We start from the raw sequence: 144179 nt of genomic DNA, 5'->3' as shown, positions 1-144179 counted from the left end.
GAAATATCACATTTACATAAGTATTCAGACCCTTTATTCAGTACTTTGTTGGGGCACCTTTGGTAGCGATTACAGCCTTAAGTCTTCTTGGGTATGATGCTACAAGCTTGGCACACCTGTATTTGGGGAGTTTTTCCCCATTCTTCTCTGCAGATCCTCTCAAGCTCTGTCAGGTTGGATGGGGAGCGTCGCTGCACAGCTATTTTCAGGTCTCTCCAGAGATGTTAGATCGGGTTCAAGTCCGGGCTCTGGCTGGGCCACTCAAGGACATTGAGAGACATGTCCCGAAGCCACTCCTTCGTTGTCTTGGCTGTGTGCCTAGGGTCGTTGTCTTGGCTGTGTGCCTAGGGTCGTTGTCTTGGCTGTGTGCCTAGGGTCGTTGTCTTGGCTGTGTGCCTAGGGTCGTTGTCTTGGCTGTGTGCCTAGGGTCGTTGTCTTGGCTGTGTGCCTAGGGTCGTTGTCTTGGCTGTGTCCGCTCTGGAGCAGGTTGCTATCAAAATTCTCTCTTCACTTTGCTCCGTTCATCTTTTACCCCTTTTCTCATCAATCTACACACAATACCCCATAATGACAAAGTGAAAACAGGTTTTTGGAGATGTTTGCCAAATGTATTAAAAATAAAATACATATCTTATTTACATAAATATTGAGACCCTTTATGGGACTTGTAATTGAGCTCAGGTGCATACTGTTTCCATTGATCATCCTTGAGATGTTTCTACAACTTGATTGGAGTCAACCAGGGCGACGGTTCACTTTCCAACAAGACAACGACCCTAACCCCACAGCCAAGACAACGCAGGAGTGGCTTCGGGACAAGTGGTCCAGCAAGAGCCCGGATTTGAACCCGATGGAACATCTCTGGAGAGACCTGAAAATAGCTGTGCAGCAGTGCTCCCCAATCAACCTGACAGAGCTTGAGAGGATCTGCAGAGAAGAATGGGAGAAATTTCCCAAATACAGGTGTGCCAAGCTTGTAGCGTCATACACAAGAAGACTTGAGACTGTAATTGTTGCCAAAGGTGCCCCAACAAAGTACTGAATAAAGGGTCTGGATACTTATTTAAATGTGATATTTCCAGGGTTTAATTTTGCTACAATTTCTACAAACCTGTTGTTGCTATGTCATTATGGGGTATTGTGAAGATTGAAAGGGGGGGGGGGCAATTTTTAATACATTTTAGAATCGGGCTGTAATGTAACAAAATGTGGAAAAAGGTAAGGGGTCTGAATACTTTCCGAATGCACTGTATACAGCCTCTGGGCTACTACTCAAGCAAATGTGTTAAAAGTTCAAGCTGTTTGCATAAGTTGTTATATTGTGCTGTAGGAGGTTGTACATCTCTGACACTACCACGTGTTATTATCACAAATGTGGGTCAAGTTATTAAGCTTTCATGGTAGGAGAATGTTTCCAATATATGACATTGTTTGTCACTGATCCTATTTACTCGTTTTATGAAGGATTTAAATCAGTTGAGGTTGTACTCAAGATTACTTATGTTTATTAGCCTCAATGCCTTTTCAAAAGTAGGCCTATATAGTTTTTGTATTTTATTAGGATCCCCATTAGCAGCTAAAGCAGAAGCTACGGCAAGAGGAAAAAATAGCTGTATTTTGTTTGAATGCATTCAGTTGTGCAACTGAGTAGGTATCCCCTTTCCTCTTACTCGGATCCAAACAGATCAAACGTTAGATAATACTTAACATGAATGTAGAAGTGGGCCTGCATCACAAGGATAGAACTACATACATTTAAAATAAATAAGCCTTAAAGGCCCAGTGCAGTCAAACTTGATTTCCTGTGTTTTATATACACTGAGTATACCAAACATGAGTCACACCTTCCTAATATTGCGTTGCCCCCCCCATTTGCCCTCAGAACAGCCTCAATTCACAGGGACATGGGTGGTGGACCATTCGTGATACACACGGGTCACTGTTGAGTTTGAAAAACCCAGCAGCGTTGCAGTTCTTTACATACTCAAACCGGTGCGCCTGGCATCTACTACCCTGTTCAAAGGCACTTACATATTTTGTCTTGTCCAGTCACCCTCTGAATGGCACACATACACAATCCATGTCTCAAGCCTTAGAAATCCTTCTTCAACCCGTGTCCTCCCCTTCATCTACACTGGTTTTAAGTGGATTCAAAAAGTGACATCAATAAGGGATCATAGCTTTCACAAGGATTCACCTGGTCAGTCTATGTCATGGAAAGGGTAACATCTAATTACGGTCTCCTGGAAACACTGACCAACCCTGTCAATAATTCCTCCCTGGCTTATTCAATCGTTGTCATGTCAAACAACAATATATTCATCAAGGTGCTGCCCACTATATTCCAACTATAGAATTAGAATAATCATTATATTTCGTGATTCCAACAGTTCACCAATTAAATGGGCTTAGATGTTTTTGCCCATATCATGCTGCGTGTGGACATTTCTAATAAAAGTGCAGAAATTGATGAAAATGATCTTTGTTTGGAGTTGGATTGAACAGTATAAATGGAGAAAGCCCCATTGAAATCACTTATAATTTGTGTTGCCACCCTATAGTCATGAACTACTCATGAAGCATATTTCAAACTTTTATTATCCAAAAACATAAAATATCGTCAAATACCATCATACCGTCAAAAATATTGTGATATGATATTTTGTCCATATCGCCCAGCCGTACTATGAGGTTGGAATAATATTGTGAAAATTATGATAATGCCCTTTTAGTTTAACAGCTGTTTGAAAAGACTGCCTGAAATTTCAGTCTGTTTTGGTGGGATGGAGTTTTGGCCTTCCATGGTGCCATCACCAGGCGGTAAATGTAGTTAATAAACCAATAAAAAAGACAGTTCCAAACCTCTCTGCCAATAACAGCTAATTTTCTTCTCATACATTGTTATCCTTTGTTCTACTGCTACAATTGTTTTGTCTAAGCAGGCCCTGATATCCTAATCTCACAGCACCAATGTTCTGTAAACACCAGAGAGAATCCCACAACATCAGAAAGTCTGAAAGTTTCACACAATACAATAATCATCTGTGTCCTCTGTTCTTCAGTCTGACATCAATACTATGAACATTGAAGTCTAGCGACCCTCAACTTTGCACAAAGACACTGGCAGAATCATCAAATCAAAGTTTAATGGTCACATGCACATATTTAGCAGATGTTATTGCTGGTGTAGTGAAATGCTTGTGTTCCTAACTCCAACAGTGCAGTAGTATCTAACAATTCACAACAATACACAAATCTAAATGTAAAATAATTCCCTGTGGCTCAGTTGGTAGAGCATGGTGTTTGCAACACCAGAATGGTGTGTGCAATGCCAGGGTTGTGGGTTCGATTCCCACGGGAGCTACTGTAAGTCGCTCTGGATAAGAGCGTCTGCTAAATGACTAAAATGTAAATGTAAAATAAATATTACATCTAGCAATGTCAGAGTGGCATTGACTAAAATACAGTAGAATACAGTATATACATATGAGATGAGTAAAGCAATATGTAAACATTATTAAAGTGACTAGTGTTCCATTATTAAAGTGGCCAGTGAATCCAAGTCTAAGTATATAGGGCAGCTGCTGGGTTGCAGGGTTGCGTAACCGGATGGAACCTAGTTAGTGATGGCTATTAAACAGTCTGATAGCCTTGAGAGAGAAGCTGTTTTTCAGTATCTCGGTCCCAGCTTTCATGCACCTGTACTGACCTCGCCTTCTGATAGCGGGGTGAACAGGCCGTGGCAGACCGCACCACTCTCTGGAGACCCCTGCGGTTGCGGGCAGTGCAGTTGCTGTACCAGGCGGTGATACAGCCCAACAGGATGCTATTATCTACAGAAAGAATACATGCTGACATTCATATACAGTTGAAGTCGGAAGTTTACATACACCTTAGCCAAATACATTTAACTTCTTATGGGCAGGTCGGACGGTAGCGTCCCACCTGGCCAACATCCTGTGAAATTGCAGAGCGCGAAATTCAAACTACAGAATTATAAATATTTAACTTTCATAAAATCACAAATGTAATACATCAAAATAAAGCTTAACTTCTTGTTAATCCAGCCGCTGTGTCAGATTTCAAAAAAGCTTTACGGCGAAAGCACACCATGCGATTATCTGAGGACAGCGCCCCGCATACAAAAGCATGAAAAACATATTTCAACCAGGTAGGTGCGCCACAAAAGTCAGAAATAGCGATATAATAAATGCCTTTGATCTTCTGTTGGCACTCAAAGGTCCCAGATACATCACAAATGGTCCTTTTGTTTGATAATGTCCTTTATATGCATACAAACTCAGTTTAGCTGGCGCGCTTCAGTCAATAATCCACCCAGTTTCCCTTCCATCAAAATGAATACAAAATGAATCCCAAACGTTACTAAAAATTTCCAAACAAGTCAAACAACGTTTATAATCAATACCCTAATACATAAATAAACAATACAATTTAAGACGGAGAATCGTTATTGTCTTTACCGGAGAAAAATACCAAAGAACGCGCTCTCTTCCTCGCGCTTGGAAACACTACAGCCAAAATGGGAGCCACCTAGAAAAACTACAATTTCTGGCTCATTTTTCCAAAAACCAGCATGAAACTCTTTCTAAAGACTGTTGACATCTAGTGGAAGTCCTAGGAACTGCAGTCTGGGAGGATTTCTCCTTATAATAAAAGTGACAGCCATTGAAAACAGTGGTAGGCTGAAACATTTTTTGGGGGGATGGTTTGTCCTCGGGGTTTTGCCTGCCATATCAGTTCTGTTATATTCAGACATAATTTTAACAATTTTAGAAACTTTAGAGTTTTCTATCCAAATCTACCAATTGTATGCATATCCTTGCTTCTGGGCCTGAGTAACAGGCAGTTTACTTTGGGCACGCTTTTCATCCGGACGTGAAAATACTGCCCCCTACCCAAGAGAGGTTAAACTCAGTTTTTTACAATTCCTGACATTTAAACCTAGTAAAAATTCCCTGTTTTTAGGTCAGTTAGGATCACCACTTTATTTTAAGAATGTGAAATGTCAGAATAATAGTAGAGAATGATTTATTTAAGCTTTTATTTCTTTCATCACATTCCCAGTGGGTCAAAAGTTTACATACACTCAATTAGTATTTGGTAGCAATGCCTTTAACCTCTCTGCGCTAGGTGGGACGTGACCATCCCACTCCATTCAACATCCAGTGGAACAGCGTGGCGCGAAATACAAAACCTCAAAAATGCAATAATTTCAATTTTTCAAACATACGACTATTTTACACCATTTTAAAGATAAGTCTCTCGTTAATCTAACCACATTGTCCGATTTCAAAAAGGCTTTACAGCGAAAGCAAAACATTACATTATGTTAGGAGAGTACATAGACCAAAATAATCACACAGCCATTTTCCAAGTAAGCATATATGTCACAAAAACCCAAAACACAGCTAAATGAAGCACTAACCTTTGATCTTCATCAGATGACACTCCTAGGACATTATGTTATACAATACATGTAAGTTTTGTTTAATCAAGTTCATGTTTATATCCCAAAACTGCTTTTTACATTGGCGTGTGATGTTCAGAACGTGTATTCCCACCAAAAACTTCCGGTGAATTTACAAAATTACTCATCATAAACATTGACAAAATACATAACAATTATTTTAAGAATTATAGATACAGAACTCCTTTATCGCTATGTCAGATTTGTCAGATTTTAAAATAGCTTTTCGGTGAAAGCACATTTTTCAATATTCTGAGTACATAGCTCAGCCATCACGGCTAGCTATTTTGACACCCGCCATGTTCGGAGCAAACTAAACTCAGAATTAGTATTAGAAATATTGTATTACCTTTGCTGATCTTCGTCAGAATGCACTCCCAGGACTGCTACTTCCACAAGAAATGTTGCTTTTGTTCCAAATAATCCATAGTTATGTCCAAATACCTCCGTTTTGTTCGTGCGTTCAGGTCACTATCCGAAGGGTGACGCGCGAGCGCATTTCAAGACCAAAAAAGTCAAAATGTTCCATTACCGTACTTAGAAGCATGTCAAACGCTGTTTAAAATCAATTTTTATGGTATTTTTCTCGTAAAATAGCGATAATATTCCAACCAGACAATAGTGTATTCATTCAAAGAAGAAATTCATTCAAAGAGGAAAAGAAAAAACAGTGTGAATGCGCATATCCAATCCCTTTGTCCCCAGGCAGACCACTGAGAAACTGAGCTACTATACTCTGCCCAGAGACAGGAGACGGCTCAATCCGCTTTCTGAAAGGCTTTGGACAGCCAATGGAAGCCTTAGAAAGTGCAACGTAACCCCACAGATACTGTAGTTTCGATAGAGAATCAAAAGAACTACAAATTCTCACAGGCCACTTCCTGCTTGGAATTTTCTCAGGTTTTTGCCTGCCATATGAGTTCTGTTATACTCACAGACACCATTCAAACAGTTTTAGAAACGTCAGTGTTTTCTATCCAAATCTACTAATAATATGCATATTCTCATTTCTGGGCAAGAGTAGTAACCAGTTTAAATCGGGAACGTTTTTTTATCCAGCTGTGAAAATACTGCCCCCTAGCCCAGACAGGTTAAATTGTTTAACTTGGGTCAAACGTTTCGGGTAGCCTTCCACAAGCTTCCCACAATAAGTTGGGTGAATTTTGGCCCATTCCTCCTGAGCTGGTTTAATTGAGTCAGGTTTGTAGGCCTCCTTGCACGCACACACTTTTTCAGTTCTGCCCACATATTTTCTATAGGATTGAGATTAGAGCTTTGTGATGGCCACTCCAATACCTTGCCTTTGTTGTCCTTAAGCTATTTTGCCACAACTTTGGAAATATGCTTGGGGTCATTGTCCATTTGGAAGACCCATTTGTGACCAAGCTTTAACTTCCTGACTGATGTCTTGAGATGTTGCTTCAATATATCCACATAATTTTCCATCCTCATGATGCCATCTATTTTGTGAAGTGCACCAGTCCCTCCTGCAGCAAAGCACCACCACAACATGATGCTGCCACCCCCATGCTTCACGGTTGGGATGGTGTTCTTCGGCTTGCAAGCCTCCCCTTTTTTCCTCCAAACATAACAATGGTCATTATGGCCAAACAGTTCTATTTTAGTTTCATCAGCCTAGAGGACATGTCTCCAAAAAGTATGATCTTTGTCCCCATGTGCAGTTGCAAACTAGGACTCATTTTACTATGGCTATAGATACTTTTGTACCTGTTTCCTACAGCATCTTCACAAGGTCCTTTGCTGTTGTTCTGGGATTGATTTGCACTTTTCGCACCAAAGTACGTTCATGTCTAGGAGACAGAACACGTCTCCTTCCTGAGCAGTATGACGGCTGCGTGGTCCCATGGTGTTTATACTTGCATACTATTGTTTGTACAGATGAATGTGGTACCTTCAGGCATTTGGAAATTGCTCCCAAGGATGAACCAGACTTGTGGAGGTCTACAATTTTTTTTTCTGAGGTCTTGGCTGATTTCTTTTGATTTTCCCATGATGTCAATCAAGGAGGCACTGAGTTTGAAGGTAGGCCTTGAAGTACATCCACAGGTACACCTTCAATTGACTCAAAAGATGTCAATTAGCCTATCAGAAGCTTCTAAGGCCATGACATAATTTTCTGGAATTTTCCAAGCTGTTTAAAGGCACAGTCAACTTCGGGTATGTAAACTCCTGACCCACTGGAATTGTGATTAACCTCTATGGGCTAGGTGGGACGCTTGCGTCCCACCTACTCAACAGCCAGTGTAATCCCGTGGCGCGATATTCAAATACCTCAAAAATGCAAAAACTTCAATTTTTCAAACATATGACTATTTTACACCATTTTAAAGACAAGACTCTCGTTAATCTAACCACACTGTCCGATTTCAAAAAGGCTTTACAACGAAATCAAAACATTAGATTATGTCAGCAGAGTACCCAGCCAGAAATAATCAGACACCCATTTTTCAAGCTAGCATATAATGTCACATAAACCCAAACCACAGCTAAATGCAGCACTAACCTTTGATGATCTTCATCAGTTGACAACCCTAGGACATTATGTTATACAATACATGCATGTTTTGTTCAATCAAGTTCATATTTATATCAAAAACCAGCTTTTTACATTAGCATGTGACTAGCATGTGACTAGCATTCCGACCGAACACTGCCGGTGAATTTACTAAATTACTCACGATAAACGTTCACAAAAAACATAACAATTATTTTAAGAGTTATAGATACAGAACTCCTCTATGCACTCTATGTCTGATTTTAAGATAGCTTTTCGGTGAAAGCACATTTTGCAATATTCTAAGTAGATAGCCCGGCATCACAGGGCTAGCTATTTAGACACCCAGCAAGTTTAGCACTCACCAAAGTCAGATTTACTATAAGAAAAATGTTATTACCTTTGCTGTTCTTTGTCAGAATGCACTCCCAGGACTTCTACTTCAATAACAAATGTTGGTTTGGTCCCAAATAATCCATTGTTATATCCAAATAGCGGCGTTTTGTTCGTGCGTTCAAGACACTATCCGAAAGGGTAAATAAGGGTGACGAGCATGGCGCATTTCGTGACAAAAAATGTATAAATATTCCATTACCGTACTTCGAAGCATGTCAACCGCTGTTTAAAATCAATTTTTATGCCATTTTTCTCGTAAAAAAGTGATAATATTCCGACCGGGAAAGCGTGTATACGTACAAAGATAGAGAAAATAAAAACATCTCGTGCCCTTGTGCACGAGCCTGAGTCTGAGTACTCTGACCAGCCACTATCCAAACGCGATAATGTGTTTCAGCCTGGGGCTGCCTCGATATCATTCAGCTTTTTCCCGGGCTCTGAGAGCCTATGGGAGCCGTAGGAAGTGTAACGTTACAGCAAAGAACCTCAGTCTTCAATAAAAAGAGCCAAGATGAACAACAACTTGTCAGACAGGCCACTTCCTGTTCAGAATCTTCTCAGGTTTTTGACTGCCATATGAGTTCTGTTATACTCGTAGACACCATTCAAACTGTTTTAGAAACTTTAGGGTGTTTTCTATCCAAAGCCAATAATTATATGCATATTCTAGTTACTGGGCAGGAGTAGTAACCAGATTAAATCGGGTACGTTTTTTATCCGGCCGTGTCAATACTGCCCCCTAGCACCAACAGGTTAAGTGAAATAATCTGGAAACAATTGTTGGAAAAATGTATTGTCATGCGCAAAGTAGATGTCCTAATCAACTTGCCAAAACTATAGTTTGTTAACAAAATTTGTGGTGTGGTTGAAAAACAAGTTTTAATGACTCCAACCTAAGTGTATGTAAACTTCCGACTTCAACTGTATATGGCTAATATACCACGGCTAAGGGCTGTTCTTACAGACGACGCAAAGCTGAGTGCCTGAATATAGCCCTTAGCTTTGGTATATTGGCCATACATCACAAACCACTGAGGTGCCTTATTGCTATTATAAACTGGTTACCAACGTAATTAGAGAAGTAAGTACATGTTTTGTCATACCCATGGTATACGGTCTGATATACCACGCCTGTCAGCCAATCAGGATTCAGGGCTCGAATCACTGTTTATAATGCAGTGTAGCTGTCATGTAGCGTCTTGTCTGGAATGTGCTTGGGTTTTAATTTGTTCAGCAGGTTTGTAGGAAGGCCATATTTGGACATACTCCACTGTAACGTACAGATGAATACAGGTTGCTAAATTGGGTGTGCCCATGTATCTTGTGACTCAGCGGCAATTCCAAAGGGATTAGTGGGGAAATTGCAAACACCGTTCTTGTTTGTCTTTAGCTGAGAAATACAGCACACACACAGGCCTAGTTCAACCATATAAAGACCTAGGCTATAGAACATTTCTACCTCATAATTACACTAATTACATTATTTTTCAGGGATCTTATTAATTCAGCACATGTTTCTGTTTGGAGATTAATTGGAACAGTTTCAAAATCATGTTTGTAGAACTATAGAAATGACTTATCATTAGGCTTGCTTCACTTATAGTTCAAGTGACAGGGATAAGAAAGACAGATTTTAACATATCTTCCATGTTCACTGTGTATGAGGCTGCGTTTACAGAGGCATCCCAATTCTGATCTTTTGCCCAATTAATAGCAAGAGATCAGAATTGTGTGGCCTTTAAATGCAGCCTAAAATAACCACATTCTCAATGACTGGCAACTTGCTGATGTCTCATTTTCTACACATCACATTAAATGGCATATTAGTGGTCAACCATGTCTCAATATTTAAGTGAGAGATTTATGAGCCATCTCCAATATTGCCGTTGATGGAAATTCCGATTTATTGCTTCCCCTCTTCCGCAGTAGCTGAACTTTGTATTTGTTTTGCTAGAGAGTCAGTGGTGTGATCAGGAATTAAATTATATTGGTCCTGTTATTAAACCTAAGTGTTGCAAACTATGATGTCATTCGGACAAGGAGCTCTGTATGTGCAAATGCTAAGAAATTGCTTTGCTAACAAGGTTTGGATGATCTCCAAAATATTCTGGGATTGTGATTTAGCCCTTCCCTGGTTAATCATTAATATGGAACCTAGAGGTATTCCCGGTTTTATTGTAAAGTCAATAATGGCATTGTACTGTGTAGACTACACTGTTTCCTGTGCATATGACAAAAATAAGTTAGATTTGATAATGCCATATTGTAAGACAATAAATAACTAGCTCTACAATGCAGATTTGCTAAACCACTTTGATTACACTTTGCTTAAATGCTATGGGTGTCTAAAGGAAGCAAGGGGACAACTGGATGACAGTGTTTTTAATACAAGTTGTTCATCTTTATCTAAGGTTGTCCTCATCTGGGCCCTCACCCCCATGGCGGCAGCTCAATCTGGCCTTGAGTTGACACAGACAGGAGGCAGCATCAGGAACAGGAAACAGCGGGACATCTCATGCAGGGAAAACCTGGAGTACCCACATGACAACATCTGCTGTTTGAGTTGCCCAGCTGGTGAGACAAATGAAGATTTGAGATCCACAGTGTATGCATCCGAAATGGTACCCTATGCTATTCCTTATATAGTGCACTACCTGTGACCAGAGCCCTATGGGCCTTGGTCAAAAGTAGTGTACTATATAGGGAATAGGGTGCTATTTGGGACGAAGCCAGTCTGTCACAAGGTGAATTCCATCATGTGAACTACTGAAGCAAGTTTGACCTTGTAATGACTCCAGTTATATGGCTACAGTAATGAATATTCAGCTGACCGTCAAGTGTCTGCTTTATGTACAGGTAGACAACTGTTGTTTCTCTATGGCCTCAGGTAAATATGTCAAAGCGTACTGCACGGGTGCCTTGGAGAAAGGAACATGTGAGGACTGTGACCTCGACACATACACTGAACATGACAACGGACTGCGACAGTGCTTAAAGTGCACTAAGTGTCGCTCAGGTAAATTCTGTTTGACGATGAAGTTATGCCATTAAAATGAATGACAAAACAGAGCCGACATCAGCAGTTCTACTCTGATGCTTTATGAATGCAGGCCCTGCTCTTTTTGTCTTCAACATGCCAAACTCTGTGTTCCTGTCACAGATCAGGTGACCACAAAGACATGCACCATCACTCAGAACACAGAGTGCCAGTGTAAACCAGGGTATTTCTGTGCCCCTGACCAAGCCTGCGAGGTGTGCAGAAAGTGCTCAAGGTAGGTCCATAGAATATTTAAGCATACTCACTGATACTTGACAAACTAACTTCCATTAGATTATCATTAAACATTACAAAATGAAGACTGTTCACCTTACACATTCCATATCTTTTTATTTTTTTAAATCTATTTTTGTTGAAACCCTCCTCTTCTCCCAGATGTAAAGACAATGAGGTAAGGGTGAAGAACTGCACCACTACGTCCAACACGGTCTGTGAGACCAGACTGCCCACATCCAGCACCATCTCAGGTAAAACTCCAGGCCCAGGTACAGCATACATCACCTTGCTGCATGCGCTGTTGTGTCGTTATTTTTGTAAATGGTATTAATTTTGCATGTATTTGATAATTTACTGTTTCAATCCGGGATTCAAACAACTGCTGCTAATTTGGAAAACAGCAGAGGGATGTGGTTGACCATTTTCTCTCTATTGAAACCGTAGTGGTGATTGTGGTGGCAGTACTGGGTATCACTGCTGCACTTGCCGGTGTCTATTGGATGAGGCGAAAGCGCTTTAAAAGGACAGGTAAGGTCATTTTATATAAAATAAATACCTTTGCTTTCAATAGTGAAGGCTCAGGCTGTGTTCCAAATAGCACCCTATTCCATAGCTCAGGCTGTGTTCCAAATAGCACCCTATTCCATAGCTCAGGCTGTGTTCCAAATAGCACCTTATTCCATATATAGTGCACTACTTTTGGCTAGAGCCCTATATGCCCTGGTCAAAAGTAGTGCACTATAAAGAGAATAGGGTGCCAACCAGAGGGCACATAGTCTCAAAGCTTTGAAGCTCACTGCGTCTTAAGGCTGTCAACAGAACAGTCAATATTGTACCTGGATGTAAAGTACCGTGTCTGAGTCACATTTCCTCTGTTCCAGACACCCAGAATAATCCCAGTGCGATGCTAAAAGTCGTGGTGGTGAGTCAGTCAGTCTCATTCAAATGTTATTTTCACATTCACGGTGTCACTCAATCAGCACTGCATATCGAATTTGATTAATTCTGATAAAATTACTGAGGGATGAGCTGATAAAATTACACACATTTTGTGAGAACATGGCAAACAGCACCATTGAACAGCAAAAAATGTTCCTCATTAGACAACATAATTTTTCAGGATGATCAAAATAACAGGTCAATTGAGGAGAGGCAGAACAACCAGAATGCTGTGCTGGATGACACACAGCTCCATCCCTTGCTGCAGCAGACCCAGGCGGTGGGTGCCAAAGCCTCAGAGGATGAGGACAATGGACTGGGCGACAGCCTCCCCAACACCACCAACTCCTCCCAGTCCAGTCTGTCTGCACTACCCTCAGCCCCCCTCCCCAGATCCTCCCCGCTTCCCAGCCCTTCGGCCATGAGGCAGCCTGGCACTGCGGCTGGGGTGAGAGCAGCTGCTCTGGTCATGCTCAGGCTAACTTACCTTCCCCTGTCTTCCCCCAAGCTCTTTTCTAACTCCATCCTTATAGTTCATTTACTACTCATCCTATTCTGGATCTGGTCTTACTTTCTTTTCATCTTTCTATTCTCTGCTCCATTAACTTACTGTTTGTTGAAAGCCACAGTTGTCTGATGTATGATAGTGTAACAGTTTAGCTTCCGTCCCTCTCCTCGCCCCAACCTGGGCTTGAACCAGGGACCCTCTGCACACATCAACAACTGACACCCCACGAAGCATCATTACCCATCGCGCCACAAAAGCTGTTGCAGAGCAAGGGGAACAACTACTTAAGGTCGCAGAGCGAGTGACGTCACCCGATTGAAACGCTATTAGCGCACACAACCGCTAACGAACTAGCCATTTCACATCGGTTACAATCGCATTAGTACACACAATTAATAATTAATCTTACGGTCAAATGGACGCTTAGCCACCATGTCCCATTTTGAAGTAGTGCTACTCCTTTTGCACCATCTTGACGAAGACTTACTAGGTCGTTCACCAGTTTTTTCTAGTGTGCATTTTTAGACTTGTTTTTGAAGATTTGCTGAACTATTGCTAATGGCCAAGCCCAAGCACATACAGTGCCTTCAGAAAGTATTCAGACCCTTTGACTTATTCCACATTTTGTTGTGTTACAGCCTGAATTCTAAATGGATTAAATCAAAAAAAAATCTCTCACACATCTACACACAGTACCCCATAATGACAAAGTGAAAACATGTTTTTAGAAATGTTTGCTGATTTATTGAGAATGAAATACAGAAATATCTAATTTACATGAGACACCCCTGAGTCCGATTACAGCTGTAAGTCCTTCTTGGTAATTCTAAGATATTTCCACACCTGGATTTTGTTATTTTCAGAATACTTCAAGCTCTGTCAAATTAGTTATTGATCATTGCAGATAACCATTTTCAGATCTTGCCAGAGATTTTCACGTAGATTTAAGTCAAAACTGTCAGTCAGCCACTCAGGAACATTCACTGTGTTCTTGGTAAGCAACTCTAGTGTAGATTTGGCCTTGTTTTAAGTTATTGTCCTGCTGAAAGGTGAATTAATCTCCCAGTGTCTGGTGAAAAGCAGACTGAACCAGCTTCCTCTAGGATTTTACCTGTGCTTAGCTTTTTTTATCCTGAAACTCTCCAGTCCTTAACGATTACCAGCATACCCATAACATGAGGCAGCCAACACTATGCTTGAAAATATTGAGAGTAGTACTCAGTAATGTGTTGTATTTGATTTTCCCCAAACATAACACTTTTTATTCAGGACAAAAATGGAATTTCTTTGCCACATTTTTTCAGTATTACTTCCTTGCCTTGTTGTGAACAGGATGCATGTTTTGGAATATTTGTATTCGGTACAGGCTTTTCACTGTCAACTAGGCTAGCATTGTGGAGTAACTAAAATGTGGTTGATCCGTCTTCAGTTGTCTCCTGTCACAGCCATTAAACTCTTAACTGTTTCAAAGTCACAGTTGGCCTTATGGTGAAATCCCTGAGCGGTTTCCTTCCTCTCCGGCAACTGTGTTAGGCAGGACGCCTGTATCTTTGTAGAGACTGAGTGTATTGATACATTTTACATTTACGTCATTTAGCAGACGCTCTTATCCAGAGCGACTTACAAATTGGTCCATTCACCTTATGATATCCAGTGGAACAACCACTTTACAATAGTACACCTATATCTTTTTGGTGGGGGGGGATTACTTAATCCTATTCCAGGTATCCTATACACCATCCAAAGTGTAATTAATAACTCCACCATGCTCAAAGGGATATTCAATGTCTGCTTTTTTTTTTTTTTTTACCAAACTAGCAATAGGTGCCTTTTGCGAAGCATTGGAAAACCTCCCTGGTCTTTGTGGTTGAATCTGTGTTTGAAATGCACTGCTCGACAGAGGGACCTTACAGATAATTGTATGTGTGGGGTATAGAGATAAGGTAGTCAGTCAGTCATTCAAAAATCATGTTAAATACTTTTATTGCACACGGAGTGAGTCCATGCAACTTATTATGTGAGTTGAGCACATTTTTATTTCTGAACTTCTTTAGGCTTGCAAAGGGGTTGAATGCTTATTGACTCAAGACATTTCAGCTTTTCTTTTTTAATTAATTTGCACAAAACATGTTTTTAAACATGCTTCCACTTTGACATTATAGGGTGTTTTGTTTTGGCCAGTGACAAAAAAAACTAAGTTTAATCCATTTTCAATTCAGGCTGTAACACAACCAAATGTGGAAAAAGCCAAGGGGTGTCAATACTTTCTGAAGGCATTGTAAATGTGATTTATAGATGCACATGCAGGGTCAAGGAAGGGATTAAGGGCAGAGACAAGAAGCCCAGAGCTGTTGTAGAGGTCCTTCCCCTACCCTCCTGCATGATCCTCCAAGAGTTAACTTCAGAGATAGTGCACAGGCCTAATTAAGGAGCCAGACTTATGTTTTAGGATTTATAACGAACCATGTTGTTTCTTTATTTCTATTTTTTTAGGAAAATGTTGTCCTCATAAAACTGGTTCCTTTGAATGGTGAGAGTATACCCTCTGTATTTTATGGTTTTAGACTAGTTAACATAAACTAATATTTATCCTAAGATGATAATACACTATTGAATGGTGGGCTTTGATGTAATGGTCTTGACATGCCTTTTTGTTTTCAGGTGATGAGTCCTTGAAGAAAAGTTTTGAACTTTTTGAAGAGCTGGATGTTCACTACCATAACAGATTCTTCAGGCACATCGGACTCTCTGACAACGCTATAAAAAGCACTGCGCACCTTCATCCTGAAGATCGAGTCTATGAACTGTTGAAAGTATGGTTGGAGAAAGTGGGCATGGAAGCTGACATGAATGACCTAATTAAAGCATTATTTTATTTTGGCCAAAGGTTATCAGCAGAAAATATTATTTCTAAAGCCATTGAAAATGGTTATTATGAATATGCAGAAAATGAAAAGTGAATGTATGCCTGCTTCTACGGAGTTATGGGGAAAATACAAAAAATACTTGGATAAGGTGTACAGTATGAGTCAGAACTGAGCCGTATGTGTGTCGTTAAATGATCCCAGGTACTTGCTGTTACAGGCCTATTGGCTTGCTGTTGAGTAATTTCCTCTGTACAGTTTCACACAGTGAACTGGTAGGCTATGCACTGGCTAGTGACTGTAGAGCTGGTGGTGGATGTTTAGTGTTTCACAACTTCAGTCCTCCAGTACCCCTAATGGCAAAACTCTGTTTTAGCCCTGGACAAGCACACCTGATTCAACTAATCATCAAACCCTCAATGAGTTGAATCAGGTGAGTTTGTAATGGACTACAGCAAAAAGTTGTGCTTTTGGGGTTACTGGAGCTGGGAAACACTGCTGTAAGGGTACAGGATTATATACACCGGATGTTGTCTACGCTGATGTAGTGCATAGTGATCGGGCCATTATGGACTGGCCTGAATGTATTTTAAACACCAAGGCTGCTTCCCAAATGGAACCCTATTACTTTTGACCAGGGCTCTGTTCAAAAGCAATGCACTATATAGGAAATAGGGTGGCATTTGGGAAGTACTCCCAGTGGTGTCTCTTGAAGAGTCGGCAATGAATGTAAAACACATATTTACACATGATCAAAAAATACATGTAATTATGAGATTTAAAAATATATTTTGGTCTTGTTGAGCAATAATTTATTGGTTGTTGTGGTTTTGTTTATTTGTATTGATGATGAACCTTGTGTAAAAACGATACTTTTATCTCAATTTAACTTCATCAGGAAATTTAAATGCTGTCACTGTCCATGAAATTGCAACAAAGTTCTGTCTTAACACTGATAATGCCAAAGTTCCTGTTGCTCCTTAAGCATAAAATGTGTGTATATATATATATATATATATATATATATATATATATATATATATTTATTTTAAACATGATTTATTTGAAGGATGTTTCAGTGTAACCAAGTGTTTAAAATGGCATTGACAATTTGGTATTTGTAAATGGGCAATGTTGATCAGGTCATGAGTTCAGAGCAGGTAGTTTCCACTAGGTGGCGCTATCTATGGAAATAATCTAGTCTTCTGCTGTCTAATGATGAGCTGCTATTCCCAGCCTGTAGTACTGTACACTGTATTTAGTGATGTAGTATTTAGCATGGCCTTTTTTAACATTGATGGAATGATTTTGGTTTGTCTTTTGCAATCATGAGACTATCTTCTCTCTACATTGTTAGCTATGTTCTTGTCTTCACAGATTGCCCTTCGGGACAGTTTCACTAACATTCAAGTATTTTCATATCTTCTCTGTTAGTTTACAGAATATTTCCTTGAGTTGGATCCAAAGTGCAGTTGCCTTGCCAGTGTCATTTTTAATATAACATTTCACACATGATGTATGTCAATATTTATTATTGTATGTCGATGTTCTTTACAACTAAATATTGTCTTTTTTTTTTTCGATAGAATTTTGATGGTAATGCATCAGTTTTGAAATAAATATTATTAAAATGTTATGCCATTTTCTAAATATGTCTAACTAGCACTCAAATGTACTAAAATGTTTCACGTGGATATCACTCAAAAGAGTATGCTTTTTGACATCAGAGAAAACGACATGGGTTGTTCTGTTGACATGTTCCGTGATGTCATAATTGTGTGTTATTCCAAGGGTCATTCTGAATCAATAAATTGTCAGAATAATAATAATAATAATAATAGATTTATTTTATATAGGTAGCTCTTTTAATTACATGTTGAATCTCAAAGTTGCTTTTATAAAGGAAAACAAAGGGGGGGAGAAAAAGGAAAACAATTTCACAAAACAAATGTAGGAGGATCTGGTTGTTCTTGGGTGATGGTCATCCACAGCCTTAGCAGCTTTCTCAACTGCTTATCTTCTATCTTGAGAGGAGGGAGCATAGATGGTACAGCCAGGCAGGGAGGTAGAGACATCTGACAGACAGGCCCCGGAGCTCTTCATCAGGCACCTTGTCATTTTCGATAGTCACAGTTCCTCCTCCGTAGATCAGTGTCCACTACTGAAATGTAGCATCCACCTGGGTGATGCTTCGGCGGCTGTAAAAGTGCTGGTAAGACCACCTCAACAATAGAAGCAGGCCTGGACTCAGCACCTGTACTTGGTGTGAGGATGGCAAACAACACTTCATTTGACTTCAACCGCTGCACCGCCAGGCAGCTCATCCAGCTGACTGGCATTACATTGGGCAATTCCAGTAGATTGGTGAGCTTCAGGAACCACCAACGCAGAGGCAAGACCATCCCGGAGAGAAAACAGAAATAGGCAGAGTGATGTCTTCTCCGAACAGTGATGTGTCTTCTCAGAATGTCTTTTCTCAGAACAGTTATGTGTCTTCTCAGAGCAGTGATGTGTTTTCTCAGAATAGTCCAGCAGGTGGCAGTGGCACACAGCACCCTACAGGGAATGATTCTACCCATGTGTCTAGCAACAGGGAATGACACTACCCATGTGTCTGTAGCTACAAGGGATGACCCTACCCATGTGTCTGTAGCTACAGGGAATGGCCCTACCCATGTGTCTGTAGCTACAGGGAATGACCCTACCCATGTGTCTGTAGTTACAGGGAATGGCCCTACCCATGTGTCTATAGCTACAGGGAATGATCCTACCCATGTGTCTGTAGCTACGAATGTTCCTACACATGTGTCAGTGGCAACAGGAACTGAGCAACAGGAGAGCACATCCTCCTCACAGAGCAAAAGCAAAGCTGTGGAACTGGGGCAAGCCAGCCAAACCACATTTCTAGACCCTCCAGAGTCCATTACACATGGAGACTACTCTTTGCTTACGTTCAAAAGGGACTACGTCCTGCGTTTGCGGATGGTTATTTTAAATGTTTTCCAATTTGTCTGTTTTTGATGTTGGAAGAATGGGTGGGTTTTCTTCAGATTCATGGATACTTGTAATCTGCCTTTGTTGTTTGGAATCCCCAGCTTGCCTCATCTTTCCACCAAAATAATAAAAGTGACTGTTCTTCTTCTGCACTTTTAAAGGTGTCATTCTACTCAAGTATGTTAGTAATGAGCGGTAATAATTTGAGACTATTATTAGGTTTGGTCATTTCTTCATGAGTTGCATCTTCCACCTGTTGGTCTCTACCTTTTATATTTATGTGAATTACTGATTTCATCTGTATTCTCTGGTAAAAATACTCATTGGTTTATCATTGTCTTCGACAGTTTTTTCATTTTTGCTATCTCCATATGGCTTAGCCAGTAATGTATTTGCTGCTGAGTCAGTGATAGCATTTCCAGGAGCTTGGAGATAAGAATAATCTGTAACATTACCTTCATTATGAACAAGAATTCTCTCTGAATATCTCTTTAAACCTGTACAATGAATCAATCCCCACACATGGAGCAGCTAGGGTGAGTCTACACTGAGTGTATAAAATATTAAGAACACCTTCCTAATATTGAGTTGCATATTCTTGATATGGATCATTCTTGATAAACACGGGAAACTGTTGAGCGTGAAAAACCCAGAGTTGCAGTTCTTGACACAAAATGGTGTGCCTGGCACCAACTACCATACCCCGTTCAAAGGCACTTAAATATTTTGTCTTGCCTATTCACCCTCTGAATGGCACACACACAATCCATGTCTCAAGGCTTAGAAATCCTCCTTTAACCTCTCCTCCCCTTCATCTACACTGATTGAAGTGGATTTAATAACAAGTTACATCAATAAGGGAGCATAGCTTTCACCTAGATTCACCTGGTCAATCTATGTCAAGGAAAGAAAGGTGTTCATAATGTTTTGTATACTTAATGTATGTCTACGGTGTTCAATATGATCCTTCTCATCCTCAGACGTCTGGTCACACTTTATTTGGATAGTCTACAGATGGACTATCCGGACTATCAACAAACTGTTATCTTTTGATAAGCAACCATCTGTTGATAAGCAACTGCTTGCTAATGAAAAAATGTGGGTAAGGTTAGGTTTATTATAAGGATTAGGGTTAGGGTTAGAGCTAGGGTAAGGATTAAGTTGAGAGTTAGGGTAAGGGTTAGGGCTAGGTTTAGTAGATACAGTGGCTTGCGAAAGTATTCACCCCCCTTTGCATTTTTCATTTTGTTGCCTTACAACCTGGAATTAAAATAGATTTTTGTGGGGTTTGTATCATTTGATTTTACACAACAAGCCTACCACTTTGAAGATGCAAAATATTTTAAAATCTGAAACAAACAAGAAATAAGACAAGTAAGCCACTTTTTTTGAAATAAGACAAATAAGCCACTTTTTGCAGCAATTACAGCTGCAAATCTCTTGAGGTATGTCTCTATAAGCTTGGCACATCTAGCCACTGGGATTTTTGCCCATTCTTCAAGGAAAAACTGCTCCAGCTCCTTGAAGTTGGATGGGTTCTGCTGGTGTACAGCAATCTTTAAGTCATACCACAGATTCTCAATTGGATTGAGGTCTGGCTTTGACCATGTCATTCCAAGACATTTAAATGTTTCCCCTTAAACCACTTGAGTGTTGCTTTAGGAGTATGCTTAGGGTCATTGTAATACTGGAAGGTGAACCTCCGTCCCAGTCTCAAATCTCTGGAAGATTGAAACAGTTTTCCCTCAAGAATTTCCCTGTATTTAGTGCCATCCATCATTCCACCGGTCTAATGTCCATTGGTTGTGTTTCCTGGCCCAAGCAAGTCTCTTCTTCTTATTGGTGTCCTTTAGTAGTGGTTTCTTTTCAGCAATTCAACCATGAAGGCCTGAAGCTGTGTGCCAGAAAAGGAAAGAACTGATCACAGCCATGAAAGCTGCCAGAGCGCGTGAGGACCTTGATTGCATCCACTATGACAGGCTCATTGTCTACCCTCCCTCCCAGAAGCCTGGAAAGGATGAGAGATCCAAGCCTATGGGTTCGTAGCTTCAACCCCGCAGAACACACACACACACCAATTGATTAATGGACTGCTGAATGTATATTTTTTTTCTCTTGCTTTGTCTGCTCTTTTCAGTATTATGTCTATCTCTGATAAGCTTCCCAGGAAAGGGCTGAAAATAGCCCAAATTAATATATGTAGCCGTAAAAATAAGGTTCATGAAATCAATAACTTGCTAACACCAGATAACATTCATATATTAGCCCTTTCTGAGACTCACTTAGATAATTTATTTGATGATACATCAGTAGTAATACAAGGATATAACATCTATAGAAGAGACAGAAAGGCTTATGGGAGAGCTGTTGCTGTATATATTCAGAGCCATATCCCTGTAATGCTTGGATAAGATCTTATGTCAAGTGTTATTGAAGTGTTGTGGTTGCAGGTTACCTTGGCACATCTAAAGCCTTCTCTTGTGGGGTGTTGCTATAGGCCACAAAGTGCTAACAGTCAGTATCTAAATAATATGTGTGAAATGCTTGATAGTGTATGTGATGTAAACAGAGAGCTCTACTTTCTTGGGGACCTGAATAATGACTGGTTTTCATCAAGCTGTCCACTCAAGAGCTTCTTCTCAAGCGCTCAAGAGGTTATTCTTACTGTAACCAGTGCCTTTAATCTGATTCAGGTTATTAATCAACCTACCAGGGTGTTTACAAACACTACAGGAACAAGATCATCCACATTTATCGATCACATTTTTACTAATGCTATTGAACTTTGTTCTTTGAGCTGTATCCGTACCCATTGGATGCAGTGATCACAATATACTGGCTATATCCAGGAAAGCCAAAGTTACAATAGCTGGGCTTAAAATAATGTATAAGAGATCATACAAAAGATTTTGCTGTGACTCTTATGTGGATGATGTTAAAAATATTTGTAGTCTGATGTGATTAATGAGGAGCATCCAGATGCTGCACTTAATGAATTTATGAAATTGCTCCTTCCAATTATTGATAAACATGCACCTGTTAAGAAACTGACTGTAATAACTGTTAAGTCTCCATGGATTGATGAAGAATTGTATGGTTGAAAGAGATGGGGCAAAAGGAGTGGCTAATAAGTCTGGCTGCACATCTGACTGGCTTACTTACTGCAAATTGAGAAATGATACGACTAAACTCAACAAAAAGAAAAAGAAACTTTATTATGAAGCCAAGATCAATGATATAAAGAATGATGGAAAAAAACTTTGGAGTGCTTTAAATGAAATTCTGGGCAGGAAGACAAATTCAAGTCCATCTTTCATCGAATCAGATTGCTTAATTCATCACAAAACCATTTAATGTTGCATATTATTTTAATGATTATTTCATCGGCAAAGTGGGAAAACTTAGGCAGAAACTGCCAACAACAAACAGTGAGCAACTGTATTCATGCATACAAAAAAACAAATAATGAAAGAAAAGCATTGCAAGTTTTAATTTTGTAAAGTTAGTGTGGGAGAGGTGGAAAATGTATTGTTATCGATCAATAATGACAAGCCTCCTGGCATTGACAACTTAGATGGAAAGCTATGGAGGATAGTAGCTGACTCTATAGCCACTCCTATCTCTCATATTTTTAATCTGAGCCTAGAGGAAAGTCTTTGTCCTCAGGCCTGGAGGGAAGCCAAAGTAATTCCGCTAACCAAGAGTGGTAAAGCAGCCTTTACTGGTTCTAACAGCAGAACTATAAGCTTTCTGAGAGCTTTTAGCAAACTGTTGGAAAAAATACAAATAACAGCAGACTTTCACCATGCTTATAGAGAAGGGCACTCAACATGTACTGCACTGACACAAATGACTGATGATTGGTTGAAAGAAATTGATAATAAGAGGATTATGGGAGCTGTACTGTTAAATTTCAGTGCAGCCTTTGATATTACTGACCAAAACCTGATGTTGAAAAAACGTATGTGCTATGGCTTTTCAACCTTTGCCATATTGTGGATTCAGAGCTATCTATCTAATAGAACTCAAAGGGTTTTCTTTAATGGAAGCATCTCTAATGTCAAACATGTAAAGTGTGGTGTACCGCAGGGCAGCTCTCTAGGCCCTCTACTCTTTTCTATTTTTACCAATGACCTGCCATTGGCATTAAACAAAGCACGTGTGTCCATGTATGCTGATGATTCAACCATATACGCATCAGCAACCACAGCTAATGAAGTCACTGAAACCCTTAAAACCTCTTGAGGATACCCTAGGATAGGGGGCGCCACAGCGCATTTTGAAAAAAAATCGTTCCCATTTTCAACGGCCTACTAATCAAACTCAGAAGATAGGGCATGCATATACTTATTATATATGGATAGAAAACACTCTAAAGTTTCTAAAACTGTTTGAATGGTGTCTGTGAGTATAACAGAACTCATTTGGCAGGCAAAACCCTGAGACATTTTCTGACAGGAAGTGGATACCTGATGTGTTGTATTGACTTTAAACCTATCCCATTGAAAAACACAGGGGTTTAGGAATATTTTGGCACTTCCTATTGCTTCCACTAGATGTCGCCAGTCCTTTCACAGTGGTTTGAGCCTTATAGAGTCAAAACTCAGTGAATGACAGGAGTTTGAAATTGGTCACAGGGGATGGGCCATCACCATTATGACGCCGGCGGCCATGTCTGCCCCCACCTTTGGAAACGGTTTTAAAGGCAATGAAATCATCCCCCTCGAATCTTATTGGCTCTCTTGGTGTTAGAGGCCCTGAACATTTATTTTATACAACGTTTGACATGTTTGAACGAACCTACATGCGCGAGGATTGCTTTCAGTATGAAGTGCAGAGCTGCGTTTGGAGAGAGCCATAGGACGCGCTACCAACATCAGGCTAATGGAACGTGAAGTATGGACTTTTTGACCGAAAATACATCTGTTGTGGACCTGGGATGCTTTCTGATGAAGACAACTAAAGGTAGGCGATTATTGACAATATTATTGAAGATGAGATGGTTCATACTGTTGCGTCCAAGATGGCGCCGAGCACTGTATATTAGCTGATTTTCTGAGTATCGCATCTCCTTTTATCGCAAAGTGTGATTACCCAGTAAAGTTAATTTAAAATCTGGTATGACGGGTGTTCTCAAGAGATATTCATCTATAAATGTTAGATTGACAATATACATTTAAAAAATCGTTATAGTATAGCAATTTATTGAAACGTAGCATTGTTTACCGGGACGCTTTTGAGGGGAAATTAGGTAGTCAACGTCAGACAGAGATGTAAAATGCTGTTTTTATATATAAATATGACCTTTATTGAACAAAAGAATGCATGCATTGTATAACATGATGTCCTAGGGGTGCCATCTGATGAAGTTTGTAAAAGGTTAGTGCTACATTTAGCTGTTTATTGATAATATGTGATGGAAGTGGTTGGTCGGAAAATGGCTATGAAGCTGCTTTTTACGATGGACTCATCTAATATAATCTAATGATTTGCTTTTCCTGTAAAACCTTTTTGAAATCGGACGACGTGGGTCGATTCAGGAGAGGTGTATCTATAAAAAAAAAAAATATATATTTTTTATTTTTGTAAAAAATTATGATAATTTTTTAATGCTAATTGGCGATATGATTTTTCGCTGGATTTTGATCCCGCTAACGGGATCAGATGCTCAAGAGGTTATTAACAAAGAGTTGCAGTCTGTTTTGGAATGGGTGGCCAGTAATGAACTGGTCCTGAACATCTCTAAAACTAAGAGCATTGTATTTGGTACAAATAATTCCTTAAGTGCTAGACCTCAGCTAAATCTGGTCATGAATGGTGTGGCTGTTGAACAAGTTGAGGAGACTAAATTACTTGGCGTTACCTTAGATTGTAAACTGTCAGGTCAAAAAATATAGATGCAATGGTTGTAAAGATGGGGAGAGGTCTAGTAATAATAAAGAGATGCTCTGCTTTTTTGACACCACACTCCAAAAAGCAAGTTCTGCAGGCTCTAGTTTTGTCTAATCTTGATTATTGTCCAGTCGTGTGGTCCAGTGCTGCAAGGAAAGACCTAGTTAGGCTGCTGCTGGCCTAGAACACAGTGGCACTTTTGCTCTTAATTGTAATCAGAGGCTGATATAAATACTATGCATGCCAGTCTCTCTTGGCTAAGAATTAAGGAGAGACTGACTGCATCACTTCTTCTTTTTATAAGAAACATTAATGTGTTGAAAATCCCAAATTGGTTGCATAGTCAACTTACACACTGCTCTGACACACACACAGTCCCCAAATCCAGAACAAATTCAAAAAAGGGTACAGTATTATATAGAGCCCTTTTGCATGGAACTTCATTCCATCTCATATTGCTAAAAAAAACAGCAAACCTGGTTTCAAAGAACAGATAAAGCAACACCTCGTGGCACAACGCATTTCCCCTATTTGACCTAGATAGTTTGTGTGTATGCATTGACATATAGGCTACGTGTGCCTTTAATTTTTTTTATGTAGTTCTGTTCTTGAGCTATTCTTGTCTATTGATGTCTTTTAATATGCCATTCTGTATTATGTTTCATGTTTTGTGTGGACCCCAGGAAGAATAGCTGCTGCTTTTGCAACAGCTAATGGGGATCCTAATAAAATACCAATTACAATACCAAAAAATACGAAATACCAATTCATGCAGTCTCCTCTGAACAGTTGATGTTGATGTTGAGATGTATCTGTTCCTTGAACTTTGTGAAGCATTTATTTAGGCTGCAATCTGAGGTGCAGTTAACTCTACCGAACTTGTTCTCTGCAGCAGAGGTAACTCTGGGTCTTCCTTTCCCATGGCGGTCCTCATGAGAGCCAGTTTCATCATAGTGCTTGATGGTTTTTGCGACTGCACTTGAAGAAACTTTCAAAGTTCTTGACATTTTCCGTGTTGACTGACCTTCATGTCTTAAATCAATTATGAACTGTCATTTCTCTTTGCTTATTTGAGCTGTTCTTGCCATAATATGGACTTGGTCTTTTACCAAATAGTGCTTTCTTCTGTATATCACCCCTACCTTGTCACATCAACACTGATTGGATCAAACACATTAAGGAGGAAAGAAATTCCACAAATTAACTTTTAACAAGGCACACCTGTTAATTGAAATGCATTCCAGGTGACTACCTCATGAAGCTGGTTGAGAGAATGCCAAGAGTGTGCAAAGCTGTCATCAAGGCAAAGGGTGGCTACTTTGAAGAATCTAAAAACTAAAATATATTTTAATTTGTTTAACACTTTTTTGGTTACTACATGATTCCATATTTGTTATTTCATAGTTTTGATGTCTTCACTATGATTCTACAATGTAGAAAATAGGAAAAATGAAGAAAAACCCTTGAATGAGTAGGTGTGTCCAAACTTTTGACTGGTACTGTATGTGTATGCAACCGGTGCAATGTGTAGCACAGGAGGGTATGAAATCGGAGTTTGAAGGCTAACAAAAGTAGTTCCCCAGGGCTCAATTTTACATCCGATCCGTTTTACACTGTATATAAATGATTTAAGGAAGACTGTTGACTCTGCAAATCTCCATCTGTATGCCGACGACAATTATTTATTCTAGTGCATCTAATATTGAGAAGGCTTTTCAGGACTTACAGTTGGATTTTGTCGTTATTCAAAGGCATCTTTTCGAATTGAAACTTGTGCTTAATGCAAGGAAAACAAATTATATTGTCTTCTCTTCTCTGAAAGTAAACATATGGAGTCACTTGCAGATTTTAACTATATAAGGCCAGCAAATTGATATAGTCACCTCCTATAAGTATCTTGGGATTTGGTTAGATGAAATGCTACATTTTAAACAATACGTTGATAACTTGACTGAAGTTAAAATTGGGTTTCTATTTTAGTAAAAAATCTTGATTTTTTAATCAGTGCTGAATTATTGCGATATTGTCTATAGGCAGGCCTCAGCAAGTACCTTAAACAAATCTGGACACAGTGGATCATGCCGATTTTTTACAATTGCTACATCACTCACCCACTTGCAGATTTTAACTATAAAAGGCCAGAAAATTGATAAGGCCACCTATCAGTTTTGCAAGCACAGACTGGAATACTGGATTTTTCCGATGGCATTCAGAAGTACACCACATCAGTCACTGACTTCATCAATAAGTGCATCGATGACGTCATCCCCACAGTGACCATATGTACATAACCCAACCAGAAGCCATGGTTGGATTATGTTCCCTGTGGCTCAGTTGGTAGAGCATGGTGTTTGCAATGCCTGCATGGTGTGTGCAATGCCAGGGTTGTGGGTTCGATTCCCACGGGGGCCAATACAAAAAACCTTTAAAAAAATGCATGAAATTAAATGTATGCATTCACTACTGTAAGTCGCTCTGGATAAGAGCGTCTGCTAAATGACTAAAATGTAAATGTAAAAATGTTGCGGTATCTATGCATTGTACGCATTGAGCTAATAGTTGCCTCCCTACAATCATCCTGATGGAACATGCCATTTGTTGCCCCTTTCTTTTTTTTCTTTTTACCCCTTTTTCACCCCAATTTTGTGATATCCAATTGGTAGTCACGGACTACCGCACATTGGTGGGGCTGCAACTCCCGTACGGACTCGGAACAGGCGAAGGTTGAGAGCCATGCGTCCCCAGAAACACGACCCTGCCAAGCCGCACGCCAGCCGCACCAATGTGTCAGAGGAAACACCGTAAATCTAGCGACCGAGGTCAGCTTGCAGGCGCTCTGCCCGAAACAAGGAGTCGCTAGAGAGCGATGGGACAAGGAAATCTCGGCTGGCCAAACCCTCCCCTTGCCCGGACGACTGTGGGCCAATTGTGCGCCACCTCATGGGTCTCCCGGTCACAGCCGACTGTGACACAGCCTGATATCGAACCCATGTAGTGATGCCTCAAGCACTGCAATGCAGTGCTTTAGACAGCAGCACCACTCGGGAAGTATGTTCTCCCCTTTCTATCCTTCCCATGGAATTGCAATGGGAAAAAGGTTGCCAGAAACCACTAGCCACTGGAGGTTCATTACACAATTAGCAAGTATTAAACTGTTGCTACCTGTTAACAGACACGCATCTCTCTACTGTATCCCTCACTTATTCACTTCTCGACTTTGAATATGAAAATATGATTAAAACCATGCTGGATCATCACCATAAACCTAGGAATGCTTCACTTCTCCACTTCTCTCTTCGCCTACCCAGATACTGTGCATGTAGAGTTGAAGTCGGAAGTTTACATACACCTTAGCCAAATACATTTCAACTCAGTTTTTCACAATTCCTGACATTTAATCATAGTAAAAATTCCCTGTTTTAGGTCAGTTAGGATCACCACTTTATTTTGAGAATGTGAAATGTCAGAATAATAGTAGAGAGAATGATTTATTTCAGCTTTTATTTCTTTCGTCACATTCCCAGTGGGTCAGAAGTTTACATACACTGAATTAGTATTTGGTAGCATTGCCTTTAAATTGTTTAACTCTTGGGTTAAACGTTTCAGGTAGCCTTCCATAACCTTCCATCAATAAGTTGAGTGAATTTTGGCCCATTCCTCCTGGCATGACCTTGGCCTGTGGGTGAGGTTTATTTTTTATTTATTCATTTCACCTTTATTTAACCAGGTAGGCAAGTTGAGAACAAGTTCTCATTTACAATTGCGACCTGGCCAAGATAAAGCAAAGCAGTTCGACAACATACAAAAACACAGTTACACATGGAGTAAAACAACATACAATCAATAATACAGTAGAAAAAAATAAGACTATATATAATGTGAGCAAATGTGAGATAAGGGAGGTAAAGGCAAAAAAGGCCATGGTGGCAAAGTAAATAAAGTATAGCAAGTAAAACACTGGAATGGTAGATTTGTAATTTGAAGAAAGTTCAAAGTTAGAATATAAATAATATGGTGCAAAGGAGCAAAATAATAAATAAAATAAATAAATACAGTAGGGGAAGAGGTAGTAGTTATGGCTAAATTATAGATGGGATATGTACAGGTGCAGTGATCTGGGAGCTGCTCTGATAGCTGGTGCTTAAAGCTAGTGAGGGAGATAAGTGTGTCCAGTTTCAGAGATTTTTGTAGTTCGTTCCAGTCATTGGCAGCAGAGAACTGGAAGGAGAGATTGCCAAAGGAGGAATTGGCTTTAGGGGTGACCAGAGAGATATACCTGCTGGAGCGCGTGCTACAGGTGGGTGCTGCTATGGTGACCAGTGAGCGGAGATAAGGGGGGACTTTACCTAGCAGGGTCTTGTAGATGACCTGAAGCCAATGTGTTTGGCGACGATTATGAAGCGAAGGCCAGCCAACGAGAGCGTACAGGTCGCAGTGGTGGGTAGTATATGGGGCTTTGGTGACAAAACGGATGGCACTGTGATAGACTGCATCCAGCTTGTTGAGTAGGGTATTGGAGGCTATTTTGTAAATGACATCGCCGAAGTCGAGGATTGGTAGGATGGTCAGTTTTACGAGGGTATGTTTGGCAGCATGAGTGAAGGATGCTTTGTTGCGAAATAGGAAGCCAATTCTAGATTTAACTTTGGATTGGAGATGATTGATGTGAGTCTGGAAGGAGAGTTTACAGTCTAACCAGACACCTAGGTATTTGTAGTTGTCCACAAATTCTAAGTCAGAACCGTCCAGAGAAGTGATGCTGGATAGGCGGGCAGGCGCAGGCAGCGATCGGTTGAAGAGCATGCATTTAGTTTTACTTGTATTTAGGAGCAGTTGGAGACCACGGAAGGAGAGTTGTATGGCATTGAAGCTCGTCTGGAGGGTTGTTAACACAGTGTCCAAAGAAGGGCCAGAAGTATACAGAATGGTGTCGTCTGCATAGAGGTGGATCAGAGATTCACCAGCAGCAAGAGCGACATCATTGATGTATACAGAGAAAAGAGTTGGCCCAAGAATTGAACCCTGTGGTACCCCCATAGAGACTGCCAGAGGTCCGGACAGCAGGCCCTCCGATTTGACACACTGAACTCTATCAGAGAAGTAGTTGGTGAACCAGGCGACGCAATCGTTTGAGAAACCAAGGCTACTGAGTCTGCCGATGAGGATGTGGTGATTAAAACCTCTTGGGGCTAGGTGGGACGCTAGCGTGCCACCCGTGGTGCACTCCATCAACAGCAGGTGCATTTCAAGAGCGGCAAATTTGAATCCAAATAAATGTCAAAATTCAAATTTTTCACAAATACAACTATTTTACACCATTTGAAAGATAAACATCTCCTTAATCTAACCACGTTTTACGATTTCAAAAAGGTTTTACGGCGAAAGCATAAATTTCGAGTATGTTAGGACAGTACATTTACAAGAGTTGTGTGTAATGTTTTGTCAAGTCAAAGACAGGGTCACCAAAACCATAAAACCAGCTAAAATGATGCACTAACCTTTTACAATCTCCATCAGATGACACTCCTAGGACATTATGTTAGACAATGCATGCATTTTTAGTTCTATCAAGTTCATATTTATATCCAAAAACAGCGTTTTACTATGGCATTGATGTTGAGGAAATCGTTTCCCTCCAATAACCGGCAGTCAAGTCAGCGTCACAAATTAAATAATTAAAATTAGAAAACATTGGTAAAATATTATATTGTCATTTAAAGAATTATAGATTTACATCTCTTGAACTCAATCAACTTGCCAGATTTAAAAATAACCTTACTGGGAAATCACACTTTGCAATAATCTGAGCACTGCGCCCAGAAAAATACGCGTTGCGATACAGACTAGACGTCATGTTGGGGAGATCTAAAATCGAAAATACTATGTAAATAATCCATTACCTTTGATTCTCTTCATCAGATGTCACTTCCAGGTATCACAGGTCCATAACGAATGTAGTTTTGTTCAAAAAAGCTCATCATTTATGTCCAAAAATCTCCGTCTCGTTAGCACATGATGTAAGCCAGCCGGACTTCTCGTCATGAACGAGGGGAAAAAATATATTTCCGTTCGTTCAAACATGTCAAACGTTGTATAGCATAAATCATTAGGGCCTTTTTTAACCAGAACATGAATAATATTCAAGGTGGACGAATGCATACTCTTTTATAACGTATTTGAACGAGGGTACCCAACATGAACTCGCGCGCCAGGTGTCTAATGGGACATCATCGTTCCATGGCTCTTGTTCGGTCAGATCTCCCTCCAGAAGACTCAAAACACTTTGTAAAGGCTGGTGACATCTAGTGGAAGCAATAGGAAGTGCCAAAATATTCCTAAACCCCTGTGTTTTTCAATGGGATAGGTTTAAAGTCAATACAACACATCAGGTATCCACTTCCTGTCAGAAAATGTCTCAGGGTTTTGCCTGCCAAATGAGTTCTGTTATACTCACAGACACCATTCAAACAGTTTTAGAAACTTTAGAGTGTTTTCTATCCATATATAATAAGTATATGCATATTCTAGTTACTGGGTAGGATTAGTAACCAGATTAAATCGGGTACATTTTTTTTATCCAGACGTGCAAATGCTGCCCCCTAGACCCAACAGGTTAACAGAGTCAAAAGCTTTGGCCAGGTCAATGAATACGGCAGCACAGTATTGTTTCTTATCGATGGCGGTTACGATGTCGTTTAGGACCTTGAGCGTGGCTGAGGTGCACCCATGACCAGCTCTGAAACCAGATTGCATAGCGGAGAGGGTGCGGTGGGATTCGAAATGGTCGGTAATCTGTTTGTTGATTTGGCTTTCGAAGACCTTAGAAAGGCAGGGTAGGATGGATATAGGTCTGTAGCAATTTGGATCAAGAGTGTCACTTCCTTTGAAGAGGGGGATGACAGCAGCTGCTTTCCAATCTATGGGAATCTCAGACGACACGAAAGAGAGGTTGAACAGGCTAGTAATAGGGGTTGCAATAATTTCGTCAGATAATTTTAGAAAGAAAGGGTCCAGATTGTCAAGTCCAGCTGATTTGTAGGGTTCCAGATTTTGCAGCTCTTTCAGAACATCAGCTGAATGGATTTGGGAGAAGGAGAAATGGGGGAGGCTTGGGCGAATAGCTGTGGGGGGTGCAGTGCTGTTGAATGCAGTAGGGGTAGTTAGGTGGAAAGCATGGCCAGCTGTAGAAAAATGCTTATTGACATTTTCAATTATAGTGGGCTTATCGGTGGTGACAGAGTTTCCTATCCTCAGTGCAGTGGGGAGGAGGTGTTCTTATTCTCCATGGACAATGTCCCAGAACTTTTTAGAGTTTGAGTTGCAGGAAGAAAATTTCTGTTTGAAAAAGCTAGCCTTGGCGTTTCTAACTGCCTGTGTGTATTGGTTTCTAACTTCCCTGAAAAGTTGCATATCGCGGGGGCAGTTTGATGCTAATGCAGAACGCAACAGGATATTTTTGTGTTGGTTAAGGGCAGTCAGGTCTGGGGAGAACAAAGGGCTATATCTGTTCCTGGTTCTAAATTTCTTGAAAGGGGCATGCTTATTTAAGATGGTGAGGAAGGCATTTAAAAAAAATAACCAGGCAACCTCTACTGACGGGATGAGGTCAATATCCTTCCAGGATACCAGGGCCAGGTCGATTAGAAAGGCTTGCTCGTTGAAATGTTTCAGGGAGCGTTTGACAGTGATGAGTGGAGGTCGTTTGACCGCTGACCCATTACGGGTGCATGCAATGAGGGCAGTGATCGCTGAGATCTTGGTTGAAAACAGCAGAGGTGTATTTAGAGGGCACGTTGGTTAGGATGATATCTATGAGGGTGCCAGTGTTTGCAGCTTTGGGGTTGTACCTGGTGGGTTCATTAATAATTTGTGTGAGATTGAGGGCATCAAGCTTGGATTGTAGGATGGCTGGGGTGTTAAGCATGTCCCAGTTTAGGTCACCTAGTAGCACGAGCTCTGAAGATAGATGGGGGGCAATCAGTTCACATATGGTGTCCAGAGCACAGCTAGGGGCCGAGGGGGGTCTATAGCAGGCGGCGACGGTGAGAGACTTGTTTTTGGAGAGGTGGATTTTTAAAAGTAGAAGTTCAATTTGTTTGGGTACAGACCTGGATAGCAGGACAGAGCTCTGCAGGCTATCTCTGCAGTAGATTGCAACACCGCCCCCTTTGGTCGTTCTATCTTGTCTGAAAACGTTGTAGTTAGGGATGAAGATTTCAGAGCTTTTGGTGGACTTCCTAAGCCAAGATTCAGACACAGCTAGGACATCCAGGTTGGCAGAGTGTGCTAAAGCAGTGAATAAAACAAACTTAGGGAGGAGGCTTCTAATGTTAACATGCATGAAACCAAGGCTATTACGGTTACAGAAGTCATCAAAAGAGAGCGCCTGGGGAGTAGGAGTGGAGCCAGGCACTGCAGGGCCTGGATTCACCTCTACATCCCCAGAGGAGCAGAGAAGAATAAGTATGAGGGTACGGCTAAAAGCTATAAGAATTGGTCGTCTGTGACGTCCAGAATAGAGAGAAAAAGGAGCAGGTTTCTGGGGGCGATAAAATAGCTTCAAGGTATAATGTACAGACAAAGGTAGGGTGGGATGTGAATACAGAGGAGGTAAACCTAGGCATTTAGTGATGATGAGAGAGATATTGTCTCTAGAAACATCATTGAAACCAGAAGATGTCATAGCATGTGTGGGTGGAGGAACTGAGAGGTTGGATAAGGTATAATGAGCAGGGCTAGAGGCTCTACAGTGAAATAAGCCAATAAACACTAACCAGATCAGCAATGGACATTGCGTATTGACATTAAGGAGAGACATGCTTAGCCGAGTGATCAAAGGGTCCAGTGAGATTCAGACAGCTAGCCGGGCCATAGGTAGCAAGCTGGTGGAAGATGGAGGGAGGTCTGTTTTTAGCCACCTCGTGCGTTTCCGTCTGTGGGTTAGTGGGGTTCCGTGTGGAAGGGGGGACCAGTCCAAGTTGGCAAAATAGTTAGTTATAGTGGCCCAAGAAAAGTGTCCGATAGACCTATTCAGATCGCAGCCGATAAGACAGCTAACGATTAGTGGGCCGCAGATGGGCGATCAGGTTACGTCGCGACGGAGGGGCCAGTTGGATAACTCCCTCGGGCAGATAACGTCGGTGGTCCAGTCGTGAAGGCCCGATGGGGCTCCGCATCGGCAGTAAAACGGGTCAGGATAGGTGATTGTAGCCCAGGAGACACTTCAGCTGGCTAGCTCAGGAAAAGCCCACGAGTGGCTGACGGAAATCTTCAGCTGGCTAGCTCCGGAATAATGTGTGTTAATTCCGGGACCGACGTTGCCAATAGTCACTCAGGTAGCAGCTAGTTAGCGGCAAGATCCAGGTGTAAATGTCCAGAGCCTGCGGTAGAAATCGGGGGAAAGGAGAGATAATAGGTCTGGTATGCTCTGGTCTGAGTCGCGCTGTACAAAAACTGGCGATAGCTTTTCGAGCTAATGGATAGCTGAACTCCAACGTTAGCCAGTGAAAATGGCTAACCTCTGGCTAGCTTCTGTTGTGGATTTCAGATTTGAGGTAAATAATACTTTATTTTTTAAATTGGTGAGGCGGTTGCAGGAGAGTGCTTTGAGGTTGAGTTTTTAGAAGAAAAAATGTAAAAAGATATGCGAAGAAAAATATGTAAATATATATATACACGGGACACGACAAGAGGAGGGTAAAGGACGTCTGAACTGCTACGCCATCTTGGATTTGAAGATGATGTTTATGACCCCCCCCCATAAATACCTTTCTCCTAAGCATTGGTACTTAATGAATATGATGCCAGATCAGTTGGCATCTGAGACATTATTACTGATGATAGGACGACAAACTGTATCTTGGAAAGTCTACACATTCTATTTATCAGATTCACATGGAATTGTTGTGCAATTTAAATGCTTAATATGAAACTATTTGTGAAAAGTTAAAATGTAATTTTAGCTTCCAAATGAGAGAATTGGGTTTTCATAAGGTTAAAGCTATGCTCACTCAGTGGCCCCGCCCATGTGAAGAGACATTGGTTGTAAACTATGAAACATGCCCTATCTCCTACCACTATATAAAGCCCTTGACAAAAATGTAACTTTATGTTCCGAGGACATTAGGGCGACAGTCCTACGTTAAAAGGGCTCAGATAATAAGCTGTTCCAAGGACGTGTGGACTTGAGGTCCCCACGTTGAAAGGACAAGGACCACCTACAGAACTAAGCCAACCTTAGAGAACCTAACAAAATTAGCATCAAATTTCAATGTGAAGGTGACGACCTACACCACGGAAGGATGAATTTTGACTATACCAGCCAGAATTTGGCATGAGCTTAAAAGTATGATAACTTGGTATGAACTTTGAACTCTTATTCACTCCAGAAGTGATACCTCCTAGCCGTTGAGTTAGCAGCAGTCGCTAAACGTGGGCTAGGACAGGACGGACAGAGTATTCATTCTACCACGCTCCAGTTCACCACTAGACATTCTTCGGAGGACCAGAGATCGATAAAGGACAAACTGGCCTTCCATCAACGACCAATCTACCGAAGCGCAACTCAGTAAATATTTATTGCATTCTCCTTTTGCAAATGGGCGGTTATTTAGAATGCATAAGATTCTGTATTTATGATAGCATAGCTTCTCCCTTTGTTACTCAGTCTTCCCGCTCTTTCACTCAAACCCCCCCTTTTCGATGTGTAACCAGCCACTATATCGGCTCCGTTCACCAGGTCCATCAATGTATGATTAATTCTGTGTATATGTAATTCTGTGTGATTAGTTAGGTATTTAGTAAATAAATAATTAAACCAAATTTTGTATTGCTGATTCAACTTGTTAGCCAGGGTTTGTGAAGATAACCAACAATTTACAACTTTCAGATGAGACTAAATAAGGTGAGGATTAAATATTGACTGCTACTGATGTAAAAGATTACAAGGTCTTTAAGAGATTATTCGGAAGATAACAACTCTATAAACATTATTTTGTGGTGCCCCGACTGTCTAGTTAATTTAGTTGATTAGCTTAATCAGGTAATATTAATTACAGAGAAATGATTTTATAGAATAGCATGTCATATCACTTAATCCGGCATAGCCAAAGACACGACACTCCAATACCTTGACTTTGTTGTCCTTAAGCCATTTTGCCACAACTTTGGAAATATGCTTGGGGTCATTGTCCATTTGGAAGACCCATTTGCGACCAAGATTTAACTTCCTGACTGATGTCTTGAGATGTTGCTTCAATATATCCACATAATTTTCCTTTCTCATGATGCCATCTATTTTGTGAAGTGCAGCAGTCCCTCCTGCAGCAGAGCACCCCCACAACATGATGCTGCCACCCTCGTGCTTCAAGGTTGGGATGGTCATTATGGTCAAACAGTTATATTTTTGTTTCATCAGACCAGAGGACATTTCTCCAAAAAGTATGATCTTTGTCCCCATGTGCAGTTGCAAACTGCAGTCTGGCTTTTTTTATGGTGGTTTTGGAGCAGTGGCTTCTTCCTTGCTGAGCGGCCTTTCAGGTTATGTCGATATATGACTAGTTTTACTGTGGATATAGATACTTGTGTACCTGTTTCCTCCAGCATCTTCACAAGGTCCTTTGCTGTTGTTCTGGGATTGATTTGCTTTTTTCGCACCAAAGTACGTTCATCTCTAGGAGACAGAGCGTGTCTCTTTCCTGAGCGGTATGACGGCTGCATGGTCCCATGTTGCTAATACTTGCGTACTATTGTTTTTACAGATGAACGTGGTACCTTCAGGCGTTTGGAAATTGCTCCCAATGATGAACCAGACTTGTGGAGGTCTAAAAAAAAAAAAAAATTCTGAGGTCTTGGCTGATTTCTTTAGATTTTTTTCCGTGATGTCAAGCAAAGAAGCACTGAGTTTGAAGGTAGGCCTTGAAATACATCCACAGGTACACCTCCAATTGACTCAGATGATGTCAATTAGCCTATCAGAAGCTTCTAAAACCATGACATCTTTTTCTCGAATTTTCCAAGCTGTTTAAAGGCACAGTCAACTTAGTGTATGTAAACTTCTGACCCACTGGAATTGTGATACAGTGAGTTTATAAGTGAAATAATCTGTCTGTAAGCAATTGTTGAAAAAATTACTTGTGTCCTGCACAAAGTAGATGTCCTAACCGACTTGCCAAAACTATCATTTGTTACCAAGATATTTGTAGAGTGGTTGAAAAACAAGTTTTAATGACTCCAACCTAAATGTATGTAAACATCTGACTTCAACTGTATAGGAGTGGATATAGAGTCAGCTGCCATCCTCAGTAGCTTTCCATCTAAGTTGTTAATTAATGCCAGGAGGTTTTTCAATATTGATCGATAACAATACTTTTTCACCTCTCCCATACTAACTTTACAAAATTCAAATTTACAATGCTTTTCTTTAATTTTATACATGAATACAAAGGTTCACTGTTCGTTGTGGGCATTTCCAAAGTTTTTCCACTTTGCCAATGAAGTAATCATTAAAATATTTGGAAATATCAAATGTTTTTGTGATGAATGAGCCATCTGATTCGATGAACGATCGAGTTGAATGTGTCTTTCTGCTCATCATTTCATTTAAAGTTCTCCAAAGTTTGTTGGCATGATTATTTACATTATTGATCTTGGCTTCATAATACAAGCAACAGCTTTGTTAGCTGGAGTGATTTTGAACAGAAAGGTTCAATGCAACACCGTATTACTGTTGTTGTTGCCTACTATGGCAAATCGGGCACACAGTTTGTGGTTTGTAGCCTGGAATACATTTCCCATCATGCCTTGCGAGGTCATTATGTAAATGTGACTTGTAGTAAACACCAGCAGCCGTTTTAGTGCTGCTTGAATATAATTTATTTCTAAACTTTACAACATTTGGCAATGATTACAAGTAGTATTTAATTATCTCGACCTAAGCTGATATGGAAGAATCGTAAGATAGGTAGGAAGTGCTGAATTGCTTCAAGTTTTAACTAGCTAACGTTATGTGTACTCATGTAGTCGGGTCAATCAACAACAGCTTTGTTAGCTAGCTAGCTAGCAAAGTATGTTTTTTTTGTTCAGTTTGTGGCATATGTGGCTTTGACAAAAAAAATTCCCAGGAATATTTCCCGTTGTTTTTAGTTTTTACCGATGTGTGTACTATGATTTATATCATATGTGGCTTGTTGCATACAATATTCACACTGTATCATACTGTATTCTAAGGTAGGCAATCTCGGTGCATAGCTAGCTAGTATTTTTCTTGTGAGACCTGTTTGATATCCCCAGGGTTCAAAAGCCCTTAGTTTTGTTTAGACATAATCCATGCTCAATGTTTATCTTCATGGTAGGGTGTATTCTGTCCCTCCCTCCCCAATCCCTGTGCTCTTTAGAAAGTACGGTCTCTCGTCAAAAGTGCTGCCATTTTGGATAGAAACTGGGCTTGTTCGACAGTGCAGACAACTTCTGAATAACTGATTTTCAAATAACCTTGCATCATAAATAACTAGCAAGGCCTACTTATTATTTATTGTTCAGTCGTCACAATTTGCCCACAAAGCATCATGGATGTGATGCCATAGAGATAGATGAAGGACTCTAGTGCCCTAAAGCTTGTGTTAGCATGGGGAGCACCATTGAGGACTTTCACCATTTTGAAGTTATCAACTGGGTGGGATTTCCTATGGGTTAAGAAAGGATCACATGATGCCATCAGGACGGATCAGATAATGAATTATACGCGTGAGGAAATGTTCCATAACTGCAGGTGGCAGTAAATCGCCAACCTTGGCTTTATACCTGTTCAAAGTGTGCACTTTTTCAGTTTGTTTGCCAACCACTGATGTATAATTAGAACTGGAGATTGTGTCCAATATGTTCGACCGTTGTTTTCAAGTTAATCTACTCATGATAATGAATTATACCTCAGTCCATTCATGGACTGTCTATATCTGGGTTGCATCCGGTTCACATGCGCACAAGCACTCAGTACGCACAGAGAGCAGAAACGACGTCATCCAAAAACATGGCAGACATTGGATGAATATAAAATGTTAATATGTGTGTGATGGGAAAAGAAATAGGCCTCAGCGATGATTTTAATAATTAATTGGAAGTTTTGTGCACGAAGGTGATGACCAAAGTTTCTGATTAGGAATTTTCAAATATGACTTCTCTAAGTTGCTGTCTATGCAAATTGTCTTTCTGGGCCGGGCGTCAGTTAAACTGCCGTACCGAAGCAAAACTGTAGGAGCAGTCAAAACCGTGCTTCTTGGCCAGAACCCAGGCCCTTGTTGCCAACTTATAGATGTATTAGAAGAAGAAAATTGATTATTTCAAAATGCAGATGGCCTAAATGACACTGCCCGGGCTCTCACAGACACCACAATGGGACAGATACAATGATGCGATGTCTACCTAAGTCTATGTGTGATACCTTACTATTTTCATTTAGGGCACCTGACCGGATGCATGACTATACCCCACCTATCACCTGTTCAACCCCATCTGAGTGCTTCCCCCTAAGCCAGTGGAATGAGACAATGGAATGTGGAAGCGAGTTAGCAGTTGACACAATGAAAAAGGAACTGAAATCAAGGGCCATTGTGAGTAGCCCAATGCTGCGTTCATAACCAAGTGGGAAGGTGGTATTTACCACATACGACTGGGAAGAATCCAGTTGAATGGCCCTCCAACTCTGATGTCACATATTAAGAAAATGACCAACTGTATTTCGGGCAGTTAAATGCAACAACAAAACATTATTTATAACAATCTATTAATGTTTTTTTGAACACTATAATTTGTTTGCGAGCGTGATAGCTGTACTTTTATTTAATGTTGACGCAGCTTTTTTGCAATTAGCCAATCGACGTTTCTCAATGAGTTCAAAACATGTGAATGCCTCCAACTCGTATTTACGACTTCACAACTGGTAATTACCACCACCCCACTTGGTTATGAACGCAGCATCATACGTGGGAGCCATATTAAGGTATTTAGACCCAACGGATTTTGGTCAGAAACCATTTAGGGATTTCACAAGCCACTAGACACAGAAGTGGAACAGAAACCGAATCACACTTGAGCTGTCTTATCTTACTCATGTTGTGTTGACGGCGAGACAAGATAGTGAGGACAAACTGTACGTATGTTTTTACTGTATAGCCTAGGCTTTTATTATTGTCAATTTCACCTGCTTCACACTTCTCAGAGTGGAGGTTTGTTCCTACTCTGAAAATGTCCAGACTTCTGTAACCATCCATTAAATAACTTTCTTTCCATTTTTTTCTTGTGTTCTCAAACTAGCTTGCAGATTGTTCTACCAGGATGAGATCCATTGTGTCTTTCTACTTCTGCTACCTGCTGTGCCTGTGCCTGGGGATCGCCTGTGTGGTGTTTGTGTCCATCTGGAACTCCCACTGGCGTGGTGGCTTTGCCTGGGATGGCTCGGCCCTTCAGTTTAACTGGCACCCTGTCCTGATGGTCACAGGTCTGGTCGTGCTCTACGGCAATGGTGAGTGGCTCAGGAAGTGCTTTTACTTCCAGTCTTCCAGTGCAGGTAGATGTGTCTCAGCCTTTGAAATGAGAACTTGATGTTTTTTAATTACAATGACTGTCTCAGGTTTGGATAGTTTGTGTTATGTATGGGGGTTTGTTATGTAGGTGAGAGGCTTTAGTCAGTTGTAGTGAAACTACAATCAAGTGGTTTCACTTTCCCTTGTTGATGCAGATGAATGTGTCTCAGACATTAATTGGAAATAAGAACTGAAAGCATTTAAATCACAATGAATGATTCATGTTTGGATATATAATGTTATGTAGGATATGAAGATGTTCTGTGCTGGTGTTTCGGCACATAGAAAGCTAAATAAAGTCACCTTAACTTCCTTCACTGCTCCCTTCTCGTCTTTCCCTTGCACCGTAGGCATGTCAAGAACTTAACCATGTTGACAGTGTACCGCAGGGCTATTCAACTGGAGGCCCGCGGCCCAGATCTGGGCCGTTTATTAATTTAGACTGGCCCTTTGATCAATTCTGAACATTAATAAAAGATCTGCAAAAGAAATCCCTGCCAAAATCTGACATTCAGTGCCAAAATGTGATTTTTTGCAGTCTTTAGCGCCTATGTGGGAAAAAATTCTTCATATGAATTTGGCTCAAGCGTTTGAACAGTTTAATCTACACAATATTATGACCACATTCCTAAAAGCTACGACGCTCAGGAACAAATACGTGCCTTCTGTTTCCCTCTCTGATGCTCACAAGGAATCATTAGAAGGGAGCGTGACAGAAAAACATCTAATGACTGGGGGAAATTAATTCAAAGCATACTTCCTTCAGACTGGAATTTGGCTTTACCTGATTTGACACATCCTTCTGTTATTTATTGAGATGCATAGTTTTCAGATCATTTTAAAATTACCTAATTACTTTTAAGAAGCTTTTAATGGTAAAAATGGTGAGCGAGCGTTGTGCCTAGGGCTGTTGTGCTGACCGTATTACCGCCACACTGGCGGTCACGAGTCATGAAGGCAGTCAAATTCCACATGACCATTTAGTCACGGTAATTAGGCTTCTCCAAGCTCTAATGCTGCTGCTGGTCATTAGTAGCCTACCAAACTTGCTAACTGTCTGGTACTCAGCACTCTATTGTACCTCTAGTCAAAATCCCATCAAACACTTCATGAGAGCCCATGAGCTCATGTTGCACAACGTTTCTATAGGCTAGGCAATTGCGGGAGAAAACAGTGATAGCCGTAAATAAAAAGACGAGGATACCATCAGCTTTCTATAGGCTAGGCCTACTATATTTATTTCTAAACTTTCCTAATATTAAGCACATTGCTTCTCTTTACAACAGGAGTATAGCTTACCTGGCTGGCATGAAAATAAATCATGGGGAAAAGCATCCTCCATTTGCTATTTAAGTGCTTAGATTACATGTATTTTTCGATACAGGTGCATGATAATGGTCCATTCTAAATCAAAACAAATGTCACACATATATTATTTAGTGTATGTAAAGACAAGATTAAATCAAGAATAGTCTGATGGGTGACAAAATCAGCCTATCACTGGTGAGTTATATATTATCACTTGTGAATGATACCCAGCATAAGAAACAAAGCCTTTTTTTGCAACATTTTCTAATCAGAGTTGCACACCTCATGTAGCCTAGCCCAGTGGTTCCCAAACTTTTTATAGTCCTGTACCCCTTCAAACATTCAACCTCCAGCTGTGCACCCCCTCTAGCACTAGGGTCAGCGTACTCTCAAATGTAAATTTTTTTTGCCTTCATTGTGTGTTTGAGTTTTTGTCACAACCCGGATTGTGGGAAGTGACAAATAATAATAATAAATCATTTTGCTCTTTATTTAACCATCTTACATATAAAACCTTATTTGTTCATCAAAAATTGAGAATAACTCAACACAGGTTAATGAGAAGGGTGTGCTTGAAAGGATGCACATAACTCTGCAATGTTGGGTTGTATTGGGGAGAGTCTGTCTTAAATAATTTTCCACACACAGTCTGCCTGTATTTAGTTTTCATGCTAGTGAGGGCCGAGAATCCACTCTCACATAGGTACGTGGTTGCAAAGGGCATCAGTGTCTTAACAGCGCGATTTGCCAAGGCAGGATACTCTGAACACAGCCCAATCCAGAAATCTGGCAGTGGCTTCTGATTAAATTCAATTTTCACAGAACCGCTTGTTGCAATTTCGATGAGGCTCTCTTGTTCAGATAGCGGTAAGTGGACTGGAGGCAGGGCATGAAAGGGATAACGAATCCAGTTGTTTGTGTCATCAGTTTAGGGAAAGTGCCTGCGTAATTGTGCACCCAACTCACTCAGGTGCTTCGCTATATCACATTTGACATTGTCCATAAGCTTGAGTTCATTTGCACACAAAACATCATACAATGATGGAAATACCTGTGTGTTGTCCTTGTTAATGCAGACAGAGAAGAGCTCCAACTTCTTAATCATAGCCTCAATTTTGTCCCGCACATTGAATATAGTTGCGGAGAGTCCCTGTAATCCTAGATTCAGATCATTCAGGCGAGAAAAAACATCACCCAGATAGGCCAGTTGTGTGAGAAACTCGTCATCATGCAAGCAGTCAGACAAGTGAAAATTATGATCAGTAAAGAAAACTTTAAGCTCGTCTTTCAATTTAAAAAAAACGTGTCAATACTTTGCCCCTTGATAACTAGCGCCCTTCTGTATGTTGTAAAAGTGTTACATGGTCGCTGCCCATGTCATTGCATAGTGCAGAAAATACACGAGAGTTCAGGGGCCTTGCTTGAACAAGCTAACCATTTTCACTGTAGTGTCCAAAACGTCTTTCAAGCTGTCAGGCATTCCCTTGGCAGCAAGAGCCTCTCAGTCAGGGGCGAAAATCTGATATCAACTTTGGAGGGGACAATTACATTAAATTTTCTCAAGAGCAATTCCTGAGGGGGACACCAAAAGTAGTGCTGTAACACAGCCTACATTGTAACATGGTAAATGTATATTGAGGAACCAAAGAAATAAGATGTTTGCCATACTCCTAACTACCGGTACCCAAAACTACACAACTAATCACAACAGCAATACTATTGCCTTTAACAAATCTTAGTTCAGTCACCAGTTTAAGTTGAGAGTGGGGGTATCCATGGCATTTTCCAATTATGTTCCTATTTTACAAGTCCAAAAAATGGAGAACCTTTCATAATGTTGCCAAACAAAGACTCAACAAACTTACCTGAGACTCCCTGTCTCTGCCAGTCTGTCCCTGCATATCTGTCCCCAACTCTGCTGTCTGTGTGCCATCTGTTGCCTGCTCTGCCTAATGACATCATTGTGAAACATGACCATTAGAATTTCATTTCTTTCTTATGAACATTTTATCAACTAGTCTTTGAGATATTAGGCTACTAGGGTTCTTACTTTGCGTTTTGGTGTACTGAAAAATACTCTGATGTCCGTCTTTTTTATTTTTCTGCCATTTTTCTAGCTGGCTGGCTGGCTGGCTACACACACACAGTGTGTAGGTTATTTACAGTAGGAGATGGGCTTCTATCATCTTATCTTCTATCATTCTATTTGGGCTTCGATCTAAAAGGTAGCTAGCAAATGTGAAACGGATTGCAGTGACAAGAGTTGACAGCTGTATGAGTTCACCATTTACACAACATATGCTGCAACCTTTTGTAATTTTAATAGTTTGTTTCATATTGGCTGGCTTCCAACAATAGCTGAATTTGCAAAGCTAGCGAGCACCTATTCCGTTTCAGTGTTGTTTGCTATAATCTTTGCTACCCGGGTTAAATAAAGGTGAAATAAAATAAATAAATAAAAGTTCCCTTGCGACAATTTAGCTTTTGCAACGAGACCATTAAATATATTTAAGACAATGGTAGAAGAGAGTGTTATTCTGTTCAGTTTGGACTTCAGTTTATCGCTAACCTTATCACAGGGACTTTGAAGCACTAACTTACATCATCTGCATGCTGATCTTGGAATAAATTGACGATAGCAAAGATTCCATCTTTGACGACGCCACATAAATGGAATAGGTACTAGCTAGCTTAATAGTTAATATTTGCGCGCTAGCTCTGCATATTCAGCTAGTGTGTGTGTGAACCCTGCCAACATAAAACAAAACATTGCATTGGCACGATTGACTGGATGAACCTCACGTCAGTTACGTGCATTGAGTGCCTTTCAGACAGTAGACATGACCCCTCTGTTACCTTGCCAACTAAGGAACTGGCAGTGGATCAAACCATTGTGAGGCAAAGGGTGGGGAGGTCGCAATCTTTTGAAACTTAAAAACGCGCTATTAAGTGTCTATAATCAGCACAATTGCTTTCATTGCGTATTATTAATATTATTTAAATTACATAGTTATGTTTACAGTGATATATTGGGGGTGACAAATCATATTTTTCCCAGGATGGGGGGGGTCGTGTGTCCCCCGTCCCCCCCGGGATTTCCGCCCCTGCTCTCAGTGGATGCTGCAGTGTACCCAAGTGGCGTCGGGAGCAACTGCTAGCATGCGCGTTACCACTTTTAAATCAATTTGTATTTTTGTCACATATGCCGAATACTACAGGTATTTCACCTTACAGTGAAATGCTTATTTACAAGCCCTTAACCAACAATGCAGTTTTAAGAAAAATAAGTGTAAAAAAAAAAAAGTAAAATAACAAATAATTAAAGAGCAGCAGTAAAATAACATCAGCGAGGCTATATACACAGGGTACTGGTACAGAGTCAATTTGCGGGGGCACATGTTAGTAGAGGTAATTGAGGTCAAATGTACATGTCGGTAGAGTTTGTGACTATGCATAGATAATAAACAGAGTAGCAGCAGCGTGGGGGGTGGGCAATGCAAATAGTTAGGGTAGCCATTTGATTAGCTGTTCAGGAGTCTTATGGCTTGGGGGTAGAAGCTGTTAAGAAGCCTTTTGGACCTAGACTTGGCGCTGCGGTACCGCTTGCCATGCGGTAGCAGAGAGAACGGTCTATGACTAGGGTGGCGGGAGTCTTTGACAATTTTTAGGGCCTTCCTCTGACACCGCCTGGTATAGAGGTCCTGGATGTCAGGAAGCTTGGACCCAGTGATGTACTGGGCCGTATGCACTACCCTCTGTAGTGCCTTGCGGTCGGAGCCCGAGCAGTTGCCATTCCAGGCAGTGGTGCAACCAGTCAGGATGCTCTTGATGGTGCAGCTGTAGAACTTTTTGAGGATCTGAGAACCCATGCCAAATCTTTTCAGACTCCTGAGGGGGAATAGTCGTTGTCGTGCCCTCTTCACAACTGTCTTGGTGTGTTTGGACCATGATAGTTTGTTGGTGATGTGGACGCCAAGGAACTTGAAGCTCTCAACCTGCTCCACTACAGCCCCGTCGATGAGAATGGGGGTGTGCTCAGTCCTCCTTTTCCTGTAGTCCACAATCATCTCCTTTGTCCTGATCATGTTGAGGAAGAGGTTGTTATCCTGGCACAACACGGCCAGGTCTCTTACCTCCCTATAGGTTGTCTCATCGATGACTGTTGTGTCATCGGCAAACTTAATGATGGTGTTGGAGTTGTGCCTGGCCATGCAGTCATGAGTGAACAGGGAGTACAGGAGGGCACTGAGCACGCACCCCTGAGGGGCCCACGTGTTGAGGAACAGTGTGGCGGATGTGTTGTTACCTACCCTTACCACCTGTCAGGAAGTCCAGGATCCAGTTGCAGAGGGAGGTGTTTAGTCCCAGGGTCCTTATCTTAGTGACGAGCTTTGAGGTCACTATGGTGTTAACGCTGAGCTGTAGTCAATGAATAGCCTTCTCACATAGGTGTTCCTTTTGTCCAGGTGGGAAAGGGCAGTGTGGAGTGCAATATAGATTGCATCATCTGTGGATCTGTTGAGGCGGTATGCAAATTGGAGTGGGTCTAGTGTTTCTGGGATAATGGTATTGATGTGAGCCATGACCAGCCTTTCAAAGCAGTTCATGGTTACAGACGTGAGTGCTACGGGTCGGTAGTCATTTAGGCATGTTCTTGGGCACAGGGACTATGGTGGTCTGCTTGAAACATGTTGGTATTACAGACTCAGTCAAGGAGAGATTGAAAATGTCAGTGAATGCCAGTTGGTCAGCGCATGCTCGGAGTAAACATCATGGTAATCCATCTGGCCCTGCTGCCTTGTGAATGTTGACCTGTTCAAAGGTATTACTCAAGTCGGCTACGGAGAGCGTGATCACACAGTCATCCGGAACAGCTGACGCTCTCATGCATGTTTCAGTGTTGCTCTCCTCGAAGCGAGCATAGAAGTAATTTAGCTCGTCTGGTAGGCTTGTGTCACTGGGCAGCTTGCAGCTGTGCTTCCCTTTGTAGTCTGTAATAGTTTTCCAGCCCTGCCACATCCGACGTGCGTCAGAGCCGGTGTAATACGATTCAATCTTAACCCTGTAACGCTTTGCCTGTTTGATGGTTCGTCGGAGGGCATAGCAGGATTTATCTTAAGCTTCCGAGTTAGAGTCCCACTCCTTGAAAGCAGCAGCTCTACCCTTTAGCTCAGTGCGAATGTTGCCTGTAATCCATGGCTTTTGGTTGGGGTGTGTACATACAGTCACTGTGGGGATGATGTCATCGATGCACTTATTGATGAAGACAGTGACTGATGTGGTGTACTCCTCAATGCCATTGGAAGAATCTGTTACGTGAATTAAATTATCAATGTTCTTAAACCGAACTTCAATTAAACTACTTAGTCTGCCCCCCCAGAGTGTGTAAGATTCTGGTTAAATGACGCAGACGGAGAACCAGCCCACAATGGTCAAAACGTTTATTTATGAGAGCTCTGAAAATCCTTACAATGTACAAAGCCTTTTATATTAACACACACACACACACCAGTAGAGAACTCCACCCAGCTTTAGGCGGCTGTATTTTTCCACAGTACCCAGACCACCTGTCTCCTTATCTTTTACCAGCCTAGCTGTTCCCAGGCCGTTGTTTCTCTCCCTAACTTAAGGAGGCCTCTTCTCCTGTTCCTTTCCCAAGGTCGTCTTATCAACTCTGCCCTGCTCATTTTGAAGTGGTACCAGTGTCTTACTCACACACAGTATTGCAATATCGTTTTTAACCCATTATTATATCCTTATTTCGAATACATTTCAACAGGTTATAGGGTTTCTGAGTGAAATCATTTAGTCAAACCTTTAATCATATAATTTCCATTACAGAATCCCAGAACATATTCCAGTCTGTGCTTGCAAAACAGTCCTGTAGCTTAGTATCTGCGTCATCTGACCACTTCTTTATTGACCTTAGTCACTGGTGCTTACTGCTTTAAATTTGCTCGTAAGCAGAATTGTAGACTCGTCAACAGAGATGTTAGCATGTTCCAGAGATTTCTGTAAGTCTTTAGCTGACACTCTAGGATTCTTCTTAACCTCATTGAGCATTATGCGCTGTGCTCTTGTAGTCATCTTTGCAGGACGGCCACTCCTAGGGACAGTAGCAACAGTGCTGAAATTTCTCCATTTATAGACAATTTGTCTTACTGTGGACTGACTTTTAGAGATACTTTTGTAACCCTCTTCAGCTTTATGCAAGGCAGCAATTCTTAATCTTAGGTCTTCTGAGATCTCTTTTGTTCGAGGCATGGTTCACATCAGGCAATGCTTCTTGTGAATAGCAAACTCAAATTTTGTGACTGTTTTTTATGGGGCAGGGCAGCTCTAACCAAAATCTCAAATCTCGTCTCATTGATTCAACTCCAGGTTAGTTGACTCCTGATTCCAATTAGCTTTTGGAGAAGTCATTAGCCTAGGTGTTTACATACTTTTCCCAACCTACACTGTGAATGTTTAAATGATCTATTCAATATAGACAAGAAAAATACAATAATTTGTGTGTTATTAGTTTAAGCACACTGTGTTTGTCTATTGTGGTGACTTAAAATTTGATCTGATCTTCATCTAAGTAAAATATATGCAGACATCCAGGTAATTCCAAAGGGTTGACATACTTTTTCTTGCCATTGTATATGTGATCGTAGTTAATCTATTTTGTTATCCAATGATTGTACGTTGGCTAATAGGACTGATGGTAAAGACAGATTATCCAATTGCAGTCGGATCCTTACAAGGCACCCCAACCTACGTCCCGATATCTCCGTCTCTTTCTCCTGCGAATGATGGGGATGGGGGCCTTGTTCGGGTGTCGGAAGTAAATCCTTCGCATTCGACTCGTTAAAATAATCTTCTTCCAGTACGAGGTGAGTAATCGCTGTCCTGATATCTTGAAGTTATTTTCGGTCATAAGAGATGGTGGCAGAAACACTATGTACAAATTAAGTTAGAAATAACGTGAAAAAACACACAATAGCACAATTGGTTAGGAGACAGTAAAACGGCAACCATCTCCTCCGGCGTGAGTTTCAAGTTTGAGGAGGACAATTTTCACCGTAAAAATGACCGTTATAATACAAGCATTACATGCATCAATATATTTGCAGTCACTTTTGATAATGGTGTTTTCCGCCAATGGAACATTCGCACTTATAGCCTGCTACCATGTGCGTATTGCTGCGCTTATAATGTGAAGAAATAACCTAATAGTTTATCAACATTTTAAGCTAAACGTTCTGATCTGTTGCGTCAGCCACATAAAAAAAAAAATGTGGATGCTAGTGGTTGTATTAATTTGGGATCCGTCTCATCCCACAACTGTTCCAGACTATGTTTGGAATATTTATTTCTCGCACATAAATATAATAGGTCGACTTTTGTACGAAGGGGGATAGTAGATTAACATAGGCTAGTGCTTTTGCTGTTCGTTAGGCCTACTCATCTTGTTGGCTGACGAAAAGTAAATGTGGACATTTCTTCCAATATTATGTGCAATAAATACATATTGCACCTCGGAATTGGATAAGGAATTAGCGCAGTTGCGTCCCCGATGTGTCTGATTTGTAGCCTGTGAGAACAGTGTTGCCAACTAATTATCCGGGTAAATTGCTAGAGGCAAGTTGATTTGTTGATAAAAGTTGCTAAATGACGTTGTGATGTCATTGCGTGACAACGTAAAACGACGTCATTACATTGAATACACAATAACGTTACTCAAATTGACTGGCCAGCTCGGCAAAAAATATGATTTGACATTTGTTCAGGTACAGACTCCCACTATTTTCTGTACTTCTGGCTGTACAATTTTGATTGAGACATGTTGATTGATGTTGTAAGTTCTGTTCAAGATCAAACATTCGTGACTCGTCGAACCCGTACTACTGCTGCTGCAGTCAGCCAACAATTATTTGCAATTTGCTGACATTTCTGCTGGCCTGCTGCTGCCTGTCCACAAGCTGAGCGCCTGCTGCTGACGTCACTCACAATGCACTTTTGCAGCCAGGCACGTGTGTTGTGACAGAGAACATCGTTTTTGTGTCATTTAGAGGGAAAATGAGTGCATTTTAGCATTTGAGTCACTTTTCAAAAGTTGCTAAAAGTTCCAAATACATTTTTAAAAGTAGCTACATTTGTTGCTAGGTGCTATTTAAAAAAATGTTGCCAGGGTAGTCTGAAAAGTTGCTAAATCTAGCAACAAAATTGCTAAATTGGCATCACTGTGTGAGAAAGACCCGATCACGTGATGGAGAGCCATGCGAGTGAGAGACGCTTCGGATTGCGAAGGACCGCCGCCGCACTCCGGACCGCAAAAGTCATGGATTTTTTCAGAGTGCATTACGGCCAGAAAGGGGATGCCGCCGTGAAATTCGATACATTATCAAGTGCTTGTCAAATTGTGAATGAGAGACTATTGGAGTGTGTACAGCCTGCGCAAAAAAACAATTAATAAAACATCTAAACATATAGCCCAACGTTTGTAGAACAAGTAAAGTTACATTAATAACTCTAAATGTAGCATATAAGGGGTACCTATATATTTGTTAACCGCTCAACGCAGAATAGCCGCATGTGAGCACTCCCTCAAATCGTTTGGAGAAAATATTTATATTTTATTCAGCTTTGCTCAATTGTTTTCTTCATACTATCAAATAATGAAATGGAATGTTAAGGAAATATTGTCTTCTAAATGAACTAGTGTAGCCCACTGCCATTTGGCATAGCCAGATCAGGACCTAACATAAGGACAACTCAGAGTATGCTATTCTGTTCTTCTGAAATAGACTACATTTTCTTAATATCATGCGTCTTTGACCTGTCTAAAATAAGTAATGGAATTATTGTGAAAGTGTAGGCTATATTACATGGATTTATTAGACTTTTAAAAATGTATTGTAGGCTATATTTGGAAGCCAGGAGATGCGACATGTGTTTATGTTAATTAACTGTCAATTACCGTGAGACCGACAGTTATTTGCTTGACAATCACAGGCTGATGAAATTTCATGACCGCCACAGCCCGAGTTGTGCTTTTGCTTTTCAATGATTATAAAATGTTTTGGTTGCACCTCGACTTAGTTGGTTGAGCGCCTTCCACTTCTTTCGTAATTACTTTTAGCAACATTCAATTTTAAGATAAGTGCTTTATTGGTGTGTGTGTGTTGCTTTTTTATACAGTTCTTTCAAAGAATAATCGTTTATGGAGAATGTCTGGCCCCCTGCAATTTTAGATCTGTCCCCTGTTAGAATATAGTTGAATAGCCCTGGTGTACTGTATACATGAGATAAAGACAATTAAAACAAAGCTTAAATTGCAGCTTATATCCAAGTAAAGTGAGTGGTGACCTTTTAAATTTTTTGTGTCTTTACCCCTCTTATCTCTAGGAGCAGTGTTGTACCGCATTCCCCTCACATGGGGGCAGAATAAGCTGCCCTGGAAACTGCTGCATGCTGGTGTCATGCTCCTGGCCCTGCTCTGCTCCATCCTTGGCCTCTGTGCTGTGTTTGACTTCCACCACACCAACAGCACTCCCAACCTCTACTCCTTGCACAGCTGGATTGGCATTTGCACTACAGCACTCTTCACCACTCAGGTTTAGTATATCTGCCACTGCCAGCACACAAATTAAAGCGGCATTGTCTTAAAAACAATTGTCAGCTCATATTACGCCATATAATGGCCTAGACGTATTATGTCGTACTTGGCATGTATGGTGATTGTTAGAATCGTAATGCCACTTTCTATGGCTGTGAGATGGTGACATATGTTGTGTTTTCAGTGGGTGATGGGCCTTGTTGGCTTCCTCCTGCCCTGCTCACCCATGTCATTCCGCAAGCTGCTTAAGCCTGCCCATGTGTGGATGGGAGGCTGCATACTGATACTCAGCATTGTGTCCTGCATCTCAGGGATCAACGAGAAGCTCTTCTTTGCACTGTAAGAGACATTGGCTGCGTCTCAAATAGCACCCTATTCACTATACACTCTTAGAAAAAAGGGTTCGAAAAGGGTTCTTTGGTTGTCCCCATAGGAGAACCCTTTTTGGTTCCACTTAGAACCCTGTTGGGTTCCATGTAGAACCCTCTGTTGAAAATGAACATGGAATCCAAAAGGGTTCTACCTGGAACCAAAAAGGGTTATTCAAATGGATATTCTATGGGGACAGCCGAAGAGCCCTTTTAGGTTCTCGATAGCTCCCTTTTTTCTAAGAGTGTAGTTCAATACTTTTGACTAGGCCCCATAGGTGAAAAGCAGTACACTAGGGCACTGTTTCTCAATTTTTTTGGGGAAGCGCTAACATTTCATTCAAGCCTTTGATTCTAATCATGTACAGCGCATTCTGAAAGTATTCAGACCCCTTGACTTTATCCACATTTTGTTACCTTACAGACTTATTCTAAAATGGATTAAATTACATTTGTTCCTCATCAATCTACACACAAAGTAGAAAACAGGTTCTTAGAATATTTTGCAAATGTATTAAAAATAAAAAACGGAAATACTTTATTTACATAAGTATTCAGACCCTTTGCTATGAGACTTGGAATTGAGCTCAGGTCCATCCCGTTTCCATTCATCATCCTTGAGATGTTTCTACAACTTGATTGGAGTCCACCTGTGGTAAATTCAATTGATTGGACATAATTTGGAAAGGCACACACCTGTCTATATAAGGTCCCACAGTTGACAGTTTATGTCAGCGCAAAAACCAAGCCATGTGGTCAAAGGAAGTGTCCGTATAGCTCCAAGACAGGATTTTGTCGAGGCACAGATCTGGGGAAGCGTACCAAAAAATTTCTTCAACATTGAAGGTCCCCAAGAACACAGTGGCCTCCATCATTCTTAAATGGAAGAAGTGTGGAACCACCAAGACTCTTCCTTGAGCTGGACGCCAGGCCAAACTGAGCAATCGGTGGAGAAGGGCCTTGGTCAGGAAGGTGACCAAGAACCCGATGGTCACTCTGACAGAGCTCCAGAGTTCCTCTGTGGAGATGTGAGAGCCTTCCAGAAGGACAGCCATCTCTGCAGCACTCCACCAATCAGGCCTTTATGGTAGAGTGGCCAGACAGAAGCCACTCATCAGTAAAAGGCACATGACAGCCCGCTTGGAGTTTGCCAAAAGGCACCTGAAGACTCTCAGATCATGAGAGACAAGATTCTCTGGTCTGATGAAACCAAGATTGAACTCTTTGGCCTGAATGCCAAGTGTCACTTCTGGAGGAAACCTGGCACCATCCCTACGGTGAAGCATGGTGGTGGCAGCATCATTCTTTGGGGATGTTTTTCAGCGACAGAGACTGGGAGACTAGTCTGCATTGAGGGAAAGATTAACAGAGCAAAGTACAGAGAGATCCCTGATTAAATCCTGCTCCAGAGCGCTCAGAACCTCAGACTTCCAACAGGACAACAACCCTAAGCACACAGCCAAAACAATGCAGGAGTGGTTTCGGGGCAAGTCTTGAATGTGCTTCAGTAGCCCAGCCAGAGCCCAGATTTGAATGAGATCTAACATCTCCTGAGAGACCTGAAAATACCTGTGCAGCGTCACTCCCCATCCAACCTGACAGAGCTTGAGAGGATCTGCAGAGATGAATGGGAGAAACTCCCCAAATACAGGTGTGCCAAGCTTGTAGCGTTATACCAAAGAAGACGCGAGGCTGTAATCGGGTCTGAGTAAAGGGTCTGAAAGCTTATGTAAATATGAAATGTACTTCTTTATATATATATATTGCAAAAAATTCTTAAAACCTGTTTTTGCTTTGTCATTATGGGGTATTGTGTGTAGGTTGACGAGGGGAAAAAACGATTGAATCCATTTTAGAATAAGGCTGTAACGTGACAAAATGTGGAACAAGTCAACGGGTCTGAATACTTTCCAAAGGCACTGTATGTTAGTGCTAGGGAAAAAACTAACATGTGCACCCCTTTGAATCCCAAGGAACAGGATTGAGAAATATTGTACTAGGGAATAGGTTGCCATTTGGGAAACATTTTCTATTTTTTTATTGAGTAGGAAACAATGTACTCTTTAAACACATATTTCCATAATATAGCTAAAGACAAAAAGGACATCAACCTGTGTTGGACAATATTATTCAGAACGTGTACAAAGTGTTGTGTTGATTCTTTCTTCAGGAAAGGAACCACCAATGGGACAATGCCATATGGCAACCTGCCACCTGAGGCATTGGTCGCCAACTCGTTAGGAGTCTTGATTGTAGCCTTTGGATTGGTCGTCCTGAAGATTCTGTCCAATCAGAAATGGCAGCGACCAGAGCCTCGAAGTGAAGACATGGGCTACAGTGTGAGTGCAACAAACCTTCTGATGTCATGTTGCCAAGTCAGATGTCCTGACTGAGTGCAGCACTGAATATGATGTGTAAAAACCAGAACAGATTTGTCCCATACTATGTATGCAGATAGAGCTGTATTATCTTCATAGCTGTTTGTATTTTTTTTTATAAGTGCAGTATTGTGTGCTGTGAGATGGTTATAAACCCTGTTTGGTCTAAAACAAATTCATTATTTGAATGACATCTGAAAATGCTATTTTATTTTCCAATACTACTGTAATTTCCGGACTATTAAGCGCACCTGAATATAAGCCGCACCCACTGAATTTTTTATTTATTTTTATTTTGAACATAAATAAGCCGCACATGTCTATAAGTCGCAGGTGCCTACCGGTACATTGAAACAAATTAACTTTACACAGGCTTTAACGAAACACGGCTTGTAACAAAAATAAATAGGCTTTAACAAAACACGGCTTGTAACAAAAATAAATAGACGTTAACGAAACACGGCTTGTAACAAAAATAAATAGACGTTAACGAAACACGGCTTGTAACAAAAATAAATAGACGTTAACGAAACACGGCTTGTAAGAAAAATAAATAGACGTTAACGAAACACGGCTTGTAACAAAAAATTAAAAATTAGCAGTAAGCTTTAGTTGTCTTTTTGCACTGAGTCAATTCCTCACGCTGCTGTTTCCAACGTCTTATCATCGACTCATTAAGACCAAGCTCCCGTGCAGCAGCTCTATTTCCTTTTCCAACAGCCAGATCAATCGCCTTCAACTTGAAAGCTGCATCATATGCATTTCTCCGTGTCTTTGCCATGATGAGGGTGTCAAAATGACTACCGTAATCAGAATGATGGGAAGTTTGAGAGCGCTCGATTTAATCTAAACAGTAAACAAAAAAGTTGTTTGACCTTAACCCGTTCGGCAATTTCATTGGTCTAATGAAAGCTTCATGCCACCAAAAAACTGAGCAAGTCACAGAATGTGTTTTTTTGGAGAAAAAAAATTGAAAGCGGGAAAAATCCATATATTAGCCGCGTCATTGTTTAAGCCACGAGGTTCAAAGCTGGGAAAAAAGTTGCGGCTTATAGTCCGGAATTTACGGTATATTCATACTAGGTGAAAGTGTATTCACAGATGTATTCAACTCCTTTTGTGTTTTTAACAAACTTTAATGTTTCCACATGCAGCCACTGCTTCAAGACGACAGCTAATAGAAGAGATGAGGAGGCTTCAAACCCGCAATGAGCCGCTAACTATACTACGCAAGCTATCCAGAAATATGATCTGCCCCTGCTGGGTCCAAAGTTGCCTTAAGCAAATAATGAGATGCTGAATGTCCTAGCCAATGTCAGGACCAGGGCCAACCCTGGGCATAAGGGCCCCTGGCCACTTGGGGGTCTGAACTTACTGTTGAGAGTTAATATAGTAATACTGTTGAGAGTTAATATAGTAAAATACACTAGGTAGAATTTCAAAATGTGGTATTACATCAGCAGTTTTTCTCTTATGTCAGTCACTGACAGTCACTGAATTAGCCCATGTCAGCTAAAAATGTTTTGATTGGTAAATTAGTCTAGCCAGCTATCTAAACCTTGTAGTAATCATGGCCAAATTACTGACTCGGCACGCAAGGCACATGCCAAGGGGCCCTGAACTCCAGGGCGCTCACATTGATTTTGTTAGTCATTCTCACTCAGATATCATATTAAAGTGGTACTTCGGGATTTCGGCAGTGAGGCCCTTTATCTACTTCTCCAGAGTCTGAACTTGTGGATACCATTTTCATGGTTCTGTGTCCAGTATGAGGCAGGCTAGAGGTAGTTTCGCCAGCCAATGCTAACTAGTGTTAGCACAATAACTGGAAGTTTATGGGTATCTGCTGGCATGCTAGCAGATACCAATAGACCTCCAGTCATTGCGCTAACGCTAGTTAGACATTGCAATAGCGCTAGTTAGCAACTTCCTTCAAACCGCACACAGAGACATTAAAATGGTATCAAGAAGTTCATCTAACTCTGGGGAAGTCGATAAAGGCCCTCAGTGTCAAAATCCCAAAGTATCCTTTAACATGGCATAAGTCATGGCAAAATGTGTAAAATTGCTGGAAATCAGCTGTAAAACTGCAAATGTTTCTCAATGTTCCATGGCAAAATGAGTAGAATTGCATGAAATTTACTTTCAAACTTAAAAATGTTTCTCTCCGCCGTCAAGATGGGACCACGGAAATGTTTTGGCTGCGAGGTGGAACCCCCCCAAGCAAATCTTTCTTAGGGCCCCCAAAAGGCTAGTGCTGGCCCTGGTCATGACAGTGTTGTAAGAAATAATATGTGTCCCATCAAGATAAGTTTTATAAATGTATTAAATAGTAGATTTTATATCGCTGCCTTGTTTTTTTAATGAATAAGATAATGAATAAAGTATGATATACTCAAAGATAACACGGTATTTCAGCATTTCTTTGTGACTGCCATTCCTGTTGTGCATGCAATTTAGGCTGTAGTCTCATTAAAGCTACAGTCTGGGATTTTGGAATCTGTTCAATGGTCATTTCAATTCTTTATATTGACCATTTAGTGTTTGGCCACACAAACAATATGTTGTGTAATTATGGAGTAGAGAAAGCTACAGCTATACCTATTTTGCCAGCAGCATACCACCCTGCATCCCACTGCTGGCTTGTTTCTGAAGCTAAGTAGGGTTGGTCCCTGGATGGGTGACCAGATGCTGCTGGAAGTGGTGTTGGAGGGCCAGTAGGAGGCACCCTTTCCTTTGGTTTAAAAAATAAAATATACCAATGCCCCAGGGCAGTGATTGGGGGCATTGCCCTGTGTAGGGTGCTGTCTTTCGGATGGGTTGTTAAATGGGTGTCCTGACTCTGTGGTCACTGAAGATCCCATGGAACATATTGTAAGAATAGGGGTGTTAACCCTGGTGTCCTGGCTAAATTCCCAATCTGGCCCACATACCATCATGGTCACCTAATCATCCCCAGTTTATAATTGGCTCATTCATCTCCTCTCCCCTGTAACTATTCCCCAGGTTGTTGCTGTAAATGAGAATGTGTTCTCGGTCAACTTACCTTGTTAAATAAAAATCCTAAAACATGAATTTGATGGAAAAAACGTGGGCTATATGTTTTTCACATGGTGGCAGCAGTATCAAGGATTCAGTGTAGAGAGCAAATATCAGACTAAATTGATAGTCATGCGTAATGCGCAATAGCACATTTGTGTATAGCAGACTACAAGACATTTTAGATACAGTAGGCTAGGCTATACAAGTGCAAAATGTTACACAAAGTATGTGGATCTGTTATTTAATTTGGTCCTTGGGTGGGATTGTGATGGTGGTGTAGCTTAATTTTGTATGTATTCATGTTTGTATGTATTCATGTTTGCTGACTATTATTACTAAATAAACCTTTGATCACAAAAAAAGTATGTGGATCTTTGCTTTCTGAATGTCACAGTGTTACCATACATGTATACACTCAATTCATGTGTGCTTTTTGGTTATGTGTGCCGAAATTACCAATCTGGCACAAAAGCAACATGGTTGTTGAGCTGCACCGGACCTGATTGACCTAGGATACATTTTGCTGCCCTTCTGCGATGCTATCGCGTCCCCGGTGTTGCTCCAAATCCATAGGAATTCAGGCTATTCCAATTTCAGCGCTCAGGCCATCGATGAGGTCATTTCAGCAGTGGGCGTTACTGGGCAGTTGCACAAGGCGTAATTTGGTCGAAGGCGGTATTGAAATTGCATGTGGGAGTGAAAGTTTAGCGGAGTAAAACATCCGAAGGCACATAGCAATCTTTGGGGAGTAAAGCGACGATTTTGTGACTTGGGCATGATATTAGACAGCCATCTATAGGCTTTAATAAAGGATCAAGAGGATTTTAAAAAAATCGACTTTGGTGAGAGCTTTTTTCTATGTTTTTGGAAATAACTTGAAAAGTTGGTTAATGCAACAATTATTTAAGGATATTACTGGAAAAAATGTGTTTGACTTTTGGTCTTTGAGATTGTCATGTAAAATTAGGTGTTTATGCTTTATCCTTATATGCCACACCACATATAACCAAATGCAGTTTGATTTCATGTTGATCTGCTTGAACGGTATGTCTTATTTGTAACAAATTCTTATAGAAGTTTCTATTTGCCTGTAATACTGTAGGATATTACTGAGATGGAATTCACCACAGTTTGTTTTACATGGTTCCCACACAAGGATGATGTCATCATTGTGGGATCTCTGATATAAGTTATTCCAGGTGTGGATAGTTGTGGTGTTTGTGATATGTTGGTGCCAGGTGTGCTGTAGGGTGTGCAGTGTTTTCAACTACAGTTTAGATGCAGTAGACTACAGGAGGAGATAAATGTGTTTTGCTTTTGTGGACTTCATGATTGCAAGCTGATTTCTCACTCTTGCCAATGACGGTTAGTGATTTCAGTCTCTATAGCCCATAGTAGCTATGTAATTAGGTTGCAGAGAATGTTATATGGCTATATTGTGTATTATTACCTGGATGTGCTCTTCTGTCATATACAGGTAATTGCCAAAATAAAGGAAACACTTGAGTAAACAGATACATAGTATATTAAAAGCAGGTGCTTCCACACAAGTGTGGTTCCTGAGTTCTATCATGCTAATAGGGTCACATATAAAGATTGTTACCCATTATTTTGGCTACCATGGCTAGAAGAAGAGATCTCAGTAACTTTGAAAGAGGGGACTCAAAGGACCATAGGGGTTTTAAAGTGTGTGTGTTTGTGTGTGTGTGTGTGTGTGTGTGTGTGTGTGTGTGTGTGTGTGTGTGTGTGTGTGTGTGTGTGTGTGTGTGTGTGTGAGTCAACAGATCTCAACTCATTTGAACATGCCTGAGACAGCTTTTTCCACATCATTAAAACCCCAAATTATGGAATTTCTCATGGAAGAATGGTGTCGCATCCCTCCAATAGTTCCAGACACTTGTAAAATCTATGCCAAGGAGCATTGTAGCTGTTCTGGCAGCTCGTGGTGGCCCAACACCTTATGAAGACGCTTTGGTGTTTCCTTTATTTTGACAGTTACCTGTAAATCAATGGCATGTGCCAGGAGTTCTCTGACTTGATTCTACTTTACTGTCTTGTCCTAGAAGGAACAGTGAAATAACTATTCAAGTTGATGGTTTGGTAACACTTTCTATGAGCTGCATATGTATAATGCATTTATAGAGTATTCTATTGCCATCCATGCATGATAAGACAGACTTCTTCTATCTAGAATGATCCAGTTCGTTCTAAACATTCTAATGGTCTGGGCAAGATATTAGGAAGGCTCTAACTCTTTGTTCTGACCTGACATATTGACCCCGGAACCTCCTCCCTTTGACCCAGATGCCCTGCTGTCCCTAGTCAGTGATAGTTATGTGTCTAGCTGTCTCGCGGTGAAACATGAGGAGAAAAGACAAGTGTGCCATTCTTCTATGTCTCATCATGGAATTAATGTCTTTCTTTTTTAAAAGCAGTAAAAGAAGCGTTCTATATTGTTGATAGATGCTGATGTGTTGAGTTTCTCTGCCTGGACATAATTGTTTTTTACTTAAGACCAAAGGGAGCCAGAGCTTCCTGAATACCTCGTTTGATTGGCTGTTGCCAGGAGACTTCTGTTTGATCCAAGAGGTCACCATTTCATGGGGTGGTCCATCTTATACTTTTGAATCTTTACCTTTGCTCTAGGAACTTCTTTGTGATTCTGTACTGTCTGCGTTCCACTTTGAGACCCTAAATCTTAGAGTGCTGAAGCAGGATTGAGTTTAAATGAAAGATAGCGGTTCATATATCCTAGATTCCAGATCACATTAGTCATACAGTACTGTATCTTCTGTGTGGATCTTTATCCATGTGGTTTAAAGAAAACATCAGCCTGGTTATGACGCCTATGTGCCGTTGTGGGGAGATGCACTCCCTGTGGGCTTGATGCCAGCTGTTGGGCTTGATTTTGTAACATCTACGTTTTGTAACTTGTGTAACCAACTGCCACGTTACAGCGAGGGAAAAAGAAAGATGCTGGCAAATAGAAAGATCCAGCTTCCACTTCCAGACAGACATAGCCTTTAGTTTACATAATTTGAAAGCCACTTTATTGTTCAATGGCTCAGTGCTTTGTGTGAAATGTTTCAGCAGTCTTAAAAGGAGTTATGCTGTTTGATTAAAACCATCTGTCATACATATCTTTGAATCTAATTGATACTGGTTGTAAGACCATAACTTGATTTAGACACTATTGCTCAGGTCCGAGGATAGGCTATGTGATCTACAGATGTACATTTGTGTTTTTAAATGCTCTTTGTTACTGACTCACAAGGCTCCAAGGGGCACCTCGGAGCAGGAGTCAGGACATGCTGTAAATCAGTGTTTTTCTCTGTGACTTCATGCCTCATGATGACATCATGCCACAACTCTGTTCCTCCACCTAATAATGGCCTCAATCAGTGTCACTGTAATACTTTGACTGTAGGGTACTTCTTTAGCTGAATTCTAACCACCAGTCTCCCAGTAAAAAAACATATGACAAAGTAGCCAATTGATTTTTTTTATTTTTATGAGTAATGTTCTTTTCCTACTCTCTACCCTCCCACAGATAACCTCTTCTGTCTGACTTGACAGACACCACCATGCTGGCCCCGTGGTTGCTCCCTTACTGCTTCACTATCCTGCTGGGCCTGTTAAAGCTGTGTCTGGCCCAGTATGAACAACTAGGCTACCCACAGGGCTATCCACAGGGCTACCCAGAGCCAGAGCAGGAGCAGTACACTGCCCCGGAGCTGCCAGCTGACACACCCAGGATACAGCTGCGTTTGGCGGGGGATAAGCGCAAGCACAACGAGGGGCGCGTGGAGGTTTTCTATGATGGCGAGTGGGGCACGGTCTGCGATGATGACTTCTCTATTCACTCTGCCCAGGTGGTGTGCAGGGAGTTGGGCTACTTGGAGGCTGTCTCCTGGTCTCCGTCCTCTAAATATGGGAAAGGAGAAGGTAAAATGTCTGCTATTACACTTCAACCCATTATGCATGTGTGTAATGATAAGGGAAAGGAGAAATAATTGACTCTATTTTCAGGGATGTTTTTTATTGGCCAATGTTAAGCAATTTTCCTAGTGAAGCTTTTACAATACATTCTGACTCATCTTTCACCAAAATGAATAATCCACATCTATAGCGGAGATACGGTAGGGATAAGGGAGTGAGTGTACTACTCAGCAGCAGAATTGTTGCCAGTGTCCAGTCCACTTTGCCAAATTTGCTTGGCTGTTTGGCCTCGCTAGCTACCACTGGTCAGGTGAAAAAAGATTCCTCCCTGCGGAGGTCTTGATGTATCTACAATGTGTTGAGAATCCTGCTTTTTTTCAGGGCGCATCTGGTTTGACAATGTCCAGTGCACTGGGAAAGAAAAGACCCTGGCACTGTGCATGTCCAACGGGATCGGCGTCTCCGACTGCAAGCACACAGAGGACGTGGGCGTGGTGTGCAGCGACAAAAGGATTCCAGGATTTAAATTCATCAACACCATGGCCAATAATGTGGAGGTACACAACCTGCCTACTACAAACCCACTACAGACCTACTACAAACCGACTACAAACCCACTTTTGATTTACATTTGGTTGAGTTGTCAACTAACATGAATTCAATGTGAAATCAACCAAAAATGCCACAACGTCATTGGATTTAAGTTAAAAGTTGTGTGAAAAAAATTGAAAATTCTAGGACTAGGCTTAATCTGTGTCCAGGAAATGGTCCTGAAGAGGCTTTGGTTGACATTGTTGTTGACTGAGATTCTTGCACTGCAATGTTCCAGAACATTTGGCTCTTGACTCCTCATCCAAGAAGGCCCTCACAGCTGGTCTTTTTGTTATTGAGCTGTTCTGTGCAGAGTGCAGACACACCTTTTGACATAAGTAGTACACGTGGCTTTCGAAAAAAGTGTCAAGCCAAAATCACAGCTTGAACCCAATGATGACTTCAAAGTGCAGAAGCCCACATTACATTTTTAGTGAAAGTGAGGCTACCGGAAACAAACAAACTAATCCTACCTACTAACTCATACCTCATACATACTGGGCTCCTAAAGGGTTCATTCAGCACCTCAGAGTGGTATGTCTTATTTAAGTGAAAATGCCTGAGAAGCCGGTATTTGGAGGATATATTGGCACTGGTGTTAAATACAGTTGAAGTCGGAAGTTTACATACACTTAGGTTGGAGTCATTAAAAGTCGTTTTTCAACCACTCCAAAAATGTATTGTTAACAAACTATAGTTTTGGCAAGTCGGTTAAGACATCTACTTTGTGCAATTCTTCCAACAATTGTTTACAGACAGATTATTTCACTTATAATTCACTGTATTGCAATTCCAGTGGGTCAGAAGTTTGCATACACTAAGTTGACTGTGCCTTTAGCCTGTTGGGGCTACAGGTTAGCAATGAACCCCGAGTCGGGATTGCTAACAAGGCTGGAAATTCAAAACATCAAAAATCTAATAATTTCAATTTCTCAAACAATCAACTATTTTACACAATTTAAAAGATAAACATCTCCTTAATCTAACCACATTGTTCGATTTTCAAAGAGGCTTTACGGCAAAAGCATAAAGTTAGATTATGTTAGGACAGTACATAGCCACAAAAGTACAAACATCCATTTTCAATTCAAGGTCAGGCGTCACCAAAAGCAGAAACCAGCTAGAATTATGTACTAACCTTTGTCAATCTCCATCAGATGACACTCCTAGGACATTATGTTATACAATACATGCATTTTTTGTTCCATCAAGTTCATATTTATATCCAAAAACAGCATTTTACAGTAGCGTGAAATTCAGATTTTTTTCTTCTCTGAAATGCTTCCGGTGAACATAACAAAATTACTATTCGAAAACATTGGTAAATTATAATATTGTCATTCAAAGAATAATATATTATCATCTCGTAATTGCTACCGAATGGCCAGATCTCAAAATAACTTTACTGGGAAATCACATTTTGCAATAAACGGGGTGCTATGCTAAGAACAACAAGCTATGCTATACAGTTAGCATCATCTAATATCGATAATAACATTGTAAATATCCCCTTACCTTTGATTATCTCCATCAGAAGGCACTGCCAGGATTTCCCAGGTCCGGAACAAATGTGGTTTCTTTTGACAAAGTTCATAATTTATGTCCAAATAACACCAAGCAGTTAGCGTTCATTATGCTCCCACAAAACGTGGTGGGGGGGGGGGGTTGTAAAATCACGCCGAAAAGCTAAAAAAAACTAGTAAATAATCTATTTACGTTCGTTCAAACATGTCAAACCTTGTTTAGCATTAATCTTTTGGTCCATTTTTAACGTTAAACATCAGTAATATTTTCACACAACCTATCCTATGTCTTGATAAACAATTAATGACAAACTCACGCTTCTCAGATTTATGCGCAGGCGCCAAAAAATGAAGTGATGACATATCAACTTCCCTGCATTCTAATTTGCTCTCTGTTTATCATAGACGCTTCAAACAACTTTATAAAGATCGTTGACATCTAGTGGAAGCCGTAGGTGTTGCGAAATGAATCCTTTCTCACTATGGTATCTATAAAACAATGACACTAAATAGTACAGTCACAAAATTCACTTTTTTTTAAATCTATTTTTCACAGGTTTTTGCCTGCAATATGAGTTTTGTTATACTTACAGACACCATTCAAACTGTTTTAGAAAATTCAGAGTGTTTTCTATCCGAATGTGTTAATAATATGCATATCCTAGCTTCTGAGTTGGTGTAGGAGGCAGTTAAAAATGGGCACATATTTTTTTCAAAATTTCTCAATACTGCCCCCGAGCCCCAACAGGTTAAAGCTCATCAATAAGCTAAGGATCCTGGGACTAAACACCTCCCTCTGCACCTGGATCCTGGACTTCCTGACGGGCTGCCCCAAGGTGGTAAGGGTAGGTAACAACACATCCGCCACGCTGATCCTCAACACAGGGGCCACTCAGAGGTGTGTGCTCAGCCCCCTCCTGTACTCCCTGTTCACTCATGACTGCACGGCCAGGCACGACTCCAACACCAACATTAAATTTGCAGACGACACAACAGTGGTAGGCCTGATCACCGACAACAACGAGACAGCCTATAGGGAGGAGGTCAGAGACCTGGCCGTGTGGTGCCAGGACAACAACCTCAATGTGATCAAGACAAAGGAGATGATTGTGGACTACAGGAAAAAGAGGACCGAGCACGCCCCCATTCTCATCGACGGGGCTGCAGTGGAGCAGGTTGAGAGCTTCAAGTTCCTTGGTGTCCACATCACCAACAAACTAACATGGTCGAAGCACACCGTGACAGTCGTGAAGCGGGCAAGATAAAACCTATTCCCCCTCAGGAGACTGAAAAGATTTGGCATGGGTCCTCAGATCCTCAAAAGATTCTACAGCTGCACCATCGAGAGCATCCTGACAGGTTTTATCACTGCCTGGTATGGCAACTGCTCGGCCTCCGACCACAAGGCACTACAGAGGGTAATGCGAACGGCCCAGTACATCACTGGGGCCAAGCTTCCTGCCATCCAGGACCTCTATACCAGGCGGTGTCAGAGGAAGGCCCTGAAAATTGTCAAAGACTCCAGCCACCCTAGTCATAGACTGTTCTCTCTGCTACCACACGGCAAACGGTACCGGAGCGCCAAGTCTAGGTCCAAGAGGCTTCTAAACAGCTTCTACCCCCAAGCAATAACACTCCTGAAGATCTAGTCAAATGGCCACCCAGACTATTCACATTGCCCCCCCTCCACTCTTCACACCACTGCCACTCTCTGTTGTCATCTATGCATAGTCACTTTAATTAACTCTACCTACATGTACATACTACCTCAAATAACCGGTGCCCCCGCACATTGACTCTGTACCGGCACCCCCCTGTGTATGTTGTTATTTTTTACAGCTCCTCTTTAATTATTTGTTACTTTTATTTCTTATTCTTATCCATATTTTTTGAAACTGCACTGTCGGTTAAGGGCTAGTAAGTAAGCATTTCACTGTAAGGTCTACACCTGTTGTATTCGGCGCATGTGACTAATAAAATTTGACTTGATTTGATTTAACCCATTGTATAAAAATGATAATGCCCTCGAAGCCGATGTTTGGAGAATATATAGGCATATATACAGTTGAAGTCGGAAGTTTACATACACCTTAGTCAAATACATTTAAACTCAGTTTTTCACAATTCCTGACATTTAATCCTAGTAACAATTCCCTGTTTTATGTCAGTTAGGATCCCCACCTTATTTTAAGAATGTGAAATGTCAGAATAATAGTAGAGAGAATGATTTATTTCAGATTTTAATTATTTCATCACATTCCCAGTGGGTCAGAAGTTTACATACACTCAATTAGTATTTTGTAGCATTGCCTTTAAATTGTTTAACTTTGATCAAACATTTCGGGTAGCCTTCTTCAAGCTTCCCAGAATAAGTTGGGTGAATTTTGGCTCATTCCTCCTGACAGAGCTGGTGTAACTGAGTCAGGTTTGTAGGCCTCCTTGCTCGCACACGCTTTTTCAGTTCTGCCCACACATTTTCTATAGGATTGAGGTAAGCGCTTTGTGATGGCCACTCCAATACCTTGACTTTGTTGTCCTTAAGCCATTTTGCCACAACTTTGGAAGTATGCTTGGGGTCATTGTCCATTTGGAAGACCCATTTGCGACCAAGTTTTAACTTCCTGACTGATGTCTTGAGATGCTGCTTCAATATATTCACATAATTTTCCAACCTCATGATGCTATCTATTTTGTGAAGTGCACCAGTCCCTCCTGCAGCAAAGAACCCCCACAACATGATGCTGCCACCCCCGTGCATCACGGTTGGGATGGTGTTCTTCGGCTTGCAAGCATCCTCCTTTTTCCTCCAAACATAACAATGGTCATTATGGCCAAACAGTTCTATTTTTGTTTTATCAGACCAGAGGACATTTCTCCAAAAAGTATGATCTTTGTCCCCATGTGCAGTTGCAAACCGTAGTCTGGCTTTTTTATGGTGGTTTTGGAGCAGTGGCTTCTTCCTTGCTGAGCTGTCTCTCAGGTTATGCTGATATAGGACTCGTTTTACTGTGGATATAGATACTTTTGTACCTGTTTCCTCCAGCATCTTCACAAGGTCCTTTGCTGTTGTTCTGGGATTGATTTTCCCAAAGTACGTTCATCTCTAGGAGACAGAACGCGTCTCCTTCCTGAGCGGTATGACAGCTGCGTGGTCCCATGGTGTTTATACTTGCGTACTATTGTTTGTACAGATGAAAGTGGTACCTTCAGGCATTTGGAAATTGCTACCGAGGATGAACCAGACTTGTGGAGGTCTACAATTTATTGGAGGTCTTAGCCTATCTGAAGCTTCTAAAGCCATGACATAATTTTCTGGAATTTTCCAAGCTGTTTAAGGGCACTATGGTGTTGAACGCTGAGCTGTAGTCAATGAATAGCATTCTCACATAGGTGTTCCTTTTGTCCAGGTGGGAAAGGGCAGTGTGGAGTGGAATATAGATTGCATCATATGTGGATCTGTTGGGGCGGTATGCAAATTGGAGTGGGTCTAGTGTTTCTGGGATAATGGTGTTGATGTGAGCCATGACCACCCTTTCAAAGCACTTCATGGTTACAGACGTGAGTGCAACGGGTCGGTAGTCATTTAGGCATGTTACCCTAGTGTTCTTGAGCACACGCACTATGGTGGTCTGCTTAAAACATGTTGGTATTACAGACTTGGACAGGGAGAGGTTGAAAATGTTAGTGAAGACACTTGCTAGTTGGTCAGAGCATGCTCGCAGTACACGTCCTGGTAATCCGTCTGGCCCTGCGGCCTTGTGAATGTTGACCTGTCTAAAGGTCTCACTCACATCGGCTGCGGAGAGGGTGATCACACAGTCTTCCAGTACAGCTGGTGCTCTCATGCATGTTTCAGTGTTATTTGCCTTGAAGCGAGCATAGAAGTAGTTTAGCTCGTCCGGTAGGCTCGTGTCACTGGGCAGCTCTTGGCTGTGCTTCCCTTTGTAGTCTGTAATGGTTTGCATTTACCAACATATTCAGATAATGATTGACATATTTTAATTAAAAACTTTATTTTTATGAATTTATTCATACTGTTTCATCCTTCCACAACATATAGTCCTGAAACAAATCTAGGCTTGCTTCCCAACCAGCTGGTCGTTCGTTCTATTGGTTTGATTGCCAGAGACGGGACCCAGTCGTTCAGTCTTTTTGTTATGTATCAATGGACGTGACCCAGTCGTTCATTCTAAATGTTCCATTGCCATCTGTATGGCAATGTTCTTATCCCTTGCTTGCTAGGTAGCCAACTATGGCTAACTTACAGTCACGTCAAACAGTGCAGCCAGAATAACAACAGTAGCTGCATTTGTTTAAGCTGTTTTCTAGTAACATTTATTTGGATACATCCATAACAATGAGACATTGAGGCACGATTTCACCTGGCATAGAACATGTGCTCTGTCGTCAGGACACTGTTTTTCAGTGGATCTTGCCAACAACACAGCTAACACAATAACTTCAATCTGAAGCTGGAAAGACTGCAAACTAGCCGGACTTTCGTTCTACCTTTTTTTCAATTGACATTTCTTTGTGTAAATCCATAAAAATGATGCCAGCTGATTCATAATTTTGACTGGCTGAGAAACTCTGCCTGCCTCTCTCTGTCGTCATGACTCCCGACCCCTACAAGTTCATTACTATGGGACAGTTGAAGATCGAGTTTGAGTATTGAAACAATGTTGCAAATGTCGGTCAGACAGACAGCAAGGTTTATACAAATCTCCACTGTTGAAAACTAAATGTTAGTCTCAAAGAAATGCGAGATAATGTTAGGTGCTTTTTATAGTGGAGATCAAGTTTATAACTTCCCTGCCTGGGCTGGTGAGACAGTGGATTGCGCAGTCAGATGGAACAGTGTAAAAAGGGCATTTTAATGTCATAGATTTAGCCGTTGGTAACTTGTGGAATAGACACTAGCTGGAATGCACTTTTAACCAATCAGCATTCAGGATTAGACCTACCCTTTGTATTAAAGCCTGCAGCTAATTGACACCAAAGGCAGAGTGTTATGTGTTGTTGCGCTCACTCACTGTAGGCCCTCAAGAGTTCACATTCCAATTTCATGAGTTAGTGCAGACCAGCACTCTCCAGGAGAGTCAGCTCAAATCATGTCTCTATTTGACTCCAGCGATGACTGACACCTCCAAATTCAAGGTTAACATGTATCCCTCTGGTGGTCGAGTTGACCTATTTTAAGAAATGCCATTGGTTTGTGGAGAAAAAGTTTGATAGGCTGCTGAGGAATTTGTTACAGGAAAAAATCACTGCCACCTTGTGAGGTTAATTTAGGGCTAACGTGTGCCAGCTTATCTGATGGGACCAGCTACAATGTAGCATTCTATCACATATTAACTGGCTGATGCCTCAACTTAACCTTGAACTTAAACTTTTTCTAGTTTCCGCAAGTATGACCCCACCAGGACTAGGTGTTTCAGGGTGATTCTGAGTTACTTGGTTGACAGCCCACACCAGAGACGCAACTTTCATTGGGGACAGGGGGGACATTCTTAAATTGCATTTTTGTCCCTGCCCCGTTTTTCATTGGAATGTGATACAAAACAAGGCAACGGGAAGACTGTTGGAGTGTTTATCCAAATGGATAAAGAAAAAATATATATATATACACACTACCAGTCAAAAGTTTGGACACCTATTTTTACTATTTTCTATATTGTGTCAAATAATATTTTACATTTTAGATTCGTCAAAGTAGCCACCCGTTGCCTTGATGACAGCTTTGCACACGCTTGACATTCTCTCAACCAACTTCACCTGGTATGCTTTTCCCACAGTCTTGAAGCAGTTTCCACATATGCTGAGAACTTGTTGGCTGCTTTTCCTTCACTCTGCTGTCCAACTCATACCAAACCATCTCAATTGGGTTGAGGTCGAGGGATTGTGGAGGCCAGGTCATCTGATGCAGCACTCCATCACTCTCCTTCTTGGTCAAATAGCCATTACACAGCCTGGAGGTGTGTTGGGTCATTGTCCAGTTTAAAAACACTGATTGTCCCACTAAGTCCAAACCAGATGGGATGGCGTATCGCTGCAGAATGATGTGGTAGCAATGCTGGTTAAGTGTGCCTTGAATTCTAAATAAATCACAGACAGTGTCATCAACAAAGCACCATCACACCTCCTCCTCCATGCTTCACAGTGGGAACCACACATGCGGAGATCATCCATTCACCTACTCCGCGTTTTACAAAGACACGGCGGGTAGAAGCAATAATCTCAAATTTAGACTCATCAGACCAAAGGACAGATTTCCACCGCTCTAATGTCCGTTGCTTGTGTTTCTAGGCCCAAGCAAGTCTCTTCTTCTTATTGGTGTCCTTAAGTAATGGTTTCTTTGCAGCAATTAAACCATGAAGGCCAGATTCACGCAGTCTCCTCTGAACAGTTGATGTTGAGATGTGTCTGTTACTTGAACTCGGTGAAGCATTTACTTGGGCTTCAATTTCTGAGGCTGGTGACTCTAATGAACTTATCCTCTGTATCAGAGGCAACTCTGGGTCTTCCTTTCCTGTGGTTGTCCTCATGTGAGCCAGTTTCATCATAGAGCTTAATGGTTCAAGCGACTGCACTTGAAGAAACTTTCAAAGTTCTTGAAATGTTCCGCGTTGACTGACCTCCATATCTTCAAGTAATTATGGACTGTCATTAATCTTTGCTTATTTGAGCTGTTCATGGCATAATATGGACTTGGTCATTTACCAAATAGGACTATCTTCCGTTTACCACCCCTACCTTGTCGCAAGACAACTGATTGGCTCAAACGCATTAAGAAGGAAAGAAATTCTACAAATTAACTTTTAACACATCTGTTAATTGAAATGCATTCCAGGTGTCTACCTCATGAAGATGGTTGAGAGAATGCCAGGAGTGTGCAAAGCTGTCATCAAGGCAAAGGGGTGGCCACTTTGATGAATCTCAAAAATAAAATAAATTTGGATTTGGTTAACACTTTTTTGGTTACTACATGATTCCATATGTGTTATTTCATAGTTTTGATATCTTCACTATTATTCTACTATGTATAAAATAGTAAAAATAAAGAAAAACCGTTGAATGAGTAGATGTGTCCAAACCTTTGACTGGTACTGTATATATATATTTATATGTTATGTCCCCCACACTTCTAAAACCAAAGTTGCGCCCCTGGCCCACACCATAGCTGAACATCCTCAATAAGTACTTTGGTAGTATCTTTTCAGAGAAGTGACTGTACACCGTTTACGAGTTTGAGTCAAATTCCAATGCTATTCAACTCCTGTAATGGGACAAGATGAGGAAGAATGGCTCCAGTTCACTTCCTCTGGTGGGGTTTATAAAGACAAAAGGTAGAGATTATAATGCTCCAAAGAGCTGCGCTGTAGAGGTCCAGACATCTGGAGTCCGCCTTCAGCCCTTTGTGATGTCTCAAGCTGTGATATTCACTGAGAGAATATCAGGCTCATCTTTTCCATTCACTAAGATGTGGGGCACGCCGGGTTAGCTCCACACAGAAGCAATGTAAAACACAGCCAGGCTGAGGCAAAGCCCTCCACACACACAGGTTATGTTCCAAATGGCACCCTATTCCCTATGTAGTGCACTATTTTTGATCAGGGCCCATCAAAAGTAGTGTCATATAGAGGGAATAGGGTGCCACTTGGGACGTACACTGTCTAATGTTAGGCATGACGACAGACTAGTGTGATACTGTGGTGGGGGATGATGAGAGGTATGGGGACTCAAAGTAGGTGCTTGGGGTGAGAACATTTCCGCCTACATTTTAGAGACTGTTACCCTTTCATCGTGGGACACTTGCGATGACTTCAGGATAATTGCTGGCCAGTCAACCACAAAGGAAATGTTTCAAAGACTTAGGACTTAAGAGAGTGTTGAAACCTGAAGCTTGCATGCATGTGTCACCTATGGCTTCTTAGGACATTTTTGACCGATTCCTCTGTGAATGCCTTGTTTCTGTTTCAAATAACCAAGGTTAACTATAACTCTGGAAAATACCCATAGCATGTGAACTCAGCAAGAATTTGCTTTGTGGGCCGTGCAGTTTATGGGTTTGAATGGATTGCAGTTTTAGTGGCATTGTGTCTCAGTCGTCTGCACTTTAAAACAACAGTAAAGGACATCCAGTGCTCTTCTGAGAAGTTACCGTGTGCTTTCCATTAAGACTGTTATTATATAAATATACATTTTCTGTTCCTCGTGTTTATCACACACACATTCTTTTCAGTCATGTCCTTAAGGTTGTTTGGCATACAGCATCTTAAGATTAGTGCTCAGAGTTTTTCCTAGTTAGGTCATGAAAAGGTCAGGAGCTACAGCTGGCCCTCTCTATTATCCTTAGTAATATCCTCTCACATCATTTCAGCTTGTAAATAGAGGTGGCTGTATAGACATGATTTAGAAGTGAGGTTTGTGTGGTTGTCTGACCTGTGATCAAGCACATGCATTAGGGTACGTTCTGTTCTAACCAAATTTCAACATTGAGCATTCCTCAGTGTTTATGCAGGTCATTCTTGGCTAACCAGCGAGCAGCTTTTATCAATGCAGACTTTATGTATACACCAATGTGTTCCATTGCAGGAGAATTTCAGGAGGAAATATTTGAGATTTATTTATCTCTCTGCATCCTCGGTGAGGAACAAACAGCATACTGTGGGCTCTTAAAAATTATACGGAACACATCTTGAAATAAGTTTATTCTTTGGTTCAAATTTGTGGGCTCAATATTGAACATCTGTTGTTGAAACATCCATGTAAATACATCACCATAAAGGTGGTTTATTAAAGTGATATAAAGTAAGGTTTAATGGTGCTTCATCATAAAGGACTGGGGCACAGTACTCTTTTTTTTAAAGTTTAGATGAAAAGATCTTTACTGTAGTTAGTTGATTTATGTGATAACACACCTTGAAACAAGGCCTTGCCCAACTTTGATGTATGTACCTTCATTAGTTTTCACTCTTTTGTTTTGGAGGAATGTCCTATCATCCTGTTATATGAGCTGGGGCTGGGAAACTGGGAGTCTAGGTGGAGGCAGGGCTACTGTGCCAGAGCAGGTCTCTCCCCTGGTCTCTGTCTGTCTGTCTGTCTGTCTGTCTGTCTGTCTGTCTGTCTGTCTGTCTGTCTGTCTGTCTGTCTGTCTGTCTGTCTGTCTGTCTGTCTGTCTGTCTGTCTGTCTGTCTGTCTGTCTGTCTGTCTGTCTGTCTGTCTGTCTGTCTGTCTGTCTGTCTGTCTGTCTGTCTGTCTGTCTGTCTGTCTGTCTGTCTGTCTGTCTGTCTGTCTGTCTGTCTGTCTGTCTGTCTGTCTGTCTGTCTCTCTCTTTTTCTTTCACTGTCTCTCTCTATCACTCTCACACACACACACACACACACACACACACACACACACACACACACACACACACACACACACACACACACACACACACACACACACACACACACACACATACACAAAGCAATAGTTTATTATATCTTCCTCCTCTCAGTTTTTCCCCTTAGGCTTATAGATGGAATCCGCTGTAGAGGGAAATAGCGCCACTGGCCGCCCCACCACAGTTGTTATTGTTTTTGTTGCCAAGCGTCACGCAGCATGGTACAAACCATCCACGTTCTCCTCTATACTCTAGCCTTGTCATCACAGTAGGGTTCTAATAAAGCCTAATGGGAAAGGCACCATGAACTTGACTAATGTGGGGTTGAAAAAGTAATTTGATTTAATTTGAACTATTTAATTAACTTCTCACATAACTGATAGATTGTTTTCTGGTCATGTCACAACTGCAGATAAAAGTTCACACCCTGCAGGGCACTACATTCCTACATTATAACTCAACTGAATAGCATGTTTAGTTTACCCTATTGAAATACACATGATATTATAAAGCCCGCAGTCTCTAACAACGCGTTGCTAGGGAAATCAAGCCTCGGCAGAAGTGGTTTTTACAGTCATTGTGTGAGTTGGTGCCAGTTTGGCACAAACCATGAACTTCTGTGTCTCTAATTTATACATGCCACTGAATGATAGGTAGGGAGATTTTCTGCTGAGTTAAACTAGTTTTTCTGAAACTTAAATTAAACTAAAAAGAATAATAGCCTTCTTTCTTTTAATAGACAAATAAGTTAAACTGTAGTTTTTCAGGATTTGTGAAGGTGTTGTGGAACATCTGTATCCACTTTGTTAAAAGGCTCTTTTAATGGCTTCTAAGGAGCAGGAACAAGTGGAACAGAGACATGAGGTACATGACATCATTCACTGCCACACTATAAACACTGTTTCAGGAAAGAGATAATCATCCATTTGTGTTGTGGCTCAAAGAATTATCAGCACCCAAACAGTGCTGGCCTGGTGAGCACAGCACATGTGATATCGAAACACAAGCCCAGGGAGGGAGTGGTCACTCTGTGGCAAACATGATATCAACAAACATCTTAGCAAACTTTATCCCAGGAAGTAAATACTGTTATGATGTTCAATAAATGATTTCCCTCTAGGCACAGACGCCAGTTCAATGACTATTTTTATTTGATTTACATTTGGTTGAATGAGTTGTCAACTAACGTGAATTTAATATGAAATCAACAAAAAAATTGACAATGACAATGGATTTAGTTTAAAAGTTGGGTGAAAAATAACGATGATGACTTTTTGCAAATCCAATCAGTTTTCTACGTTGATTCAATGTCATCACATTTAATATTTTTTTTGAAATGAGGTGAAAACAACGTTGATGATACATCCAGTTTTTTCCCATTGGTTTGTTCTCTCACTTGGAATTTCTATGTAACCCAGTTTGACTACTAGGATCTATGGGGATTTCTGTTAGAAGTGAATGTAGTTCATGATTTCTATTGGAACCATATGCTGTAGGCTCCGTGGGCGTTGTTATTGCTGGCATTAGTACTGTGTTCTAGTAGAGGCTTGAGGTCACATTCTGGCATGAGATGATGAGAAGTATGTTCATTAAAGTCGATACGCTAAGTCACACCATTGTCAAATGCTCCAAACTGGCATCCACGTCATAAAGAATATTGCACCTGGGTACTGTCAGTGCAAGTGACACTTGAAAAATGACTTATGTATTTATTTTTTGTCATGTTTCACTGCAATGTCTTCTTGGTTTCAGTTGGTTTTGATATACATATTTTTGTTACTTTCTCAAATGTAGCATCATTTGTTCATTTTAGAACTAATGCCCAGAACTCACTTTCTAGTGTATGATTCGGGGAATGGACTATTGCAGCCTACATAATAAACCTCACACATATGGGAATCATGAATGTTAGCCATTGTGGGGATATTTTTGCTTTCCAGCTGGACCATGGCTGATTCTTCAGTCCTGTGGTCTATGCATAAGATAGCTTATTGTTTGACATCAGAAAATACGTTGACAGGCTCAACTTCAAATACAAGCCCGGAGGGTAAGAATGACCCACTGACTCTGGTCTCATTCCAAGGGACCTCTTTTAACTTGTTTAGCTGAATGACATAATCTCTTCACCTACCAGTAGTAGGCCTACAAATGCACTGCATTGACTTCATGGAGCAGTCAGGGGCAGAAAGGTTATCTTTTATGGACTTAAACGTGTAGATATTCCTTTCTCATTAACATTCAAATTAAACATCAGTATATAGATATATAGCCATCCTGGATGACCTAATTGATTCTGAATGACAGCAACAATGACGTAATGCTGTTCCACTGCCTCAGTGTTTTCCATAAGAAGGTATCGGTTTACCACTTGTACCTATGTCTCCTTCTGGAGAAGTGGTCTCAGAGTGATTCAGGACTTAGTTGAGACAGAGGGCCCACCAGCTTCCTCTCCTCTGCTTCTTTCTACCTCCTCAAAGATGCATCCCACTTATGGCTTTTCCATCTTCTGCACCTTCCTCCCCCTGCTGCCAATTTCTGGAAACCCCTTCCCCAGAGTGTATAGAAACAAGCCACATATGTTAGAAGTATCTCACCGGCCGCTGCTGTGTTTCTACTTTTCTACCACACCACCGTTGCAATCAACAGGCATTCCATTTTCTAGTCATTTAAACTAGGCATCGATGCACGTGCAGTCCTGAATTCTAAACAGGAAATCAATAATTAGAAAGGGTTGGATGCCAAGTGGCAAGGAGGGAATGGGGAGGTTGGTTTGCCATGTGAGTTTAAGTTGGTGAAACAAGTTCACTCCTCTATTTCACATTAAAAGGGAGTTTTTCAGAATAATATTTTGTAACTGACTGGGTTCTTTCTGTATAAGTCTTTTGGGTTTAACTACAGCTGAGTGAGTATTTCATCTGTACAAGTAAATCATGTACAGTGGCTTGAGAAAGTATTCACCCCCTTGGCATTTTTCCTATTTTGTTGCCTTACAACCTGGAATTAAAATTGTATCATTTGATTTACACAACATGCCTACCACTTTGAAGATGCAAAATATTTTTTTATTGTGAAACAAACAAGACATAAGACAATAAAACAGAAAACGTGAGCGTGCATAACTATTCACCCCCCCAAAGTCAATACTTTGTAGAGCCACCTTTTGCAGCAATTAAAACTGGAAGTCTCTTGGGGTATGCATCTATAATCTTGGCACATCTAGCCACTGGGATTTTTGCCCATTCTTCAAGGAAAAACTGCTCCACCTCCTTGAAGTTGGATGGGTTCCGCTGGTGAACAGCAATCTTTAAGTCATACCACAGATTCTCAATTGGATTGAGGTCTGGGCTTTGACTAGGCCATTCCAAGGCATTCTATAACTTTCTTACTCATCATTATTCACGATTCATTCAGGATTATCCATAATCATGGTAGCATGCAGATTTATGTAGAAGTGTTTAGAAACAATCTATTTTTATTTACAATAAAAGTGAATCCAAAATGACAATACATTATTTACCATACATTTTTATTGGAGACAAAATAATGTGAAACACAACCAAAACAAACAGCAAATGCATCCAACAAATGTGTAGAGTCATAAACTTGCGTGCTATGAATGTGTTACTACTTTAATACACATAAGTGAATTTGTCCCAATACTTTTGCTCCCCTAAAATGGGGAGTAGGGGACTATGTACAAAAAGTGCTATAATTTCAAAAGGTTCACCTAGTATGGATGAATTAAAGCTGACACTCTGCATTTTAACTTGATTTCAAATCCACACTTTTGGAGTATAGAGCCAAAAGAAGAACAAATGCTTAACTGTCCCAATAATTACAGAGGGCACTGTTATTCATATCATATGCCTAAAAGTACTCTAGAGCTCTTTTTACTTGCAAACAATATAGCTGGATCGCCCCGTCCTGCGCCTAGGGGTCCCCCCCACCCGGTTGCCTGACCCTGCTGAGACCCCAGTTACCATCAGATCCTGCTCAGATGAGGCATGACAAATAATTACCTTGGTGTACATTTATACATTGCATTATCCAAGAGTAGAATCAATGGTTCAATAATTGAAATGACCATTATTCCCAGATCCCAGACCTCAGACTGTAGCCCACCCATCAACTCAAGATGGAACTTTGCATCCATTCACTGGTTGTTATAATATACTGTAAAACTCCCCAGAGCTCTGTAGACTGTTCTTCCCTGACTGGCTAACCCTGCTGGGACACCTGTCACTATTTGATCATGGTAAGGCATGATGAGCATACTGTTGTGTAGCAACTGTGCACCATGACAGTGAAGTCTGTAGAGCTATTTATATGCTATAGTGAAATAAAAGTCACATTGTGCTGTCAAAAAACGTCAGAATATCGGTCTTCAATCGTTTGTCCGCCGGTTTCATCGTTTGAATCAGGTCTAGACTAGTGTAATTGTTGCAAAAAGAATAGCTAACGCTAGCTGACTAGCTTGCTAACATTAGCCAACTTCTGGCTAGCGCTAATGGTTCATCAACTGGCGAAAACTAGCCAAGTTAATTTACTTCTGTTGAAACAGGACAAAACAAAGGCTACAAAACATTTCCATACATCTGTTGTATTCGGCGCATGTGACAAATAAAATGTGATTTGTTAGATTCTGCTACCTATCATAAAACTAGAGGCTAGAGCTGAACTGGCTGCTACTAGCTAGCTAGCTAGTTCATTCACTTCAGACAGAACTTCAGTTGAGAGGGGATGAAACATGTAGGTAATGCATTAGCTAACATTTCATGTCAGTTACACTACAAACTCAACATTGTGAATAAATACTTTTCTTCCCCTGTTAAGTTAAACAGCAGTTACCTTGTCAGCTACATCAAATAAAGAGTAGCCAGTTTCTGCTCTGCTTGCTTTTACAACTCTGAGAAAAAGCACAACACACACAGACAACAGCCGCCTCTGCTCGCACGGTCCTAAATCCAGGTGGTTGATATCGCCAAACAGCCTACCCAACCTCTCTGAGGCGTCCGAATGATCCTAAAGCACACAATGCCGCTTTTTGTATCACAGTGCATTGATAAAACTGGGGGAGACAAAAATGCAATTTCAGAATGTGGGGGGAATCATGTCCCTCCCGTCCCCAGTGAAAGTTGTGCCCCTGGTTTTGGTGGAGGTGATAAGTAAAATGCATGTGTGTTGTTTGCAAAGACCCTGCTTGCAGCCAGGTCTACATTTTAGGGATCTTGCTCTGAATGGTATTTTTCCACCATTAAGAATAAGATGAACACATTGTTGCTGAAAGACCCTGTTATGATGTAAGAAACACACAACTGTAGCACACCCTGTTTCATTTGGTCTTTATTGTGCAGACTTTTTATCAAAGTACACTACAGTATTCTACTAGAGATCTTAAATACAGACAAGGTCACTATCACCACAGTTCTCTAAATGATCATGTCCCAGGGTTTGAATCCCCTCAGATAGCTCAACATGCTGGATCTCATCCTTCCACTCGCTGGTTAATGCGGTCATCTGCGTAAAAGAATTGTTAAGGAATAGCAGACTGAACATTTACAGTTTCTCTGTGGTTCGCTTTCATCCTGTGGACTGATGTATGATGTCATTTCAGGAAAACTTTCCTTTTCATTATTGAACGTTTGGAGGTCTAACTGTCTCTGTCCCAAATGGCACTCTAATCCCTATATAATGCACCATGTTTTGTTCAGAGCCCTATGGGCTATAGGGTGCAATTTGAGACAAAGCCATTGACTTCACGTCTGACAGGACAGGACAGGGGCTGGGTTTGATATGTGTCTCAGCCAGCCCATCAGCCAGCCCATCTGCTGAGACAAGCAAATATCCATCCGCCAGTTCTCATCTTGCCTCCTGTCTTCTCCCATGGCCTGCACTGTCACGTAGCACAGGAATGTGGGCTGGGTCTTTAGGAGAGAGGCTGTTTGTTCAAACCCCAACAGGCTTCACAGAGGAAGGTCTCCACATTTTTTTGACAAAGACAGACATGTAGACAGATGGATAGACTCATTGCCTTTGAAATTATATGGTATTGATCAGGTAATGCTTTCAAGAGATGAGATAACAGCCCAGGCAAGTCAGCATGTCAATTCCACCACAGACGGTTCAGCAAGTTCAAAAATATTCTTGTGATATTACAGTAAATTAAGTATCTTTGGTGGAGAGCCGCCATTGGATTTTCACGACTAGGATCAAAAAGTAAATCTTGCATAATGCTCCGAAAGTGTTTATGTTTAATAGGCCAACTTTTGATCCTAAACTGGATCTTCGTCACCTACCAGCATCTGTCCAGTGACACCCTTTAAAACATGACGAGAAAGTATTGTATGAGTTGCCATGGTCACTCCTTTGATATCCTTGTTCAAAAGCCAAGCAGTTGCAGTACAGCTGGGTCTGGCCTGTGATTCACTAGGTGATAGGATTGTAAAAATGTTTGGGTAAGCTGGAGAGGCTTTACAAGGGAATGCAGTCTTGTGGGGTTGGTGTCTTGCTGGGGTTGGTGCCGGAGGGTGAGTGCCTTACATTCATTATACGGCTATATAACAAGGGCAAACTGTCAAAATGCAGACAGATTTGGAGTGATTATTTCCAGAGAAATATGTAAGAGAGCAGTGAGGAAGAGAGGACCATAGAGGACTGCAGAGGAAGAGACGACTTGGCCTATTCATGTGAAATGAATCATACCTCATTTTTCTTCACAGAGTTTAAACATTCAAGTGGAGGATGTGCGTATCCGGGCCATTCTGTCATCGTACCGCAAGCGCATCCCTGTGACAGAGGGCTACGTGGAGGTGAAGGATGGGGGGAAATGGAAGCAGATCTGTGACGCGGAGTGGACGAAGCACAACAGCAGAGTTATCTGTGGCATGTTCGGTTTCCCCGGAGAGAGGAAGTACAATGCCAGAGTCTACAAGTGAGTGAGGGATGGGACTTTGTTTAACTGAATCCTCTTGGTCCTCATTGGGAATTAAGGCCACAATGAGCTCCTGCCATTCTTTGATGAAAGGGATGGGAGTGTAGAAAGGAATACTATATGTGTCTCAATGGATGGGCAGTGGCAGCAGCAGGTTCCATTTTACTGGAGTGTTATGGAGCAGGACTACTGTAAACATAAGTAAGTAAGCCGTGTCCAAGCCAGAATGGCACATAGGGCAGGAGTCTATCTCCTGTTTCTGTAGCGTGAGGCAGCTGGATGTACAAGTACACCCCCTGGACAGGACATTAATATACATCAGAGGAGGCTGGTAGGTGTAGCTATAGGAGGATGGGCTCATTGTAATGGCTGGAATGGAACAAGTGGAATCGTATTAAACACATCAAACATATGGAAACCCCATGCTTGACTTCCATTTAATCCATTCCAGCCAATACAATGAGCCCTTCCTCCTATAGCTCCTCCCACCAGCCTCCTCTGCTGTACATATTCTTATTATGTCAACTTGTTTGGTTTGGTCAGGCACAGCCCTTGATTTATCTTCAGATGTGTTAAACCTGGGGAGGCGATGTACCATGGACAGTTACTCTCCCAGGCCCAGGGCAACAAGCCGTTGACAGACCCATACCTCATCTCAGTCAAGATTCATTCTTGGTACACATTACACAGAAACCTTGATTCTTAAACTCTGGAGAGGGATGTCAACTCAGAGTTCTCCCATTGTGAAAATTATGAACCCATGTGGTTACTTTTTAACCCCACTATGCTACTGAAAGTTCAGGCTGTTATTCAACAGACTGACAACTCACCAGAACTTTGAGCTTCTTACCCTACCGTGGTGGATAAATCTTTTAGATCTTTGCTGTTTGACTTATACTGTATATTGCATACAGAACATATTTGCCCTAATACAGAGCAATAATGCTGAATTCTATAGAAACTTTCTGTATTCTGCTTCACATCAAACACTCTCATAGAACTTAAGTAACCCCTCCCCCCTTCGTATGTATATATCCAGGATCAGTGCATTCCTTAAAGTAGTTGTAATGGGATACTGACTGGGCTGGGGAAGGATCTAACTCTTATTTACACGTGGAAACCTGCAGAGGAATAGCCAGCAGTTAATTAATCACTTCAAACCTGAGACCTCGTCTCTAGCTCTGAAGCCAACCTTGAATTTACTGTCTCATTCAGGGTAGAGAGGGAGAGAAGTTTTCTCTGCTTAGGTAACCACAGTACAGCAGCACCCTACTTTCCATCTATGTGACTGCCGGCATGCAACCGCTTGAAACTTATGAAACGTGCAGAACGTGTTTTTATAGTCTGCCGTTTGGTCCAGGCGGCGGCAGACAGCCAAGGTCTACAGTTCTTTCATAATCCAACTTGGTCTCTGTTCAAATGCCTCTGTATGCCCGCTTAGCATATTCCAAAATATTTGGAGAGCATAGGATTTAGCAGACGTCATCCGTGCTTTTCAATGGTTTATGTGTGTAGTGTGGTATGTATCATTCCAAAAGCAAATTTTTCAAAGTAAATGGTAGCAGGCACAAACTTTCAAGCTGATGAAAAGTAACAATAGATCACTGTTCCAATTGCCTAATGTGACTTATGTAATATGTTTTGAGTTTACAGCTCCTACCGCCAGTCCATGTTCAGTTTTTACTTGGTTGAACCTTCACAGCTGTTGCTTGAACACATGTGAACGGATCAAGATGCTTCTTTCCCTGAGTTCTATTTATCCATCCTTCACTCACAACTTCTGTATGTCCCCCCCGCAGACTCAGAGGCTTAGAACGCAGGCTTTGGATGGGTTCCGGACAGTGATCAGCAATGTTCTTTTATCCAGGTTCCAAATGGAAAACAAATGCTGTGTGTGTGTCTGCTCCTGTCCTCTTTAATCTGCTTTCATGTACACATCTAAGACATGTGATAAAGAGACAGGACAAGGACAGGCTGTGCTGCCCCAAACGTTCATTATACACGTTGGTTGGCTCACCATTGAAAAGTAAAGGAATTAATTAACATCCCTGCATGCCTGGAGGACCTCAATTACCTCACCTGTTGTTCACATCACAGACTAAACAGGCACACCTGTAGCCTAATACTGAACCCTTTGTTATCGGACTAGTGATGTTATTTTTATTTTTTATTTTCTTTCACCTGGTAGGCCAGTTGAGAGCATGTTCTCATTTACAACTGCGACCTGGCCAAGATAAAGCAAAGCAGTGTGACACAAACAACAACACAGAGTTACACATGGAATAAACACACATACAGTCAATAACACAATAGAAAAGTCAATTTACAGTGTGTGCAAATGAGGTAAGATAAGGGAGGTAAGGCAATAAATAGGCCATAGTGGCAAAATAATTACAATTTACTGTAGCAATTAAACACTGGAGTGATAGATGTGCAGAAGATGAATGTGCAAGTAGAGATACTGGGGTGCAAAGGAACAACAAAAAAAAACAGTTTGGGGATGAGGTAGTTGGATGGGCTATTTACAGATGGGCTATGTACAGGTGCAGTGATCTGTGAGCTGCTCTGACAGCTGGTGCATAAAGTTAGAGAGGGAGATATGAGTCTTTATCAGTATTTAGCAACTAGCTGACTACATACAGTTAATGCTGTAGTGTAGTATGTACAGTAGGTGTTAGGGAAAATGGGATAGCAGCCTTGTGTAAATATTGAATGAAATGTCTGTCTAAAATGTGTTATTATTTGACTACTTTATGTTTTCCCTGTGTTCTCAGGATGTTTGCTCGCAGGAGAAAGCCCTCTTATTGGGACTACTCTGTCAACTGCACTGGAAATGAGGCGCACCTGTCGAGCTGCAAGCTGGGCCATGCCGTGGCAGCGAAGGCCAACAGCACATGTGAAGGGGGCACGCCTGTGGTTGTCAGCTGTGTGCCAGGAAGAGCCTTCTCCCCAACCCCCATGACTGGCTTCCGGAAGGCCTTCAGGCAGGAGGTAGGCACCATGGACTCACTAAACCAATGCATTCTGTCCATAGAAATATAATCACTAGAGCAGATATAGCCAGACCTATTCACTTGAATGGGGATTCCTGTTCTAGTGATTCTATTTCTATGATTCTGTCACCCTCTTTAGAATTGGACTGATTTATGTTGTGCCACTGCAGGGTTATGGCAAATAAAATATAGGTAGGGAAATGCAGTACCAGTCAAAAGTTTGGAGACACCTACTCATTCAAGGGTTTTTATTTTCTTTTTACTATTTTCTACATTGTAGAATAATAGTGAAGACATCAAAACTATGAAATAACACATATGGAATCATGTAGTAACCAAAAAAGTGTTAACCAAATAGTAGCCACCCTTTGCCTTGATGACAGCTTTGCACACTCTTGGCATTCTCTCAACCAGCTTCATGAGGTAATCACCTGGAATGCATTTCAATTAACAGGTGTGCCTTGTTAAAATTTAATTTGTGGAATTTCTTAATTCTTAATGCATTTGAGACAATCAGTTGTGTTGTGACAAGGTAGGGGTGGTATACAGAAATTGCAGCCACATAAATGCTTCACTGAGTTCGAGTAACAGACACATCTCAACATCAGCTGTTCAGAGGAGACTGAGTGAATCATGCCTTCGTGGTCAAATTGCAGCAAAGAAACCACTACTTAAGGACACCAATAATAATAAGAGACTTGCTTGGGCCAAGAAACACGAGCAATGGACATTAGACCGGTGGAAATCTGTCCTTTGGTCTGATGAGTCCAAATTTGATATTTTTGGTACCAACCGCCATGGCTTTGTGAGACGCAGAGTAGGTTAACGGATGATCTCTGCATCTGTGGTTCCCACCGTGAAGCAAGGAGGAGGAGGTGTGGGGGTGCTTTTCTGGTGACACTGTTAGTGATTTATTTAGAATTCAAGGCACACTTAATTGATGGAGATCTGCATCAGATGACCTGGCCTCCACAATCACCTGGCCTCAACCCAATTTAGATGGTTTGGCATGAGTGGAACCACAGAATGAAGGACAAGCAGACAATAAGTGCTCAGCATATGTGGGAACTCCTTCAAGCCTGTTGGAAAAGCATTCCAGGTGGTCAACTCAAGCTGGTTGAGAGAATGCCAAGCGTCTGCAAAGCTGTCATCAAAGCAAAGGGTGGCAACTTTGAAGAATCATAATATAAAATATATTTTGATTTGTTTAACACTTTTTTGGTTACTAATGTTACATGATTCCATATGTGTTATTTTGATGTCTTTACTATTATTCTACAATGTAGAAAATAGTAAAAATAAAGAAAAACCCTTTAACTACATACTGTCAAACTGAGTGGGCTATTTTATCTCTGATCTGATGAATCCTGTGGGAGATCGATAGACAATGGGGTTTTCTGAGATGCATTGCTGTTACTCTGACACTCGATGTTTTGTGAAGCCCATCTGCAGATGTTTTGAATGTACTGTTTTGACTGGTACTGTAGCTGTGGGGGTTTAACTTCATACTGTCAAACTGAGTGGGCTATTTTATCTCTGATCTGATGAATCCTGTGGGAGATCGATAGACAATGGGGTTTTCTGAGATGCATTACTGTTACTCTGACACTCGATGTTTTGTGAAGCCCATCTGCAGATGTTTTGAATGTTTGCTGTCAAGTGATTCATCATGGACTCAGGATCTGTGGGTAGTAGATAATTCATGCTCGTCCATGAAAACATCTTGTGGGAATCCGCGCTAACAGACATTTCCTCTGGCGGTGATCGAATCCTTTATTTCACCCTCTCCCCCTCCTCTATTTCACCCTCTCTCTCTTCTATGTCACCCTCTCTCTTCTATTTCACCCTCTCTCTCTCTCTCCACTATTGCACCCTCTCTCTCCTCTATTGCACCCTCTCTCTCTCTCTCTCTCTCTCTCTCTCTCTCATTTCCCTTTCTCTCTCATTTCTCTCTATTTCTCTCTCGCTCTAATTTTTTTTTTCTCTCTCTCTCTCTCTCTCTCTCTCTCTCTCTCTCTCATTACTCTCTATTTCTCTTTCTCCATTCTTCTCTATTTCTCTCTCTCATTTCTCTCTCTCTCTCACTCATTTCTCTCTCTCTCACATTTCTCTCTCTCTCCCATTTCTCTCTCTCTCATTTCACTCTCTCATTTTTCTCTCTCTCATTTCTGTCTTTCTCTCTCTCTCATTTCACTTTCCCCCTCTCTCTCTCTCTCTCTCTCTCTCTCTCTCTCTCTCATTTCAGTCTCTCTGTCTCTCTCTCTCTCATTTCTCTCTCTCTCTCTCTCTTTCTCTCTCTCTCTCTATCTCTCTCTCTCTCGCTCTCATTTCACTCTCTCTCTGTCTCTCTCTCTCTCTCATTTATCTCTCTCTCTCTCTCTCTCTCTCTCTCTCATTTCACTCTCTCTCATTTCTCTCTCTTTCCTCTATTTCACCCTTTCTCCCACCTCTATTTTGCACAGCAAGTGCTGTAGTCTAAGCCTGCCTGCCTCCCTGCTCTCTTCAACAGTGAAGGGGCGACTCCAAGAGGGTGGCCTTCTAGGCAGAGCTGCAAAGAAAAAGCCATATCTCAGACTGGCCAATAAAAACAAAAGATTAAGATGGGCAAAAGAACACAGACACTGGACAGAGGAACTCTGCCTAGAAGGCCAGCATCCCGGAGTCGCCTCTTCACTGTTGACGTTGAGACTGGTGTTTTGCGGGTACTATTTATTGAAGCTGCCAGTTGAGGACTTGTGAGGCGTCTGTTTCTCAAACTAGACACTCTAATGTACTTGTCCTCTTGCTCGGTTGTGCACCGGGGCCTCCCACTCCTCTTTCTATTCTGGTTAGAGCCAGTTTGCTCTGTTCTGTGAAGGGAGTAAAACACAGCGTTGTACAAGACCTTCCGTTTCTTGGCAATTTCTCACATGGAATAGCTTTCATTTCTCAGAACAAGAATAGACTGATGAGTTTCAGAAGAAAGGTCTTTGATTCTGGCCATTTTGAGCTTGTAATCGAACTCACAAATGCTGATGCTCCAGATACTCAACTAGTCTAAAGAAGGCCAGTTTTATTGCTTCTTTAATCAGGACAATAGTTTTCAGCTCTGCTAACATAATTGCAAAAGGGTTTTCTAATGACCAATTGTCCTTTAATTTGATAAACTTGGATTAGCTAACACAACGTACCATTGAAACACAGGAGTGATGGTTGCCGTTAATGGGCCTCTGTACGCCTATGTAGATATTCCATAAAAAACACCCGTTTCCAGCTACAAAAGTCATTTACGCCATTAACAATGTCTACACTGTATTTCTGATCAATTTGATGTTATTTTAATGGACAAAAAAGTTGCTTTTCTTTCAAAAACAAGGACTTTTCTAAGTAACCCCAAACTTTTGAACAGTAGTGTATATTTCAGAATGCCATTCCTGTCCTTGCTTGGGTTCAGATTGTGCCAATCCCCTTTTCTAAAACCTTTTTCCCTCTTCAACTGCCACAGTTTCACCTAAGAAATATTTAGTCGTAAAACACATACTTACCCAAATACTTAATGCTTTTGGATATGTACACATTTTATGATGGTTTTGGTATTGTTTACATTTTATTTTAGATACCTGTTTAGAATATTCTTGCACTGGGAATAAATACATGTCATAGTTTTCTTTTTTGGAATGGGAACACAAACCACAAAGCAGAGCCAATCCTAAACTGCATGAAAACACCTGTGCATTGCTGTTTGTAATTACAAATCCGCATAAATAAGATACAGTTATGCTACTAATGTATCCCCTTTGTAACGTAGCCTCTCTATGGAGGGGGGTGTGTGGAATCAGGAGCAGGAGAGCAGAAGGGTTCCAGGAAAATCCACCGTTTATTTTGGCCGATCCGAAAAAACACAACGACACATACAGGGGAGAAATCTCATCGTAATGCCTACAAGCAAAATGTCCACGGTAACACATACCGTACAAACAACTAACAACGCCCGTGGTGCAGGCACGCAACCCTTACATGTTGCCTACAGCAAAATAATCTCGCACACAGCCTAACCTGCAGCGGGGAAATATAAAGCCACCGAAATCAACAAAACAAGACACAGGTGTGTAAAACCAGACAGAACTAAATATGAAAAGGAAAATGGGATCGCTGGCAGCTAGTAGGCTGGCGACGACGACCGCCGAGCACCGCCGGAACAGGGAGAGGAGCCACCTTCGGTCGAAGTCGTGAGACCCTTGTTAAATTAAACACTTCCAATTTGCCAAAACCATTAATGGGAGTAACATTTACCTGCTGTGTAAATGTGAAGCGACCCACTCTGTAGCCTCACAGCCTTCACTCAACCGTTCTTCTAGCTTCTCTGAACGTCTAGGAAAGAGCCAACTCAAAACAGAGTTTTGTAACTCTTTATGGATGGCCCCCTCTAGTTATATATTAGTTATATATTTCTCGGGCTCAAGAGTCATTCATTTATAGAAAGTTGACCTCTGTAATTCTGCTTCTCGGACCAGTAAGGCATAATTACCTGACCTTCTATTGTCTTGAAAACCCACCTATTGTCTTTCATGTTTCATTATGAGTTAATGCAACATAATAGCTTGCTTTGAGTGTTCGAATAACTCAGCCTTACTATGAGTGATCTCTCTCTTGTTCCTGCAGCAACCGTTGGTGCGTCTGCGAGGTGGCGCCATTGTAGGGGAAGGTCGTGTGGAGGTGCTGAGGAACGGCGAGTGGGGAACCATCTGTGATGATAACTGGAGCCTGCTGTCAGCCACAGTGGTGTGTCGAGAACTGGGCTTCGGGAGTGCCAAGGAGGCCCTGTCTGGTGGTCGGCTTGGACAGGGTAGGGATTAGAACTCAGTCCTACTTATAACAACAGTGCCATTCACAATACTACATCTGGACAAGTACATGATGGGCAGGCCAACATATTGGTCAGTCTTGCAGTTGACTTGGCTGAAGATGAATTTGACTATTTGAATATTTAATCTGTGTAGAAGGCCTTGGATAGATTAACAAGACACATATTTCTTATTACAGAAGTAATCAAAATCGGATTGACTGAGGTCAAGGAGGTTTTTCTGGTCTCTTCTTTTCGAGCAGTTGTATGAGAAATATTGGATTTGATTCACCATTATCAATCAACAGTTAATCAAGAAACACGGGCCTAACTGCACAAAGCTTGAGTACCAATAGGATAACCACTTGAATTCCTGAAATACAAAGAAAAATTAACATGAACAGCTCAATTGTGTAGTGTAGAGCTACATCTGCTCACCAAATGTTACAAAGGGAACATGTCCAAAAGATCTCATAGTCTGTAATACTATCCCTTCTTTGCGGACTCTTTAAGCTCCACACTAATTCACCTTGACTTGAACAATAGGAAGTCCCCTGGAGAACCGGAACTGGCTGGGATATTGATATGTAATATATTCATAAAGCTTCACAGAGTAGGAGTGTTGATCTGGAATCAGTTTGGCCTTTGAGATCATAATGACTAAGATAACATGGAAAAGGGGGACCTGTTCCTAGATCAGCATTCCTGCTCTGACGCTTTCTGAATAAAGGCCCAGAGTCACAGCGAGATGAACAATGCAAGCCCATACTTGCTATATTCCAGTACTATAATTGAAAGGCTGTAGTGGAGAGAAATACTATATTTAAAGAGTACATAATGTATCAACTCCCTTATCAGTTTGGAAGGCCTCGCCTTCCCCTCAAGGGACATGGGTCCTGCCCAAAAGAGGACCTGCACTTTATTGACCAGTTTCCCTAATTATGGGGTGCATTCCTATAAGTCCTGGTTTGTGGGTGTGACGGTAAAATGTCCTCTAACTCACAGTGTTACCTACGGGGATATTGGTTACCATGGTGTTTATTCTTTTACTGCAGAACTAAATGGAGGGCTTAACCAATAACTGAGGCACAGAGGCATTTATCCCCCCCCCCCCCATATATGTATCACTGACTCTCTTCTAGTCAAAACTATGTAGTCAGCAGATCTGCATGTAGGTTACAGTAACTGTGTCTTTAAATAATTTACCTGTTTTGAGGAAGATTGAAGTGTCTGATGTGCTGAAGTAGATGGTATGTTTTCTTGTAACTGTGTTTCTCATAATATACCTCTATAACAGGGTTGAAAGGAATTGCACACTGCTGTTTTTCAAATAGGTACAGCTATTAATCGTTTCATCTGCAAGCTAGTTCACCCAGGCGTGAGACTGGAAAGGAGTAGTAAATTCCAGGATAATGGCATATTATGGAACTTGGAAACAGCAGACAGAGGCTGTCTCAAATGGCACCCTATTCCCCCACGTAGTGCACTACTTTTGACCAGAGCCCTATGGTGCGTCTGGTCAAAAGTAGTGCACTATATAGGCTGCCTTTTTGGGACGCAGAGCAGGAATTCAGGACTGGTTTTTCCTTTTGGAAAAATCATCATTTTCCATCATGATTTACTGTCAAGGAGGAAAGAACACTGTCCCCGTAACTAAGGCTTCCAGGAAAATAAGTCACAGATAGAAGTTCTATCATGGAACACAGATGAAAACATCATGTAACAAGGTTGTGAACTGACACACTGAATCTCTGACTTAGGTTTTCTTCAGTTCCATTTATTCCCTGTTAACATGCTCCATTATGAATTAGACAGATGAATGTAACTAGACAGAATATGCTAAATGTGTTGTAAATGCAACCTAACCCTACTCGGCCCAGCTCTTACCATTATTCTTCCTCTGTTCCTGTTTCCCAGGTATGGGCCCAGTCCATATGAATGAGGTGAAGTGCTCTGGGTTTGAGAAGTCCGTCACAGAGTGTTTCTTCAACAAGGAGTCTTTGGGCTGTAGCCATGAGGAAGATGCAGCCGTCACGTGTAACGTCCCAGCCATGGGCTTCCAGGAGAGGGTGAGTGCTCAACTTGATAAACCATAAATCATCAAAAATAAGCATTCTTCTTTTTTTGTCTCAAAGTCATTGGTTGATGAATAATGATATAGAATCTTATACTATTCCTATTGCTCCATGTGTGATAGTAGCTAAAGATCTCTCCCGTGTTGTGTCTCTCTCTGTGCAGCTGCGTCTGAGTGGGGGGCGTAACCCATACGAGGGGCGCGTGGAGGCGTTGGTGGAGAGGAACGGCTCCTTGGTGTGGGGCACGGTGTGCAGTGATGGCTGGGGAACCATGGAGGCCATGGTGGTATGCAGACAGCTAGGCCTGGGCTTCGCCAGTAATGCCTTCCAGGTGAGAAACATTTCTTTATTTATTTAACCGGTATTTATACAGGTAAGTCAATTAAGAACAAATTCCTGCTTTTACCACTTGTCCAAACATGCAGCAGGTCTCTCAGCAGCATTACAGTACAGTTACACATTCATATTTAATTAATGGATGGAATAGGAGGCCTCTCTCTCTTACGTGTATGATCTACAGACATACAGGTTGTAGCAGGCAAAACAATGACTGCTGTTTACAGTACGCACAAGTTTGGGCCCTAAGGGAAAAAAGGTTTATGTGTTTCTATCCTATTCCAGACTATGACGTAACAGAGGTGGAAGTGGTAGTTCAGGGGTGAAGTATCTTGGAGTGTTACAGGCACAGATTACTGTTCTTAGAAGGGCTAGTTCCAGAACTGCGTGTCAAAATAAGATCACACAACTACCTACCAGAAACAGACTCAAATAAAAATCTGCTTTGATTAAGTACAGAACGTTCCGTGTTGTTCGTTATAGTCTCGTATAATAAGAGGAATCATTGATCCTTTAATGATGTTCCTTGGCTCCTTGATGTTTTATTGACACCACCAACCTCGCAAACTGTACCGACTGCTCTGAGCAGAGTCACATCAGACTGGGAAGATATTGAAGTGTGGGTCTTCACTCTGTAAAAAGTGTGTTTTTAGTAGTTTGGTTGGAATTAGATTTTGGAATTTAAAAAATTCTGTGTACTGACAATTATAATCGCCAAGGAGGTAATATTTCTGGCTGTTGTGAGTCTAAACCTTTCCATTGTCTTTTTTACGGCATTGCCATTCCAAATTAGAGCTTTCCCAAATTAGGGCCTTCAGTCAGTGCTGTAAATCTTAGTGTGTTAGTGTGTGTCTGTGTGTGTCTGTAGTTGCCAAGGGTGAAATATACAGTAACTCTCACTGATGTAGGACTGTGAACTCTTTCTGTGAACTGTTTCTGTGAACTGTTTCCACCTGCAAAGCAGTAAGGAGACCTTCCAGTCAGACAGAAGAGTATTTGTTGGAGCAAATGGATTTTACAAGACTGCTTGATAACAGTAATAGTTGGTTTGGAAAATATCTGTAAACCTTGGAGTAGTAGAAATTATGTTGCTTTCAAACCAGAGATTTATGAGTGGAAATTGCAATGTAGGGATAATGTGTTATTGTAGGCTGTCTAGTTTACCTCGAAGCAGAGGAATGACTACCGAATAACAACATAATAAAACAGCTTAATATGAATACATTTAAAGCTTATCTATTTCATAGACTGTAGCTTGTTTAATATTTGTGATGGCTACACTATAACGATATCTGAGGGCAGGGGTGTCATGCACCCTAAAAATCTGAGGGTGCACAAAGTACGTGAGGATGGCTGGGGGGGGGGGGGGGGGGGGGGGGGGGGGTCCGGAGGGGGGCTAGGCCCCCCGTAGGGAAAGTGGACAATTTATAATTGTTCAGCTTTAGTCGGCACTTTAGAGCTATAACTATTATGCTTGATTCCATATATATATATTTCTGCATATCTAAGCATACATCTTGAGCTGTTTTATTAAAGAAACTAAATATGATTCTATGCCTCTGGGAAAAAGATTGAAAGGAATGTGAGGCTTATTCAGTACATTTAGTTATTGCTTGCTTTTCTAAAGTCTACCAACCATACCAGCAGGCATGCCAGCTAGGCCCCCCGTAGGGAAAGTGGACAATTTATAATTGTTCAGCTTTAGTCGGCACTTTAGAGCTATAACTATTATGCTTGATTCCATATATATATATTTCTGCATATCTAAGCATACATCTTGAGCTGTTTTATTAAAGAAACTAAATATGATTCTATGCCTCTGGGAAAAAGATTGAAAGGAATGTGAGGCTTATTCAGTACATTTAGTTATTGCTTGCTTTTCTAAAGTCTACCAACCATACCAGCAGGCATGCCAGCTAAGATAGTTAGACAAGCTAGCTACTCTAACTTGATGATAGTCTGAAATGGCTTCTTGGTAGCTAGTTATGAGGTAGTAGTGACACAGCTGAAAGTGACTCTAGTACCTCATTGGGAACCTAATTGGGCTAGCTAAAGCCAACTTCATAAAATTGCTAGGTTGCTAGTAGTATTACAGAGAAACAATATCAACACAATGTTTTAATATATTCACTACCGCTCAAAAGTTTGGGGTTACTTAGAAATTTCCTTGTTTTTGAAAGAAAAGCTCATTTTTTGTCCATTAAAATAACATCAAATCGATCAGAAATACAGTGTAGACATTGTTAATGTTGTAAATTACTATTGTAGCTGGAAACGGCAGTTTCTTTTATGGAATATCTACATAGGCGTACAGAGGCCCATTATCAGCAGCCATCACTCCTGTGTTTCAATGCCATGTTGTGTTAGTTAATCCAAGTTTATAATTTTAAAAGGCTAATTGATCATTAGAAAACCCTTTTGCAACTATGATAGCACAGCTGAAAACTGTTGTCCTGATTAAAGAAGCAATAAAACTGGCCTTCTTTAGACTAGCTGAGTATCTGGAGCATCAGCATTTGTGGGTTCGATTACAGGCTCAAAATGGCCAGAAACAAAGACCTTTTGTCTGAAACTCATCAGTCTATTCTTGTTCTGAGAAATGAAATCTATTCCATGCGGGAAATCGCCAAGAAACTGAAGATCTTGTACAATGCTGTGTTTTACTCCCTTCACAGAACAGAGCAAACTGGCTCTAACCAGAATAGAAAGAGGAGTGGGAGGCCCCGGTGCACAACCGAGCAAGAGGACAAGTACATTAGAGTGTCAAGTTTGAGAAACAGACGCCTCACAAGTCCTCAACTGGCAGCTTCATTAAATAGTACCTGCAAAACACCAGTCTCAACATCAACAGTGAAGAGGCGACTCTGGGATGCTGACCTTCTATATATACAGTACTAGTCAAAAGTTTGGACATACCTACTCATCCCCGGGTTTTCCTTTATTTTTACTATTTTCTACATTGCAGAATAATAGTGAAGACATCAAAACTATGAAATAACAAATATGGAATCATGTAGGAACCAAAAGTGTTAAACTAATCAAAATATATTTTATATTTGAGATTCTTCAAAGATAACACCATTTGCCTTGATGACAGCTTTGCACACTCTTGGCATTCTCTCAACCAGCTTAATGAATTAGTCACCTGGAATGCATTTCAATTAACAGGTGTGCCTTGTTAAAAGTTAATTTGTGGAGTTTCTTAACTTCTTAATGTGTTTGAGCCAATCAGTTGTGTTGTGACAAGGTATACAGAAGATAGCCCTATTTGGTAAAAGACCAAGTCCATATTATGGCAAGAACAGCTCAAATATGTGAAGAGAAACGACACGTCCATCATTACCTTAAAACATGAAGGTTAGTCAATGCGGAACATTTCAAGAACTTTGAAAGTTTCTTCAAGTGCAGTCGCAAAAACCATCAAGTGCTATGATGAAATTGGCTCTCATGAGGACCGCCACAGGAAAGGAAGCCCCAGAGTTACCTCTGCTGCAGAGGATACGTTCATTAGAGTTAACTGCACCTCAGATTGCAGCCCAAATAAATCAAGTAACAGCTTCAAGTAACAGATACATCTCAACATCAACTGTTCAGAGGAGACTGGGTGAATCAGGCCTTCATGGTATAATTGCTGAAAAAAACACTACTAAAGGTGACTAATAAGAAGAAGAGACTTTCTTTGACTAGTACTGTATATACTGAACAATGAAATAAATGCAACATGCAACAATTTCAAATATTTTACTGAGTTACAGTTCATATAAGGGAATCCAGTCAATTGAAATACATTCATTAGGCCCTGATCTATTGATTTCAAATGACTGGGAATACAGATATGCATCTGTTGGTCAGAGATACCTTTAGAAATATGGGCCTCACAATGGACCTCAGGATCTCTGTGCATTCAAATTGCCATCAATACATGCAATTGTGTTCGTTGTCCGTAGCTTATGCCTGCCATACCATAACCCCACCACCCCCATGGGGCATTCTTCGCAAATAGCTCACCCACACGACACCATACACGTGGTCTGCGGTTGTGAAGCCGGTTGGACGTACTGCCAAATTCTCTGAAACAACATTGGAGGTGGCTTATGGTAGAGAAATTAACATTCAATTATCTGGCAACAGCTCTGGTGGACATTCCTGCAGTCAACATGCCAACTGCACGCTCCCTCAAAACTTGAGACTGTGGCATTGTGTTGTGTGACAAAACTTCACATTTGTGCTGTGGCCTTTTATTGTCCCCAGCACAAGGTGCACCTGTATAATGATCATGCTGTTTAATCAGCTTATTGATATGCCACACCTGTCAGGTGGATGGATTATCTTGGCAAAGGAGAAATGCTCACTAACTGGGAAGTAAACTCATTTGTGCACACAATTTGAGAGAAATACGCCTCGTGTATATGAACATTTTCTGGGATCTTTCATTTCAGCTCATGAAACATGGGACCAACACGTTACGTGTATATTTTTTGTTCAATGTTTATGGGATAATAGCTTTCACCAGGATTCACCTGGTCAGTCATGGAAGGAGCAGGTGTCCTTCATTTTTGGTACACTCAGTATAATAAATATATATAATATAAACAGTATCAATTAAACAGGACATCTGTGCCCCCGATGGGCATGACGCCTCTGTCTGAGGGACAAAATAAAGTAATAGTGACAGTACTAAATACAGCTAGAGAGATAATGAACAGGCTGCCCCCTCTTGTGGTTAGTAGAAAAATTGTTTTGCTTATATTTGCTGCTATTCCCCTTGAATCCATTGTGAATGTGAATCCTACCAGTACATTGTTCTAACCCCATTATACAGTGCATTCTGAAAATATTCATACCCCTTCCCTTTTTCCACATTTTGTTACGTTACAGCCTTATTCTAAAATTGATTAAATCGTCCCCCCCATCAGTCTACACACAATACCCCATAATGACGAAGCAAAAACAGGTTTTTAGAAATGTTTGCAAATTTATATAAAACATTTAAATGAATTAAATAATCACATTTACATTAATATTCAGACCCCTTATTGAAACACCTTTTGCAGCGATTACAGCCGCGAGACTTCTTGGGGATGGCGCTACAAGCTTGGAACACCTGTATTTAGAGTTTCTCCCATTCCTCTCTGCAGATCCTCTCAAGCTTTATCAGGTTGGATGGGAAGCGTCGCTGCACAACTATTTTCAGGTCTCTCCAGAGATGTTCGATCTGGTTCTAGTCCGGGCTCTGGCTGGGCCACTTATGGACATTCGGAGAATTGTCCTGAAGCCACTCCTGCTTTGTCTTCGCTGTGTACTTAAGGCCGTTGTCCTGTTGGAAGGTGAAACTTCGCCCCAGTCTGAGGTCCTGAGCGCTCTGGAGCAGGTTTTCATCAAGGATCTCTCTGTACTTTGCTCCGTTCATCTTCCCCGTTCATCTTCCCCATGATGTTCACCGTAGAGATGGTGCTTCACCGTAGGGATGGTGCCAGGTTTCTTTTAGACATGACGCTTGGCCTTCAGGCCAAAGAGTTCAATCTTGATTTCATCAGACCAGAGAATCTTGGTCTGAGAGTCCTTTCGGTGCCATTTGACAAACTCCAAGCGGGCTGTCATGTGCCTTTTACTGAGGAGTGGCTTCTGTCTGGCCACTCTACCATAAAGGCCTGATTGGTGGAGTGCTGCAGAGATAGTTGTCCTTCTGGAAGGTTCTCCCATCTCCACAGAGGAACTCTGGAGCTCTGTCAGGGTGACCATCAGGTTCTTGGTCACCTCCCTAACCAAGGACATTCTCCTCCAATTTTTCAGTTTGGACGGTCGGTCAGTTCTAGGAAGAATCTTGGTGGTTCCAAACTTCTTCCATTTAAGAATGATAGAGGCCGTTGTGTTCTTGGGGACCTTCAATGCTGCAGAAATGTTTTGGTACCCTTCCCCTTTTTCTCTACACAACCCTGTCTACGGAGAATTCCTTCGACCTCATGTCTTGGTTTTTGCTTTGACATGCACTGTCAACTGTGGAACCTTATATAGACAGGTGTGTGCCTTTCCAAATCATTGCCAATCAATTGGATTTACCACAGGTGGACTCCAATCAAGTTGTAGAAACATCTCAAGGATGATCAATGGAAACAGGATGCACCTGAGCTCAATTTTGAGTCTCACAGCAAAGGACCTGAATACTTATGTAAATAAGGTATTTCTGTTTTTTATGCATTTGCAAAAATGTCCAAAAACCAGTTTTTTGCTTTCATTAAGTGGTATTGTGTGTAGATTGATAAGAAAAAACATTTAATTTAATCAATTTTAGAGTAAGGCTGTAATGTAACAACATGTGGAAAAAGTCAAGGGATCTGAATACTTTCCGAAGGCACTGTATAATGATAAAATATAATAAAACAATTGCATAACAAACACATAACCTAGGACAAATTCCACAAATTCTCTGTCTGATAAAAAGCATCCCTGATCTCTGTCATGTTGTGTCCCTGTCCTTTAGGAGACGTGGTACTGGCCTGGAGAGGTGAGTGCTGACCCTGTGGTGATGAGTGGGGTGAGATGTTCTGGCACGGAGATGTCCCTATCCCACTGCCTGCACCACGGAGCTCACCTCACCTGTCCTAAAGGAGGAGGACGCAACGCCGCCGGAGTCTCCTGCTCAGAGAGTAAGGGAGTTGTTACACTAACAAAATATGTGAAGTAATATCTACCTTTCTTCAACATCAGATTTGCTACTTTTCTGTTAACTCTATCATTATAATTAGCCTTGGATGTGGTGTGGCCAAAACCTCATTCATGCTGCATAAGAGCACTCCTATTGCCTTTCCCTCTCAGTAGTCAACCAGTACTAGATGCCTTGCAGCTTTCCTCTCAGTCGTCTACCAGTACTAGATGCCTTACATTGATTGCTGATAATAATGGTTGAATACCAAAACATGTATTTGTCTGTCCTGGCCTTTTTATAACATAATAACTATAATAACTGTAACATTGTATTGATGAAGTATGCTCACATTTTTAACCACTATCTCTCTCTCTCCCTCTTCCCTCCCTGCTCTCCCCCTCAGCGGCCCCTGACCTGGTCCTGAACCCCCAGGTAGTGGAGCAGACCACCTATATGGAGGACAGGCCCATGTTCATGCTGCAGTGTGCTTATGAAGAGAACTGCCTATCCACCACCTCCAGCAAGACCCCTGCCAACTCCTACCGCCGCCTGCTGCGCTTCTCCTCCCAGATCCACAACAATGGACAGTCAGACTTCAGACCCAAGGCTGGACGCCACTCCTGGGTGTGGCATGACTGCCATAGGCAAGTTGCTCCATGGCCCTTCCTGTTTGTTTGTGAAATTGAAAGATATGCTTTGTTCACACAGCATGTTGTTAGCCCAGGGCTATGCACAACGTTATCCAGGCTAGAATTGTATTATTTGTTTAATATGGTGATATACACTCAGTTTGCAGTTTATTAGGTACACCATCTAGTACCGGGTTGGACCCCCCTTTGCCTCCGGAACAGACACAATTCTTCAGGACTCTACAAGGTGTCGGAAATGTTCGTTGCTCAATTGGTATCAAGGGACTTAAAGCGTTCCAGGAAAACATTCCCCACACCAGTACCGTGGACACCAGGTAGGATGGATCCATGGACTCATGCTACTTACACCAAATCCTGACTCATCAGGAACTGGGATTCGTCAGATCAGGCAATGTTTTTCCACTCATCAATTTTCCAGTGTTGGTGATCGCTTGCCCACTAGAGCCGCTTCTTGTTTTTAGCTGATAGGAGTGTAACCCGGTGTGGTCATCTGCTGCAATAACCCATCTGTGACAAGCATTGACGAGTTGTGTGTTCCGAGATGCCATTCTGCACACCACTGTTGTACTGCGCTGTTATTTGTGTGTTTGTGGCCCGCCTGTTAGCTTGCACCATTCTTGCCATTCACATTCGACCTCTCTCTTCAACGAGCTGTTGTCGCCCGCAGGACTGCCGCTGACTAGATGTTTTTTGTTTGTTGCACCATTCTCTGTAAATCCTAGACACTGTTGTGTGTGAAAATCCCAGGAGGCCACCTGTTTCTGAGATACTGGATCCGGCACGCCTGGCATCAATGATCATACCACGCTTAAAGTCACTTAGATCACTTGTTTTGCCCGTTCTATCGTTTAATCAAACAGTAACTGAATGCCTCGATGCCTGTCTGCTTGCTTGGCCTCGATGCCTGTCTGCTTGTTTTATAAAGCAAGCCACGGCTACGTGACTCACTGTCTGTAAGAGCGATCCATTTTTGTGAACTGGGTGGTGTAACTAATAAACTGGTCACTGAGTGTATTTTACCTCATAGTTGTGTCTGTCACCATGACTACCTAGTTGTCTTTTTATAAGAGACTGACGTTAAGGGAATGTTCTACTGAACTCTCTAGATAACGCCTCATTTTCCATTTCCATACGTTCTCTGCCCTGTAATTGGCCACGGACTGAAACGTCTCAGATGTTTTCTGTCAAGGCATTGGGTGAACTGTGCAATGTTGGCAGCTTCACACAGTTTTACACAAATAAAACCCTCAGTGCCTGTGGGATTATGCATATAATCTGAATCGCTAAACATATACAATTTTGAAAGCAAATGTTTATTTGGGGTTTCTTAGTGTCTGCCTTAGTGCCATATGTTTCAACAGTCCCTAGCTCTTGTATAAAAACTGCTTCAGAGAGAATATAATAGACTCTACAGTAGATGGCAGGTCTATTTATAAATGCAGTGTCTCTCTCTTTCTTGCTGTGCCCAGGCACTACCACAGCATGGAGGTATTCACCCACTATGACCTGCTCAGCCTCAACGGCACCAAGGTGGCTGAGGGACACAAGGCAAGCTTCTGTCTGGAGGACACTGACTGTGAAGAGGGTAAAAGCCTGGAGAAATAAAAGTGTGTCCCAAATGGCACCTTATCCCTTACATAGAGCCCATAAGGCCCTGGTCAAAAGTAGTTCACTCTATAATGAATAGGGTTCCTTTTGGGACACAGACAGACTAGCTACTTATACTATCTTGTCTACCTAGTGTTCCTCACTCCTTGCATAGCACATATATAATACAGCCTGAGCAATAGCTCAACATGCTCTTTCACTCACAAAAGATTCTGTGCCAATGTATGTCATTTGATTAACTTTGATTTATTGTCATCTTGACAGGTATTGAGAAAAGATACGAGTGTGCCAACTTTGGAGAGCAAGGCATCACTGTTGGCTGCTGGGATACGTACAGACATGATATTGACTGCCAGTGGATTGACATCACAGACATCAAGCCCGGAGATTACATATTCCAGGTACATTGCCTTTCTGCTTACGTAAGGTCTTTCCAGTGAAGGAGTGCATCCTAAATGGCACCCTATTCCCTATAAATCCCAGGGCCCATAAGGCTCTGGTCAAAAGTAGTGCCATTAGGGACGCAACCAAGGTCATTCCTCTACACTATTATCCTATGTTATCGATTGAGGTCTAATGAAGTGAATTAATTAATACATTTTATTGGACAAATGTAAAATGCATATGGAGTTTTTTCATTCAACTGAGCAAAAAGTACACCCCTAACCCTAAACTATGATTATCAATGTTGATTTCCATTCTTTGTGTTGGATAATGATTCACAGCATTTTGCTCTCTCCAACAGGTTTTTATTAACCCTAACTATGAGGTGCCTGAGTCTGACTACTCCAACAACTTAATGAAGTGTAGATGTAGATACGATGGCCACCGTATATGGATGTACAGCTGTCATAATGGTAAGACAATGGTGTGCCACAATTTGTGTGACTGTTTTACCTCAGAAATTCTGTGTTACTGCATTGTTCCGCAACCCCTTTCATAAATGAAAGTTGGATGTTTGCAGACCTCACAAGTAGACTAATGTTAAGATGTATAGATCCAACCATTCATTTGTGCTGGAGGTATATTCAGTTGCTGGATGTTAAAGGACAACTTCAAATTCATTATCTCCAGCACCAAACCAGTGTCTACATATGTGAAAACGGTGTTGTAGAAAAAAATAAGTTCTACCAGATGACATCATCAAAAATTACAACATTTGAGTGATTTTCAAACCCTATGAGATTCGGGGAGAGATGCCTTGGGGAGCAAGAAAATACCCTCCCTCTGGCTAGAAACTTGTTGAAGGTTTTGAAAATCACTGCTTTTCTTACTTTTAATCTTACCTTATGATGTCACAGACAAGCATTTTTTTAGGACCAATCTTCTTATAATTTTACTACAGATCATAGAAATACACTCTTCACATATTTAGACACTGGTTTGGTACTGGAGATAATTAATGAGGTTGAAAAGTGGCGGAGTTGCCGTTAAAAAACTGATGTTGTGGGACTTGGTTTCATCTTGACATTACACTACTTTAGTAATTGAAAAAACGTCTGACAAACTTTGATTTGAAAGTGTAAAGCGTTGAGACGTTTTTAAATGTTGAATTGTAACAATGTGTGACCATTTGTCCCTTTCCTGTGTTCAGGTGGATCGTTAAGCACTGAGACTGAGGAGTCCTTCCCTGGGCTACTGAACAACCAGGTGACCCACAGGTAAAAGGATGGAAGAGAAGAACAGAGCAACCATCACCACCACAGAGAAACTGCCAAAATGTCCCCAACCACTAGACATCCCCCCTCTCTCTCTGTTCCCCAGTCAGCAGTCCAGGGTGAACTCTTTTATCTTGTCACCAATAGACTACAACTGTTAAGAATCCCCCTCCTAGTTAGGAATGCTATATGGACAAGCAGCCCACCGGCCGCTGCCCGCCTCTTTCAGACATTCCCTCTCCTTCCTAGGCAGATCATTTAATGTATCCTTCTGTCATCTCAAATTCGATCCCCTCTCATTAGTTCATCCCCAAAGCAGGCAGTCTCTCCCAGCTCTCTGGATGAGATCAAGAAGGGACTGATGCAGTTTCCCACACCCCTGGGTTAGAGACATGAAATATACATTCCCAACGCTCCCCGCTAGAGGTGATGATGAGACCAAATAGCACCTTATTCCCTATATTGTACACTACTTTTGGGTGCTGTGTAAATTCTCTGATGTACAGTAATGAAAGTGAATCCTGCTGCACTTTCTTATTTTTTTTAATGATAAACATTCAAAGGTAATTTCCGCAGAGGTTGGATGTCTCTGACAAAGAACTCTTTCTTGAACTATGAACAAAGGCATATTTAGGAATACTACAGACTTCATTGATCATTATCTAATAATAGATTTGTATGGCTTTATAAAGTAAGGGCCTCATATAGGCTACTCTCTAAGTAGCTTAATGAAGATGACTATTGAGGACACAGTATAGTACAATGCAATACAATAGGATCCAATAACTAACTGCCAGTAAGTGCATTGTTGTTGTGAAGTGTTTAACAAACAGATATCCTGTGATGTAATAATTTCACCTGTCTTCTATTTTCTTTTTCTTTGGAAATTTAGACGACATTATTTTGAAGTACAAGGTTGTTACCCTTACCAATCTTTCAGTCTGTGGTATAGATTTCTATGGTCAACACGCTCTATCTTTAAGTTATTCTGTCATGTTTCCCATTCTGACATCTGTATTCAGCCACAGTACCCATCCCAAGTGCCTGAGAAGTTCCTTTTCCAATGTAAAAACTGTGACCAAATGGCAGACATTAGTCTACTCCACGCCACAACAGTAGTGGCGGTAGTACGGTAGTTAAAATGGAGGGATACAACTAATGCCCCTCAGTGCCTTATATTGAGAGAAATAAAGTCATTTTTATTTTCTCATGCATATGCTTCCTTTTCAACATTCACGAACAATCTCACCTTTTCCAGCAAACATCATATTAGTAACTTATTGTTGTAAAAGTCAGGGATTTTAATTGCATTTTTTTTTACTTTTTCCTTTCAGTTTTTTTGTACAATAATGTGTCTCATTATTTTATTGTACTTTAAAAAAATAATGGTGCTACCAAACTGTCATCCTCTGTTTTATGAGGGTACAGTACAGTGACAGCTGAATGGCTACAGTATGTTATGCAAACTGTATACTTGAATGGAGTGTAAAAATCCATAATGTCCTTTGTTTGATAACATTATTAAAGCAAACAAATCTAAGTTTTTGGTTGGATATTCAGATATTTACAATTTGGTCATTTAGCAGATGCTGTTATCCAGAGTAATTTACAGGAGCAATGAGGGTTAAGTGCTTTGCTCAAGGGCACAGACAGATTTTTTACCTAGTCGGCTCAGGGATTCGAACCAGTTACCTTTCCGTTACTGGCTCAGCGCTCTTAACTGCTATCTGCCACCCAGATATAAATAATGCCTAATGCCACCATCCTCATGATCACACGCTATGCTGATTTCCTCAGTCCTTGAATTTGCTGCCATCTTCTGGTTGTTTTACTTTAAGGTAGTGATTTGACAATGTACGGTAAAGCAGTCGTCTACGACAGTTTGGTGTATACAGGGATAGAGAGGACTAATGTGGCCTTTTGGCCGCTAGAGGCCTCTATCATTCTCAATGATGATATAGGATCTCCACCCTCTGGTCATTTATAGTCATTACAGTTTGTTCTTCACTGCTCTGTTGACTTTCCTATCATTTCTACAGTATGACCAAGGGATGTCCTTTAACATCTGCACTCTGAATTACTTAAACGGGAGTGACTTTGCTTTAGTGTGGCATCAGCAACATTCTCATAACTAGTTTAACTCTTTCATTTATGCTTCCTTGCCATTTGTTAGAGAGTTATGTGAGCATTGTGCCACACCTAAAGAGGAGAGGAATACAGTTATATTACACGCTGTCAAAGTCCATAAAGCAAATGACAGAATGAGTTTGACGTATTACAAAAGTTCTGGACTTTCTGCAGCAAGCTACTCCAAATGACAAGCTTTGTAGGAGCATGGTATACATTGCGTTTGGAGCTGTTCACAGGGTGACTGCTTTCAGGGAAAACTAGAGAGATGGACGTCCCGTTGACATTCGTCAGAGTAAATCCAGGCCTCATTACTCTTTGTTAGGACTGTCTCCTGTGCAAATGTAAGCAGCCCTGCACTACTCAGGTCTAGTTAGGTTTATCTCCAGCACCCCCAGGAACAGGGCTGTTAAGAAAACTGTGAAGCAGCTTGTCAGGTTAAGACAAATGCTCCAGGTCTCAAGCATAGATTGTGCCCCAAATGGCACCCTATTCCCTATATAATGAACTACTTTTGACTAGAGCCCCATGGGCCCTGGTCAAAAGCCTTGAGCAGTAAAAAGGGAATAGGGTGCCATTTGGGACGCAGATATAGATACAGCATTTATACCCAGCCATGCAAAGCCTAATAACATGGAAGATGTGATTCATCCAGGACCATAAACTCCACACCTATCACCCTCTGACTGTTTTTGTTTTTAGTATCCAAGTGTTTGTCTAATTCGCTTCCAACTACCAAGACCACCCATTCCCCTGATATACTGTAGTCCACACAGACACACACATGTCCAACAAGACACACAGACTAACCACACTCCTCACATGGTTGAGGGTCTTGTTTTGTGGCCGGGGAGGGAAGACCACCTACTATGCTGTGCCACCAGGAGGGGAATGTCACGGGTAACTTGAGACTGAGTTCAGTGGCTAACGACAGACATTCGTTTGACTAGACATGCTTGGGCAAGGGAAAATCTTCTACTCTATGAGGTAACAAAGAGCTGCATTCATGTGATTAAAGGTTGAAGGGAGATCCAATTATATTTGAGGCATGGCTCAATAGAGTATGTGCGAGCTAAAACTAGAGGGGATATGGTTGAGCAGTCTCTTTCTCTGGCTCGGCTTGGGAGAGGACTGGGAACCAGAACAGGTGATGGGCTCTTATTTCTCTTAGTCAAGAGTTACCGCAGAGCTCATGGGAAAGTTCTGTGTTTATGTCCCAAATTGCACCCTTTTCCCTATGTAGTGCACTACTTTTGACCGGAGCCGTAGCTGTATCCCTTTGTCAAATCTTACTAGAAATCTCTCTCAACCTCCTTAGTTATACCCAGAATGACTTTTCTGTGAATGTTTAGTTTAACAGAGAGAAATACTACTATTTTCAGTGAGATTTATTAGTGCTGGTGCTCTCCTATAACTCTTGTGGACAAGAGAAAATATTACCTGGAACTGAAAACAGCTCTCTGGAAAGTCCTGATGTTTTTCCAACCCTAGGTTGCAACTTTTCCTCTCTAAATTACACTCTGACCAGACATCAGTACACACAGTCTGAATGAAACCAATGTTAGTCCATTTATGCTATTAGTGTATGGATGAAGAGGAGGGCTGATTGCAGACCAATATCCTATCCCAAAATCTATTTAACAACGTGATGTCAATTTACAGATAACATTTCTATTACAGATTACAGTTTGTGAACGGTTTGTTTTCTTGAAGCGAAAAAAATCCAGATGAACTTCTACAGCATCCAGGTGTAGAAGACGTACACATTTGATTTATTGTGATACAATTCACAAGTTAAGAAACAGTTTGCATTTCAACTTAAAAAAATAACATATACAAGGTATACTAATTTATCAAACTAAACAGAAAAGTTAAAAAGGACAAATTTAATACATTTTCATTTTGGTCAACGTCATTTTCAGAATGCAATGAATAATATTTGCAATAAATGAGGATATTTAATGTGAATGACTTAGTTATGACTTTCATTCTTACCTATCCTCAAAACATTCCATAAAATCTATAGTTAAAGAATTTTGTAGTGTTAGATTATCAATAATATAGCACTAACAGGGAAACATTGAGATTTCAGTCTGACTAAATAACCTCAGCATTTAACATTCTATAGGAATCGCTATGAAATGGATGTAGTTCCACTGAGCAATGTCATATTCAACCGTCCTACGGTGATTGCATCTCTATATCATCAGCAAAAATATTATCAGTCTAATGTCCATCTTTCATACACTTGATCAATACAAGAACAAAAAAATCAAGAAGTTGGAGATGTTAACAATCATCTTAGGTTTTTAACTTGCTTGCTGTCAATTCTATAGAGTAAAGTGAGCACAAATTAGAATAATCTAAATAAGATGGCTGCTAGGATAGTATGCTAATGTCACGTCCTGACCAGCAGATGGAGCTATTGTATTAGTTTTGGGGTCAGGACGTGGCAGTTTTGTGTGTGTGAATGTTTGTGTTGGTTATTGGGACTTCCAATTGAAGGCAGGTGTGTTGAGTTGCCTTTGCTATATAGGTGTGTATGTTTTTCTTTGGGGTTGTGGGTAGTTGTTTTTGCACTGCGTTTAATAGCCTGCCGAACTGTTGCACTGTCGTGAGTATGTCTTATTGTTTTGTCAAGTGGATGCTTTACTCCTTTTTCTTTGAAATTAAAATATGAGTATCCATATTCCCGCTGCGTCTTGGTCCTCTTCTCTCCAGTACGACATATTTTGTGACAGAACTACCCACCACCAAAGGACCAAGCAGCGGAAGAGGAGGAAGCCACAGGAGGATTATTGGAAGCAGCGCGCTCGGGAGGAGATGGATTCCTGGTCGCTGGAAGTATTGGAGGAGAGGATTGACTGGACATGGGAGCAGTTCCGGGCCCACTGTGACAACCTGCCTGGGAGGCAGGTAGAACCCGAGAGGCAGCCCCAATAATTTTTTTGGGGGGGGCACAAGGGCTATTTGGCGGGGCGAGATTGGAGCCCCAGGCCAACTCCCCGTACCCTTGTAGGGCAGACTGGACAGGTCCCGTGCTTTGGGGTTGGGGCTGTGGTGAGGCCTGGGATTTTCAGGCCGGTAGGCACAGTACCAGTGCCCCGCATGTGCCAGGGTGAAGTAGGCATCGAGCCGGAAGGGGTGATGCCAACCCTGCGCTCAAGACCACCAGTGCGCCTCTACTGTCCGGTGTTTCCCGCCATACACACTAGCATGGAGGTGCGTGTCTCCAGGCTGGCACGTCCAGTACCAGCCCCACGCATCAGGCGTCTAGTGCGTCAGCCCAGCCTCGCCAGTCAAGAGTCGCCTGAGCTGCCCACCAGTCAAGAGTCGCCTGAGCTGCCCGCCAGTCAAGAGTCGACTGAGCTGCCCGCCAGTCAGGAGTCGCCTGAGCGGCCCGCCTGTCCTCCGGCCCAGCCCGAGTGGCCCTCCTGTCCTCTGGCCCAGCCCGAGTGGCCCTCCTGTCCTCCGGCCCAGCCCGAGTGGCCCTCCTGTCCTCCGGCCCAGCCCGAGTGGCCCTCCTGTCCTCCGGCCCAGCCCGAGTGGCACTCCTGTCCTCCGGCCCAGCCCAAGTGGCCCTCCTGTCCTCCGGCCCAGCCCGAGTGGTCCGTCTGCCAGGGTCAGCCCGAGTGGCCCGTCTGCCCGGCGCAGCTAGCGGCGCCACCGAAGTGGGCGACGCCGAAGGTGGAGCGAGGTCCCCCGTCCTGCACCTGAGCCACCTCCAGGATAGGTGGGTTGGGGAGGGAGGGTGTAGCACAGTGCCGTCGTTGTTCTGTACTATGTCCCCAGCATCATTTACTCTAGCTGAGTTAGTAAAGTGGAGTATAGAACAGTACAAGGGAGAAGAGTACAGGGGAGATTGTAGAGACACAGTAGTCAGAATGGGAGCCAGGAGGGCTGGTATAATGTTCAGCCGTCTGAAGGTTCAGGTGGTCCTCAGTCTGGAGGTGTGGAGGTGGACCCACCCACCCAAGACCAGGTGACTCTGTGACAGAACCAGATGAAACCAGCCCCGGCCTCCTCAGAGCTCCAGTCCAGACAGCCTGGGATCTGCTAAATGTAAGAAAAGCTCAGTGAAAAAAAGTCCCCTAAACAGCAGGTAGTGAAACCTTTCCATCTTTTTGGGGATCTGTCAAACAAATGTCAGTTAGCTAGATACTCTCATCTCTATGGCTCTAAACACACACTATTGACTTCACCATCACACAACTACACCTCACACATCACCGTGCTCAACCAGTATTTATTACCTGACTCTATTCTACTTTTTATTTTTTTATTTTATGCGACCTGGTCAAGATAAAGCAAAGCAGTGCGACAAAAACAACAACACAGAGTTACACATAAACAAACGTACAGTCAATAACACAATAGAAAAAATCTATGTACAGTGTGTGCAAATGTAGAATAGTAGGGAGGTAAGGCAATAAATAGGCCATAGAGGTGAAATAATTACAATTTAGCATTAACACTGGAGTGATATGTCACGCCCTGACCAGTGAAAAGAGTCATTTGCCATAGTAGAGTGGTCAGGGCGTGGCAGGGGGGTTGTTTTGTGTGTTTTGGGGGGTTTTTGGTTCTAGGGGAATTTGTTCTAGTTTTCTATTTCTATGTTTTGTTTTCCATGTTTGGCCGAGTATGGTTTCCAATCAGAGGCAGGTGTCTTTCGTTGTCTCTGATTGGAAGCCATACTTAGGCAACCTGTTTTCCTTTGGGTTTTGTGGGTGGTTACTTTCCGTTTAGTTGTTGTACCTGACGGAACTGTTGGTCGTGTTTGTTATTTTGTAAGTGTTACTCATTAAAGATTTAAGAATGAGCACTATCCACGCTGCGCCTTGGTCTAATCCTTTCGACGCCTGTGACATGATAGATGTGCAGATGATGATGTGCAAGTAGAGATACTGGGGTGCAGAAGAGCAAAATAAATGTTGGTTATATCAAAGCCATTCAGTTATTTTAAAGCTGTTCTGAGAAAACTCCTCAGCTATCATGTATTTCATTACATGTATCTTTATTTTACATACCATATTCACATCTGACAGCTTTCTAAAGCGATCAGCGGGTTGGCAGGTTGACACCAGGAAAACACCCAGGGCATTGGTCTTGCTCCTAGACAATACTGTGGTGGAACAGGAGAAGCAGCATGGGGAAATAGACATGGCACGGTCATCTGTTAATTACACATTTTTCAACCATTAACTGCTCAACGTCTGTTTTCCTACACTGCGGTCTGGAGCAATTACGCCAGAGGACTGTTCATCACACACTTCCCCCTGAACTGTGAAATTCCACGGCAGGTCCACTGAGGGCCTTCTGCTGTGCTAGAGAAGCAGGAACAAGCATGCAGCAGAGCAGCAGGACGATGCTATTGCAACACTGTCCAGTGGTCATAAAAGACTGTATGACTGAAACAGCACGAACACATTCCCTTTGCTAAGAGCTGTTTATACTTTCTTTGAACATGGCAACGATCCAACGGAAACCCCTTTCAACAGCTACTTATAAAAGAGCAGTTTACATTCCTTTACAAAGACATGTATATGTACAGAGGTGCCTGGCAGGAATTTCTAATGAAAAAAATTATCTGTGTATGCACTTTGTTCCACCAGGACAAGGGCAGCACCAGCACCCGATGAACAAATAGGGCTATGTGGTCTTGTATGGCTCAGTTGGTAGGGCATGTGCTTGAAACGCCAGGATTGTGGGTTAAATTCCCAGAGCCACCCATACGTATGGATAAAAATGTCTGCTAAATGGCGTACAGTGCCTGTTTCCCGTGTGTAACAAAATGTGTAAAAAGTAAAGGGGTCTGAATACTTTCCGAAAGCACTGTTTACTGTATGTTCTTCAGCCGATCCATTAAAAATGGTGGCTCTCTCTACAGGCAGAAAATTCACAGAGACAGTTTGGGTTAGGCCTGACTGAGTGTTGAAAAACACTAAGTTGAGACGTTGTCATTAAGAGTTAGTAAACCGTTTCACAGCATGACACTTTTTGATGAAAATGGGTTGGGATCTCATTGGAAAAATTATGTTCTTTGTCATATGCAATAACTTACACAAGGCGTAAAGATGTGCTTGAGTGAGGCAAATAGATTCAAGACATGTTTTTTAGTGCTCTTGAAAATCTTGGGACAAAAACACTGTGCTGTCAGAGTGGCTGTAATACTGTCATATGATTCCACCAATATAAAACAGAGTAGATGGGAACTGCACAGCAGGAGAGTAAATACAAATTGCTCTGGAGCAATGACATGGTCTCAAAGATTTTCTGGATTTAGTTAAAGCATGGGGTGAACGAGGAAAAATATAATGTCAGTCTTGGAAAGCAAGACCAGCCATATTTCAATTCAATAACATGCCACATATTTCTATCCATCATTAGATTACAGAAATTGCTCTCACGCAGTCTCACTACTCACAGATACTTTTAGATTTCACCCATTGAGCAGTTTTTGATGGTATTCGATTGTTACAGAGTAATTTGGTACGCAGTACAGAAAGACTATGAGGACAGGCATATGGGCAATTCTATGCACAATGACTACTTTTAAGAATTTCCACAGAAAATAGTACAAAGAACACATTTACTTGAGGAACAGCGTAGATGCAAAGTTTGGTAACAGAGTGAAGGCACAATTTTCATCTGCAGTTCTTCAAGTAATGTGTTTTTTATAACAAATGTCAGTGTAAATTGTTAAAAGTAGTCCTTGTGCATAGAGTTGTATGGTTTATTTAACTTTGCAATCATTGTTTTTAGTTTGACAAACATTTTAAAGTGAAGAATCTGAGTCTCAACATCCCTCTATTACCCGTAGAATTGCCCATATGGAATCTCTTGTACACATCCTGTGTGGCATGACTGTGTCTTGAAACTTATGGATGCCTATGAGGGACATAATTCAATCTTAAATTGTAATGGTTAAATGATAAATCAATATCATTTTTGCAATTCCTTTTTCTAAATGGGTATGCATTTGTGACAAAATTCTAATTGAAATGCCCAAAAATGTAATTTCCATGGTACTATCCAGTACAGCACATACATTTCTCATGTTTGCCATTTAATTTCCTTGTTGTGACACCATGGATAGTGACAAAAAGAAAATGAATTCTCAACTGCAATTGAAAATGATGTTCCATACTCTGTGTGGTTTAAGACTGTCCAAATTCTAATGATCAATCAAATTAGATAAATCAATCGTAATGATTAATTTGCTATTTAGTTTCCTCATTGCTCCTCTGCGTTTGACCTGTCAATCATACACAGTGGGCTGGGTTTTGGTAACGTGCGGCAGAAGAGGTTGCCTGGTCTTGCTAGCTATGCTCAGACAGAAATACTCTTAATTTCTAAAGTATTTATGGATCAGTGACGGAGAAGCAAAGCTGTACTATATACTGAACAACTCACTATACACACTGAGTGTACAAAACATATTTCCATGACATAGACCGACCAGGTGAATCCAGGTGAAAGCAATGATCCCTTATTGATGTCACTTGTTAAATCCACTTCAGTCAGTGTAGATGAAGGGGAGGAGACATGGATTGTGACAATTGAGACATGGATTGTGTGTGTGCCATTCAGAGGGGGAATGGGCAAAACAAAAGATTTAAGTGCCTTTGAACAGGATATTATAGTAGGTGCCAGGCACACCGGTTTGTGTCAAGAACTGCAACGTTGCTGGGTTTTTCACGCTCAATTGTTTCCCGTGTGTATCAAGAATGATCAACCACCCAAAGGACATCCAGCCAACTTGATAGAACTGTGGGAAGCATTGGGGTCAACATGTGCCAGTTTCCCTGTGGAACGCTTTCGACAGCTTGTATTGTTCATGCCCCGACGAATTGAGGGTGTTTTGAGGGCAAAAAGGGGTGCAACTCAATTTTAGGAAGGCATAATTGCGTCTGTCAAACAGGTAAGCCTACCTCTTATTTCTTAGTGTGCCAACAAAGCCTTGTTAGTAAATTTGCCAATTTAACTTTCAGCACCGGGCGCTGTCCATATTGATTTTAGAAATAACGATCCACACGCAATTGGTGGCTGCAACTCAACTTGTCTTTTTGGATATTTATCCAATTATATTCCATTCTCTTTTTTTATCATAGATATATTCCCAATATTATTATCATAATTCTGTTTTCACATGTGTGTTTCACACATTTTACTAAGCTGTTTGTGCTTGCTTCTACTTATAAATAATTTGACCGCTGTAGGTTGATATTCTTGTTTCCTAATGTTATTCCTTTACAATTTTCTGAGTCCTCGTGTGTGTAACTCAAATGTGTGTTTTGGTCTGGATTGGGAAGGTGTGTAATGTATCAACGAGAGAATGAAGCCAAATCAATCTTATAAATTCTCTTCAGTATATGTGCTGTCACTCCTCGTACGCAGACCCATGAGCCACTGCGTGATGAGTAGATCTCATGATGAGATCAAATTTTTTGAGGCCCCAACCCCATCAAAGTTGCCCATCCCTGATACTGTATATACACACACATCACTTTTGTCAAAAAAGACTTGTGGAACAGAACTTGTGGAACTCATGTTCAAGTGAAATTCTACAATATATTACTTGTGCACAGTGCGCTCTGAAGAGGAAACAATGACATGTAGCCTACACAGACGTGAGATTTTTTTATTCACTCAATCTACACACAATACCCCATAATGAAATAGAAAAAAATGATTTAGAAATGTTTACTAATTTATATATGTAAAAAAAAGAAATGGTATCACATTTACATAAGTGTTCAGACCCTTTCCCCAGTACTTTGTTGAAGCACCTTTTGGCAGCGGTTACATTCGAGTCTTCATGACGCTACAAGCTTGGCACACTTGTATTTTGGGAGTTTCTCCCATTCTTCTCTGCAGATCCTCTCAAGCTCTGTCAGGTTGTATGGGGAGCGTTGCTGCACAGCTATTTTCAGGGATGTTTGATCAGGTTCATGTCTATGGCTGGGCCACTCAAGCACATTCAGAGACTTGTACCGAAGCCACTCCTGCATTGTCTTGGCTGTGTGCTAAGGGTCATTGTCCTGTTGGAAGGTGAACCTTCACCCCAGTCTGAGGTCCTGAGCGCTCTGGAGCAGGTTTTTATCAAGGATCTTTCTGTACTTTGCTCCAATCATCTTTGCCTTGATCCTGACTAGTCTCCCAGTCCCTGCTGCTAAAAAACATCCCCACAGCATGATGCTGCCACCACCATGCTTCACCATAGGGATGGTGCCAGGTTTCCTCCAGATGTGATGCTTGGCATTCAGGCCAAAGAATTCGATCTTGGTTTCATCAGACCAGAGAATCTCATGGTCTGAGAGTCCTTTAGGTGCCTTTTGGCTAAATCCAAGCGGACTGTCATGTGCCTTTTACTAAGGAGTGGCTTCCGTCTGTCTGGTGGAATGCTGTAGAGATGGTTGTCCTTCTGGAAGATTCTCGCATCTCCACAGAGGAACTCTAGAGCTCTGTCAGAGTGACCATCAGGTTATTGGTTACCTCCCTGACCAAAGCCCTTCTCCCCCGATTGCTCAGTTTGGCAGGGTGGCAAGCTCAAGGAAAAGTATTGGTGGTTCCAAACATCTTCCATTTCAGAATAATGGAAGCCACTGTGTTTTGGGGACCTTCAATGCTGCAGAAATGTTTTGGTTCCCTTCCCCCGATCTGTCCCTCGACACAATCCTGTCTCGGCACTCTACGGACAATTCTTTCGACCTCATGGCTTGGTTTTTGCTCAGACATGCACTGTCAACTGTGGGTCCTTATATAGACCGGTGTGTGCCTTTCCAAATCATGTCCAATCAATTTAATTTACCACAGGTGGACTCCAATCAAGTTGTGGACACATCTCAAGGATGATCAATAGAAACAGGATGCACCTGAGCTCAATTTACTTCCAGGCTATTATGACGCATCTGGTAGTTCCTTCTCTGTATCAAAGATTTTTTTAATAACAAACCAAGATAGACCGAAGCCTGACGTTTCCAATGGGAAAAAATGTGTCACAGTGGTCAGAACAAGCAAGGAGGGTGGCAGAGCCAAGCACGAGCTAGTGAGATCCTACTGGCACATCTATCATGTATTTTCATATTTCTATTAGGGAACGCCTACTCTGTGAAGTGAGCATATGCAATAACTCAATTCGCCCTTGCACTCCTTCTAAAGAACACAATTGTTTTTTATTTTGGAAAGGGTAAGATCCACAAAACTTAGTCCACTCTGTTAGTAACAGATTCTACTTTTGGGAACAGAAAAATGTATTGAGATCAAGTGTTAATTTGATGTGAAAATTAGCACGTCTGCCAAAATCCATCTCGCACCATATTCTCCTACTGCCGGCAACTGGGCTTCCTCTCATCACCATATTTGGTAGAGTGGAAACACCAACCGGATGCTTCACACTCATACATCCGGTGAAATATCTGGCTCATTGTTCTATCTGTGTCTGGATGCTCCTAGGCTAATAGCAAGCTATCTAACCTATCGGAAGCTAGCTACCTATAATACCCAATTAGCCATATTAACTAGCTATTAGTATCTCCCGTGTCCCCTCCACTGAGCTTTATAGTCTCCTCCCACAAACTCTTTGCACGCACGGTCTGTTCTTCTTCTTCTTCTTATGTGGGGTTTCACACTGGCTGTTGTTGCCGGGACAGCCAAAAAACACATCACATCAAAATAGCTATGACCGAAAGTGACTGTTGCCAGCAACACAGGCAACCTCTTCCGCCTCACATTACCAAAACGCCACCCACAGTGTTCGATTGACAATCAACACAGGTTGAACGAGGAAATTAGGAAACTAAATGGCATATAAAACATTTAATTGATCATTTGAATATTGACAGTCTTAAACCACAGAGTAGGGAAAATATATTATTTTTATAACTATTCATGCAATCACAACAGGGAAATGAAATGGCAAACATGAGCAATTATTTGTCATTTAAGCATTTACATCAAATTTTTAATTGTGTCACTGTTGTACTGGATAATACAATGGAAATTAAATATCAAACAAAATTAACAGACGCTATGCGTACCCAATCATGAAAATGATCATGCGATATCTTCTTTTGCATTTCAATTACAATTCTGTCACAGAAAATGCATACACATTTAGGAAAAGGAACTCAACATGATATTGATTTGTGATTTGCCCATTTAATTTCCAATTGAGTTTGGGCAGCTAAATGCTTCCATAGAAACTCACCATAGTACTGTAGATTTTATCTGTCCAGGCTCCTGTCTTCAAAGATGGTTACTTATGTTCAGTTAAAGTACAATGTTTAAAGGCAATGCAAAATTCCTCTAAAAATGTTCATCAACAGACACATACTGCTATGAGTAAAGCACTTGGGCAGCAATAGTCAAGACTTCATATCAGATATTAGAATATGCATACATCTAATTTGTTTGGGTGCATTGAGAGGGCATGGATGGAAACCAGGCAGGTGTGACATTCCTGTCCATCTCCACTCTGCTATCCCTGCCACTCCCAGGCCAAAATCAGACGCTCTGCAGTGCTGGAGAAATAATCCAAGAGGTCTCCATAAAGCCAAGGTCTATTTCCCAAATGACACCATATCCTATAGTTCACTACTTTTGACCAGAGTCTATGGAGCTCTTGTCAAAAGTAGTGCACTATATAGGGATTAGGGTTCCATTTAGGACGCAGTAATGAAATCATACAAGAGGAGGAGGTCCTCAGCTGCAAACAATTTCAGTCATATTTCACTGCCTGCCCCAGCCCTCTGTACAATTAATTTGGATGTTGAGTCAGTCACTCAGGCTGCACCCCACACACTTGGAGAACAGAGACTGTTTCTGCACCCTATGATTTAATGCAGATGAAATGGATTAAATATAACTTTTATCTGGTGTTATTACAGGGTACCACTAGGTTTCCTGTGAGCTGTTCAGACTCCTGGTTTCCATTTACAGACAGGCAGGAAGGTGTTCTGGAGGGGAGCATACCACACAGTGCTCTGGGTATATGTCCCAAATGGCACCCTATTCCTTATGGGGCTCTGGTCAAAAGTAGAGCACTGTAAAGAGAATAGGGTGCTATTTGGGATGCATCCGTGGTAATACCATATAACCACTCGGTCGCACATCAGCAGCAGGTCACTGTGAAACTTCATTGTTCTAGCTAGCACGGCACAGCACATCAATATGGAGCTAGCCCAGCCCCGACTTTAATATCTAATATCAGGCTGCATCTGTAACGCGGGTCGTATAAAGGGGACCAAGGCGCGGCGTGTGAAGTGCTCATATTTCCTTTTTATGAATATACTTAAACAAAACAACAAAACGACCGATAACATACACTAAACAGAAAACAACTACCCACAAAACCCAGGAACAAAAACCCCTACTTAAATATGATCTCTAATCAGAGGCAATGAGGATCAGCTGCCTCCAATTAGAGATCCACCCAAACAATCCCAATATAGAAATAGAAAAACTGGAACTTAAACATAGAAATAGAAAACATAGAACAACCCAAAAACACCCCATCACGCCCTGACCTACTCTACTATAGAAAATGATATCTTACTAGGGTCAGGACGTGACAGTACCCCCCACAAAGGTGCAGACCCCGAATGCAACAAAAACAAAAGAAACCACAAAACAAAAGGGAGGGTAGGGAGGGTGATACTTGACTATGGCGGCTCAAATGCAGTCCACAAAACCTCCAGCATAGGAGGCGGCTCCGGTTCGGGGCGTATTCCCCGCACCACCCGCTGATCCTTCTGCTTTATTACCACCTGACCGTGGATTGTCGTCGAAGGAACCGGACTGTAGATCATTGCTGGAGGTTCTGGCCTGCGGACCGCCGTTGAAGACTCCGGGCTGCGGACCGCCGTTGAAGACTCCGGATTGGAGAGCGTCGCTGGAGGCTCCGGACTGGAGAGCGTCGCTGGAGGCTCCGGACTGGAGAGCGTCGCTGGAGGCTCCGGACTGGGGAGCGTCGCTGGAGGCTCCGGACTGGGGAGCGTCGCTGGAGGCTCCGGACTGGGGAGCGTCGCTGGAGGCTCCGGACTGGGGAGCGTCGCTGGAGGCTCCGGACTGGGGAGCGTCGCTGGAGGCTCCGGACTAGGGAGCGTCGCTGGAGGCTTTGAACTGTGGAGTGTCGCTGGAGGCTCCGGACGGAAAAGCGTCGCCGGAGGCTCCGGACTGGGAGGCGTCATAATAGGTTCCGGACTAGTGACCGTTGCTGCTGGCTCCATGCCATGGATCATCTCTACAGGTTCTGCGCCAAGGATCATCACTGGAGGCTTCTTATCATGGATTATCTCTACAGGTGCCGGGCCATGGATTATTCTTACAGGCTTCGTGCCATGGTTTATCCCTACAGGCTCCGGACCATTTATAATCCCTCCAGGCTTTTTGCCAAGGATTATTTCTTCAGGTTCCTGGCCATGGATTACCTCTTCAGGCTTCGTGCCATGGAATATCCCTACAGGCTCCGGGCCATGGATCATCACTAGAGGCTTAGTGCCATGGATCATGTCTACAGGCGTCGGACCATCGATTATCACTGGAGGCTTTGTACGTGGAGCAGGAACCGGTCTCATTGGACTGGGGAGATGCACTGAGGACCGAGTGCTCAAAGCAGGCACCGGCCGTACTGAGTTATGGATGCGCACAGGAGAGAGAGTGCGAAGAACACGCACAGGACGTACTGTGCTATGGAGGCACACTGGAGAGAGAGTGCGAGAGGCAGGCACATGCTTACCACAAAAAGCACGGGGAATTGGCTCAGTTCCCAGTCCTGGACCAGCCAAACTACCCGTGTGCCCCCCCACCCCCCAAAATGTTTTGGGTCTGCCTCTCGTTCTTCCCAGGTAGGCTCTGATATTGCTCGATTACCTGGCCCCAAGTCCAGTCTCTCAATCCACTCCTGATGTGACCAGGTGTCCATTTCTGCCGCGGGAACGCCGCTTGATCCAATCATGGTGGGTAGTTCTGTAACGCGGGTCGTATAAAGGGGACCAAGGCGCGGCGTGTGAAGTGCTCATATTTCCTTTTAATGAATATACTTAAACAAAACAACAAAACGACCGATAACAGTTCCGTCAGGTGACATACACTAAACATAAAACAACTACCCACAAAACCCAGGAAGAAAAACCCCTACTTAAATATGAACTCTAATCAGAGGCAACGAGGATCAGCTGCCTCCAATTAGAGATCAACCCAAATAATCCCAACATAGAAACAGAAAAACTAGAACTTAAACATAGAACAACCCAAAAACACCCCCTGTCACGCCCTGACCTACTCTACTATAGACAATGACATCTTACTAGGGTCAGGACGTGACAGCATCACACAACTCATTGTGCTGTTATTGTAATACAAGCAGCTTGTATTTCTGTGTTTACATCTGCAAGGTAAACCATTTGACAGACTTAATGAAGGCTTAAAAAACGCATTGAAGGCGTTTTCAAATGCCTTCAAATGGCCGAGTTTGCTGTGGGTACTGAAAAAAAGCAGAATACTAATTCTAAATAGAGGTTTTTCTAAGTGCTATTGGCTAAGAGTAACTGGTTTACCCTGTGTCCCTAGTACGTATTGAGACTGCATCCCAAATGTCACCATTTCCTATATAGTGCACTACCTTACAAAGTAGTAGCCTTAATACAGTAGGGTGACATTTGGGACACTGAGTCTGAGTCTCCTTTCAAAAATAGACATGTTGCTTTAATGTCTATAAAACTGCTTGGTGTAGAAGGATACACCTCTGAGGCATCTCTCATTAGGGTCGATGAGGAGAAGACCTTGTGGAGCATAGATCTTATCATTCTGCTCCTGGATGAACTTGGAAATCTTCTTCAAAAGCTGAAAAAGGAAAAAATAAAACATTTTACATTTTACAACTCTCCTTGCTATACATAGTTTAAGTTCAATTATTTCATGTTGGAAGATTGCCAACTTTACTTTCAAGCTGGAGAATTTCCTTTCACCAATAAGGAGAGTAGACTTGTGTCTCTCTCAACCTTGACCTCTTCCCCTCATGTTCTAAGTGGACTGGAAGGAGGGTCATGGCTAGAAGGTACTGTATCAAGCTTTTGTGAGACTTTACTTTTTGGAGCAGGTTTAGGAGAACTTACGCAGCAGGTTAGGATAAATAACATAGCAGGTTAGGAGAATCAAGTTAAGGTTAGGAAAAGGGTTAGTGTTAGCTAAAATAAAAAAAATACATAATAATAATCAACTTATGATGTACATTTTGTCAAATTTACTGTAGTTCATCTTTTGGGTGTGCTCAGTTGAGAAGTCATTTCAAATCATTCATCTTGACTTCAATCTTTATGAGTCCTCATAAAATATAAAATCAAGCCAATGGTTCAAATCATCCCATATCAAACCTGTCTGGTCGAATAGAAATCCAGATGAGATTGGAACACCAATGACACTGTCACAAACGGTGTATTGAGTGGGCCAAAATGCAGCGGGTATGTGAATGCTCATCTTCTTATTTATTAAGAGGATACAAAACACTGAAACAAAACAACGACGAAAAACAGTCCTGTAAGGTACAATGACTATACATGGAAACAACCACCAACAAAACACAAGCTGAAAACTCCTACTTAAATATGGCCTCCAATTAGAGGGAACGAAGAACAGCTGCCTCCAATTGAAGGCCAAACCAAAACCCTGAACATAGAAATAGAACTAGAAATACAAACATAGAAATACATGACATAGAACAGTACCCAAAAATCCCAACAACACAAAACAAACACACCCCTGCCACGTCCTGACCATACTACAATAACAAAATGACCCCTTTACTGGTCAGGACGTGACAGACACACTTATTCCTGTACATAGCGTACTATAACTTTTCTATGGTACCAGATTCATATAAATCATTCAAACTTTGTCAAATGTCGATTTACACCCAAGCCGCATAGATGCTCTCCATTACAACTCCTTTTCCGTCTATGAAAACAGTGATGGACAATTTCACAAAGTCCCTGACACTTTATTTTCATCAGGGGACGATACAGTCTCTAATATCATGAGCCTTATTGGGCTTTTTTGGGATGTAGGCTGTACTCTGTAGGCCTATGCAACCAGCTATCTGATAGGTCATAAAGGAGTCTTAATGCTGGGTCATACATAACAATATTTCACCAATATACGAGAGCCCACGGGTTGCTTCCTAATAATCTCACCGTACTCCCAAAGTGTGCACTTGTTCACTTCATGGATTTGAAAGAAAATGACTGGCATATGGACATTCCCTCTAGCTAGCCCAGGGTTCCAAACTAACATTTTCACCTGGTTTTTCACTTGGTGGCACCAGCCCATGATTTGGTTGCACCAAAAAATTTATGCGGTGTCACAATAGAAACAATCAGTAGCTCAGTTGGTAGAGCACGGTGCTTGCAATGCCAGGATAGTGGGTTAGATTCCTGGGACCATCCAAACATAAAATGTAGGCACGCAATGACTGAGTCGCTTTGGATAAAAGCATCTGCTAAATGGTATATTATTACTATAGTCTTATAAAGTCATTCATTGTGCTTTATTAAACAGTGTAATAGACTACCGAGATGGTATTTAATAAATAAGGTATTGTTGTATTTTACTGTTAAAATAGGGCTCTAGAATTTTCCAATTTTAAAAACTATTTTTAATAGAGATGAATTTGCCTGCATCTTTATGTGATCTAATATCATAGGCCAATTTATTTGGGGCTAATTCACCACCTGAGAAAGTGGAAACTTCAAACACATTAGCTAGATCACTAACTCTAAATGTAATACCCACTGCTAGTAGCCATGTATTACATGTAATGTTCCAAAAAAAATGTTGAAGTTGTATCCTACTGCACAATGCAATGGCCAATGTGTATTTCATGCGCTCGTGTATCTCAAAGCCATATCAAATATCTTCTTTGTAAAATTTCTGCTACTGACCTCAAAATTTAGAGGTACCTACAGGAATCTGAGAACCTCCTCTCTCCAACCGTTGTTATACAATCAAAATACTTTGTTTTCTCCCGGAGCATTTTATTCCCCCGGGAAAAGAGAGAGAGAGTGGCTCACTAGAGGGTCGGCGAGGAGAAGACCTCGTGGGGCAGCAGGCCCCATCGAAACAGGTACAGGGGCAGGCAGGCACGCACTTTCATTACACCAATCTAAAACTTTTACATTTGTTGGGTGTAGTAAACGAATGCACACTTCAGGAGGATGGAGAGATTATTGGGATATAACCCATATCTCTTATTGGGGTCCTGTTACATGCGTAGGACTGGCCAAGAGGAATAGCATTTATCCTCCTAAATTACAATGATCTATTTTCCCACTAGGATTTCCTTTAGGCACATGACCAAGTCTCCACATTATTTCCAGGTAGGATGACATTAACATGTAAGCCCCTTTATGACTCCCACGAGGAGTCCGAATCAATGGATCACAGAAATAAATCAAATCCTATATGGTTGTCTGTGCCACCCGGTAGAGCTGGATCTGAGAAAGGCATTTGTGTAGTAATAGTATTATGTAAGTCGCTCTGGATAAGAGCGTCTGCTAAATTACTAAAGAGGTACATTTTTAAATCACATTTAAAATCAGATTGTCTATATCTGCTTGTATGGGCTCTACTGTTAGAGCTGTGCTGCTCGCTGCCATTTTAACTGACTGTACATCATAAAGGTGATTATATTAATATCAATGCCTCACATCTCATTTCCCTTCACTGTACTGGTTTGGGTTCCTCACTCCTAATTCAGACTTACTAAATTGCAACATGAAGATAAAACCATTGATCAAATATCTTGACGGATTACATGACAGCAATAAAGACCTTCAGTGTGGGAACAAAATACCCTTTAATTTCAAGCAATTCTATGAGGGGGCCTTTCTTTCCAACTCCAAAATAGGGCTGCTGATTAGCATAAAATCTATTAAATCTGTTTGTCCTCAATCTAAATTTGATAACTTCAAAGCATTTTTTAAAGTACATTGGCTCTACTTGGTGGAGCTTTGTAGTCAGCATACATTAAGTTGCATGCAGGATTCTGTTTTGTGTCTCAAAATTCCCAGGTTTTCCAGAAATCCTTGAAGGATTCCACGTTTCCTTCTCATTCCCTTCTGATTCATGGAATATTTTTGTTGTTGTTGTCATTTAGCTGACACTCTTATCCACACCGACTTACAAATCTTACATACATTCATACTTTTTTTTTGTACTTCCAATCTCGATATCTGGAAACCCAAGTTGTGTGGATGGTTGAGGGTCTCCCACCTTCTTGTACTGTGTCTCCATACAGAGGAAGATGGTGTAAGCTGTGAGGCAGGCCAGACAGCCCTCCAGATACGACGAGCCTCCCAGCATCTCTGCCACAGCATACAGGTTGTTCAATGTCCTCACAGTCTCATCAAACTGCTGCTTATCAATCTGAAACACCAACCACAATTGAAAAAAAGTTGTTTCTCAAATAGCACCCTATCCATAATGTAGTGCACTACTTTTGACCAGCTAGTAGTTAGTAGTGCACTGTACTGTACCTTTTGTTACGTTACAGCCTTATTGTAAAATGTATTAGAGTTTTTTCCCCCTCATCAACCTACACACAATACGCCATACCGACAAAGTAAAAACAGGTTTTTAGACATTTTTGCAAAAAAAAGAGAAGGAAACAGTATATTTACGTAAATATTCAGACCCTTTATTCAGTACTTTGTGGAAGCAACTTTGGCAGTGATTAGAGCCTCGAGTCTTCTTGGGTATGATGCTACAAGCTTGGCGCACCTGTGTTTGGGGAGCTTCTCCCATTTTTCTCTGCAGAGCCTCTCAAGCTCTGTTAGGTTGGATGGGGAGTGTCACTGCACAGCTATTTTCAGGTCTCTCCAGAGATGTTCGATCGGGTTCAAGTCCGGGCTATGGCCGGCCACTCAAGGACTTTCAGAGACTTGTCCCGAAGCCACTCCTGCATTGTCTTGGCTGTGTGCTAAGGGTCATGGTCCTGTTGGAAGGTGAACCTTCACCCCAGTCTGAGGTTCTGAGCACTCTGGAGCAGGTTTTCAACAAGGATCTCTGTACTTTGCTCCGTTCATCTTTCCCTCGATCCTGACTAGTCTCCCAGTCCCTGCCTCTGAAAAACATCTCCACAGCATGATGCTGCTACCACCATGCTTCACAGTAGGGATGGTGCCAGGTTTCCTCCTGACGTGCTACTTGGCATTCAGAGCAAAGAGTTGAATCTTAGTTTCATCAGACCAGAGAATCTTGTTTCTCATGGTCTGAGAGTCTTTAGGTGCCTTTTGGCAAACTCCAAGCGGGCTGTCATGTGCCTTTTACTGAGGAGTGACTTCCGTCTGGCCACTCTACCATAAAGGCCTGATTGATGGAGTGCTGCAGGGATAGTTGTCCTTCTGGAAGGGACTCCCATCTCCACAGAGGAACTCTGGAGCTCTATCAGAGTGACCATCATGTTCTTGGTCACCTCCCTGACCAAGTCCCTTCTCCCCCGATTGCTCAGTTTGGCAGGGAGGCCAGCTCTAGGAAGAGTATTGGCGATTCCAAACTTCTTCCTTTTAAGAATGGAGGCCACTGTGTTCTTGGAGAACCTTCAATGCTGCAGAAAGTTTTTAGTACCCTTCCCCAGATCTGTGCCTCGACACAATCCTGTCTCGGAGCTCTACAGGCAATTCCTTTGACCTCATGGCTTGGTTTTTGCTCTGACATGCACTGTCAACTCTGGGACCTTATATAGACAGGTGTGTGCCTTTCCAAATCCTTTCCAATCGATTGAATTTACCTCAGGTGGACTCCAATCAAGTTGTAGAAACATCTCAATGGAAACAGGATCACCTGATCTCAATTTCGAGTCTCATAGCAAAGGGTTTGAATACTATGTAAATAAGGTATTTCTGTTTTTTCTTGTTAATACAGTTGCAAATTTCTACATTTAAAACAATATCTAAAAAACTGTTTTTGCTTTGTGATTATGAGGTATTCTGTGTAGTTGATGAGGAAAAAATTTATTTAATCCATTTTAGAATAAGGCTGTAACGTAACAAAATGTGGAAAAAGTCAAGGGGTCTACTTTTCGAAGGCACTGTATAGGGAGCCATTTGGGAAGTAACCCAACCCATGTTAAATCAAAGTCTGTACCCTTGAAGATGATACATATGGTGAGCTCTAAGGGAAGGCAATCAAGCTAGTAACCAAGTTATGATTTTTTTTATTTTAAATAATGAAATGGAGTTTTAGTTATCTAACAAATGGCAAGTACAATTTTTCCATTATTTTCATCCTTGGGATAAATAAGTGGCTTGATTCCCAGAATCTATTGAATCAGAGAATGCTGCAATCCCTCTACACTATTGGCCAAGCCTCCCAAAATAATTAGGATGCCTTGGCCTTGTGCTCACCACATGTTTTCACTTCATACCCCTGCAGGACACACCAAAACCTCTAGTGAGGAATCTCTCCTTATCTACTGGCAGACTAGCATAGTAAAAAAAACCTTTCCCAAGGTTTCCATCAAACCAGTGATGATAGGTGTTGCTGATATGAGAGATGCAATGTGGCTCTGACAGAGTTCAAGCAATCACACTCCCTAATTACGTACAGAGTGGAAATAAGGGGTGGCTAACATTAACTCATCATGCCAGGTTAGGCCAAGGGGTGTTGGACCACTGGAAGTAGTGAAGACTGTCGGTGCGAGTCTCCAATCTGGTCTCCTGAGCAAGCCCATTGAAGAGACTGAGCTTGCGTCCCAAATAGCACCCTATCACCTATATTGTGCACTAGGGCTAAAGGATTAATAGAATTCAGATCGAAATTGCTATATTGACATGTGCAATAGCCATTTCGCAAGAGGCTGCGATTTTCTCATTTTTTTGACACACGCCTATCCCTGTTAATTAGGGATAGGCGTTCCATCAATGGGACAGTTGTAAATCATGCAGCTCCGTTTGTCACGATCGCAGATTTTAGAGAAAAAACAAATGTCAGTACATATAAGTGTCTCATATCAGCTGAAAGCTTAAATTCTTGTTAATGTACCTGCACTGTCCAATTTACAGTAGCTATTAATGCAAACAAATGCCATGCGGAGAGGAGGGCTCCTAACAACAATAATGTCACAGTATCCATAGAAGGTGACGCCCCTCCCCGGTCGGGCGGCGCTCGGCGCTCGTCGTCGCCGGCCTACTAGCTGCCACCGATCTATGTTTCTGTGTTTGGTTTTGTCTGTCTAGGTCTGCACCTGTTCCTTGTTTGTAATTAGTGTGTGTGGGGGGGGGGGGGGGATTTAGTTTGTCCTTTTTGTTCAGGTATTCGTACGGTATTCGATTGTTTTGTGTCATTTCGAAGGGCTGTTCGTATTTTGACGCTGCATGTTAGTTCAGCGTTCTGTGGAGCTGTCTATTATTATTGCCGGGCTGCGCCCCGTTCTCTTTATTGTTTTGGAGCTGTGCTCCTGTCGGGTGTTTAGGCGTACCCAGTATTGCGGTGGCCTATTTTTCCAAACTGTGTTAATAAATATCTGTGTTTTTGGACCTCCGTCTCCTGCCCTTGACTCTGACCCTTCCTGCTACAGTGATAGCCGTGACAAATTAATTCACCTCTGAAGGTGAAAGAGTCCCAGAGATAACATTAAGACTCGTTTTGTTAGATAAAATCCTTTTTCATATCCTAAAAAGGTCCATATAGCATGCACGATCGATTTTGTATTACCACTTATTCAATTTGCAAAGAAAATAATCTGTGAAAATCTAACCCTAAACGTTGTTTCAACCAGTCAAATAACGTTCGTATTTATTTCTCAGAGATCCTAGAACGTAACCAGACTTCACTATATCATTAGGAGTGTAGTATATCCGATAGGACACCACATTTGGTCAGAGAGCGACGCCTTCATAGCACGCCGATGACGCGGGCGGTCTTCACTTGATTGACTGTAACTTTGTCAAATAAGCACCAATCGGGGTCAAATAACGATAGCTAGATAGCCAAGAGCTGGGCTTTACGGGAACCCCGTATCTGTTGCAAAATGTTGCTGCTAACCTTGTGCGACAGCAAGCCGTTTCCTTTTGGACAAAAATTATAAGAATATGCAGAGTTATGAAGTTATGAAAACTGGGTGTTTTGCAAATGTTGAACTTATAATATGGCTACTAATACTGGAAAGCTAAATCAGTCCAAGTATACAGATTTGATGATATTCTTGCAGAAAAATGTAATGTGAATGTAAATATCTCCTTCACGATTTGCCCAAATGTACCTGGGTGACTTCACACTAAATGTCATGTAGTTTGCTCCTACTTCAAGTTATCCGTCTGACACTTTGCACATACACTGCTGCCATCTTGTGGACACCATCGGACTTACAACCAGAGTGATGGCTAGAGTTGGGACCTGTTGCATTTCAAAGACGGTGGTAGAAAAAAAATATTGTTTTTTTCTTTGTATTTTCTTCTACCAAATCTATTGTGTTATATTCTCCTACATTCAGTTCACATTTCCACAAATGTCAAAGTGTTTCCTTTCAAATGATATCAAGAATATGCATACCCTTGCTTCAGGGCCTGAGCTACAGGCAGTTAGATTTGGGTATGTCATTTTAGGTGACAATTTAAAAAAGGGGGCTATTTTAAATTTATACCAGGGTCCAATGTGGCTCAGATGGTAGACCATGGCACTTGCAATGCCAGGTTTGTGGGTTTGATTCCCACAGGGGACCAGTGTGAAAAATATGAAAATCTATGTGCTCACTACTGTAAATCACTCAGGATAAGAGTGTCTGATAAATGAAAATACAACAAAAACTATACAGTACCTCCTCCAATGAGATGTGCTAGACTCTGTTCATTCACTCTGTACATGCACAGAGGATGCAGACCAATCACAAGCAAGCTCTCTCATTCTTTGCATAGCATGCACATGCTGGTCAATCACAAGCATCCCTGCTTAGAGCCCGCAGTTAGATGCTGGTGGGGAGAGGCTATACGGACATGCCTGCAGGCGAGTGTAGAAACAAATGGATTCGGTCCTGATAAGCCCTTGCTGCCCTTTCCAGCTAGTTTATGCTGGCTAGCTGGCAACTGCATGGTGCTCATTGAAACTTGCACCAGAATGTGATGTTTATTTTATGATGAGGGAGAAATAACTTATAGTATTGATCACCATCTGGATTTGGTCACCATCTCCAAATTGTTCCATCCCACTTGATTTTATTTTTAGTAGGAAAGCAGCCTTCACGAAAAATAACTTGTAATATTGGTAGTAACCATCTGTTGTCACCGTGATACAGTCTACACTGCTCAATGGGGAGAGTTTGCGCTGCAAGCCAACAACACTACAACACTGGACAGTGTCCTTTGCTCCCACTGGCAGCACTAAGGAAAGGGCATTTTCTAAATAGTGTAGCCAACATCAGGCCAGGGTGACAGCTAAAGAACATTTATTGTAGTGATTTTCACCGAAAATGTACAACTACGACATTGACGTCAAACGTAAAAATGTTGTAACGCGATGAAGATGGCGCTGCAGTGGATAGCTGCCGTCTTATGGGCTCCTGGCCATTTTGTGTCTTTTTTTTACGCTGATCTTAACTTTTGTTTTACAAAATATTTCCACCCTCATTTCCTATAACCAAAAAAACAGCTTCTGGACTGTGTTGGTGTCGGAAGCGAGTCGGAAGCTCTGGGCCAGCTCCGGACCAGGCCCGTCAAGACCAAATGGCAGCTTCGGGTAAGGTTAAGGGGGTGGTTTGTGGTCTCTTTGTTATCAGCTGGTGCGCGATCTCTAATGTTAAAAGGAAGTATTGAGGTTTTGGAATGCCACATGATAAGCTGCAGACCATACTATTTATCAAGAGCATTATCCTTGATAACGCTCCTAGTGGCCAGTGATTTTAAAGTAGGGAAACTGAAATCTGTTTTAGGAGGCGACAAAACTCTAGATCACCATTACTCCACACACAAATACTCATACAAAGCTCTCCCTCGCCCTCCATTTAGCAAATCTGACCAGAACTCTATCATCCCAATTTTTGCTTACAAGCAAAACTCAAACAGGAAGTACAGTGATGCTCAACACAGAAGTGATCTAATGAAGCCAATGCTAAGCTACAGGATTGTTTTGCTAGAGGATTGGAATATGTTCCGTGATTCATCTGATAGCATTGAGGAGTTTAACACATCAGTCACCAGCTTCATTAATAAATGCATTGCATCGTCCCCACGGTGACAGTACGTACATATCCCAACCAGAAGCCATGGATTATAGGCAACATCCACACTGAGCTAAAGGCTAGAGCTGCTGCTTTCAAGGTAGGGGGACACTAATCCGGACACTTATAAGAAATCCCACTACAACCTCCAACAATCCATCGAAAAGTCAAAACAGGACTAAGATTGAATCCTACTATGCCTGGTCTGATGCTCAACGGATGTGGCAGGGCGTGCAAACTTTCATAGATTACAAAACGAAACCCAGCCGCAAGCTTCCCAGTGATGTGAGCCTACCAAACGAGCTAAATGCCTTCTATGCTCGCTTCGAGGAAAGCAACACTGAACCATGCATGAGAGCACCAGCTGTTCCGGATGATTGTTTGATCTCATTCCTCGTAGCCGATGTAATTAAGGCCTAAAAAGGGTTAACATTCACAAGACCGCAGACCACCATAGTCTTTGTGCTCAAGAACGCCAAGGTAACCTGTCTAAATGACTATCACCCTGTAGCACTCAGATCTGTAGCCATGAAATGCTTGGAAAGGTCATGGCTCACATCAACACCATCATCCCAGAGCCATCCCAATTAGAATTCAGCCCCAACAGATCCACATATGACACAATCTCTAATGCTCGCCACACTGCCCTCTCCCACCTGGACAAGAGGAACACCTATGTGAGAATGCTGTTCATTGTTCAACACCATAGTGGCCTCCAAGCTCATCGCTTAGCTCAGGAACCTGGGACTGAACACCTCCCTCTGCAACTGGATCCTGGACTTCCTGACAGGCCACCCCCTGGTGGTAAGGGTAGACAACAACAAATCCGCCATACTGATCCTCAACACCGAGGCCCCTCAGGAGTGTGTGCTTAGTCCCCTCCTGTACTCACTGTTCACCCACGACTGCGTTTCTGCAGACAACTCCAACACCATCATTAAGTTTGCTGATGACACGATGGTAGTTGGCCTGATCACAGACAACGATGAGACAGTCAATTGGGAGGTGATCAGTGACCTGGCAATGTGGTGCCAGAACAACAACTTACCCCTCAATTTCAGCAAGACAAAGGAGATGATCATGGACTACAGGAAGTGGAGGGACAAGCACTCCCTCATCCACATCCACGGGGCTGTAGTGGAGCAGGTCAAAGTTCCTAGGTGTCTACATCACTAAGGATTTATCATGGTGCACACACACCAACACAGTCATGTAGAAGGCACGACGACCCCTCTTCCCCCTCAGGAGGCTGAAAAGATTTGTCATGGGCCCTCAGATCCTCAAAAAGTTATACAGCTGCACCATTGAGAGCATCTTAAATGGCTGCATCAAATCAAATCGAATTGTATTTGTCACATGCACCGAATAAGACAGGTGTAGACCTTACAGTGAAATGCTTACTTACAAGCCCTTAACCAACAATGCTGTTTTAAGAAAATACTAACAAAAAAAGTAAGAGATAAGAATAACAAATTATTAAAGAGCAGCAGTAAATAACAATAGCGGGGCTATATACAGGGGGGACCGGTACAGAGTTAATGTACGGGGGCACCGGTGTTGAGGTAATTGAGGTAATATGTACATGTTGGCATAGTTATTAAAGTGACAATGCATATTTGCTAACAGAGAGTAGCAGCAGCATAGAAGGGTGGTTGGGGGGGGGGGGGGGCAATGCAAATAGTCTGGGTAGCCATTTGATTAGCTGTTCAGGAGTCTTATAGCTTGGGGGTAGAAGCTACAGTGAGGGAAAAAAGTATTTGATCCCCTGCTGATTTTGTATGTTTGCCCACTGACAAAGAAATTATCAGTCTATAATTTTAATGGTAGGTTTATTTGAACAGTGAGCGACAGAATAACAACAATAAAATCTAGAAAAACGCATGTCAAAAATGTTATGAATTGATTTGCATTTTAATGAGGGAAATAAGTATTTGACCCCCTCTCAATCAGAAAGATTTCTGGCTCCCAGGTGTCTTTTATACAGGTAACAAGCTAAGATTAGGAGCACACTCTTAAAGGGAGTGCTCCTAATCTCAGCTTGTTACCTGTATAAAAGACACCTGTCCACAGAAGCAATCAATCAGATTCCAAACTCTCCACCATGGCCAAGACCAAAGACCTCTTCAAGGATGTCAGGGACAAGATTGTAGACCTACACAAGGCTGGAATGGGCTACAAGACCATCGCCAAGCAGCTTGGTGAGAAGGTGACAACAGTTGGTGCGATTATTCGCAAATGGAAGAAACACAAAATATCTTTCAATATCCCTCGGCCTGGGGCTCCATGCAAGATCTCACCTCGTGGAGTTGCAATGATGATGAGAACGGTGAGTAATCAGCCCAGAACTATAGGATCGTGTCAATGATCTCAAGGCAGCTGGGACCATAGTCACCAAGAAAATAATTGATAACACACTACCCCGTGAAGGACTGAAATCCTGCAGCGCCCGCAAGGTCCCCCTGCTCAAGAAAGCACATATACATGCCCATCTGAAGTTTGCCAATGAACATCTGAATGATTCAGAGGACAACTGGTTGAAAGTGTTGTGGTCAGATGAGACCAAAATGGAGCTCTTTGGCATCAACTCAACTCGCTGTGTTTGGAGGAGGAGGAATGCTGCCTATGACCCCAAGAACACCATCCCCACCGTCAAACATGGAGGTGGAAACATTATGCTTTGGGGGTGTTTTTCTGCTAAGGGGACAGGACAACTTCACCGCATCAAAGGGACGATGGACGGGGCCATGTACCGTCAAATCTAGGGTGAGAACCTCCTTCCCTCAGCCAGGGCATTGAAAATGGGTCGTGGATGGGTATTCCAGCATGACAATGACCCAAAAAACACGGCCAAGGCAACAAAGGAGTGGCTCAAGAAGAAGCACATTAAGGTCCTGGAGTGGCCTAGCCAGTCTCCAGACCTTAATCCATAGAAAATCTGTGGAGGGAGTTGAAGGTTCGAGTTGCCAAACGTCAGCCTCGAAACCTTAATGACTTGGAGAAGATCTGCAAAGAGGAGTGGGACAAAATCCTTCCTGAGATGTGTGCAAACACGGTGGCCAACTACAAGAAACGTCTGACCTCTGTGATTGCCAACAAGGGTTTTGCCACCAAGTACTGTCATGTTTTGCAGAGGGGTCAAATACTTATTTCCCTCATTAAAATGGAAATAATTTTATAAAACTTTGCATTTTTCTGGATTTTTTTGTTGTTATTCTGTCTCTCACTGTTCAAATAAACCTACCATTAAAATTATAGACTGAACATTTCTTTGTCAGTGGGCAAACATACAAAATCAGCAGGGGATCAAATACTTTTTTCCCTCAGTGTATTTAGAAGCCTCTTGGACCTAGACTTGGCGCTCCGGTACCGCTTGCCGTGCGGTAACAGAGAGAACAGTCTATGACTAGGGTGGCTGGAGTATTTGACCATTTTTAGAGCCTTCCTCTGACACCGCCTGGTATAGAGGTCCTGGATGGCAAGAAGCTTGGCCCCAGTGATGTACTGGGCCGTAAGCACTACTCTCTGTAGTCCCTTGCGGTCGGAGGCCGAGCAGTTGCCATACTGCTTGGTATCAGACTGCAAGGCGCTACAGAGGGTAGTACGGATGGCCCCGTACATTACTGGAGCCGAGCTCCCTGCCATCCCGGACCTCTATACCAGGTGGTTTCAGAGGAAAGCCCTAAAATGGTGAAAGACTTCAGACTGCTAAATATTCAGTTAAATAGTTAACCAAATAGCTACCCGGACTATCTGCATTGACATTTTTGCACTAACTGCTGTTACTTTTTATTATCTATCCTGCTGCCTATCACTTTATCCCTATTGTACCTATATGTACATATCTACTTCAATTACCTCGTACCCCTGCACATCAATTCGGTACTTACCCCATGTATATACAGTAGCTAAGTTATCATTACTCATTGTGTATTTATTCCTCGTGTTATTCTTTTTCAATTATTTCTGTATTTTTCTCTTTGCGTTGTTGGCATTTCACTGTTAGTCTACACCTATTGTTTATGAAGCATGTGACAATTTTATAATAAAATAATAGTAATACTGAGTTAAAAATGTAATGTTTAGGTTTTAGGGTAGGGACGTCCCAATGACCCGGATAACAATTAACAAGCTAGACAGGAGATACACATTTCTCCCCAAGTCGCCATCCCAACACTGTATAACCAAATCAGAAGAATACTTAGGGATTTTGGCAAGGATGCCCTTTATCTACTTCCCCAGAGTCAGATGAAGTCGTGGATACCATTTTTATGTCTCTGTGTGCAGTTTGAAGGAAGTTGCTTACTAGCGCGAGAGCAATTGCTAACTATCACTTGCACAAGGACTGGAAGTGTATGGGCATACCCTGCGGACCTGACATCTTTTCACTCCCTCCTCTCCACATTTTCTTCCTCTGTTTCTGCTGCTAAAGCCACTTTCTACCACTCTAAATTCCAAGCATCTGCCTCTAACCCTAGGAAGCTCTTTGCCACCGTCTCCTCCCTCCTGAATCCTCCTCCCCCCCGCCCCCTCCTCCCTCTCTGCGGATGACTTTGTCAACCATTTTGAAAAGAAGGTTGACGACATCCGATCCTCGTTTGTTAAGTCAAACGACACCGCTGGTCCTGCTCACATTGCCTTACCCTATGCTTTAACCTCTTTCTCCCCTCTCTCTCCAGATGGAATCTTGCGACTTGTGACGGCCGGCCGCCCAACAACCTGCCCGCATGACCCTATCCCCTCCTCTCTTCTCCAGACCATTTCCGGAGACCTTCTCCCTTACCTCACCTCGCTCATCAACTCATCCTTGACCGCTGGCTACGTCCCTTCCATCTTCAAGAGAGCGAGAGTTGCACCCCTTCTCAAAAAACCTACACTCGATCCCTCTGATGTCAACAACTACAGACCAGTATCCCTTCTTTCTTTTCTCTCCAAAACTCTTGAGCGTGCCGTCCTTGGCCAGCTCTCTTGCTATCTCTCTCAGAATTACCTTCTTGATCCAAATCAGTCAGGTTTCAAGACTGGTCATTCAACTGAGACTGCTCTTCTCTGTGTCACGGAGGCTCTCCGCACTGCTAAAGCTGACTCTCTCTCCTCTGCTCTCATCCTTCTAGACCTATCTGCTGCCTTTGATACTGTGAACCATCAGATCCTCCTCTCCACCCTCTCCGAGTTGGGCATCTCCGGCGCGGCTCACTCTTGGATTGTGTCCTACCTGACAGGTCGTTCCTACCAGGTGGCGTGGCGAGAATCCGTCTCCGCACCATGTGCTCTCACCACTGGTGTCCCCCAGGGCTCAGTTCTAGGCCCTCTCCTATTCTCGCTGTGCACCGAGTCACTTGGCGCTGTCATATCCTCACATGGTCTCTCCTATCATTGCTACGCAGACGACACACAATTAATCTTCTCCTTTCCCCCTTCTGATAACCAGGTGGTGAATCGCATCTCTGCATGTCTGGCAGACATATCAGTGAGGATGACGGATCACCACCTCGAGCTGAACCTCGGCAAGATGGAGCTGCTCTTCCTCCCGGGGAAGGACTGCCCGTTCCATGATCTCGCCATCACGGTTGACAACTCCATTGTGTCCTCCTCCCAGAGTGCTAAGAGCCTTGGCGTGACCCTGGACAACACCCTGTCGTTCTCCGCTAACATCAAGGCGGTGACCCGATCCTGTAGGTTCATGCTCTACAACATTCGCAGAGTACGACCCTGCCTCACATAGGAAGCGGCGCAGGTCCTAATCCAGGCACTTGTCATCTCCCGTCTGGATTACTGCAACTCGCTGTTGGCGGGGCTCCCTGCCTGTGCCATTAAACCCCTACAACTCATCCAGAACGCCGCAGCCCGTCTGGTGTTCAACCTTCCCAAGTTCTCTCAGGTCACCCCGCTCCACCGCACACTCCACTGGCTTCCAGTTGAAGCTCGCATCTGCTACAAGACCATGGTGCTTGCCTATGGAGCTGTGAGCGGAACGGCACCTCCGTACCTTCAGGCTCTGATCAGTCCCTACACCCAATGAAGGGCACTGCGTTCATCCACCTCTGGCCTGCTCGCCTCCCTACCTCTGAGGAAGCACAGTTCCCGCTCAGCCCAGTCAAAACTGTTCGCTGCTCTGGCACCCCAATGGTGGAACAAGCTCCCTCACGACGCCAGGACAGCGGAGTCAATCACCACCTTCCGGAGACACCTGAAACCCCACCTCTTTAAGGACTACCTGGGATAGGATTAAGTAATCCTTCTAACTCCCCCCCCCCCCCCAAAAGATATAGATGTACTATTGTAAAGTGGTTGTTCCACTGGATATCATAAGGTGAATGCACCAATTTGTAAGTCGCTCTAGATAAGTGTCTGCTAAATTACGTAAATGTAAATGTCATTGCATAAACGCTAGTTAGCATTGGCTCGCGAAACTACCTCTGACTTCCTTCATACTGGACACAGAGACATACAAATAGTATCCACGAGTTCATTGGACTCTGGGGAATCCCAAAGTATGCATTTAAGGGAGAAGTTGAAGGAGCTCACATGTTGACTATTACGTGACTACAACGGACATTTGGTCCAGTAGAACAACTGAGCCCTATATTCATTTTACAGAACACTTTATTGATGAGAAGCTTTAGCCGCCTGTGATCTGAATAAGTAGCAGCAAGGGTGCATAACGATATCAGCGCAAACGTGGTAAAGGCCATCGCGTTGACTGACTGGACCAGACTCCAATGTTTTGGACACAGGCTGCACCTTGCAATCGGTATGTGTTACATGTTAAGGCACTTTGGCTTATAATTTATATTCTAATAATGATAATGCCTACTTCTACATAATTACAGAATCATAAGCTACCTATTGCATTTGCAGCCTATAGCTGCCTGAATAAATTACTTAGGTTAGTTAAGAACTCATAATGGTAAAATAGGAACTGATGTTATTAATTTATTAATTAATGCTGTCACACCCTGACCTTAGAGAGCGGCTTTATTTCTCTATTTGGTTAGGTCAGGGTGTGATGTGGGGTGGGCATTCTATGTTATCTATTTCTTTGTTTTGGCCGAGTAGGGTTCCCAATCAGAGGCAGCTGTCTATCGTTATCTCTGATTGGGAATCATACTTAAGCAGCCTTTTCCCACCTGTGTTTGTGGGTAGTTGTTTTCTGTTTTGTTATCTGTACCTGACAGAACTGTGCGCTTTCGTTTTTCCCGTATGTTATTTTGTTTGAGTGTTTTTTGAGAATAAAAATCATGAACACTTACCACGCTGCGCTTTGGTCCACTCCTTCCGACGAAACGTGTTACAAATGCTGCGCTTATATATTTAGATGATCATGTTAAAAAGTTATGTTTGTTAATAAGTAGGTGTACTAATCCTATTATCATATGTAGAACAATTATGGAAAATATTTGTTTCATTTGGTTTTGTATTCATTTAGCACAGTAAGTATTAATTCAAATGATCTCATTTTAGAAGTGATGTTCTCTACCCTGACACTTATTTTAACCTTGTCTGCTGGAATTACCATGTTTTCACACAAATGTTTGAAAAATCGCAATTCATAGTCACAATATCCCAACAGTTTTTTCCCCGCTATTAGATATTTTGTCCATATCGTGCATTCCTTTTGCCCAGGGCCCATAGGTCACTGGGCAAAAGTAGTGCACTATATAGGGAATAGGGTGCCATTTGGGACAGAAATAAGAGAGCGGACTTGCAGTGTCCTGCAAACCAGACCAGATGAGGAGAGCAGCCAGGCCTTTTGGGCCTCTGAACAGCCTCCAAGTTATGTTCCCATGCACCCACTGCCCAAGGAATGTAACAACAAGCGCCAACAGATCAGTTGTCTTAGGCATGTTTGGTGCCCGCCGTGAGGAGTCTTTGTTCTCCCTCTAATTTCCCATCTAAAGGCTGGGATTCAAACCACATTTCTCCTTCGTCTGAACATATTTCCATTACGTTGGATGCAGTAATTTGAACATTAAAAAGTGTATGGCACACAGGCTTTAGGATAAGAGTGTGCTACGATAGGAGTTTCTGAGGATAGATACCATCTTAAACAAGTTATTTAGCCTACTTTGTGTCAAGCGATCTACTGTAGATATGTGAATAAGGAAAATGAAAGGGAAAGGGGATGTGGAGAAAATTTGACAGCATTACCAATTTATTTTATTGTCCTTGGCTGGTCTGGCTCGCTACCTGCCAAATACACTGAAAGCTTAGTGCTTCGCCAGACATGTTCTTGTACTAAACCTTGGAATAGAAAATAACATTTAACAATAAGTCAATATTCTTCAATAGAGGTGGAAATCATCAACAAAATGTGCTGCCCCATGATCTATTTCAGATAAAAGACCAACATGGATCCAAAGTTGAATAAAATAAAGTATTTTATGAATTTATGCATTTGGTATTTTGTCACTTGGACATCTGAAAAAAAGGAAAAAAGAAAATCTGGTGAAATAAATATGACTGTATAAAAAAATTACAAGCTCACTTGAAAAGTTTGGCAGTACAATTCCTATGATATACAGCTAGCAAGGGGATGGGAGAAATGTTGGAAAGGTTTTATGATGAGGCACTGTAGCTGTGGATGGACTCCCTGAGGAGTAGCACGCTGTATTTCTTCAGCAGTGGTATGTGTACTGCATCCTACAGGGAAAAAAGTGTGCTAAAGAGAGACCACCCAATCAAGAGGGAAGTGCCACAAAGCTGTGTTGTAAAGATACCCTTTTCATGTGGCACATGCATGGCAAAAAAAAATATGTTTTTGTCCTGTGAACTCTGCTCTAACCATTTAGCTAGCTGCACATTCTTTAATGTGGGCATAGAGCAGAAGTGTTTATCCTCATGGACCTGCTTCACTCCATTCCCTGGATTATTACCAAATCCTGCTTTTCAAACCAGTTTCTGCTCTCAAGTGTGACAGTTCAACAGAGGATAAAGACCAGATCAGTGAAGAGTGCATCAGCGGCACTTCTTGACGTGTTCGGCGCCTAGCCTACAAAACCCCACAGGGCACTAACTAAAAGCAGGAGAACAGAGGAGCTGGACACGGGACATAAACATGTTATATGTCTCAAAATGATTTGTAGATCAAATGGGTCTGACCAGCAGGAGCCTTAGCAGATCAGGGGCCGTATGTATCAAGCGTCTCAGAGTAGGATTGCTGATCTAGGATCAGGGCCCGTATCCACAAAGCATCTCAGAAAAAAGTCCAAGGAATCCTGTTAAAACCTGTTTTAAGGCTACAAAACCTCCCAGCTCAGAGTAGGTTAAAGGATATGTTAAAATACTGCTCAAACACACTCTGAGCCAGGAGTAAAAGCAACTCATAAAAGTTTCTCAGCTGGTAATCACGACAGTTTGAGGTACCGCAAAGGAAAGCTAGTGATGACGCTCATTGACATTTTTGCAAATGGGGAAAAAACCAATGGCGATGAGGCATCACCAGCTGTGAACTTTATAGTACGCTTCAGATGTCCACTGTATACGGTGCATTCGGAAAGTATTCAGACCCCTTCCCTTTTTCCACATTTAGTTACGTTACAGCCTTATTCTAAAATGGATTAAATAATATTTTCCCCCTCATCAATCTACACACAATACCCCATGATGACAAAGCAAAAACAGTTTTTTAGACATTTATGCACATTTAATTAAAACAAAAACTGAAATAGCTAATTCATGCCTTTTGCTCGAAATTAAGCTCAGGTGAATCTTGTTTCCATTGATCATCCTTGAGATGTTTTACAAGTTGATTGGAGTCCATCTGTGGTAAATTCAATTGATTGGACATGGTTTGGAAAGGCACACACCTGTCTAAGTAAGGGCCCACAGTTGACAGTACATGTCAGAGCAAACACCAAGCCATGAGGTCGAAGGAATTGTCTGTAGAGCTCCGAGACAGGGTTGTGTCGAGGCACAGATCTGGGTTAGGGTTAGGGTTAGGGTTAGGGTTAATGTCTGCAGCATTGAAGGTCCCCAAGAACACAGTGGCCTCCATCATTCTTAAATGGAAGAAGTTTGGAACCACCAAGACTCAGCCAAACTGAGCAATCGGGGGAGAAGGGCCTTGGTCAGGGAGGTGACCAAGAACCCGATGGTCACTCTGACAGAGCTACAGAGTTCCTCTGTGGAGATGGGAGGACCTTCCAGAAGGACAACCATCTCTCCAGCACTCCATCAATCAGGCATTTATGGTAGAGTGGCCAGATGGAAGTCAGCCCTCAATAAAAGGCGCATCACAGCCCGCTTGGAGTTTTCCAAAAGACACCTAAAGGACTATCAGACCATGAGAAACAAGATTCTCTAGTCTGATGAAGCCAAGTTTTAACTCTTTTGCATGAATGCCAAGGGTCACATCTGGAGGAAACCTGGCACCATCCCTACTGTGAAGCATGGTGGTGGCAGCATCCTGCTGTGGGGAGGTTTTTCAGCGGCAGAGACAGGGTGACGAGTCTGGATCGAGGGAAAGATAAACAGAACAAAGTACAGAGAGATCCTTGATGAAAACCTGCTCCACAGCGCTCAGGACCTCAGACTGGGGCGAAGGTTCACCTTCCAACAGGACAACGACCCTAATCACACAGCCAAGACAACGCAGGAGTGGCTTCAGGACAAGTCTAAGAATGTCCTTGAGTGCCCCAGCCAGAGCCCGGACTTGAATCCAATCGAACATCTCTGGAGAGATCTGAAAATAGCTGTGGAGCGACGCTCCACATCCAGCCTGACAGAGCTTGAGAGGATCTTCAGAGTAAAGGGTCTGAATACTTATGTAAATGTGATATCCATATACATTTGCAAACATTTCTAAAAACCTGTTTTAGCTTTGTCATTATGGGTTATTGTGTGTACACTGATGAGGGAAAAAAAAAACGATTTCATCAATTTTAGAATAAGGTTGTAACGTAACAAAATGTGAAAAAGTCAAGGGGTCTGAATACTTTCCGAATGCACTGTAAGCCCCCTAGAAGCCTTTAATTGACCAATTTATAGGCATGCCTAATTTAGGCATCTTTTTTTAACAACGTGATGTTGTGCTCCAAAATTATAACATGAAATAACATGATGTAGGTCATTAAATATTTGAAAATATGTTTATTTATTAGCCTAGTGGCAAAAAAGTATTTAGACATATCATGTGAAATAAGCCTCATATGAAATAATTGTCAAAAGCGCAAGAGATTATGCTGCATGTAACCCTAGATTATTTATGGATTGATCATATAGAAATATCAACATATTATTTGAACAACTCCAAAGCAATTGTATGTGGTGCAGGAACCACTGACTTCCTGACTGAATTTTTCTATTATCAAGACACATGCTGTTAACTCTCAACCTCATGAGGTCTCCTAAATATCCGCCAACTAGGTTGGATTTGTGACTAAAGAGGCTTCATGCATAGCTTTTATTTTTACTCATAAGAGTAGGAGTAAAATGGCTATTCTGAGCACTTACGACCAATGTTCTACTCTGAGATGCTTGGATACGGACCTTGGTTCTCTCTGTCCATGCAATCTTATTTATTGTGATCACAGTGCTATTAGAGTGCTATAGCGTAGCCTGTTCTCCAGTTCAGAAGGGAACATGTTCTGGAAATGGCAGACAGTGCCGCTGGTGTAGTCTCTCTGGATGAACACTTTGGCAGCAGTAGCCGCCTGCTGCTTCATATCCCGCAAGCTGTGAGTCTGGAAGGAAGGAAGGAAGGAAGGAAGGAAGGAAGGAAGGAAGGAAGGAAGGAAGGAAGGAAGGAAGGAAGGAAGGAAGGAAGGAAGGAAGGAAGGAAGGAAGGAAGGAAGGAAGGAAGGAAGGAAGGAAGGAAGGAGAGGGAAAACTTGCTTTAGTTGAAGAGCTCAGTGAGGATTAAACACATAATGAATACATGTTTAGGCCTAGATCGCACACATAGTTGACAGCCTAGATGTACACACCAGGCAATTTGGATTTCTACCACAAACAAATTATTTAGGCCTAATAGTCAAATTTATTTAACATCTATTGCATGACGTAGCAGGAACAACAACCATATCAATAAGCCTAATTTATCTGATTAACTGATTAACTTATTCTGTTTACAAAATAACATGGCTTCCATTTAATAACATAGCTGCCATCTAATAACATGGCTGCCATTTTTGGCAGAATGAAAAACAGATTACAGTTTCCTGTTGCAAAGATTACAATACAGTGTGGACTCGGTCTGATATGAAGCTTGTTTTATCTTGCACAGGAACACTGACAAATAATGAAAGTTAACAAATGGAGCACAGTTGAAAACAAAATATGTATCCTATGCATCACAAATAAGACTAGGCTATGCTTAAACAATAGTATGAACAAGGAATCAAATGACATGGAACACTGATCTATGAAGTGAAGACAATGAATTAGGACGGCTAACGTTAACCATTCATAATCCTATCCTGTTTTATAATGGAAACCACTACCAGACTGGGAGACCATCAACCGCCGTGGAGTAGGAGGGATGGCTTGCTTTTTTTTTACATTCCAAATGGCACCCTATTCCCTTTATAGTGCCCTATATGGGCCCTGGTAAAAGTTGTGCACTACACTACATAGGGAATGGGGTGCCATTTGGGACACAGCCTCTGATTCATGATTAACCTACAGCGTGCTGTGCTAACAGGATATAATTTGTGATCCTTCATAAACCGTACAGTAAGTCAGTGTCTTTGACTACTGAAGCATACGTATTAGGAACAGGATACAGCCTAGATGATCTATTACGCTCATCGCAACTTTGTTTGGCTATGGATAGAATGTCCTCAAAATACATAAACTAACTTTGTCTGTCTTCCATTTAAGATTTAGGCCCTACAGCTATTATGTGATAATCCATCACTCTGACAAGCTGTTTTAACACAGGTCTCTGGCTGTTTCTCAGACAGCAGATAACGTCAACTCTAATCTGACATGTTTATCTAGCTAGGTTATCATGATTTATCCAAGCAATTATGTTTTAATTGGTGGGAGAGTAGGAGTAGTTAGCTATAGCCATTTCAGTGTTCTTTTTTCTGAAGGAAAAATCCATTTGCTTTAACATGCCTGAGAAGAGGATAGGCTAATATAGTTTATGAAGTGCTTCCGTGTGTGTGTGTGTGTGCGTGTGTGTGTGTGTGCGTGTGTGTGTGTGTGTGTAAAGGTTTGACACACAAGGGTTGGTTAAAACTACAACTTTAAATCAAGCACCAACAGCTTATATGTTTTATTCTCAACATAGCATTCAGAAAATAGGAATGAGGACCAGAAAATGCTAAACAAAAGCTACTGCTATGCTTCATTTTATATAAGCCTCCTTAGCCTCATGAAATGCTTCAGCCTTCATCATGACTAAAACTAACTAGCTAACGTTATCTAACTATAGTGTTATTGTAAAGTATGCATAGACAGGCTTAGATAAGGGGCATTTAACTCTGTCCTAAGAGATTTGATAAGCTAAAGTATGCAAACACAATCAAACCCACAATTAAATATCTACTCTCATATGCTGACTTGTCTATGTTCTCTACCGTACAATTATCTACAAGGTGGGCCAATGAATCACTGCCATTGCATTATAGCTAATACGTGAATAGTTATTAGGGTGAAACATTTTCAACTTCAAACTCAAAAGAAGATAGAGGAATGAGGGAATGTATTATTGTTTCATAAGATTTAAAGTGGTACTTGCTAATTTAATTTGCTAACTCAACTTCAAGAACAACAGAAGCATATTGAAGTTATCAATGTGTTGATTAACTAGCTGACTATCTAGCTAGCTAGTTAACGTTTGCATTTGTCAAAATGGTTAACCAGCTAGCTAGCAGCTCATCTTGCAATCTGCCTCACACATTCATTAAGAAAAATAACTCCAAGAACAAGTTAGATAACACAATTGAATACAAAACAATTTAAAATTCAATAATTTCAAAGACAAACAATGCTCCATCTTTAGTGATTAGTAGCTGAGTACTGCTACTAATGTGTCCATATACAAGTTGTCCAATTCCCAAGGTTCCTGGCCAGCAAATTGATACATTTTTTAGTGGGAATAATAAACCAAGAATATCTCCTTTGCTATCAAATTTATAGATAGATTTTATTAATCTTATATTTACAGTGAGCATGATCGGAAAAATGAAACAGAGTTTGAGTGAATTTTCTACGTTTTCCAACTAGTTCTGGTCCAGGGCATCACAGCCCTGCACCCGAGCCACTCTCAGATACTCTCCAACCAGTGCGTGCTATCCGGTTTCCTTGGGACGTCTTAACCCTACCCTTACCCTTACCTTCATTTTATCCTTTACCAAACCCTAACTTTAACCCTTACCTTAACCTCTTTAAATTTCAGCTTCATGTGGTAGTGTCATGTCCTGACCATAGTAAGTTGTTATTTTCTATGGTAGAGTAGGTCAGGGCGTGACAGGGGGTGTTTGTCTGTTTTGTATTTCTATGTTCAGTTTCTAGTTTTGTATTTCTATGTTGGTGTTGTTTGGGTTGATCTCCAATTGGAGGCAGCTGATCCTCGTTACCTCTAATTGGAGGTCATATTTAAGTTGATGTTTGTCCCACCTGTTTTTGTGGGTTATTATCTTTTGAGTAGTGTGTTTTCCTCTCTGCGTCACAGTTTGTATTTAGTGTACAGCATTTAGTTTCATGGAATAAATAAATATGTGGAACTACGAACACGCTGCATTTTGGTCGGATCATTCAGACAGTCGTGACAGGTATGGCCTAGTGATGCGCAGATTGACTCATAACCCGCAGTCCCCACAGTTAACTCCACGGGGCACATGGGTTTAAGGTCATTAAATTATGTGTGGCTAAAGGGCGGGTGGCTGAATGGCGGGTTGAATAAAGAGAAACAATACCTTCAAAAATATAATTATTGTTCAGTTTATATAGGCTACATTGAGGTTTTTCTTTCATTGTTTTCGGCTATCGGGTATTACTGCATAAGCCTAAACTTATCCTACACAGCCAAATAGCCTACACAGCCAATTGCCAAATAATGCTTTTTGGATGGGCAGAAAAAGTTAACGTCAAGCCACGAAGGCAAAAATGATGAAGTTTAATGCAATAAGACAGAAAATAAACTGCGAAAGGAGAGTTGAAAATATGGAGAAGACAGGGCCAGAAACGTAATGTTTGGAAAATATTTGGTGAAGTGGTAAAAGAGAATTATAGCAATGCCGGTGTATGTGTGATGATTATAGAAATTCGCAATCACAAGACGAGACTTCAAAGGGGCCTATGGCATGTCAAGGGAACTGTAGCCTACTGTTTAGATGGGTTAAATGGAATCTGAAATCTGGACATTGACTAACCAGAATAACCTACTGTCTTTTGGCAAATTACAAAGTCCTCTGATAACACTAGTCCTGTGCGAAACGACATCCCTATGTGTCGAGAGAAATGTCTGCGTTTGACAGGTGTTGCTTGCGGTTTGAGCAAGAAATAACTGATTCGATAAATCGAACGAAGTGCTGCACATAGCCTATAGATGAAGGGCCTACATCTATCGACTTTCACAGTGAATGCCATTGTTCATACATTTTGTGCGAATTAATTGAACATCGCCAAATGCATCATAAAAAAAATATTGCGACTCTGAAATAACGGACATTCTGGGGTAATACAGTTGAAGTCGGAAGTTTACATACAACTTATCCAAATACATTTAAACTCAGTTTTTCCCAATTCCTGACATTTAATCCTAGTACAAAGTCCCTGTCTTAAGTTAGTTAGGATCACCACTTCATTTTAAGAATATGAAATGACAGAATAATAGTAGAGAGAATGATTTATTTCAGCTTTTATTTCTTTAATCACATTCCCAGTGGGTCAAAAGATTGCATACAATCAATTAGTATTTGGTAGCATTGCCTTTAAATTGTTTAACTTGGGTCAAACGTTTCGGGTAGCCTTCCACAAGCTTCCCACGATAAATTGGGTGAATTTTGGCCCATTCCTCCTGGCAGAGCTGGTGTCAGGTCTGAGTCAGGTCTGTAGGCCTTCTTGCTCGCACACGCTTTTTCAGTTCTGCCCACAAATTCTCTATTAGATTGAGGTCAGGGCTTTGTGATGGCCACTCCAATACCTTGACTTTGTTGTCCTTAAGCCATTTTGCCACAACTTTGGAAGTATGCTTGGGGTCATTGTCCATTTGGAAGACCCATTTGCGACCAAGCTTTAACTTCCTGTCTGATGTCTTGAGATGTTGCTTCAATATATCGACATAATTTTCCTACCTCATGATGCTGTCAATTTTGTGAATTGCACCAGTCCCTCCTGCAGCAGAGCACCCCCACAGCCTTATGCTGCCACACCCTTGCTTCACGGTTGGATGGTATTCTTCGGCTTGCAAGAGTCCCCCTTTTTCCTCCAAACATAACGATGGTCATTAGGGCCAAACAGTTCTATTTTTGTTTCATCAGACCAGAGGACATTTCTCCAAAAAGTACCATCTTAGTCCCCATGTGCAGTTGCAAACCGTAGTCTGTCTTTTTTATGGCAGTTTTAGAGCAGTGGCTTCTTCCTTGCTGAGCGGCCTTTCAGGTTATGTCGATATAGGACTTGTTTTACTGTGGATATAGATACTTTTGTACCTGTTTCCTCCAGCATCTTCACAAGGTCCTTTGCTGTTGTTCTGGGATTGATTTGCACTTTTCGCACCAAAGTACGTTAATCTCTAGGAGACACGTCTCCTTCCTGAGCGGTACGACGACTGCGTGACCCCATGTTGTTTATACTTGCGTACTATTGTTTGTACAAATGAACGTGGTACCTTCAGGCATTTGGAAATTGCTCCCAAGGATGATCCAGACTTGTGGAGGTCTACATTTTTTTCGGAGGTCTTGGCTGATTTCTTTTGATTTTCCCATGATTTCAAGCAAAGAGGCACTGAGTTTGAAGGTAGGTCTTGAAATACATCCACAGGTACACCTCCAATTGACTCAAATTATGTCAATTAGCCTATCAAAAGCTTCTAAAGCCATTACATCATTTTCTGTAGTTTTCCAAGCTGTATAAAGGCAGAGTCAATTTATTGTATGTAAACTTCTAACCCACTGGAACTGTGCTACATGTTCATCTGTCTGTAAACAATTTTGGAAAAATTACAAAGTAGATGTCCTAACCGACTTCCCAAAATGATAGTTTATTATTAACAAGACATTTGTGGAGTGGTTGAAAAACAAGCTAATAACTCCAACATAAGTGTATGTAAACTTCCGACTTCAACTGGAAATACATAACCAATGTTCTCTATTTATTATAGTCCTGTGCCAATAGGGCTATAGCCTCAATAATAACCCCTACAGAATTAAACATTTCTTGCAGTAAAATTAGGAGTGGAGAATATGATTCATTTTTTTATGCGTCTTGAGAGAATGCAATGCTCTGTTAGATACCATATGTAGAGGTGCTGTCTTCATCATGAAACAATCTGATACTGCTTCAACCACATATAATATGCATCGAAGCCGAACTGAAATCTCATCAGAAACACATTGGGTCACAGCTTTCTTTTTCCTTCCAATCGGTC

At 41.7% G+C, this 144179-nt stretch overlaps 4 protein-coding genes across 12 annotated transcripts in view; 3 read left to right on the top strand and 1 right to left on the bottom strand.

Annotated features, from left to right (window-relative positions):
- The window catches only part of LOC106580524 (tumor necrosis factor receptor superfamily member 10B), a 25397-nt gene extending 7777 nt beyond the window's left edge, over window positions 1-17620 (top strand). For 5 of the 7 annotated variants that reach the window (XM_082966402.1, XM_082966403.1, XM_082966401.1 and 2 more), the window contains 9 exons: window positions 10811-10973; window positions 11287-11415; window positions 11560-11671; window positions 11833-11942; window positions 12118-12201; window positions 12555-12595; window positions 12794-13060; window positions 15614-15650; window positions 15782-17620. In XM_082966402.1, coding sequence (XP_082822528.1) covers window positions 10811-10973; window positions 11287-11415; window positions 11560-11671; window positions 11833-11942; window positions 12118-12201; window positions 12555-12595; window positions 12794-13060; window positions 15614-15650; window positions 15782-16080 — 1242 coding nt within the window. In that variant the 3' untranslated portion in view covers window positions 16081-17620. The remainder of the gene's footprint in view (window positions 1-10810; window positions 10974-11286; window positions 11416-11559; window positions 11672-11832; window positions 11943-12117; window positions 12202-12554; window positions 12596-12793; window positions 13061-15613; window positions 15651-15781) is intronic. The other 2 variants (XM_082966405.1, XM_082966404.1) reach the window with 2 other exon arrangements.
- Window positions 17621-37660: 20040 nt separating this feature from the next.
- On the top strand, window positions 37661-56511 carry cyb561a3a (cytochrome b561 family, member A3a). 3 transcript variants are annotated; one of them, XM_014161687.3, is made up of 7 exons: window positions 37661-37831; window positions 39326-39476; window positions 40180-40387; window positions 51150-51358; window positions 51545-51699; window positions 53899-54067; window positions 55261-56511. In XM_014161687.3, the coding sequence occupies exons 2-7, from the start codon at window positions 39339-39341 to the stop codon at window positions 55282-55284; spliced, it is 903 nt and encodes a 300-aa protein (XP_014017162.1). In that variant the 5' UTR covers window positions 37661-37831; window positions 39326-39338; the 3' UTR covers window positions 55285-56511. The 3 variants fall into 3 exon arrangements, with proteins under 3 accessions (XP_014017162.1, XP_014017163.1, XP_014017164.1); XM_014161688.2 differs by lacking the exon at window positions 39326-39476 and having other exon boundaries at window positions 37663-37831; XM_014161689.3 differs by lacking the exons at window positions 37661-37831; window positions 39326-39476 and adding an exon at window positions 39865-40015.
- Window positions 56512-57825: 1314 nt separating this feature from the next.
- On the top strand, window positions 57826-101848 carry LOC106580522 (lysyl oxidase homolog 2B). The gene is made up of 14 exons (XM_014161685.3): window positions 57826-57990; window positions 60699-61093; window positions 61469-61644; window positions 79309-79520; window positions 82295-82511; window positions 87155-87338; window positions 89253-89404; window positions 89574-89741; window positions 96228-96393; window positions 96796-97036; window positions 98512-98627; window positions 98915-99051; window positions 99396-99507; window positions 100245-101848. The coding sequence occupies exons 2-14, from the start codon at window positions 60733-60735 to the stop codon at window positions 100313-100315; spliced, it is 2313 nt and encodes a 770-aa protein (XP_014017160.1). The 5' UTR covers window positions 57826-57990; window positions 60699-60732; the 3' UTR covers window positions 100316-101848.
- Window positions 101849-117141: 15293 nt separating this feature from the next.
- LOC106580544 (golgin subfamily A member 7-like) lies at window positions 117142-140928 on the bottom strand. Its single transcript, XM_014161732.1, has 4 exons — window positions 140923-140928; window positions 138195-138321; window positions 120703-120854; window positions 117142-117279 (listed from the first exon to the last, which is right to left on the bottom strand). The coding sequence occupies exons 1-4, from the start codon at window positions 140926-140928 to the stop codon at window positions 117142-117144; spliced, it is 423 nt and encodes a 140-aa protein (XP_014017207.1).
- Window positions 140929-144179: the final 3251 nt, after the last annotated feature.

The sequence above is a fragment of the Salmo salar genome, chromosome 20 (assembly GCF_965601325.2).
Source record: "Salmo salar chromosome 20, fSalSal1, whole genome shotgun sequence".
NCBI lineage: Eukaryota > Metazoa > Chordata > Actinopteri > Salmoniformes > Salmonidae > Salmo > Salmo salar.
This window is presented reverse-complemented; position numbering and strand designations above follow the sequence as displayed.

Bases quoted from the DNA above. Each gene is read 5' to 3' on its own strand.
- LOC106580522 (XM_014161685.3), top strand. From the start codon at position 60,733: ATGCTGGCCCCGTGGTTGCTCCCTTACTGCTTCACTATCCTGCTGGGC. The intron at 61,645-79,308 runs GTACACAACCTG...TTTTCTTCACAG, and splicing joins CCATGGCCAATAATGTGGAG to AGTTTAAACATTCAAGTGGA. The intron at 99,052-99,395 runs GTACATTGCCTT...TCTCTCCAACAG, and splicing joins CCGGAGATTACATATTCCAG to GTTTTTATTAACCCTAACTA.
- cyb561a3a (XM_014161687.3), top strand. From the start codon at position 39,339: ATGCATGACTATACCCCACCTATCACCTGTTCAACCCCATCTGAGTGC. The intron at 40,388-51,149 runs GTGAGTGGCTCA...TCTTATCTCTAG, and splicing joins GGTCGTGCTCTACGGCAATG to GAGCAGTGTTGTACCGCATT. The intron at 54,068-55,260 runs GTGAGTGCAACA...TTCCACATGCAG, and splicing joins GTGAAGACATGGGCTACAGT to CCACTGCTTCAAGACGACAG.
- LOC106580544 (XM_014161732.1), bottom strand. The intron at 120,855-138,194 runs TACGCTATAGCA...TGGTGTTTCAGA, and splicing joins TTCTGAACTGGAGAACAGGC to TTGATAAGCAGCAGTTTGAT. The intron at 117,280-120,702 runs GTGGGAGACCCT...TTCCTTTTTCAG, and splicing joins TGGAGACACAGTACAAGAAG to CTTTTGAAGAAGATTTCCAA.